This window comes from Caretta caretta, chromosome 24 (genome assembly GCF_965140235.1).
Source record: "Caretta caretta isolate rCarCar2 chromosome 24, rCarCar1.hap1, whole genome shotgun sequence".
Taxonomy (NCBI): Eukaryota; Metazoa; Chordata; order Testudines; family Cheloniidae; genus Caretta; species Caretta caretta.
Genome location: NC_134229.1, coordinates 11,153,830 through 11,295,434, shown reverse-complemented (window position 1 = coordinate 11,295,434; position 141,605 = coordinate 11,153,830). Strand labels below are relative to the sequence as shown.

The window sequence follows — 141,605 nt, the reverse complement described above, 5'->3', positions numbered from 1 at the left end:
GGCCAGCTCCACTTGAGTGCTACTAGTCCTCCAGCACCTTCCTACAATTCCCCTGTGGGCCCAGCAAGGACAGACAAGTTCTCCCCTAGTTCACTGGGAAAGAATCCACAGAGCAGCAGCTCACAGCAGCGCTAAGAACCAGGGGACGGGCCCCCAGGAGCCGTAGCGCCTCACAGGAGCACCAATGTGGACACAGCAGCTGGAGGGTTACTGCACAGTGGGGCTGCTCTCTCGTGAGCTGGGCTGACTCGAGTCGAGTCATCGAAGCATAGGGAGCTCGAGTTAACTGTGCCCTGAAGACAGACCCTGTGTGTGTGGGTATGTGTGTGTGTTCACCTGTGTGTGTCTGTGCACGTTTGTGTATGTGTGTGTGCATGTGAATTGGAAACCAAACTACTTTAGTACACAGACCCGCCCCTCCCAGGCTGGAGGCCCCCTTGCATCCCTGACCCTGGTGCTTCCCTGTGACTGTTAATGGGCTTAATCAGTAACATCCCAAAGGGCTCTTGCTTGTGCAAAACCAAAGCTATATCCTTAGAAGAACAGAAGTTTTCACAGGTCTGTGCGGTGAGACTGGGGCTGCAGAAAGAGTCTGCCTCACCCCCTTCCTTTCTCTCTCCCTCACACACACACAGAGGTACCAGCTGACACACAAACGTCTGCTGTTGACTAGAAGTGTCAGAGCTGCACGATTTTCCATTGACAAAGTGCTTCCTGCAGCCCCCTGCCCTCTTCACACACCCCACCCCCTCACTCCAGCTGAGCACTCCTGCCAACACAAGATTGCTTGTTGACTCCACTCAGCAGTTACCACCCACGAAAACCAGCTGTGCTATCTAACCAGGCCATAGGATCTGGTATCTTCAGTTCCCAGATATAAATCATAGGGTCTGGTCCCTCTTCCTTTTCTTTCCACATTTTACAGTTTACAGTAGCTCTTTGCAGGGCTACTTTACTGTATCATGTCTCTGGAAGGGAAATGTTCACTCTGTGGGCCGGACTGGGAAGCAGGACTCCTGGGCTCTTCTATTCCCAGTTCTGCAAGCAACTTTCTGTGCGACCTTGGGCAAGACACATCCCTGCTCTGTGCCTCAGTTTCCCCACCTGCATAATGGGAATAACAGTCTCCCCTTCCTGCTGCGAGTGGGGAGTTATGCTACTCCAGGAGAAAGCTGCTCTCGACGCATGCAGCTCAGAGCAACAGCACAGCTGGAAGAGAGGACTTCATGGCATGAAGCTGGTGGGCACAGAAAGTGTGGCTCACAACCTGCGGGGAGGGAGGGGCAGAGACCTAGGAGTGGGGCAGCATTGCTGGCAGGGAAGAGGCAGGGCACAAAAGAGAGGGGTCTCTCAGAATTCATGGGTCTGCTGCTCTAAATAAGAGGTGGACGCTCCTATTTTAAAAGGACAGTTGGTGGAATTTAGGCTCCTAAATCAGCTAGGCATTGCAATGCCTTTAATAATCTGGGCTTTAGCCTCTGTGGACCTCAGTTCCCTATCTGTACAATGAGGACGGAAGCCCTGCCCTGCCCTGCCCCACAGGCAGGTTGTGAGGAGAAATATGGTAAAGACTGGGAGGCGTTCAGATGCTATGGTAATGGGGGACCTCCAAGTACCTGAGATAGAGAGCAGCACCACAAAGGAGGCAAAAGGGATTATAGCACCTCAAGCTGGTCACTATCATCATAAGTAAACATGGATTCATCAAGGGCAAGTCATGCCTGACCAACCTGACTGCCTTCTATGATGAGATAACTGGCTCTGGGGCTATGGGGAAAGCAGTGGACGTGATCAATGGCTCCATGTCTAGCTGACAGCCGGTATCAAGTGGAGTGCCCCAAGGGTCAGTCCTGGGGCCGGTTTTGTTCAATATCTTCATAAATGATCTGGAGGATGGTGTGGATTGCACCCTCAGCAAATTTGCAGATGACACTAAACTGGGAGGAGAGGTAGATACGCTGGAGGGTAGGGATAGGATACAGAGGGACCTAGACAAATTGGAGGATTGGGCCAAAAGAAATCTGATGAGGTTCAACAAGGACAAGTGCAGAGTCCTGCACTTAGGATGGAAGAACCCCATGCACCGCTACAGACTAGGGACCGAATGCCTCGGCAGCAGTTCTACAGAAAAGGACCTTGGGGTTACAGTGGACAAGAAGCTGGATATGAGTCGACAGAGTGCCCTTGTTGCCAAGAAGGCCAATGGCATTTTGGGGTGTATAAGTAGGGGCATTGCCAGCAGATCGAGGGACGTGATCTTTCCCTTCTATTCGACACTGGTGAGGCCTCATGTGGAGTACTGTGTCCAGTTTTGGGCTCCACACTACAAGAAGGATGTGGAAAAATTGGAAAGAGTCCAGCGGAGGGCAACAAAAATGATTAGGGGACTGGAACACATGAGTTATGAGGAGAGGCTGAGGGAACTGGGCTTGTTTAGTCTACGGAAGAGAAGAATGAGGGAGGATTTGATAGCTGCTTTCAACTACCTGAAAGGGGGTTCCAAAGAGGATGGCTCTAGACTGTTCTCAGTGGTAGCAGATGACAGAACAAGCAGTAATGGTCTCAAGTTGCAGTGGGGGAGAACTAGGTTGGATATTAGGAAACAGTTTTTCACTAGGAGGGTGGTGAAACACTGGAATGCGTTACCTAGGGAGGTGGTGGAATCTCCTTCCTTAGAAGTTTTTAAGGTCAGGCTTGACAAAGCCCTGGCTGGGATGATTTAATTGGGGATCAGTCCTGCTCTGAGCAGGGGGTTGGACTAGATGACCTCCTGAGGTCCCTTCCAACCCTGATATTCTATGATTCAATGATTCTATGATATATCTTGACTTTAGCAAAGCTTTTGATACAGTCTCCCACAGTATTCTTGCCAGCAGGTTACAAAAATATGGATTGGATTAATGGACTATAAGGTGGATAGAAAGCTGGCTAGATTGTCGGGCTCAATGGGTAGTGATAAACAGCTTGATGTCTAGTTGGCAGCCGGTATCAAGTGGAGTGCCAGGTGACCAGATGTCCCGATTTTACAGGGACAGTCCCGATAATTGGGGCTTTTTCTTATATAGGCTCCTGTTACCCCCCCAACCTCTGTCCCTATTTTTCACTCTTGCTATATGGTCAACCTAGAGAAGTGACCCCACAGTCAGTCCTGGGACTGGTTTTGTTCAACATCCTTATTAATGATCTGGATGATGGGATGGATTGCACTCTCAGCAAGTTTGGAGATGACACTAAGCTCGGGGGAGAGGTAGATATGCTGGAGGGTAGAGATAGGATCCAGAGTGACCTAGACAAATTGGAGGATTGGGCCAAAAGAAATCTGATGAGGTTCAACAAGGACAAGAGCAGAGTCCTGCACTTAGGACAGAAGAATCCCATGTACTGCCACAGGCTGTGGACCAAATGGCTAAGTGGCAGTTCTTCAGAAAAGCACCTGGGGATTACAGTGGATGAGAAGCTGGATATGAGTCAACAGTGTGCCCCAATTGCCAAGAAGGCTAATGGTATATTGGGCTGCATTAGTAGGAGCATTGCCAGCAGATTGAGGGAAGTGATTATTCCCCTCTATTTGCCACTCATGAGGCCACATCTGGAGTATTGCATCCAATTTCGGGGCCCCCATTACAGAAAGGATGTGGACAAATTGGAGAGAGTCCAACAGAGGACAATGAAAATGACTAGGGGCTGGGGCACATGACTTATGAGAAGAGGCTGAGGGAACTGGCGTTATTTAGTCTGCAGAAGAGAAGAGTGAAGGAACAAAATGGACACCATGCAGAATTAAACACATGGGTTTATTACGCACAGTGCTGGAGGAGCGTCACTTTGCTTATTAGGCTCAGAGACACTGCCAAGCAATTGATTACAACGGATTATATGGAATCTTCATGAGTGGAGGGAAGCAACGGGGTGGGAGGTCCCGAGCCTCTGGATAGGTCTAGCAGCAAGACAAGATAAGCACAGTAGCCAATATTCTAAAGATTACATAATGTCTCCGCCCATGGTTTTAGGTTAACATGTAACATACTGTTAGTACACAGGTGTTTTCCTTTAAACAATGTATAAAGTGTACAAGTATAAAATATATATGTTGAGTTCTGCTTTGGGGTCCATAGGAATGAGGTAGCTCCTCTGATTGTCCAACAGGTACATTTCTGGGGGTTAAAGCAAAAAGACATTGAAAAGTACATGGCAATAGAAATTGTTTTTTAGGTTGCCCCATTGTGTTTTTAAAGGCAGACACTGGCAATTGGGAGGGAGGACGTCATATCTAGCCTCTCCATGAACTCAAGGTTGGTATTTGGCGAGGGTATTGGTATCTCTTGCTGCAGAGGAGTGGACATTGAGGCCCTTTTCAATACTTTGGTCTGTTTGCAGCTTCAGATAAGAGCGCCAATTACTGCTCCCCATCCGGAGTTTTGCTGACCATGCTTATTTTAGTAAAAAACGAGGTTGTCTCTTGTTTGTTCCACTTGTCTTAGCTAATATTGTTCACTGTTTGCTCGGCCCCGAGGCCTCTTTGACCAAGCTTTGGACTTTGGGCCTGTGCAAAGTTGCTGCCATAGACTGCGTCAGGATTTTACATACACAACAGATAGATTTTAGCCCTTCAAAGACTGAGGGGGGATTTGAGAGCAGCCTTCAGCTACCTGAAGGGGGGTTCCAAAGAGGATGGAGCTCGGCTGTTCTCAGTGGTGGCAGATGACAGAACAAGGAGCAATGGTCTCAAGTTGCAGTGGGGGAGAACTAGGTGGATATTAGGAAACACTATTTCACGAGGAGAGTGGTGAAGCACTGGAATGGGTTGCCTAGGGAGGTGGTGGAATCTCCATCCTTAGAGGATTTTAAGGCCCGCTTGACAAAGCCCTGGCTGGGATGATTTAGTTGGTGTTGGTCCTGCTTTGAGGAGGGGGTTGGACTAGATGGCCTCCTGAGGTCTCTTCCAACCCTAATCTTCTATGATTCTATGATCATTCCCCCATTCCATGGGGGGAAACTGAGGCACAGAGAAGGGAAGTGGCTTGGCCAAGGTCACCCAGCAAGTCACTGGCAGGGCTGGGTTTACAATCCTAGTGTGCTTTGATACATTAGCCAGCACTCTCTCTATATGAAGAGCAGTACAGAAGAGGGCAGTTAGGATGGAAATGGTTACAGGGGCTGCAGCGTCACTCATTGGCAGTGGGTGAACGATGGGTTCAGGGAAGCTAGCCCCCTCTCCAGCCTGCCCCTTCTGTCTGAAGCCCAGCCCCTCCTGCCCCGGAGCCACCCCGCTCCTCACGGACGCCAGCCCCTGTCCTCCAGCCCCAGGCCGCCCGAGCACCTCCAGCCCCAGAGCATTGGGCAGGTGGGCAGTGCGGCCCCGAGCCCCGGAGCAGCAGGTGGGCAGGCAGGGCAGCCCCCACCCCAGAGCACCAGGCAGGCAAGTGGCACAAGCACCGGCTCTAGCTGCCCGGAGTCCCTGGCCACAGGTTGGCCCCCACTAGCCCCAGCCCCAGCCCAGGCCCCGGCCACGGGGGAAGAGCCACACAGTGCAGGGAAGCAGGAGTGGGTCTGGGGGTGGAGCATGGTTTGGGCCATGTAGGGTTGTTTGGGGAGGCTCAACCTCCCGCAGCCTTTAATACCCACTTACCTTGGAGGACCTGGACAGTGAGGGATTCCCTAACGGGAAGGGGGCAGAGGAGGGATCTATCTGTTGGTGGGTGGGGTGTGTAAAGATAGGCAAAGTCCCGAGGCAAACAGTTCAGTCAGCAGGTCCTTGCTAACAGAAGCACCAGGCCCCTCATTGTTCCTTCACAATTGGTTAGAGCTTTAACAGCTGAGCTGGTCCAGGAGACATGAACTAGCCAATGAATATTTCCCAGGGGAAAAGCTCATCGGAGTACAGGTATTACAAAGCGAAATGCCTCATGAGCACCCGCGCATCCAAGCCGACAGCTCTGGTGCTTTGGTGCATCCCGTCTATGTGCAAAGTCTCTGTGTGGTGCTTGGAGTGTGAGCTCACGGGGCAGGGACCATCCTTTCATTAGCCAAGTCTCCGGCTCCTCCTCACACTGTCCAGCTTGTCAGGCCAGTCACTGCAGTGATCTGATATTGTGCCCCCTGTGTCCAGCACAATAGGGCCCCAATCCCTGCATGGCTGTGGCCTCTGGGGACCACCGCAGTACATCCAATTAACTAATTATAAACACAAGACTCCAGCATCATCCTATTTAAATCAAACCCAAAGGAATCCTGTTCACTGTAAATATACACAGGGGAAATACCACAGATGAAAGGGGACGATGCCTGCATTTGCCAAGGGCTTCTTCCCTCTGGCACCTGCTTGTCTTTCTGGATATTAATCCTCCCTGCTGGGGTGGCTAATAAGAGAGGGGGCAGCTGAGAAATGCTGGTTTCCACAAATTCTTTGGCCATATGTCTGGTGTTGATGTCTATATAAAAACACCCATCACCATAGTATCTGTTTCCTCCTCCCTCCAGAGCCTGCCAAGCATGGAACTGGCTTCTCCACCAAGCACCAGAGACTATGTCCTCCGAGCAAATCGCCTGCCAAGGAACACTTCTTGCTGGGCCCTTGTCTGTGCTCTACAAATCCTGCTAGCTGAGCACACCCACCCACGGGCTGATTCCATCCCCAGCACTTCCTTGGATTTCTTTCATCACAAGGAGTTGGTGGGTTGGCCTGGCCTTTCCATGGGAGCTCCCTGCCTCAGACGCATCTGTGACCACCACTGTACTTCATCGCTGTTTCATTTTAAACAGCCTCCAGGCAAAGCTGTAAGGGTGGGTGTCAAGCTATCCTGCAGTGGCTCAAGAGCATGAGTGCCAACCTCAGGGCAAGGTCATATATTACCTCCCCCACCATGTGTCTCTAATATCATGGGACCAACACAGCTACAGCTTACACTGCATACAACCTCAGGACAGACTGTTGAGAAGCAGGGCACAATCCCCAAATTAGCTGTGAGATCTATACTTAGATTTCACCAACCAATTATCAAGTTTAAACTCCTCAGGCACTATGACAGTCATAATATGGAGTCACAGACACTCCTTTTGGGTACTCCGATTTATCTTGCCACCCAGGTGAGCTTACCTTTGTGATAGATGGTCCCTTATACCATAGGCACTAACTCTGTGGGTACTCGGGGCTCAAACAATCACAGAAAAAAATAGGGAATGCTCAGCACCCATCAGTGGGGTCGCCGATCAGCTGTTTGGTGGCTGGTGGGAGGTGCTAGAGGGATGGCAGAGAGCAGCCGGCAGGGAAGCCTCGGGGGAGTGGGCAGAGCGGGGGCAGGAAGAGGTGGAGTGAGGGTGGGGGCTCAGGGAGGGGGTGGAGTGGGGTAGGAAGAGGCGGAGCAAGGGCGGGGCCTCCGGGGAAGGGGCAGAGTGGGGACAGGACCCCGGGGCAGAGCAGGAAAGAAGCACCCACCAGGAAAAGTAATAGCAGCAGTGCCTTACACCAAAGACACAGCAATATTCAGGTTCAAAACAGCCCTAAAGGACCAGTCACTTACCCCAGCGCAATTGCACCTTAGATCTCACACCAAGACAACACTTGTAGCCAATCCTATAATACAATATCCAAAGATTTATTAACTAGGAAAAGGCAATAAGAGTTATTTACACGGTTAAATTGGATAAACATACACACACAACTGAGTTCCAATCTTAAGTTTCAAAAAGTAATAGAAGCTTCTACAATAAGCAAGATCTGTATGTCCCCAAGGGCTGATGCAGGCCAAGCCTTGGGGATCATTTGTTTATGCTGGGTAATTCTTGCCCCTCGGAGTCCAAGCAATATAAAAGATACAGTAGTAGTAATCCACTGATCAGCATTCATCACCATGTAATTTCTGACAGGTTTCCACACCCTTTTTTTATTTATGTCTCGCTCTCCAGCCCCCTATCCAGTCATGTGCACATTTGGTACAGATGGCCATTTTGGGGGAGGGAAAGTTTTTTTCTTTTCTTTTTTTCCCATGGGGAATGTTAGGGTTACATATGAAGATTAGAAGAAGACTGGGTTTTTGAGAGAAAAATCGTTGACAGGCCTTTTTAGAAAATAAGGTGTGTTCTGAGAGGAAAGAGAGAAAACATAAGGGCGGTTATTTTAAAAAGAGGTTTATGAGAAGAAAGAGAAAAAATAAGGGAGGTTATTAAAAGAAAGAAGGTTTTAGAGAAAAAGAAAGGAAGTTATTAAAGAAAAAGGGGTGTGAGAGGAAAGAAAGTGCTTTACAGAAAAAAGGAAACCATGGTTATTTTGAAAAATCGACAAGTGAGAAAAGCAGATGGCAGAGAGAAGAGGAGAGAAGAGAGTGTGATGAACACATGCAAGCGGGAGAGAGAGAAGCACAGCAGCTTACACCAGAGGCTGCCTCTCAGGAAATGCCAGCAATTCTGGGGTCAAACCACGCCTCCTCAGTTGGACCAATCAGGAGCTGGTCTATAGCTATGTCGTAGATCGCATTTTCCTGAAACAATCATATTATCCCAAGAAGCATAGCTTTTGACGGGTGGCTGGTTTTAAAAAAAAACGTAACACAGCAATCTTATTAAAAAAACCTGTTAGCTTGTTTTTTAAAGCATTACTGTGACCAGGGTCCCACTTTGAAATTGCTCAATTAGGGCAAACTGCAAAGAATGAGGTAGATGATCCCCAAAACTGGTAGTTATTTCTAATACTTAGATTCACCAAGCCAGCAACGAAGCAGCTTCTACAATACCTTACTGGTTACCTAGAAGCCAAAACCACAGTTCCCTTGAAACAATCCAGCCTTGGGCTCCCACCCAGACAGCCAAGTGAAATATGATGAGGATTACTGAAAATCTTGTTCATCGTATAAAAAATTCTACCAATGCCGAAGGATCAGACACATTACCCACCAGGTTAATTAATATTTCAGATCTTACCCAAATACATGCTTACAGCCAATTCTTATTAACTAAACTAAGATTTATTTAAAAAGAGCAAATACTGGTAAAAGACATTATACACATAGGTATGAATAGAGTTCTTAGGTCAGTTTCATAGTAGAGATAGTATGCTTTAGAGTTGCAAAAAGTTCTTTCAGAATAAATTCTGTAAATTATAATCCAATGTCCAACGTCAGGGTGACCCAGTCTGGAGCTGGGGCCCTAAATCTTGTAATTCAAACTTCCCCTGATGAAGCTTAAGCAGACCTGAAATAACAGGATCAGGGCCCAACAGATCTTTTTATAGTTCTCTGGCAGGCCATCTATAGCCTCTTGACAGCAGGCATTCCTTGGGTGAAGAATAGTGGCTTTGAAGTGACCTCCTATTTCCTAAACACCACTGGTGATTAGCTGCATGGAATAACATATGGCAACTGCCCATTTTCAAGTAGTTTACCACAAACTTCAAAGAGGAATAAAGTCAATAACATCACTACATTCACAGTTTGTCTAAAGGTTAACATCTCCTTTTGACCTCTGAATTAACAGAATACAGCGACAGACAGGAACCAATTGGTTATGTTGTCAACCTCTATCCATATATATGTAAACACACAAAAAACACAATCATTATCTACTAATATGTCTCTAAAGGTTGAATCTGAGTCAATTAGTCTGCTAGCTGTGTAACCCTTTCTGGTCACAAAGCTTGTTTTTTAAAGTGTTGCCTAAAGGAAAACTTGTATAAAGAAATCTTTAACTTTCTACAAAACACACACACACAGCGGCTAACTTAACAGAAAAAACAGTTTATGTAAAACAGTGGATAAAAAGGCTGTTTCTCCCCCACTTCCTGACTTTTAAAATCCCCTTAAAGTTTTAACAATTGCCTAAAGGAAAAACTGGTTGTAAAGAAGGCTTTAGATTGATACAAAACATGAAAAAACTTTAGCTTATGTAAAAGAGTTAAGAAAGCTATTTTTTCTACTTTTTTTTTAAATCTAAACCAAGGAAAGTTTTAACAAATGTTAATCAAAGGGAACATGTGTGTAGATTTCTTTATTTACAGCATTTAGTTTTGTTCCTGGAGTTAAATTACCTTTAAAATTGGTAGAAAGCCACTTATTGAAAGTTAAGTCAAGCCCTCTTATTGCGTTTACTTAAAAGTTTTACTGGAAATTAGCATCTATTGACTTTAGTTGTAAGGAGACCTTTTAATTGAAGCTCTGTAATACCGGTTTACAGGATATTCTTGTAAAGTGTGAATATAATATTCCCATCATTTAAAATAAAAGTTTAAAAAGACAAAAGTTGAATAACTGCATAATAGGAGTAGAGCTATACGGGGTCTAAACGTGACACTAAGAAAGCAGAATTTTGCAACAAAGAGGCACCACTTCTAAATGTATGAAGATAAAAGGCTGAAGCAGATCACCATGGTTATTTAAGTAAGAGCCTGAGTTAAAAACAAATGCCCTTACTAACAGCAGATCCTGTAAAAGCCGTGCGCTATTTTTTTGTAGTGATAAGAGAAAGTTGCTCTCTGGACCTCTATTTTACACTTTGGCCTTGCCTTACTTAAAACTATTGTTAGTTAAAAAAAAAAAAAGAACATGGGGTATACGTTGACATTAATGCCGCTTTTTGAAATATATATATGCAGGGGTTAAAAACTCGTGCCTTTACTAACAGCAGATGCTACAAAAGCTGCATGCTACTGTTTGCAGTGATCAGAGAAAGTCATCTCCCCCAGACGTTTTTTCTTAAATCTTTTGCTAACATAAATAAACAGCACTGATCATTTTTGACTGAGATGTAAATACTTGTTTTATAGTGAAATGTTATTTAAAACGTGTTTATCTGTGTGTTTCAATACAAAGTAGCATGCAGTAAGGAGAGGGTTGTGCTTTTCAAAAGCATTTTGCAGTGAAATTCGTTTTTAATCACAGGATTAAAATTAAATAATGTAAGCCTAAAGGGATGCCAAGTTTACTTACTATAGATAATCATCATATCTGTGACACAGCTTAAACAAAGATTTTAGTCTAAAGTTCATAGTAAGAAAAATCCCCATAAAAATACTCTGCAGGTGTGTAAATTGTGAAGAAATAGCAATATTACAACTGATAATGTATTCGGTGTGGTGTTACTACCAAAATAATAATTTAAAGAGTTGTTTTACAATAAAAGTTTTAAAATTTCATGAAGAAGAAAAATGATGCAGGAACATAGCCACTCCTGTCCCCCAGCCCTTTTTTCCTAGAAGAAAACTGTATGAAGAAGGTAGATAACCGTTGACCCCCTCACCTTGGTTCTTTGAAGAAATGACTTTTAAAAAAATAATTTTAGGGGCCCACCTTTTTTTACAGAATTAGTCCTATACATAGACTGAGAAAAGTGGACATAGTGTTCAAAAGAAATATTGCTGATGTACTTTTATGTAAGACGTCTGCCTCCATGGGGAGCAATGAAATGGTAAAACAAAAAATACTATTTTGTGTGTGCCACCATGTTTTGATGCATGTGGGGTGGTCAGCAAAAAACAGCAGCATTTAATTTTAAATAGGCCAATGCCTTTTCCTTGAAATATCACAAGCTGCTCTAGAAGGGTCAACAAATTTTGGTTAGATCATGTTTAATGTTTTACAGAATTATGGTTTTATTTTTGGAAGAAAAATGTTTTTAAAGTTTCTTTTTTATTATTATTTTTAATTTAGATCAAGATGGAGGTCAAATTCAACAGATGATAGTTTTTCCTGACAATACAGAAGATGATATGGGTTGTTGTTGTTTTTTAATATGAGTTTGCAATGTTCTGGCTCTTCTCCCTGAGGTCCTGCCCTTTCTCCGCCCCCTGCCCTGAGGCCCCCCCCACTGACCACTCGCACCTCTCCATCCCCTTCCCTGAGGCCTCTCTGCTCCATCCCCCAAGGCCCCTCTGCAGAAAGGGTGGAGGTGCCAGCAGTGGAGGGGGCAAAGATGACATGAGCGGGGGGGTCCTCGGAGGAGGAGGCCAAGAGGGAGCAGGGCCTGGGGCAGAGTGGGGGTATAGCGTGGGCAGAGCCTAAGGGGGAGGAGGCTGAGTGGGGGGGCCTCAGAACGGAGCAGGGAGCGGGGCCACACTCCAGGCGCTGGTGGACCTCCCGCACACACTTCTAGGGAGCTTCTGGCACTCAAGCCCAGCCTCCACAAATGCAGGAGTCACACGCCACCCATTGTTGCCATTACAAACAGCCATTGATATAAAGGTTGTTGTTTTGTGTAGCAATAAGAGAAAGTTTCTTCCCCCCACACACCATCTCTTTTTTACACTTTGGTCTTGCCTTACTTAAAATGATTGTTAGTAAAAAAGAAACAAAAAGAATATGGGGTATGCCATGCAAGAATTTCATTCCTTCTACCTCTGTAAAGGGCATCTCCTCAATCTTTTAGATCTCTCCCACTTTCTTTTTCATAGCCCTCTTTTCATTTTTAGATTTCATGTTTAGTCAGAGCTGTTTACCCTTCACCACTTTCTCCAGTTTTACAAACATTGCCTATGTTTCTGTTATCTTTTGATTTAAGGCCTCCCTCTCTTCTGGCAAATCTTGTGTTTGAAACAAATTAAAAACTGGATTCTTTTTCTCTATTGAATGCCTAAGAACCTGAAAAGCTCTTTACAATCCAGCAATTGCTGCATCAAAACCATTTGTCCCTGTCAAGCCGACAGATGGCCAGGTGTTTGTAGAAAAGGCTCACGGTTGTTCGGAATTGGGGGTGTTGGCCTTTTAGTGTCGTGGTTGCCATTTACCCCCGACCCTGGAAACTGCAGCTGCTTCAGAGGATCTTACAGAAGCTAACTTTGCCCTTTTAAAAGCTGCTTCCTTTGAGTCCTCATGTAAAGAGAAGGCTCTGGAGGTGCTGGGTTGTTCATAGTCAGAGGTGTTGGGCCTTTTGTGTCGTGTTTGCGACTTACCTCCACTCCTGGAAACTGCAACTGCTTCTGGGAAGCTTGTACAAGTTATCTTTGCCCTTCTTAAAGCCAGTTCCTCCAATATTTCTTCTTATAGAATAACACTTGATAAGTCTGCCAATACACAACAATACAATGTTTTTAAAACAAAAACCTGTCAAAAATTGAGACACCTCGAACAAATTCCTGCATGGCATAACGCATGCAGCCAGGTGATGAGCATGCCAATTTGCCCAAGAAGCCAACCTCTCTGCTGCAGCAATAGGTCTTACACACAGTGGAAAAAGTCTTCACAGTGTAGGGGGCCTCCTCAGTGTTTCTATGTCCAGTTGATCTCTCCCAGAGTAGTCTGGAAAATGCATTTCAGGGCAAAATAAGCAACACCCCAGGCACGGGGAGACAGTCAGGGGATCGCCCCGTATTCCGTCAGGCAGGGAAGACAGTCAGGGGATCGCCCACACTCCCCCCAGGCAGGGGGAGACAGTCAGAGGATCACCCACACTCCCCCCAGACAGGGGGAGACAGTCAGGGGGTCGCCCGTACTCCCCCCAGGCAGGGGGAGACAGTCAGGGGGTCACCCACACTCTCTCAGACGGAGCTCTCCTCCTCTCATCACCCCTCTGCTCGGCTTAGTCAGCCTTCCTTCCCCCAGGGTTTGCCCAGTCACCAGGCTCAGCACCCTGGGCGAGGTGAGCACACTGCCATCTTCCCCATCTCTTGGCTACCCAGCAACAAGCCTGGCTCCCTTTCTCGTCTGACCTATTAACCGGGTTAAGTTTGTTTCTCCATTCGTAAAATAGAGACAACTGTCACCTGTCAATGAGAGAGGCCATTCGAACTCTGAATAACTAATGGCTTTGAGAAGGTGAATTGAATGCTCCTGCTCACCTTCTCATCGTGCAGGAACAAGGGTTGTTTCTATTAGGGTTGCCAACTTTCTACTGGCACAAAACCGAACACCCTTGCCCTGCCCCTGTCCCAGCCGTCATCTGAGGCTCCGCCCCTGCCCTGCCCCTTCTCTGAGACCCCCGGACCTGCTCACTCCATCCCCTCTCCCTCTGTCACTCTCTCTCCCCCACCCTAACTCTCTCGTTCATTCTCACGGGCTGGCTCAATGCAGGGGGGGTGAGGGCTCTGGCTGAGGGTGTGGGCTCTGGGGTGGGGCCAGAAGTGAGGGGTTCAAGGTGTGGCACGGGCTCCAGGCTGAGGCAGTGGGTTGGGGTGCAGGAGGGGGTGAGGGCTCTTGCTGGGGTGCAGGCTCTGCTGTGGGGCCGGGGATGAGGGATTTGGGGCACAGAAGCGTGCTCTGGGCTGGGGCCGAGGGGTTCGGAAGGTGGGAGAGGGATCATCAAGGCTGGGGTGGGGTTGGGGCATGAGAGGGGGTGAGGGGTGTAAGCTCCATGTGGCACTTACCTCAAGCCGCTCCCGGAAGCAGTGGCATGTCCCCTTTCTGGTTCCTACACGGAAGCATGGCCAGGTGCTCTATGTGCTGCCCCGTCGGCAGGTGCCGCCCCTGCAGTTCCCATTGGCCATTCCCAGCCAATGGGAGCTACAGAGCCAGAGCTTGGGGTAGGGACAGCGTGCAGAGCCCCCTGGCTGCCCCTACACCTAGAAGCCGGAGGCGGGACATGCCGCTGCTGCCGGGAGCCGCAAGGAGCCTGCCTTAGCCCTGCTGTGCCACCGACTGGAATTTGAACAGCTTGATCAGCAGTGCTGTCTGGAGCCGCCAGTGTCCCTTTTTGACCAGGCATTCCAGTTGAAAACCAGACACCTGGCAACCCTATGCAGTGGAAATTGGCTCAGCTGTTAAACCACATGCTACAACAGGAAGCAGGGCCAGGGCTGTCAAGTGCGTGTGGTCTGGACTTTCCCGGAAGTCCCAGGTGGCACCTCACATGCTGTGAGGAATATTGACCTGATGCCAGCTGGAGACTGACCTTGCTCTGGGTCAGGGGGCAAAAAGCAGGCTGCAGAAAACAAAAAAACGGAACACACTGTACGGGGAGATGTCAGCAAACCAGTAAAGTGCCTGAAACCACTATGGCTTATTGCTAAAAGCAGCCAAGACAGCAGGCTTAGTTTAAGCAAGGCAGGAGGGGAGGGCGTTTTGGGTGCCACAGAAAGGGCAGCTTGACCCCATGTCCTTCCTGATAAGAATTGTGTTGAAGTTGCTGATACATGCATTTTAGAAGAGCAGGTTATGCCCCAGGAATGTCTATTGGGGCCTCAAGCCTGAAAACTCTGGAAAAAACCACACCTGGTTAACCAATAATCAGAAGGAACCTCTTGCTTGACTATTGAAACTGCTTACTTAACAAGTTTTCTTTAAGGGACATGTCATTCTATTGCTAATGTATAAATAAGGGGGAAAAGGTTGAGGTAATTGGATTCTTCTGGACTCTCCCTCTGCATACATCTTGCAGTCCCCAGCGGCAGATGGACTGCCACTGTTCCACTCAAGAGCCGCGCTCAGCTTTGGTAATTATCAAGAGTGTTTTACTAACCTGTTGCGGATATTGTGCGTAAGTGCTTGAGACTAAGTAAAGTTCAGCTTTAAGTGAAAGCACTCTTGTGTTGTCCTGTTTGTGCCAGCTATCGATCAGTCGAACGGCCATGTCTCCCCTGATTTATTTCCTGACACCACCTCGCACAGAGTAAACGTTACCAAGAGCTTTGGGTTGACAGAACCGCGGGTAACAACAATATTTCAACCAGCAACAATCACTCTGCCTGAGGTGTCAATTTGGATGCTGATGGAGCCAAAGTTCAGGGCTGATTGGACCCCACTTCTCTGAGTTCATTAGCTCTGAGCGGCGCAGCATGGGGGCTAAGTCAGGCTGTCTGCCTGTCCTGGCACCATGCTGTGCGCACCCCGAAAGCAGCCAGCAGATCTGGTTCCTAGACCAGGGGGCCAGGAGGCTCCATGAGCCACTCTTGCCCGCAGGCACCACCCCCACAGCTCCCATTGGCCAGGAACCAGCCAATAGAAGTGCAGAGCCAGTGCTCGGGGTGGGATGCAGCATGGTGCCAGCCAGGACAGGTAGGGACTAGCCTGCCTTAGTGCCACAGCACTGCCAACCGGACTTTTAATGGCCCAGTCAGCAGTGCTGACTGGAGCCGCCAGGATCCCTTTTCAACCATTTGTTCCGGTCGAAAACTGGACACCTGGTCACCCTAGTTTCAATTATGTTGCAAGAGGGAAATTTTTTAAATGACACAAGGATTTTTTTTTTACACACTACATGATTAACCCATGGAACTCACTGCTACAAGATCTCACTGTGGCCAAGAGCTTTGTAGGATTGTAGAAAATATGAGGCATTTATTTGGACAATGAGAACATGCAGAGTTACATCTGTAAGAGAAAGAAAGAAAGAAAGAAAGAAAGAAAGAAAGAAAGAAAGAAAGAAAGAAAGGTACCCTGGATAAGGAAGCAGAGGAGACACATGGGGCGGTCACATATCCTCTCCTTTACATTGTGTTCTTCCAATATGGGGAGACATGAGTTGTCTATGGATCAAAGTGATTGTTAAATGTATGAGTGCATTTGATGTTTAAACTTCATGAAAACTAGTGGTATGTTACTTGCATTGGTTTCACTTATCTGTATCCCATTATAAAGTAGTAGCAAACATTTACTTTTGTGTATATTCCTGTAACTAAGTAACCCATCAAATGAGAAAGAAGCCTCGTGGAATGCAAATGAAGAACTTTAACAGAAAAGTGCTAATTTCAAAGCAAGTGGTCATTGTATGTGATGATTGGAGGTCAAAGACTCACAATGCATTCCTCACTCTCCATCAGCAAAAGAAAAGCCCATGTGGGTAGTGACATTGTCAGCTTGTTTTCTGTGAGAAGCTATGTGCATGGACTCCACGAAAGGTCCTTCATCTCTGGACTGTTTGGACTCTTAAAGGGAAGTGTACCAGATGCAAAGCAGAGATCCCCAGCTATAATCTGGGTACCCGGAATAGACTTTTGGGAAACTGGCAGCTTATTACATCACTTCCACCATTTGGAATTACAAACTGCAACTCACCTGTGCATAGTTTTACCAGCTTTAACCTTTCAATAACTTTCTCATTTCCTTTTCTTAGCTAATAAACCTTTACTTAATTTACTATAGAATTAGCTACCTGCCTTGCCTTGTCTTTGGTAAGATCTAGAGTACCAATTGATCTGGGGTAAGTGACTGGTTTCTTGGGAATGGGAGTAACCTGATGTGGTGTGATTTTTGCTTTAAGTGACCCTTTATCACAAAGCCTAGTTTGTCTGGGTGGCAAGAAAGACTGGAGAGTCTAAGGGGACTGTTTGTGACTCTGTGGTAAGACTGGTAGAGTGATCCAGGAGTTCACATTTGTTACTGGTTTGGTGAAATCTAATTATAGAACACACCACAAGCTTGAGGTGTCTGCCCTGTTTTTCTGACAGGGCAGGTGTCTGCCCTGAAGTAGACACTGATGAAGTGGGTTTTAGCTCACGAAAGCTTATCATAGAATCATAGAATAACAGAGTTGGAAGAGACCTCTGGAGGCCATCTAGTCCAACCCCCTGCCCAGAGCAGGACCAATCCCAACTAAATCATCCCAGCCAGGGCTTTGTCAAGCCTGACCTTAAAAACTTCTAAGGAAGGGGATTCCACCACCTCCCTAGGTAACGCATTCCAGTGTTTCACCATCCTCCTAGTGAAAAAGTTTTTTCCTAATATCCAACCTAAATCTCCCCCACTGCAACTTGAGACCATTACTCCTTGTCCTGTCATCTGCTATCACTGAGAATAGTCTAGATACATCCTCTTTGGATCCACCTTTCAGGTAGTTACAAGCAGCTATCAAATCCCCCCTCATTCTTCTCTTCCGTAGACTAAACAAGCCCAGTTCCCTCAGCCTCTCCTCATAAGTCATATGTTCCAGACCCCTAATCATTTTTATTACCCTTCACTGGACTCTCTCCAATTTCTCCACATCCTTCTTGTAGTGTGGGGCCCAAAACTGGACACAGTACTCCAGATGAGGCCTCACCAGTGTCGAATAGAGGGGAACGATCACGTCCCTCGATCTGCTGGTAATGCCCCTACTTATACACCCCAAAATGCCATTGGCCTTCTTGGCAACAAGGGCACACTGTCGACTCATATCCAGCTTCTTGTCCACTGTCACCCCTAGGTCCTTCTCTGCAGAACTGCTGCCGAGGCATTCGGTCCCTAGTCTGTAGTGGTGCATGGGATTCTTCCGTCCTAAGTGCAGGACTCTGCACTTGTCCTTGTTGAACCTCATCAGATTTCTTTTGGCCCAATCCTCCAATTTGTCTAGGTCCCTCTGTATCCTATCCCTACCATCCAGCTTATCTACCTCTCCTCCCAGTTTAGTCTCATCCGTAAACTTTCTGAGAGTGCAATCCACACCATCCTCCAGATCATTAATGAAGATATTGAACAAAACCGGCCCCAGGACCAACCCTTCGGGCACTCCAGTAGATACCGGCTGCCAGCTAGACATGGAGCCATTGATCACTACCCATTTAGCCCGACAATCTAGCCAACTTTCTACCCACCTTGTAGTGCATCCATCGAGCCCATACTTCTTTAACTTGCTGACAAGAATACTGTGGGAGACCGTGTCAAAAGCTTTGCTAAAGTTGAGGAATAACACGTCCACTGCTTTGCCTTCATCCACAGAACCAGTTATCTCATCATAGAAGGCAATTAGATTAGTCAGGCATGGCTTTCCCTTGGTGAATCCATGCTGACTGTTCCTGATCACTTTCCTCTCGTCTAAGTGCTTCAGAATTGATTCCTTGAAGACATGCTCCATGACTTGTCCGGGAACTGAGGTAAGGCTGACCGGCCTGTAGTTCCCAGGATCCTCCTTCTTCCCTTTTTTAAAGATGGGGACTACATTAGCCTTTTTCTAGTCTTCCGGGACTTCCCCCGATCGCCATGAGTTTTCAAAGATAATGCCCAATGGCTCTGCAATCACATCCGCCAATTCCTTTAGCACTCTCGGATGCAACGCATCCGGCCCCATGGACTTGTGCACGTCCAGTTTTTCTAAATAGTCCCGAACCACTTCTTCCTTCACAGAGGGCTGGCCACCTCCTCCCCATGCTGTGCTGCCCAGTGCAGTAGTCTGGGAGCTGACCTTGTTCGTGAAGACAGAGGCAAAAAAAGCATTGAGTACATTAGCTTTTTCCACATCCTCTGTCACTAGGTTGCCTCCCTCATTCAGTAAGGGGCCTACACTTTCCTTGGCTTTCTTCTTATTGCCAACATACCTGAAGAAACCCTTCTTGTTACTCTTAACATCCCTCGCTAGCTGCAACTCCAGGTGTGATTTAGCCTTCCTGATTTCATTCCTACATGCCCAAGCAATATTTATATACTCATCCCTGGTCATTTGTCCAATCTTCCACTTCATGTAAGCCTCTTTTTTGTGTTTAAGATCAGCAAGGATTTCACTGTTAAGCCAAGCTGGTCGCCTGCCACATTTACTATTCTTTCTACACATCGGGATGGTTTGTCCCTGTAACCTCAATAAGGATTCTTTAAAATACAGCCAGCTCTCCTGGACTCCTTTCCCCCTCATGTTTTTCTCCCAGGGGATCTTGCCCATCATTATGCCCAAATAAATTTGTTAGTCTCTAAGGGTATGTCTACAATACGAAATTAGGTCAAATTTATAGAAGTCAGTTTTGTAGAAAGCGTTTTTATACAGTCGATTGTGTGTGTCCCCACACAAATGCTCTAAGTGCATGTAGTCGGTGGAGTGTGTGCACAGTACCGAGGCAACTGTCGACTTCCGGAGCGTTGCACCGTGGGTAGCTATCCCACAGTTCCCGCAGTCTCCGCCGCCCATTTGAATTCTGGGTAAAAATCCCAGTTCTTGATGGGGCTAAAACATTGTCACGGGTGGTTCTGGGTACATATCGTTAGGCCCCCCTTCCCTCCCTCCGTGAAAGCAAGGGCAGACAATCGTTTTGCGCCTTTTTTCTTGAGTTACCTGTGCAGACGCCATACCACGGCAAGCATGGAGCCCGCTCAGCTAACTGTCACCGTATGTCTCCTGGATGCTGGCAGACGTGGTACTGCATTGCTACACAGCAACAGTTTATTGCCTTTTGGCAGCAGACAGTGCAGTATGACTGGTAGCCGTCGTCAACGTAGTCCTGGGTGCTCTTTTAACTGGGTGCCTGGGCAAACATGGAAGTGACTCAGGCAGGTCATTTCCCTTTTAAGTTTCATCCCATGGAGATTGAGACCTACCAGCAGTGCACTGTCTTTTAATGAGCAGCCAGCAGAAGATGATGGCCAGCAGTCATACTGCACCGTCTTCTGCCGAGCACCCAGGAGATGACAATGGCTAGCGGTCGTACTGCACAGTCTGCTGCCAGCAAGATGTATAAAGATAGATGAAGTGGCTCAAAACAAGAAATAGACCAGATTTGTTTTGTTTTCATTTTCTCCTCCCTCCCTCCATGAAATCAACAGCCTGCTAAACCCAGTTGAGTTCTATCCTTGACGTTTTGAATTCTATCCTTGAGGGGGCCACTCAGTTTGTCGCAAAGCCACCCCCTTTGTTGATTTTAATTCCCTGTAAGCCAACCCTGTAAGCCATGTCGTTAGTCGCCCCTCCCTCCGTCAGGGCAATGGCAGACAATCGTTCCACGCCTTTTTTCTGTGCAGACGCCATACCACGGCAAGCATGGAGCCCGCTCAGATCACTTTGGCAATTAGGAGCACATTAAACACCACACACATTATCCAGCAGTATATGCAGCACCAGAACCTGGAAAAGCGAAACCATGCAAGTAGGCGACGTCAGCGCGATGGCGAGAGTGATGAGGACATGGACACAGACTTCTCTCAAAGCATGGGCCCTGCCAATGCATGCATCATGGTGCTAATGGGGCAGGTTCATGCTGTGGAATGCCAATTCTGGGCTCGGGAAACAAGCACAGACTGGTGGGACTGCATAGTGTTGCAGGTCTGGGACGATTCCCAGTGGCTGCGAAACTTTCGCATGTGTAAGGGCACTTTCATGGAACTTTGTGACTTGCTTTCCCCTGCCCTGAAGCACATGAATACCAAGATGAGAGCAGCCCTCACAGTTGAGAAGCGAGTGGCGATAGCCCTGTGGAAGCTTGCAACGCCAGACAGCTACCGGTCAGTTGGGAATCAATTTGGAGTGGGCAAATCTACTGTGGGGGCTGCTGTGATGCAAGTAGCCAACGCAATCAAAGATCTGCTGATATCAAGGGTAGTGACTCTGAGAAATGTGCAGGTCATAGTGGATGACTTTGCTGCAATGGGATTCCCTAACTGTGGTGGGGCCATAGACGGAACCCATCTCCCTATCTTGGCACCGAAGCACCAAGCTGGCGAGTACATAAACCGCAAGGGGTACTTTTCAATAGTGCTGCAAACACTGGTGGATCACAAGGGATGTTTCACCAACATCAATGTGGGATGGCCGGGAAAGCTACATGACGCTCACATCTTCAGGAACTCTGGTCTGTTTCAAAAGCTGCAGGAAGGGACTTTATTCCCAGACCAGAAAATAACCATTGGGGATGTTGAAATGCCTATAGCTATCCTTGGGGGACCCAGCCTACCCCTTAATGCCATGGCTCATGAAGCCGTACACAGGCAGCCTGGACAGTGGTCAGGAGCTGTTCAACTACAGGCTGAGCAAGTGCAGAATGGTGGTAGAATGTGCATTTGGACGTTTAAAAGTGCGCTGGCGCAGTTTACTGACTCGGTTAGACCTCAGCGAAACCAATATTCCCACTGTTATTACTGCTTGCTGTGCGCTCCACAATATCTGTGAGAGTAAGGGGGAGATGTTTATGGCAGGGTGGGAGGTTGAGGCAAATCGCCTGGCTCCTGGTTACGCGCAGCCAGACACCAGGGTGGTTAGAAGAGCACAGGAGGGCGCGGTGCGCATCAGAGAAGCTTTGAAAACCAGTTTCATGACTGGACAGGCTACAGTGTGAAGGTTCTGTTTGTTTCTCCTTGATGAAACCCCCCACCCCTTGGTTCACTCTACTTCCCTGTAAGCTAACCACCCTCCCCTCCTCCCTTTAATCATTGCTTGCAGAGCCAATAAAGTCATTGTTGCTTCACATTCATGCATTCTTTATTAATTCATCACAGAAATAGGGGGATAACTACCAAGGTATCCCAGGAGGGGTGGTGAAGGAGAGAAGCACCAGGAGAGGTGGTGGAGGAGGGAAGGACAAGGCCACACAGCACTTTAAAAGTTTAAAACTTTAAAACTTATTGAATGCCAGCCTTCTGTTGCTTGGGCAATCCTCTGGGGTGGAGTGACTGGGTGGCCAGAGGCCCCCCATCACGTTCTTGGGTGTCTGGATGAGGAGGCTATGGAACTTGGGGAGGAGGGCGGTTGGTTAGACAGGGGCTGTAGCGGGGGTCTGTGCTCCTGCTGCCTTTCTGCAGCTCAACCATATGCTGAAGCATATTAGTTTGATCCTCCAGCAGCCTCAGCATTGAATCCTGCCTCCTCTCATCACGCTGCCACCACCTTTCAGCTTCAGCTCTCTCTTCAGCCCTCCACTTACTCTCTTCAGCCTGCCACCTCTCCTCCCAGTCATTTTGTGCTTTCCTGCATTCTGACATTGTCTGCCTCCACGCATTCATCTGTGCTCTGTCAGTGTGGGAGGACAGCGTGAGCTCAGAGAACATTTCATCATGAGTGCATTTTTTTCGCCTTCTAATCTTCGCTAGCCTCTGGGAAGGAGAAGATCCTGTGATCCTTGAAACACATGCAGCTGGTGGAGAAAAAAGAAGAGACAGTGGTATTTAAAAAGACACATTTTATAGAACAATGGGTACACTCTTTCATGGTAAACCTTGCTGTTTACATTACATACATAGCACATGTGCTTTCGTTACAAGGTCGCATTTTGCCTCCCCCCAGCACGTGGCTAACCCCTCCCCCCTCCTCCCTCCCCATGGCTAACAGCAGGGAACATTTCTGTTCAGCCACAGGCAAACAGCCCAGCAGGAATGGGCACCTCTGAATGCCCCCTTAAGAAAAGCACCCTATTTTAACCAGGTGACCATGAATGATATCACTCTCCTGAGGATAACACAGAGAGATACAGAACGGATGTTGTTTGAACACCAGCAAACATACACTGCAATGCTTTGTTCTACAATGATTCCCGAGTACGTGCTACTGGCCTGGAGTGGTAAAGTGTCCTACCCTGGTGGATGGAATAAGGCTGCCATCTCCAGAAACCTTTTGCAAAGGCTTTGGGAGTACATCCAGGAGAGCCGCGAATGCCAGGGCAAATTATTCCTTTCACATGCTTGCTTTTAAACCATGATTTTAAAAGATACACTCACCAGAGGTCCCTTCTCCGCCTGGTGGGTCCGGGAGGCAGTCTTGGGTGGGTTCGGGGGGTACTGGCTCCAGGTCCAGGGTGAGAAACCGTTCCTGGCTGTCGGGAAAACTGGTTTCTCCGCTTGCTTGCTGTGAGCTATCTACAACCTCATCATCATCATCATCTTCCTCGTCCCAAAAACCTGCTTCCATGTTGCCTCCCTCTCCATTGAAGGAGTCAAACAACACGGCTGGAGTAGTGGTGGCTGAACCCCCTAAAATGGCATGCAGCTCATCATAGAAGCGGCATGTTTTGGGCTCTGACCCGGAGCGGCCGTTCACCTCTCTGGTTTTCTGGTAGGCTTGCCTCAGCTCCTTAAGTTTCACCCGGCACTGCTTTGGGTCCCTGTTATGGCCTCTGTCCTTCATGCCCTGGGAGATTTTGACAAAGGTTTTGGCATTTCAAAAACTGGAACGGAGTTCTGATAGCACGGATTCCTCTTCCCATACAGCGATCAGATCCCATACCTCCCATTCAGTCCATGCTGGAGCTCTTTTGCAATTCTGGGACTCCATCATGGTCACCTCTGCTGATGAGCTCTGCATGGTCACCTGCAGCTTGCCATGCTGGCCAAACAGGAAATTGAAATTCAAAAGTTTGTGGGCATTTTCCAGTCACAATGGAGCACTCTGGGATAGCTCACAGAGGCCAATACCGTCTAATTGTATCCACAGTACCCCAAATTCGACCCAGCAAGGCCTATTTCAGTGCTTATCCCCTTGTCGGGGGTGGAGTAAGGAAATCGATTTTAAGAACCCTTTAAGTCGAAAAAAAGGGCTTCGTCGTGTGGACGGGTGCAGAGCTAAATCGATTTAACGCTGCTAAATTCGACCTCAACTCCAAGTGTAGACCAGGGCTAAGGTGCCACAAGGACTCCTCGTTGTTTTTGCTGGTACAGACTAACACGGCTACCACTCTGAAACTTCAGTGTGACACTGGAGGACGTCTACAGCTGAAAGTACAACACACTGGCTGCAGCAGGCAGTGGCTCTGCCAGGGCCAAGATTCCTGGGGGTGACTGTTTGTTCCAAACCACTGGGTGATTCCAGGAAAGTCCTTTCCTTCTGGGGGTCTCTGATTTCCCCTCTGTAAAATGGGGCCCAAGCTGTCACCTAGAAGCAGAGGAGTGGTGGCAAAACTGAGCTTGAAGGGAGCTAACGGCTGTATCTCCTGGAGAAATGGCTACCAAATACTGAGTAATGCAACAGAGACTAATATTTCTGCAGAGTTTTCTTTGCTGTGTTGCAATCAATGTCTCCTGAGCATGAGAAGACTCCAGGGACGGGGAAAGTTGCCAAACCCATTCAGGGGTCCCAGAGCTCTGCTGGGGGCACTGCAGGGAAACCCTGCAGGGAGGCTTTCTGGAGAAAGGCTGAGTGAGGATTTGCCCTCCAGGTTCCCAGCCCAGTTCTGCATGCAACAAAGGCTTCAAGAGAAGACTGGTGCCAGACTACATGCATTTGGCACAGGGATTTCCCTACACCTCCCCATGGGGGTGTTTACCCACCCTGAATTTCCCTGACACCCCTCCCCCCGAGTTTTGTGAACTTGTTACATGCAGAGTTGTCAATTTAGTGGTTGTCTGGAAATTTGAATTGAAATTGAAACATATGTTTTAAAAACATTTTAAAAGCATATACAGTGTATGATAAAATACGTGTATCTGAAAAAGTATAATAGACTTGAAAAGTATGAACATAGACTAGCTTCCTTATACAGCTGTTGTTTTTATGACCATGTCAGTGCATTCATTTTGGTGATGTTGGCCAACCTAATAATTTCAAATTATGATTTGTAAGCAAAGTCTAAATGAGCCTGAGTCACAAGTACTGTTTGACCTGCCCCTCTCCACTGTTTAAAGACAGAGCTGATTAGGCTCCAAAGATAGTCTTTTGTTCTGTTAAGTGATCACTACAGCTGAAATCACTGAGAATCAGGTCTAAGTGCATAGACCTGCTGTGGGACAGTGTTTCTGTGGAAGAGATGGCCCAGTCTGCTCTAGCAGAGAGGTTCCCCCACTTTTGAGAGCTCAGCTGAAATCACTGAGAGCTGGGTGGAACCTCAAGAGACCAACTCGCAGAGGTCACAGTGGCAGGTGGCAGCAGAAGGTGACGGGGCAGGGCCATTGGCAACAGAGCGATGGAGCAAACAGTGGCACAACGAACAACAGTGGCCATGGCCAGAGCGAACAGTGAGCAGCTGGAGGAATGAGCAAGGTGCCTTCTTGCCCCCCACCTGGGAGGTGAACTCATGTGAAAGCACCTCTGAATTCTGAGTCTCCACTGACCAACTGGTGAGTGTTAATGAGGCTGTTAAGAATGCTGGAGACACAACACAGTTCATGCGAACAAACATGGCCGTGGCATCCTACTTTCTATTTAGGCAAGAGATACCACACACTGCAAACTGGAGGCCAATGTTAAGTGCATGGTCACTTGTTCATCCTGAAGTTGAACACTGGTTCCGAACAAGATCAGCAAACGCTCACTATCTTTCTGCAAGAAACTCAACAGACGGGCTAGATGCCTGTGGTGCAACAATCAAAGACTCAACAGCTGAAAAAGTGAAGAACTCTCTCACCACATTCAAAAAAATTTGCATACATGGCTGATGAATGCACCAGTGCAAATGGTCACCAAGTATTAAGTCATTGTGTACGTTATCTTGATGTCAGTGGTAGGCCAGTAGATTCATTTCTAGATGTTCAAGTTACAGAAGACAGATTGGCTGCATCTGTGACAACCCACATCTTAGAAGAGTTATGCTTGTCAGTTGGACCCCAAACAGATGGCTGCTTGTGCATTTGATGGAGCTGCAAACTTCTCTAAATTTAATGTCTTCATTATATTCTTTTTTCAGCAAGAGTCCAAAAAGACTGAATATCTTGGAAAATATAAAAGATACACTGGGACTGAAGTTCAAATTAGTCTAACCTGGGAAAGCCCTCTGGCTTTCTCATGAGCAATCCTTGGCTGTTGTCTTAAAATTACTCCAGCCATTATTACTGGCTTTGGAAAGTATCTACCAAGATGGGATGGATCCAAGGAGTGAGGCTGGTCGAGGCTACTTTTGCTAATACATTCTGAGAAGACTATTGTCATTCTCTCCCTTGTAAGTCTACTGTTGAAACCACTTGGGTCATTAAACAATGCCATCCAGGCATCTGCTACAACAGTAGTAGATCTCTGTCCAGGAAAGCTTGTCCAGAAGCCACATTTGGATCAATCAGAGAGCTATCCATTGAAAAAGTACTGGAAGAAACACAAGACTTCAGTCCAGAAGTTGACTAATGAAGGCATTTATATTGAATCCTTAAGTGAAGAGGACAAGAAGTTAAGAACTGAAAAAGTACACAGACTTGATTCTTAAAAATCTACAACAGTGACTTCTAGATTCTACTCAACCTCTAGGTAGCTTTTACAGATCCCTGTCCTATAAAATGCCGACAGTTGAGTGGAGTGAGGCACGACCAGCAATGGGGCTGCCATGTGCTCAGGACAGAACAGAGAATTTGAACACAGAGTGGAATATCATACGACGAATGAAAGATTTGACATCAACTTCTTTTTTATCATCACTAGTGGCTCGACCCGATCTTTATGTTATGTTTCCTGGGCTGAAAGAAGTAGGAATTCATCTCTTGCTACTCCCAGTCACAACAGCTACAGTTGAGCGTTCTTTTTCATCATCGAATAGAATTTCGTGTTCTGAAAGAACTTGCCTTCTGCCTGATCACGTGAATGAAGTAATGATCATATCAGTTGAAGGAATGGAAGTACTGGACACATGAGAAGCCACCAAAGATAAATGCATTGCATTTAAGAAGTTCATTAACAGAGTTGTGCAAAATTATAACAAGAAACCAGGAAGGATGTAGATGTAGTGCCTCATAGAAGGCTTGAGTAGCCAACTTTAATTTGTGCGATGATTTTAAAATCTAATAAAATGGTCATGAAACATTTTTCAGTTTTTACTATGGTGCCATACAGCCCACCTTCACCCTCACAGTCTCACCCCTCATCAGCCCGGACCTCCCCCCCCGCCCCCGTAAATTTGAACACACACCCCTAATTTCAATTCCTGGGGAAAACACTGATTTGGCATGTCATAGCTGGAAACAGCCAGACAGCTGATATAAACTGACCAAGCTCTAAGGAGTGGAATGGCATTATGCTGGTTTACACCATTGGAATCCATTGGAGTTATGCTCTTCCAGCTGGGGAGGGGACAAATACCACTGTTCTCCCAGCAATCCTTATGTCAGTGGGACATTGACTTACAAGAGGGCCAATGCTTGCAGCACCAAGGCCTTTGATAATGCTTGTAAAAAGAGCAGGTGAGATGCGTGTTTAAGTGATTTTTAAGTTGACAGGGCCCCGTGATGGAAGTGGAGCAAGACTGAGAATCTACGTGCAATCCCTGCTACCCCAGGCCAGAATCAGACTCCCCAGTACAGCAAGGTATTAAGAAAGTGCCTAACTCTAAGCATGTCAGCCCTAGGGAAGTCAATAGGGTTATTCTTGTACTCAAAGTCAGGCAAGTGCATAAGTACTTGCTGAACTAGGGCTCGAGCAGTGGTACTCAACCCGTGGGCCGCATGTGGCCCAATTTGCACACAGCTGTGGCTTAGCTGTGTACTAAAGGCTGCTGGGCCCATGGACTGCCCCACTGCCTGATGCAGCACAGTGCAGGGCCCTGACTGCCCTGCCCCACATGGTGGAGTCCAGGGTTGGGGCTGCCAGGCTGCCCTGTCCTGCCCTCCCTGCTGTCCGGGCTCAGGGCTGCAATGCCTTGCCACCCAGGTCCGGGCTCAGGGCCGCACTTCCCTGCTTGGCAGGGTCCGGGCTGCCCTGCTGCCTGACCCCACCCAGCAGGGTCCAGGGTCAGGGCTGCTGTGTGACAGGGTTGGGGGGTAGGGGCTGTCCCATGGCCCCACGTCTGGGGGCTGCTCCTGGCCCCACTCTGTGGAGGGGTCTGTGGTGGGCCAAAGTGTTGGGCACAGGGGTCTGTAGGGGGATTTGGGGGGGCAGGGTACTGTGGTTCTCAACCTGCAGCCCACAATGATAGGTTGAGAACCACTGGCCTAGAGGGACCTCAGCATATTTAGCTTACCAAAGAGGTTAAGATGTGATTTAATCATGGTCTATAAGTACTCTCACCCCTATTTGATCAGTGTGGTGAGCTGAGATCCAAGGTCACACTGGTTGTCTCAGTGAGGGGCAGGAATTGACGATGGAGCCAAGAATCGTTGATGCAATCCTGTTCATTTATAAAGAATGTGCAGAGTTCTGTTTCCTTGAACATAGCAACTAAGGCCTTGTCTACACTGGCATTTTACAGCACTGCAACTTTCTCGCTCAGGGGTGTGAAAAAACACTCCTGTGAGCACAGCAAGTTTCAGCACTGTAAGCCGCCAGTGTAGACAGTGCACCAGCACTGGGAGCCACTCCTTATGTGCCGTGACTACATAAGCCACATGTGCCATGACTACACAAGCACGGCAGCACTTTAATGTTGCCAGTGTAGACTATCTCATAGTGTTTGCTCACAGCTCCAAGCCCCTTTCTAGCCAACACTCAGCTCAAAAGCCCACTCTCACAGTGCTTCTGTGTTGTTGGGTGCTTCCTTCTCTCCGCTTCTCTGGCCTCTCTTTTGCTTCTCTCACACGGAGACAGACATGCACACCTCCACCAAACCATATCCAGTCAAATCCCCCCACCCACATGTGCCTTGCATGTACCTGTGTTTTCAGTGGAGATGCTATTGTTTCAGCTATCTGCGTCCATAAAAAAGCTTAACTGTTCCTTAACAATCAACCTGCAATGAAGGGCAGCTGCCACACTCACCAGTTTCAAGGTTTAACCCAACCTATAGCAGAACCTACACACGCATAACAAAGCGCACTAGTTAGGAGCTGCAGTCAGCAAAGTTCAAGCTGGAAATAAGGTGCAAATTTTTAACAATTACTTAGGTGCTACCTCAATTTCACTAGAAACCAACCCAGGGTTACACGTATATTGGTTTTATTAAATGCTGCTATTGGATCAAACAGAAAAGGGATGGAGCTTATTTATGCACGCACACATTCAATGCATTCATACCCTCATGCACCCACACAGTCACACAAGCGGAGAGCTACTGGAGACAGCATAGGAAGCTGAGAAGCCGAAGATCTGGGACGGTGAGCAGGTCAAGAAGAAGAACTTGTGAGCATGCTTTCTTCCTTTTATTGGAACTGGGCGGCTCCTGTCACGTATGTTAGGATATAGATATTCAGGCCTGTCTGCAAAGGCCTGTACTTTAAGAATTTAGGTGTATTCTTATCACTTGGCTAATTATAGAGGTATAAAAGAAAGAATCAAAATCACTATCTGCTGGTGTAAGGGCCTTCTCTTACTGTGACAGTCTGAGGCCCTGTTCTTAGGCTAAGGCCTTTAGCTAAGCAGCAGAGGCAGCCATAAGCTGGGAAGCGAACAGTCACATCCTCACATTCCAAACTAGTCACATTGAAATAAGGTGCTATTGGGCTGTTAGGCACTATCAGGACAGGATTGTATTCCTATCACCTCCAGAGAAAGGGAAGTGCCTAGAAAATGTAAAAGGAAACTTAGTTTGATAGCATCCTGTCTGGCAAGAACTCACTTATCAATAGCTGGGATGTGAAATCCTCACTTCTGTGTTGTCTTGTCATTGTAGTTCCCACTTTGCTATTGTTTGTCTGTATAATCTCTGTCTAGTTTTTGATTGATAGAGCCAGAAGAGTTCCCAGAAGTTACCTACTACAGGACAGGCCTAACAAAGAAAATAACAGAACGCCACTAGCGGTCACCTTCAGCCCCCAACTAAAACCCCTCCAACGCATTATTAAGGATCTACAACCTATCCTAAAGGATGACCCAACACTCTCACAAGTCTTGGGAGACAGGCCAGTCCTTGCCTACAGACAGCCCCGCAACCTGAAGCAAATACTCACCAACAACCACATACCACACAACAGAACCACTAACCCAGGAACTTATCCTTGCAACAAAGCCCGTTGCCAATTGTGCCCACATATCTATTCAGGGGACACCATCACAGGGCCTAATAACATCAGCCACACTATCAGAGGCTCGTTCACCTGCACATCCACCAATGTGATATATGCCATCATGTGCCAGCAATGCCCCTCTGCCATGTACATTGGTCAAACTGGACAGTCTCTACGTAAAAGAATAAATGGACACAAATCAGGTGTCAAGAATTATAACATTCATAAACCAGTCAGAGAACACTTCAATCTCTCTGGTCACGCAATCACAGACATGAAGGTCGCTATCTTAAAACAAAAAAACTTCAAATCCAGACTCTAGCGAGAAACTGCTGAATTGGAATTCATTTGCAAATTGGATACTATTAATTTAGGCTTAAATAGAGACTGGGAGTGGCTAAGTCATTATGCAAGGTAGCCTGTTTCCTCTTGTTTCTTCCTCCCCCCCCCCCCCCCCCGAAGTTCTGGTTTAACTTGGATTTAAACTTGGAGAGTGGTCAGTTTGGATGAGCTATTACCAGCAGGAGAGTGAGTCTGTGTGTGTATGGGGGTGGGGGGGATGTGAGAAAACCTGGATTTGTGCAGGAAATAGCCCGACTTGATTATCATGCACACTGTGTAAAGAGTTGTCACTTTGGATGGGCTATCACCAGCAGGAGAGTGAATTTGTGTGGGGGGGTGGAGGGTGAGAAAACCTGGATTTGTGCTGGAAATGGCCCACCTGATGATCACTTTAGATAAGCTATTACCAGCAGGACAGTGGGGTGGGAGGAGGTATTGTTTCATATTCTCTGTGTATATATAAAGTCTGCTGCAGTTTCCATGGTATGCATCCGATGAAGTGAGCTGTAGCTCACGAAAGCTCATGCTCAAATAAATTGGTTAGTCTCTAAGGTGCCACAAGTACTCCTTTTCTTTTTGCGAATACAGACTAACACGGCTGTGACTCTGAAATCTGTCTAGTTCTGTGATTGTTCCTGTCTGCTGTATAATTAATTTTGCTGGGTGTAAACTAATTAAGGTGGTGGGATATAATTGGTTACATAATCATGTTACAATATGTTAGGATTGGTTAGTTAAATTTCAGGAAAATGATTGGTTAAGGTATAGCTAAGCAGAACTCAAGTTTTACTATATAATCTGTAGTCAATGAGGAAGTGACTGGGTGTGGGTGGGCATGTGGGTGTGTGAGATGGGAATGGGGGTAAGAAAATTGGAATCATGTTTTGCTAAAGGGGGAGATGGGAACAGGAATGGGGGTAAGAAAATTGGAATCATGTTTTGCTAAAGGGGGAAATGGGAACAGGGAATGGGAGTAAGGAAGTTGGAATCATGTTTGGCTAAGGGTAGGAATGGGAACAGGGACACAGGTCTAAGGCTCTGTGGTGTCAGAGCTGGGAAGGAGGACACTAAGGAAGGAAACTGGAATCATGCTTGCTGGAAGTTCACCCCAATAAACATCGAATTGTTTGCACCTTTGGACTTCGGGTATTGTTGCTCTCTGTTCATGCGAGAAGGACCAGGGAAGTAAGTGGGTGAAGGAATAAGCCCTCTAACAACGTACACTGAGTTTTCCTTCTGTGTCCACACCAAGAAGCATTCCCAGACCTCATTCCTTTCACGCATACCAGGTTCTTCTTTTCTTTACTGCACCCTATGATTGCCTTCTCAGGGCAGATTACATCAGACACACAGTAGAACTGATCAATGAAATTGTTTTTAATTGTTCACTTTATTAATATAACTTCATAAGCAAAGTTTTATGAATGAAACAACAACATTTATTCATAAAACCGGTTACCCCAATGACTGGCTAATTGAGTTTCACTTTCAATCCAATTGCTGCTTAAATCGCTGAAACTTGCACTGCTTCAACATTGTAACTTCTGCTCACTGTTTGTCATTCATTATACTTGTCTATATTGTAACTTCTGTTCACTGTTTGCTATTCCTTACACTTGTCCATATTGTAACTCAAACTCCATTTTAAAATGCTCACCCCATTTTGCAAAACCCTGCTGTAATCTTATTAGTGTAGTTTAGATGTGTGAATGAGGGATGTGTGGATGATGGAATCAACCTCCAACCCCAGCCCGTCCTGATAAAATAAAGTGTAAACACCAACCCCTGAAGATGCAGACAACAGCCCTGACAAAGTAAGAGGAGTCCACCCTCAAAAGAAAAGAACAAAAGTACAACTGAAGAAACATCAAAGCCAGGTCCCAGGCTGAAAGTCATGACTGCAATTGACGGGTGATCACACTAGACCCAGAGGCAGCGTGACACAGCAAGACCTATAAACTCTGGATTCAAACTAAAGCCTACAAAAAGGATGGATGAGATGGAAGACTTTGGAGGGTAACATTCTGCTGCCAGCATGGAAGGGCCTGGGTGCATGCCCAACAGAGACCCAGCCCTTCCTCATGCCCAGCTTTCCTGGCCAGTTAGCCGCCACAAGCAACGAACCCAAGCTACTTTCAGGACTGTTAACAATACAGCAGCTGCAGAACATTGGGTGTGGGTGTGGGTGTGTATACAAAGGTATTAGATATTAGTTATTGGTCATAAATCAAATTGTGTTATAATAAACATGACATCTTGTCTTGTCCCCTAAAACGATCCTGTGTAGTTTTGTCTGCATAACAACACCTGGCTCCTGGCTCTTTTCTCCTTGCAGTTCCTCTCCACCCAGTCCCACATACACGCCCTTGTTCACACTCCCTTATCTCCCACACACACTCCCTTGTTCACACTCTTCCTGATCCCCCTAATGGAATATTGCAAAGCTTGGGGGTTATACAAGTGGTAACTAAAAAGGTTACAAAACTTGCAAAAATTACAAAATTTAAAAGGCTATGCTAACAATGATTAAAAATTACAACGTTTGACTAGCAATGACTGAAAAGTTACAAATCTTACAATAAAAAGAAAAGGAGGACTTGTGGCTCCTTAGAAACTAACAAATTTATTTGAGCATAAGCTTTCGTGAGCAACAGCTCACTGAGGCTCTAAGGTGTCACAAGTACTCCTTTTCTTTTTGCGGATACAGACTAACATGGCTGCTACTCTGAAATCTTACAATCACATTCTGCTGGATTGAGCGGAGGCTTTACACAACAGTAGGGTAATTCTCTGGGATTCATCTGGGAAATTCTCCATCACTTTCAGTCTTTAAACCACAACTGGATTCTTTCTTTCTAGAATATACTCTTCTTTAGTTACATGCTATGGGCCTGCGTCAGGTTCTCTGCCTGAGCTATGCAAGTCATCAGACTCAGGGATCTCAAACTCAAATCACCACGAGGGCCACATGAGGACTAGTACATTGCCCCAAGGGCTGCATCACTGACGCCTTTTCATACAAAGATACAAAAGCCCCGCCCCCGGCCCCACCCCCACTCCACCCCTTCTGTGAGGCCCCACCCCTGCCCCACCTCTTCCCACTCCCATTCCAACCCCTTCCCCAAAGTCCACACCCCAACTCCACCCCCTCCCTGCCCCTATTCCAAACCCTTGCCCAAATCCCCGCCCGGCCCCGCCTCTTCTCTGCCTCCTCCCCTCTCTCCTGGAAAGTCCTAAACAGCTGGTTGGTGACGGGAAGCACTGGGAGGTAGGCGAGGAGCGGGACACAGCACACTCAGAGGGGCGGAAGGTGAGGGGAGCTATGGCAGGCCACAGGAAAAAGCTCCGCAGACCACGTGTTTGAGACACCCTTCCCCTCCCCCTGAGGGGGGAGGGATAGCTCAGTGGTTTGAGCATTGGCCTGCTAAACCCAGGGTTGTGAGTTCAATCCTTGAGGGGGCCATTTAGGGATCAGGGGCAAACCTTGGGGATTAGTCCTGCTTTGAGCAGGGGGTTGGACTAGATGACCTCCTGAGGTCCCTTCCAACCCTGATATTCTATGATTCCATGACTAGACGGTCAGAATGGGCCCTTCTAGCTGGTGCAAGGGGGTTTGCGGGTTTTTAACTGATCAGTGAAATAGTTTTCAGAGTAACAGCCGTGTTAGTCTGTATTCGCAAAAAGAAAAGGAGTACTTGTGGCACCTTAGAGACTAACCAATTTATTTGAGCATGAGCTTTCATGAGCTACAGCTCACTTCATCGGATGCATACTGTAGAAACTGCAGAAGACATTATATACACACAAAGAAGAAAAGGAGTACTTGTGGCACCTTAGAGACTAACCAATTTATTTGAGCATGAGCTTTCATGAGCTACAGCTCACTTCATCAGATGCATACCGTGGAAACTGCAGCAGACTTTATATATACACAGAGAATATGAAACAATACCTCCTCCCACCCCACTGTCCTGCTGGTAATAGCTTATCTAAAGTGATCAACAGGTGGGCCATTTCCAGCACAAATCCAGGTTTTCTCACCCTCCACCCCCCCACACAAATTCACTCTCCTGCTGGTGCTAGCCCATCCAAAGTGACAACTCTTTACATAATCAAGTCGGGCTATTTCCTGCATAAATCCAGGTTTTCTCACATCCCCCCCACCCCCATACACACACAAACTCACTCTCCTGCTGGTAATAGCTCATCTAAACTGACCACTCTCCAAGTTTAAATCCAAGTTAAACCAGAACATCTGGGGGGGGGGGGGGTAGGAAGAAACAAGAGGAAACAGGCTACCTTGCATAATGACTTAGCCACTCCCACTCTCTATTTAAGCCTAAATTAATAGTATCCAATTTGCAAATGAGACCATGAAATAATACCTCCTCCCACCCCACTGTCCTGCTGGTAATAGCTTATCTAAAGTAATCATCAAGTTGGGCCATTTCCAGCACAAATCCAGGTTTTTTCACCCTCCACCCCCCCACATACAAACTCACTCTCCTGCTGGTAATAGCTTATCCAAAGTGACCACTCTCCGTACAATGTACATAATAATCAAGGTGGGCCATTTCCAGCACAAATCCAGGCTTTCTCACCACACGCCGGAACACACACACACACACACACACACAAACTCACTCTCCTGCTGGCAATAGCTCATCCAAACTGACCACTCTCCAAGTTTAAATCCAAGTTTAACCAGAACGTCTGGGGGGGGGAGGAAAAAACAAGGGGAAATAGGCTACCTTGCATAATGACTTAGCCACTCCCAGTCTCTATTTAAGCCTAAATTAATAGTATCCAATTTGCAAATGAATTCCAATTCAGCAGTTTCTCGCTGGAGTCTGGATTTGAAGTGAGCAGAAGTTACAATGTTGAAGCAGTGCAAGTTTCAGCGATTTAAGCAGCAATTGGATTGAAAGTGAAACTCAATTAGCCAGTCATTGGGGTAACCGGTTTTATGAATAAATGTTGTTGTTTCATTCATAAAACTTTGCTTATGAAGTTATATTAATAAAGTGAACAATTAAAAACAATTTCATTGATCAGTTCTACTGTGTGTCTGATGTAATCTGCCCTGAGAAGGCAATCATAGGGTGCAGTAAAGAAAAGAAGAACCTGGTATGCGTGAAAGGAATGAGGTCTGGGAATGCTTCTTGGTGTGGACACAGAAGGAAAACTCAGTGTACGTTGTTAGAGGGCTTATTCCTTCACCCACTTACTTCCCTGGTCCTTCTCGCATGAACAGAGAGCAACAATACCCGAAGTCCAAAGGTGCAAACAATTCGATGTTTATTGGGGTGAACTTCCAGCAAGCATGATTCCAGTTTCCTTCCTTAGTGTCCTCCTTCCCAGCTCTGACACCACAGAGCCTTAGACCTGTGTCCCTGTTCCCATTCCTACCCTTAGCCAAACATGATTCCAACTTCCTTACTCCCATTCCCTGTTCCCATTTCCCCCTTTAGCAAAACATGATTCCAATTTTCTTACCCCCATTCCTGTTCCCATCTCCCCCTTTAGCAAAACATGATTCCAATTTTCTTACCCCCATTCCCATCTCACACACCCACATGCCCACCCACACCCAGTCACTTCCTCATTGACTACAGATTATATAGTAAAACTTGAGTTCTGCTTAGCTATACCTTAACCAATCATTTTCCTGAAATTTAACTAACCAATCCTAACATATTGTAACATGATTATGTAACCAATTATATCCCACCACCTTAATTAGTTTACACCCAGCAAAATTAATTATACAGCAGACAGGAACAATCACAGAACTAGACAGATTTCAGAGTCACAGCCGTGTTAGTCTGTATTCGCAAAAAGAAAAGGAGTACTTGTGGCACCTTAGAGACTAACCAATTTATTTGAGCATGAGCTTTCGTGAGCTACAGCTCACTTCATCGGATGCATACCATGGAAACTGCAGCAGACTTTATATATACACAGAGAATATGAAACAATACCTCCTCCCACCCCACTGTCCTGCTGGTAATAGCTTATCTAAAGTGATCATCAGGTGGGCCATTTCCAGCACAAATCCAGGTTTTCTCACCCTCCACCCCCCCACACAAATTCACTCTCCTGCTGGTGATAGCCCATCCAAAGTGACAACTCTTTACACAGTGTGCATGATAATCAAGTCGGGCTATTTCCTGCACAAATCCAGGTTTTCTCACATCCCCCCCACCCCCATACACACACAGACTCACTCTCCTGCTGGTAATAGCTCATCCAAACTGACCACTCTCCAAGTTTAAATCCAAGTTAAACCAGAACTTCGGGGGGGGGGGGGGGGGGGGGAGGAAGAAACAAGAGGAAACAGGCTACCTTGCATAATGACTTAGCCACTCCCAGTCTCTATTTAAGCCTAAATTAATAGTATCCAATTTGCAAATGAATTCCAATTCAGCAGTTTCTCGCTAGAGTCTGGATTTGAAGTTTTTTTGTTTTAAGATAGCGACCTTCATGTCTGTGATTGCGTGACCAGAGAGATTGAAGTGTTCTCTGACTGGTTTATGAATGTTATAATTCTTGACACCTGATTTGTGTCCATTTATTCTTTTACGTAGAGACTGTCCAGTTTGACCAATGTACATGGCAGAGGGGCATTGCTGGCACATGATGGCATATATCACATTGGTGGATGTGCAGGTGAACGAGCCTCTGATAGTGTGGCTGATGTTATTAGGCCCTGTGATGGTGTCCCCTGAATAGATATGTGGGCACAATTGGCAACGGGCTTTGTTGCAAGGATAAGTTCCTGGGTTAGTGGTTCTGTTGTGTGGTATGTGGTTGTTGGTGAGTATTTGCTTCAGGTTGCGGGGCTGTCTGTAGGCAAGGACTGGCCTGTCTCCCAAGACTTGTGAGAGTGTTGGGTCATCCTTTAGGATAGGTTGTAGATCCTTAATAATGCGTTGGAGGGGTTTTAGTTGGGGGCTGAAGGTGACCGCTAGTGGCGTTCTGTTATTTTCTTTGTTAGGCCTGTCCTGTAGTAGGTAACTTCTGGGAACTCTTCTGGCTCTATCAATCTGTTTCTTTACTTCTGCAGGTGGGTATTGTAGTTGTAAGAAAGCTTGACAGAGCTCTTGTAGGTGTTTGTCTCTGTCTGAGGGGTTGGAGCAAATGCGGTTGTATCGCAGAGCTTGGCTGTAGACGATGGATCGTGTGGTGTGGTCAGGGTGAAAGCTGGAGGCATGCAGGTAGGAATAGCGGTCAGTAGGTTTCCGGTATAGGGTGGTGTTTATGTGGCCATTGTTTATTAGCACTGTAGTGTCCAGGAAGTGGATCTCTTGTGTGGACTGGACCAGGCTGAGGTTGGTGGTGGGATGGAAATTGTTGAAATCATGGTGGAATTCCTCAAGGGCTTCTTTTCCATGGGTCCAGATGATGAAGATGTCATCAATATAGCGCAAGTAGAGTAGGGGCTTTAGGGGACGAGAGCTGAGGAAGCGTTGTTCTAAATCAGCCATAAAAATGTTGGCATACTGTGGGGCCATGCGGGTACCCATAGCAGTGCCGCTGATCTGAAGGTATACATTGTCCCCAAATGTGAAATAGTTATGGGTAAGGACAAAGTCACAAAGTTCAGCCACCAGGTTAGCCGTGACATTATCGGGGATAGTGTTCTTGACGGCTTGTAGTCCATCTTTGTGTGGAATGTTGGTGTAGAGAGCTTCTACATCCATAGTGGCCAGGATGGTGTTATCAGGAAGATCACCGATGGATTGAAGTTTCCTCAGGAAGTCAGTGGTGTCTCGAAGGTAGCTGGGAGTGCTGGTAGCGTAGGGCCTGAGGAGGGAGTCTACATAGCCAGACAATCCTGCTGTCAGGGTGCCAATGCCTGAGATGATGGGGCGCCCAGGATTTCCAGGTTTATGGATCTTGGGTAGTAGATAGAATATCCCAGGTCGGGGTTCCAGGGGTGTGTCTGTGCGGATTTGATCTTGTGCTTTTTCAGGAAGTTTCTTGAGCAAATGCTGTAGTTGCTTTTGGTAACTCTCAGTGGGATCATAGGGTAATGGCTTGTAGAAACTCGTGTTGGAGAGCTGCCGAGCAGCCTCTTGTTCATATTCTGACCTATTCATGATGACAACAGCACCTCCTTTGTCAGCCTTTTTGATTATGATGTCAGAGTTGTTTCTGAGGCTGTGGATGGCATTGCGTTCCGCATGGCTGAGGTTATGGGGCAAGTGATGCTGCTTTTCCACAATTTCAGCCCGTGCACGTCGGCGGAAGCACTCTATGTAGAAGTCCAGTCTCCTGTTTCGACCTTCAGGAGGAGTCCATCTAGAATCCCTCTTTCTGTAGTGTTGGTAGGGAGACCTCTGTGGATTAGTATGTTGTTCAGAGGTATTTTGGAAATATTCCTTGAGTCGGAGACGTCGAAAATAGGATTCTAGGTCACCACAGAACTGTATCATGTTCGTGGGGGTGGAGGGGCAGAAGGAGAGGCCCCGAGATAGAACAGCTGCTTCTGCTGGGCTGAGAGTATAGTTGGATAGGTTAACAATATTGCTAGGTGGGGTGAGGGAACCATTGCTGTGGCCCCTTGTAGCATGTAGTAGTTTAGAAAGTTTAGTGTCCTTCTTCTTTTGTAGAGAAGCAAAGTGTGCGTTATAAATGGCTTGTCTAGTTTTAGTAAAATCCAGCCACGAGGAAGTTTGTGTGGAAGGTTGGTTTTTTATGAGAGTATCCATTTTTGAGAGCTCATTCTTAATCTTTCCCTGTTTGCTGTAGAGGATCTTGATCAGGTGATTCCGCAGTTTCTTTGAGAGCGTGTGGCACAAGCTGTCAGCATAGTCTGTGTGGTATGTAGATTGTAATGGATTTTTTACCTTCAGTCCTTTTGGTACGATGTCCATCTGTTTGCATTTGGAAAGGAAGATAATGTCTGTCTGTATCTGTACAAGTTTTTTCATGCAGTTGATAGATTTCCACTCCATACGGCTAAATGCAGTGCCTTGCATAATGACAGGTTTCAGAGGAACAGCCGTGTTAGTCTGTATTCGCAAAAAGAAAAGGAGTACTTGTGGCACCTTAGAGACTAACCAATTTATTTGAGCATGAGCTTTCGTGAGCTACAGCTCACTTCATCAGATGCATACCGTGGAAACTGCAGCAGACTTTATATATACACAGAGAATATGAAACAATACCTCCTCCCACCCCACTGTCCTGCTGGTAATAGCTTATCTAAAGTGATCAACAGGTGGGCCATTTCCAGCACAAATCCAGGTTTTCTCACCCTCCACCCCCCCACACAAATTCACTCTCCTGCTGGTGCTAGCCCATCCAAAGTGACAACTCTTTACATAATCAAGTCGGGCTATTTCCTGCATAAATCCAGGTTTTCTCACATTCCCCCCACCCCCATACACACACAAACTCACTCTCCTGCTGGTAATAGCTCATCTAAACTGACCACTCTCCAAGTTTAAATCCAAGTTAAACCAGAACATCTGGGGGGGGGGGGGGGGGGTAGGAAGAAACAAGAGGAAACAGGCTACCTTGCATAATGACTTAGCCACTCCCACTCTCTATTTAAGCCTAAATTAATAGTATCCAATTTGCAAATGAGACCATGAAATAATACCTCCTCCCACCCCACTGTCCTGCTGGTAATAGCTTATCTAAAGTAATCATCAAGTTGGGCCATTTCCAGCACAAATCCAGGTTTTTTCACCCTCCACCCCCCCACATACAAACTCACTCTCCTGCTGGTAATAGCTTATCCAAAGTGACCACTCTCCGTACAATGTACATAATAATCAAGGTGGGCCATTTCCAGCACAAATCCAGGTTTTCTCACCCTCCGCCCCCCCCCCCCCCACACAAACTCACTATCCTGCTGGTAATAGCTCATCCAAAGTGACCACTCTCCCTACAATGACAGGTTTCAGAGGAACAGCCGTGTTAGTCTGTATTCGCAAAAAGAAAAGGAGTACTTGTGGCACCTTAGAGACTAACCAATTTATTTGAGCATGAGCTTTCGTGAGCTACAGCTCACTTCATCAGATGTTTACCGTGGAAACTGCAGCAGACTTTATATACACACAGAGAATATGAAACAATACCTCCTCCCACCCCACTGTCCTGCTGGTAATAGCTTATCTAAAGTGATCAACAGGTGGGCCATTTCCAGCACAAATCCAGGTTTTCTCACCCTCCACCCCCCCACACAAATTCACTCTCCTGCTGGTGCTAGCCCATCCAAAGTGACAACTCTTTACATAATCAAGTCGGGCTATTTCCTGCATAGATCAAGGTTTTCTCACATCCCCCCCACCCCCATACACACACAAACTCACTCTCCTGCTGGTAATAGCTCATCTAAACTGACCACTCTCCAGGTTTAAATCCAAGTTAAACCAGAACATCTGGGGGGGGGGGGGGTTAGGAAAAAACAAGAGGAAACAGGCTACCCTGCATAATGACTTAGCCACTCCCAGTCTCTATTTAAGCCTAAATTAATAGTATCCAATTTGCAAATGAATTCCAATTCAGCAGTTTCTCGCTGGAGTCTGGATTTGAAGTTTTTTTGTTTTAAGATAGCGACCTTCATGTCTGTGATTGCGTGACCAGAGAGATTGAAGTGTTCTCCGACTGGTTTATGAATGTTATAATTCTTGACATCTGATTTGTGTCCATTTATTCTTTTACGTAGAGACTGTCCAGTTTGACCAATGTACATGGCAGAGGGGCATTGCTGGCACATGATGGCATATATCACATTGGTGGATGTGCAGGTGAACGAGCCTCTGATAGTGTGGCTGATGTTATTAGGCCCTGTGATGGTGTCCCCTGAATAGATATGTGGGCACAATTGACAACGGGCTTTGTTGCAAGGATAAGTTCCTGGGTTAGTGGTTCTGTTGTGTGGAATGTGGTTGTTGGTGAGTATTTGCTTCAGGTTGCGGGGCTGTCTGTAGGCAAGGACTGGCCTGTCTCCCAAGACTTGTGAGAGTGTTGGGTCATCCTTTAGGATAGGTTGTAGATCCTTAATAATGCGTTGGAGGGGTTTTAGTTGGGGGCTGAAGGTGACCGCTAGTGGCGTTCTGTTATTTTCTTTGTTAGGCCTGTCCTGTAGTAGGTAACTTCTGGGAACTCTTCTGGCTCTATCAATCTGTTTCTTTACTTCTGCAGGTGGGTATTGTAGTTGTAAGAAAGCTTGACAGAGATCTTGTAGGTGTTTGTCTCTGTCTGAGGGGTTGGAGCAAATGCGGTTGTATCGCAGAGCTTGGCTGTAGACAATGGATCGTGTGGTGTGGTCAGGGTGAAAGCTGGAGGCATGCAGGTAGGAATAGCGGTCAGTAGGTTTCCGGTATAGGGTGGTGTTTATGTGGCCATTGTTTATTAGCACTGTAGTGTCCAGGAAGTGGATCTCTTGTGTGGACTGGACCAGGCTGAGGTTGGTGGTGGGATGGAAATTGTTGAAATCATGGTGGAATTCCTCAAGGGCTTCTTTTCCATGGGTCCAGATGATGAAGATGTCATCAATATAGCGCAAGTAGAGTAGGGGCTTTAGGGGACGAGAGCTGAGGAAGCGTTGTTCTAAATCAGCCATAAAAATGTTGGCATACTGTGGGGCCATGCGGGTACCCATAGCAGTGCCGCTGATCTGAAGGTATACATTGTCCCCAAATGTGAAATAGTTATGGGTAAGGACAAAGTCACAAAGTTCAGCCACCAGGTTAGCCGTGACATTATCGGGGATAGTGTTCTTGACGGCTTGTAGTCCATCTTTGTGTGGAATGTTGGTGTAGAGGGCTTCTACATCCATAGTGGCCAGGATGGTGTTATCAGGAAGATCACCGATGGATTGAAGTTTCCTCAGGAAGTCAGTGGTGTCTCGAAGGTAGCTGGGAGTGCTGGTAGCGTAGGGCCTGAGGAGGGAGTCTACATAGCCAGACAATCCTGCTGTCAGGGTGCCAATGCCTGAGATGATGGGGCGCCCAGGATTTCCAGGTTTATGGATCTTGGGTAGTAGATAGAATATCCCAGGTCGGGGTTCCAGGGGTGTGTCTGTGCGGATTTGATCTTGTGCTTTTTCAGGAAGTTTCTTGAGCAAATGCTGTAGTTGCTTTTGGTAACTCTCAGTGGGATCATAGGGTAATGGCTTGTAGAAACTCGTGTTGGAGAGCTGCCAAGCAGCCTCTTGTTCATATTCCGACCTATTCATGATGACAACAGCACCTCCTTTGTCAGCCTTTTTGATTATGATGTCAGAGTTGTTTCTGAGGCTGTGGATGGCATTGCGTTCCGCATGGCTGAGGTTATGGGGCAAGTGATGCTGCTTTTCCACAATTTCAGCCCGTGCACGTCGGCGGAAGCACTCTATGTAGAAGTCCAGTCTGCTGTTTCGATACAACCGCATTTGCTCCAACCCCTCAGACAGAGACAAACACCTACAAGATCTCTGTCAAGCTTTCTTACAACTACAATACCCACCTGCAGAAGTAAAGAAACAGATTGATAGAGCCAGAAGAGTTCCCAGAAGTTACCTACTACAGGACAGGCCTAACAAAGAAAATAACAGAACGCCACTAGCGGTCACCTTCAGCCCCCAACTAAAACCCCTCCAACGCATTATTAAGGATCTACAACCTATCCTAAAGGATGACCCAACACTCTCACAAGTCTTGGGAGACAGGCCAGTCCTTGCCTACAGACAGCCCCGCAACCTGAAGCAAATACTCACCAACAACCACATTCCACACAACAGAACCACTAACCCAGGAACTTATCCTTGCAACAAAGCCCGTTGCCAATTGTGCCCACATATCTATTCAGGGGACACCATCACAGGGCCTAATAACATCAGCCACACTATCAGAGGCTCGTTCACCTGCACATCCACCAATGTGATATATGCCATCATGTGCCAGCAATGCCCCTCTGCCATGTACATTGGTCAAACTGGACAGTCTCTACGTAAAAGAATAAATGGACACAAATCAGATGTCAAGAATTATAACATTCATAAACCAGTCGGAGAACACTTCAATCTCTCTGGTCACGCAATCACAGACATGAAGGTCGCTATCTTAAAACAAAAAAACTTCAAATCCAGACTCCAGCGAGAAACTGCTGAATTGGAATTCATTTGCAAATTGGATACTATTAATTTAGGCTTAAATAGAGACTGGGAGTGGCTAAGTCATTATGCAGGGTAGCCTGTTTCCTCTTGTTTTTTCCTAACCCCCCCCCCCCCCAGATGTTCTGGTTTAACTTGGATTTAAACCTGGAGAGTGGTCAGTTTAGATGAGCTATTACCAGCAGGAGAGTGAGTTTGTGTGTGTATGGGGGTGGGGGGGATGTGAGAAAACCTTGATCTATGCAGGAAATAGCCCGACTTGATTATGTAAAGAGTTGTCACTTTGGATGGGCTAGCACCAGCAGGAGAGTGAATTTGTGTGGGGGGGTGGAGGGTGAGAAAACCTGGATTTGTGCTGGAAATGGCCCACCTGTTGATCACTTTAGATAAGCTATTACCAGCAGGACAGTGGGGTGGGAGGAGGTATTGTTTCATATTCTCTGTGTGTATATAAAGTCTGCTGCAGTTTCCACGGTAAACATCTGATGAAGTGAGCTGTAGCTCATGAAAGCTCATGCTCAAATAAATTGGTTAGTCTCTAAGCCCTGGTCTACACTAGGACTTTAGATCGAATTTAGCAGCGTTAAATCGATTTAAACCTGCACCCGTCCACACAATGAAGCCCTTTATTTCGACTTAAAGGGCTCTTAAAATCGATTTCCTTACTCCACCCCTGACAAGTGGATTAGCGCTTAAATCGACGTTGCCGGCTCGAATTTGGGGTACTGTGGACACAATTCGATGGTATTGGCCTCCGGGAGCTATCCCAGAGTGCTCCATTCTGACCGCTCTGGACAGCGCTCTCAACTCAGATGCACTGGCCAGGTAGACAGGAAAAGAACCGCGAACTTTTGAATCTCATTTCCTGTTTGGCCAGCGTGGCAAGCTGCAGGTGACCATGCAGAGCTCATCAGCAGAGGTGACCATGATGGAGTCCCAGAATCGCAAAAGAGCTCCAGCATGGACTGAACGGGAGGTACGGGATCTGATCGCTGTTTGGGGAGAGGAATCCGTGCTATCAGAACTCCGTTCCAGTTTTCGAAATGCCAAAACCTTTCTGAAAATCTCCCAGGGCATGAAGGACAGAGGCCATAACAGGGACCCGAAGCAGTGCCGCGTGAAACTGAAGGAGCTGAGGCAAGCCTACCAGAAAACCAGAGAGGCGAACGGCCGCTCTGGGTCAGAGCCCCAAACATGCCGCTTCTATGATGAGCTGCATGCCATTTTAGGGGGTTCAGCCACCACTACCCCAGCCGTGTTGTTTGACTCCTTCAATGGAGATGGAGGCAATACGGAAGTAGGTTTTGGGGACGAAGAAGATGATGAGGAGGAGGTTGTAGATAGCTCACAGCAAGCAAGCGGAGAAACCGGTTTTCCCGACAGCCAGGAACTGTTTCTCACCCTAGACCTGGAGCCAGTACCCCCCGAACCCACCCAAGGCTGCCTCCTGGACTCAGCAGGCGGAGAAGGGACCTCTGGTGAGTGTACCTTTTAAAATGCTATACATGGTTTAAAAGCAAGCATGTGAAAGGATTACTTTGCCCTGGCATTTGCGGTTCTGCCTTTGCAAAAGGTTTCTGGGGAGGGCAGCCTTATTTCGTCCTTCATGGTAGGACACTTTACCACTCCAGGCCAGCAACACGTACTGGGGAATCACTGTAGAACAAAGCATTGCAGTGTATGTTTGCTGGCATTCAACCAAAATCCGTTCACGCGGTGGGAGGAGGCAAAATGCGACCTTGTAACGAAAGCACATGTGCTATGTATGTAATGTTAACTTTCAAGGTTTACCCTGAAAGAGTGTAGCCACTGTTTTATAAAATGTGTCTTTTTAAATACCGCTGTCCCTTTTTTTTTCTCCACCAGCTGCATGTGTTTCAATGATCACAGGATCTTCTCCTTCCCAGAGGCTAGTGAAGCTTAGAAAGAAAAAAAAACGCACTCGCGATGAAATGTTCTCCGAGCTCATGCTGTCCTCCCACACTGACAGAGCACAGACGAATGCGTGGAGGCAAATAATGTCAGAGTGCAGGAAAGCACAAAATGACCGGGAGGAGAGGTGGAGGGCTGAAGAGAGTAAGTGGCGGGCTGAAGAGAGTAAGTGGCGGGCTGAAGACAGGGCTGAAGCTCAAAGGTGGCGGCAGCGTGATGAGAGGAGGCAGGATTCAATGCTGAGGCTGCTGCAGGACCAAACCAGTATGCTCCAGTGTATGGTTGAGCTGCAGCAAAGGCAGCTGGAGCACAGACTGCCACTGCAGCCCCTCTGTAACCAACCGCCCTCCTCCCCAAGTTCCATAGCCTCCACACCCAGACGCCCAAGAACACGGTGGGGAGGCCTCCGGCCAACCAGCCACTCCCCCACAGAGGATTGCCCAAAAAAAAGAAGGCTGTCATTCAATAAATTTTAAAGTTGTAAACTTTTAAAGTGCTGTGCTTAAAGTGCTGTGTGGCATTTTCCTTCCCTCCTCCACCACCCCTCCTGGGATACCTTGGTAGTCATCCCCCTATTTGTGTGATGAATGAATAACGAATGCATGACTGTGAAGCAGCAATGACTTTATTGGCTCTGCAAGCAATGATTAAAGGGAGGAGGGGAGGGTGGTTAGCTTACAGGGAAGTAGAGTGAACCAAGGGGCGGGGGGTTTCATCAAGGAGAAACAAACAGAACTTTTACACCGTAGCCTGGCCAGTCATGAAACTGTTTTTCAAAGCTTCTCTGATGCGTACCGCGCCCTCCTGTGCTCTTCTAACCGCCCTGGTGTCTGGCTGCGCGTAACCAGCAGCCAGGCGATTTGCCTCAACCTCCCACCCCGCCATAAACGTCTCCCCCTTACTCTCACAGATATTGTGGAGCACACAGCAAGCAGTAATAACAGTGGGAATATTGGTTTCGCTGAGGTCTAAGCGAGTCAATAAACTGCGCCAGCGCGCCTTTAAACGTCCAAATGCACATTCTACCACCATTCTGCACTTGCTCAGCCTGTAGTTGAACAGCTCCTGACTACTGTCCAGGCTGCCTGTGTACGGCTTCATGAGCCATGGCATTAAGGGGTAGGCTGGGTCCCCAAGGATAACTATAGGCATTTCAACATCCCCAACAGTTATTTTCTGGTCTGGGAATAAAGTCCCTTCCTGCAGCTTTTGAAACAGACCAGAGTTCCTGAAGATGCGAGCATCATGCACCTTTCCCGGCCATCCCACGTTGATGTTGGTGAAACGTCCCTTGTGATCCACCAGAGCTTGCAGCACTATCGAAAAGTACCCCTTGCGGTTTATGTACTCGGCGGCTTGGTGCTCCAGTGCCAAGATAGGGATATGGGTTCCATCTATAGCCCCACCACAGTTAGGGAATCCCATTGCAGCAAAGCCATCCACTATGACCTGCACATTTCCCAGGGTCACTACCCTTGATATCAGCAGATCTTTGATTGCGTGGGCTACTTGCATCACAGCAGCCCCCACAGTAGATTTGCCCACTCCAAATTGATTCCCAACTGACCGGTAGCTGTCTGGCGTTGCAAGCTTCCACAGGGCTATCGCCACTCGCTTCTCAACTGTGAGGGCTGCTCTCATCTTGGTATTCATGCGCTTCAGGACAGGGGAAAGCAAGTCACAAAGTTCCATGAAAGTGCCCTTACGCATGCGAAAGTTTCGTAGCCACTGGGAATCGTCCCAGACCTGCAACACTATGCGGTCCCACCAGTCTGTGCTTGTTTCCCGAGCCCAGAATCGGCGTTCCACAGCATGAACCTGCCCCATTAGCACCATGATGCATGCATTGGCAGGGCCCATGCTTTCAGAGAAATCTGTGTCCATGTCCTGATCACTCACGGGACCGCGCTGACGTCGCCTCCTCGCCCGGTATCGCGTTGCCATGTTCTGGTGCTGCATATACTGCTGAATAATGCGTGTGGTGGTTAATGTGCTCCTAATTGCCAAAGTGAGCTGAGCGGGCTCCATGCTTGCCGTGGTATGGCGTCCGCACAGAAAAAAGGCGCGGAACGATTGTCTGCCGTTGCTCTGACGGAGGGAGGGGCGACTGACGACACGGCTTACAGGGTTGGCTTCAGGGAGCTAAAATCAACAAAGGGGGTGCCTGTACATCAAGGAGTATTTCAGGCAGGACTGCACGGAGGGTTCCAATAAGAAATGGTGCACCTAAGTTATCGTTGTTATTGGAACAAGGAGGTTAGCCTGGCCTCTGATTGATACATGGCTAGATTTACCTCGCTGCACCTTCTCTGTGAGTGACTGCAGTGTGACCTAGAGGAATGAGTCCCCTAGACAGGGGAGGAGGCAAATGAGTACAAAACAAATCTGGTCTATTTCTTGTTTTGACCCACTCCATCTATCTTTTACATCTTTGGCTGGCAGCAGACGGTGCAGAAGGACTGCATGCCATCCACATCTCATGGCTGCTTGGCAGAAGATGGTACAGTACGCCTGCTAGCCATCCCCATCTCTTGCCTGCCTGGCAGAAGATGGTGCAATACGACTGCTAGCAATCCTCATCTCTTGCCTGCCTGGCAGAAGATGGTACAGTACGACTGCTAGCAGTCCATATCGCCTGCCTGCTCACCATAAGACGGTTCAATAGGACTGACTGCAGGACTAAAGAGAATGACCTGGTCAAGTCACTCCAAATTTAGTCCCTGCGCCCATGTCTGCCCAGGCGCTCCCAGCCGACGCGGCCAGGAGCACCTCGGACACGATGAGGACGACTACCAATCGTATTGCACCGTCTGCTGCCAGAAGGCAAGGGGTTGCTGCTACTGTGCAGCAAAGCCGTACCGCGTCTGCCAGCACCCAGGAGACATAGGGTGACGGTTACCTGAGCGGGCTCCATGCTTGCTGTGGTATGGCGTCTGCACAGGTAACTCAGGAAAAAAGGCGCGAAATGATTGTCTGCCCTTGCTTTCACGGAGGGAGGGAGGGAACGGGGGCCTGACGACACGTACCCAGAACCACCCGCGACAATGTTTTAGCCCCATCAGAGCGCTCCATTGTGACTGCTCTGGACAGCACTCTCAGATGCCCGATTGTTTGCCATTGCTCTGACGCTGGGAGGGGCGCTTACAGGGTTGGCTTCAGGGAGCTAAAATCAACAAAGGGGGTGGCTTTACATCAAGGAGTATTTCAGGCAGGACTTCACAGAGGGTTCCAATAAGAAATGGTGCACCTAAGTTATTGTCCTTATTGGAGCAAGAAGGTTAGCCTGGCCTCTGATTGATACATGGCTAGATTTACCTCGCTGCACCTTGACTGCAGTGTGATCTAGAAGAATGAGTCCCCTAGACAGGGGAGGGGGGGGAAGCAAATGAGTACAAAACAGATCTGGTCTATTTCTTGTTTTGACCCACTCCATCTATCTTTTACATCTTTGGCTGGCAGCAGACGGACTGCATGCCATCCACATCTCATGACTGCTCGGCAGAAGATGGTACAGCACGACTGCTAGCAGTCCGTATCGCCTGCCCGCTCACCATAAGACGGTTCAATAGGACTGACTGCAGGACTAAAGAGAATGACCTGGTCAAGTCACTCCAAATTTAGTCCCTGTGCCCATGTCTGCCCAGGCGCTCCTGATCGACCTCACAGAGGCGACCAGGAGCACCTCAGACATGACGATGACGGCTACCAGTCGTACTGTACCGTCTGCTGCCACAAGGCAAGGGGTTGCTGCTACTGTGTAGCAATGCCGTACCGCGTCTGCCAGCACCCAGGAGACATAGGGTGACGGTTACCTGAGCGGGCTCCATGCTTGCCATGGTATGGCGTCTGCACAGGTAACTCAGGAAAAAAGGCGCGAAATGATTGTCTGCCCTTGCTTTCACGGGGGGAGGGAGGGAACGGGAGGCTGACGATATGTACCCAGAACCACCCGCGACAATGTTTTAGCCCCATCAGGCATTGGGATCTCAACCCAGAATTCCAATGGGCAGCGGAGACTGCGGGAACTGTGGGATAGCTACCCACAGTGCAACGCTCCGGAAGTCGACGCTTGCCTCGGTACTGTGGAAGCGCTCCGCCGAGTTAATGCACTTAATGCACTTAGAGCATTTACTGTGGGGACACACACACTCGAATTTATAAAACCGATTTCTAAAAAACCGACTTCTATAAATTCGACCTTATTCCGTAGTGTAGACATACCCTAAGGTGCCACAAGTACTCCTTTTCTTTCTCCCTACAATGTGCATGATAATCAAGGTGGGCCATTTCCAGCACAAATCCAGGCTTTCTCACCACACCCCGGAACACACACACACACACACACACACAAACTCACTCTCCTGCTGGCAATAGCTCATCCAAACTGACCACTCTCCAAGTTTAAATCCAAGTTTAACCAGAACGTCTGGGGGGGGAGGAAAAAACAAGGGGAAATAGGCTACCTTGCATAATGACTTAGCCACTCCCAGTCTCTATTTAAGCCTAAATTAATAGTATCCAATTTGCAAATGAATTCCAATTCAGCAGTTTCTCGCTGGAGTCTGGATTTGAAGTTTTTTTGTTGTAAGATAGCGACCTTCATGTCTGTGATTGCGTGACCAGAGAGATTGAAGTGTTCTCCGACTGGTTTATGAATGTTATAATTCTTGACACCTGATTTGTGTCCATTTATTCTTTTACGTAGAGACTGTCCAGTTTGACCAATGTAAATGGCAGAGGGGCATTGCTGGCACATGATGGCATATATCACATTGGTGGATGTGCAGGTAAACGAGCCTCTGATAGTGTGGCTGATGTTATTAGGCCCTGTGATGGTGTCCCCTGAATAGATATGTGGGCACAGTTGGCAACGGGCTTTGTTGCAAGGATAGTTGAAATAGTTGAGATTCACATTATGGTCACTGGGCTTTAAGTCAGACCCGCTGAGGATGCTTGGGAGCAGCTGACAGGCTTGGGACTTGGAGCAAGCACAGACTGAGAGCAGCAGAGATGAACCATTCTGAGCCTGTGCCATGTTCCTCCTCCTCTCTCCCAGCACTTTCTGTGCTGTACCCCCAAATTATTCATCCACTCTCCATGCTGTGCCCCCACCCTCCTCCTCTGTATCCCAAACTCTCCCAGCACTCTCCAGGCTGCCCCCAACCCCTCCTCTGTACCCCAAACTCCCCACCGCTCTGTGCGGTGCCCCCACTCTCCTCTTCTGTACCCCAAACTTTCCCAGCACTCTCCAGGCTGTCCCCAACCCCTCCTCTGTACCCCAAACTCCCCACCGCTCTGTGCGGTGCCCCCACTCTCCTCTTCTGTACCCCAAACTTTCCCAGCACTCTCCAGGCTGTCCCCAACCTCCTCCTCTGTATCCCACCCTCTCCCCCCGCTCTGTGCGGTGCCCCCACTCTCCTCCTCTGTACCCCAAACTCTCCCCCACCCTCCTCCTCTGTACCCCAAACTTTCCCAGCACTCTCCAGGCTGCCCCCAACCCCTCCTCTGTACCCCAAACTCTCCCCCAGCTCTGTGCGGTGCCCCCACCCTCCTTCTCTGTACCCCAAACTCCCCCCGCCCTCTGTACGGTACCCCCAGCGGCCAATACCAGAGGCCCCGCCCCCTTCCGTCCCGTCCCACGTGGAGCAGCCACAGCTGGTAGCTGAGCAGGGGGTGGGGAAGGTCCGGGCCGCCGCTTCGGCAGCTGTTACTGCGCCTGCGCGGCTCTGCCCGCGGCAGATTCGGATCGGGCGAGGCGCGCTGCGCTTTGTGAGCCTGCCCGGGAGAGCGGCTGCCGCGTGGGGTGAGTGTCCCGCTCCGGCGCCCCCGCCCCGGGCCACGCAGCCGGAGCCTTCCCGCCTGGCGGGGGCGCGGAGAGACACGTGCGGCTGCGGGGCGCCTGGGCTGGAGAGCGGCCGCTAGAGCTGGGGCGGGGGGACCCAGCTGTCAGGCCCCCCCCCAGCGAAGGGGCTGCGAGCGCTGCGATCATTCCTGCCCTGGCTGTACCTCCACCTCGTGTAGACAAGCCCTGAGAGTCTCTCCGGAGGTGACTGGGTAAGAAACACATCTGGGCCGCAGCTGGAGAGAGGCGAGGGAGACCTTTCCTTCCCGCTGGTGTGGACAAAAGGGGAGAATGCCCCTTGCCTGCCCGGGTGTGGGTGGGGGCAGTGTTTGCCCCAGATGGCAGTAAGCTCTGTTCCCACTGCAGTGGAGTAAGAGCTGCTGTGGGCAGGGGTAGACACTGGAGCCTCATCTACACTAGCTCGGTGGTTTTCAAACTTTTTTTTCAGGGGACCCAGTTTAAGAAAGTTGTTGAAGTCCGCGACCCAATGGAGCTGGGGATGAGGGGTTTGCGGGGGGCGCTCTGGGCTGGGGCAGGGGGTTGGGGTGAAGGAGTGGGTCAGGGCTCTGGACTGGGGGTGCAGGCTGTGGGGTGGGGATGTGGATGAGGGTATTGGGGTGCAGGAAGGGGTTCTGGATTTGGGAGGGCTGGGGTTGGGTTGCAGGAGGGGGTCTGGGCTGGGGGTGCAGGCTCTGGGGTGGGGATGAGGATGAGGGGTTTAGGGTGCAGGAAGGGGTTCTGGGTTGGGGGGGTCAGGGCTAGGGCGGGGGGTTGGCTGCAGAAGGGGGTCAGGGCTCTGGGCTGGAGGTGCAGGCTCTGGGGTGGGGCTGGGGATGAGGGGTTTGGGGGGGCACAAGGTTGGGGCATGGATTTACCCTGGCAGCTCCCGTTCAGTAGCGCAGCTGGGGTGCAGAGGCAGGCTTTTTGCCTGTCCTGGCACCATGGACCACATTGTGCCCCGGAAGCGGCCAACAGCAGGCTCGGCTCCTAGGCAGAGGCGTGCAAGCGTCTCCACACAGCAGAGCCCCGTCGCCTCCCTGCCTAGAAGCTGGACCCGCTGCTGGCCGCTTCCGGGGTGCAGCGTGGTGTCGGAACAGGTAGGCACTAGCCTGCCTTAGCCAGGCAGCACCGCTGATGGGACTTCTTATGTCCCAGTTGGCGGTGCTGACCAGAGCCGCTAGGGTCCCTGGGCGCTGAGCAAGGCGACTCAGTGCCTTACATAGCCAGTACTTTGAAAAACACTGCCCTTGGGCACGGAGATGTTCCTTTGAAAATTAGCAGTAATAACATTAATGTGTTATGTTTTTAAAAAAACAGCAAAATTCATGTTTAGAGATCTACTGCCTGTCTCATTTAACCTCGCCTCCGATTCTAATTTTTAAGTAACAAAGCCTGGTGGGCCAAGACGTCTTGATGTGAGATTGATAAAGTGGGATCCTCTCATTCCAAGTTCATATTGTAGAACATTTACTGCTAGTAAATTTTAGTGCTGAAATGCCCCGGTTGGGGTCCCATTGTGCTGGGTATTTCTAGTCAGACAACTGGCTAATGTGAACGTAGCCATGCTGTGTTCTGCTGTTGTGGTTTTATCTCCTGTTCTCTCTGTCTTCCTGTTGTAAACGATTGTGTTCTCTGGACTGCATAATGATGATAAACTCAAGAGCTGCCACGTTCCACCCCAGCAGTGGCTGGATTGTCATGGTGGATAAGTGATCTCCGCTCAAAGTTTGCATATCAGCTTATGTTCATGGTACCTGGGTTGAAGGAGTTTCGTACATATACATGTAGGATGTTCGTACAGGTCTCCATCCTGTGAACCAAGCTAGGCCTGATGCATTTGTGAGATTAGGGGAGTTGCAGGGGAAGGTTTAGCTGCTTTTCTGAGGCTGCCTTGCATAGGGCTTGGATGCTTGGAAAGTTAAGGCCAGTCACCTGAAGGGTGAAGTCAGTGTGAGTGGGACTTGTCTACCTGGCACCAGGGGCCATGAATTGTAGCCCGTGCTGACCTGTAGAGTTCTGACTGCCCCATGTAGACCTGGCTGGCGTGAACTAAAAGGCATCCACCATGCATTAACATAGTCCTTCTCGAAATGGGACTACACAGCACATTTAGTCAGTGCCAGCAGAGTCTACCGGTGGCAGTTAGAGCATAACATGTTACTGTGCGCTATCATTTATGCACTGCAGCACCATGTGGACAATCCTTAAATTAAAGCATGTTTACTCCTGAGAGAAAGCAGGAGTTAAGTGGCCTTAGTTTGCCATAACTTAATTCTCCTCCTCGGCGCTTAACTTCAGGATGAGAGAGACAAACCGCCACGAGGATGTGACTCAGTTTTAACTTTTGTGCTTTGACTTCACATCTGAAGTTGATGTGCCTTAACTTTCCTGTCCCTGTGTAGACATGGCTTCATGTCATTAGTATTCAAATGGTAACAAACAGAGGTGCTGGAACAGTTTTTACAGGGGAGGGTGCTGAGAACCATTGAACAAACTGTAAACCCTGTATATGATGGAAACCACTTCAAGCCAGAGCGTGCAGCAGCACCCCTAGTTCCAGCACCTATGGTAACAAGTAGGTTTGAAGTGATCCCTTCAGGGAACTGGCTTTTCCTACCTGAACTCCCCCATTCCCACCCACTCCCCGCTGGTCTGTTGCCAATGTAGTCGTTTTCCAACACACACCTGTAGATTGGAACAGCCTGGGGTACCATTTAGGGAGGTCAGGTGGGCGGGGGGCTTCTCCCCCTCCGTTTCTAACCACAGTGGAGTGCAAACAGGAAAACTAACTGTTGCTCTGCGCTCAGAGGAATCCGCAGCCGGTAGCTGGGGTCTGAGTAAGAAGTTGCTGGTGGCTGACAGGGCTGGCCCCCGGGAGTTGGATCAACAGCTCCCCCCTGGGCCCCAGGAAATGTAAATTCCCTGGCTGTGTGGGCCACGGCTGCTCCGTGTCCTGGAGCCGGAGAGCTGTCAGCATTGCTCTGCACCCTTGCACAGGGTGAGACTGATGAGGTTCCCAAGTGCCCCCTGCAGCTGGGTGGCTGAGAGCCTGTGCGCCCAGCAGAGGTACAAACGGCTCTCAAAGCACTTCATGAGGGTAAATAGCTCCTTGTCACCCAGCTGAGAGGCAGGAGAGAGCAGTTTCTGGGAGAAGAGACCTGTTGAGTGCTGATCTCCTTAACTCTCCCACAAAGCTGATCTGTTTTATTTTCAGAGTAACAGTCAGACAGACATTTCAGTTGCTCTTGATGGAAATCAGAGGAAGTCATTGTACATAGCTCTGATTCTTAATCAGAAAACACAAATGCTTCTAATCAATTTTGTTGCCCTTCTTTGTACCTTTTCCATTTCTAATATATCTTTTTTGAGATGGAGCAACCAGATGAGCCCACAGTATTCAAGATGTGGGCGTACCATGGATTTATAAAGAGGCATTATGATATTTTCTGTTGTATTATCTATCCCTTTCCTAAAGGTTCCTAACGTTGTTAGCTTTTTTGACTGCTGCTGCACATTGAGTGGATGTTTTCAGAGAACTGTCCACAATGACTCCAAGATCTCTCTCTTGAGTGGTAATAGCTAGTTTAGACCCCATGATTTTATATGTGCAGTTGGGGTTATGTTTTCCAATGTGCATTACTTTGCATGTATCAACATTGAATTTCATCTTCAATTTGATTGTCCAATCACCCCGTTTTGTGAGACCCCTTTGTAGCTCTTCGCAGTCTGCTTTGGACTTAACTATCTTGAGTAGTTTTTGTATCATCTGCAAATTTTGCCACTTCGCTGTTTACCCCCTTTTCCAGATCACTTATGAATATGTTGAATAGGACTGGTCCCAGTACAGACTCCTGAGGGACACTACTATTTACCTCTCTCCATTCTGAAAACTAACCATTTATTCCTTCCCTTTGTTTCCTGTCTTTTAACCAGTCCATGAGAGGACCCTCCCTCTTATCCCAAGGCAGCTTACTTTGCTTAAGAGCCTTTGGTGAGGGACCTTGTCAAAGGCTTTCTGAACATTTAAGTACACTATATCCATCAGATCCCCCTTGTCCACATGCTTGTTGACCCCCTCGGAGAATTCTAGTAGATTGGTGAGGCATGATTTCCCTTTACAAAAACCATGCTGACTCTTCCCCCAACAAATTATGTTCATCTATGTGTCTGACAATTCCATTCTTTATTATAGTTTCAACCAGTTTGCCTGGTACTGAAGTCAAGCTTTTTGGCCTATAATTGACAGGATCACCTCTGGAGCCCTTTTTAAAATTTGGCATCACATTAGCTATCCTCCTGTCACTTGGTACAGAAGCTGATTTAAATGATAGGTTACAAACCACAGTTAATAGTTTTGCAATTTCACATTTGAGTTCCTTCAGAACTCTTGGGTGAATATCATCTGCTCCTGGTGACTTATTACTGTTTAATTTATCAATTTGTTCCAAAACCAACTCTAATGACACCTCAATCTGGGACAGTTCCTCATATTTGTCACCTAAAAGAATGGCTCAGATTTGGGAATCTCCCTCACATCCTCAACTGTGAAGAGCGATGCAAAGAATTCATTTAGTTTCTCCACAATGGCCTTATCATCCTTGAGTGCTCCTTTAGCATCTCGATCGTCCACTGGTTGTTTAGCAGGGTTTTTGCTTCTGATGTACTTAAAAGCTTTTTGTTATTACTTTTGGAGTCTTTGGCTAGCTGTTCTTCAAATTCTTTTTGGCCTTCCTAATGATTATATTTTTATACTTCACTTGCCAGAGTTTATGCTCTTTTCTATTTTTCCATGCTAGGATTTAACTTCTACTTTTCAAAAGATGCCTTTTTGTCTCTCACTGCTTCTTTTACTTTGTTTAGCGATGGTGGCACTTTTTTTGGTTCTCTTACTATGTTTTTTAATCTGGGGTATATGTTTAAGTTGAGTCTCTATTATGGTGTCTTTAAAAAGTTTCCATGCAGGTTGCAGGGATTTCACTTTTGGTGCTGTACTTTTTAATTTCTGTTTAACTTCCTCATTTTTGTGTAGTCCCCCTTTCTGAAATTAAATGCTACAGTGTTGGGCTGCTATGGTGTTTTCCCCACTACAGGGATGTTAAATTTAATTAAGTTATGGTAACTATTACCAAGCTGTCCAGCTATATTCACTTCTTGGACCAAATCCTTGCTCCATTTAGGACTTAATCAAGACTTGCCTCTCCTCTGGTGGGTTCCAGGTCTAGCTGCTCCCAGAATCAGTCATTTAAGGTGTCAAGAAACTTTATCTCTGCATCCCATCCTGAGGTGACATGAACCCAGTCAATATGGGGATAGTTGAAATCCCCCATTAGTATTAAGGTTTTTATTTTTATAGCTTCTCTCATCTCTCTGAGCATTTTGCAGTCATTATCGCCATCCTGGTCAGGCGGTTGGTAGTATGTCCCTACTGCTATATTATTATTCGCACGTGGAATTACTATCCATAGAGATTCTGTGATACAGTTTGGAGTACAGGTCAGCTTGGAAAAGAGACAACTAAGGGGGGATATGATAGAGGTCTATAAAATGTTGACTGCTGTGGAGAAAGTGAATAAGGAAATGTTATTTATGCATAATGCAAGAACCAGGGTCACAAAATGAAATTAACAGGGAGCAGGTTTAAAACAAACAAGAGGAAGTGTTTCTTCCCATAACGCACTGTCAACCTGTGGAACGCTTTGCCAGGGGATGTTGTGAAGACCAAAACTATAATAGGGTTAAAAAAAGGATTAGATAAATTCATGAAGGAGAGGTCCAACAGTGGCTGTTAGCCAGGATGGTCAGGGTTGCAACCCCATGTTCTGACTGTGACAGTGTCCCTTAGGGTATGTCTACACTACGGAATAAGGTCGAATTTATAGAAGTCGGTTTTTTAGAAATCGGTTTTATAAATTCGAGTGTGTGTGTCCCCACAGTAAATGCTCTAAGTGCATTAAGTGCATTAACTCGGCGGAGCGCTTCCACAGTACCGAGGCAAGCGTCGACTTCCGGAGCGTTGCACTGTGGGTAGCTATCCCACAGTTCCCGCAGTCTCCGCTGCCCATTGGAATTCTGGGTTGAGATCCCAATGCCTGATGGAGCTAAAACATTGTCGCGGGTGGTTCTGGGTACATATCGTCAGCCTCCCGTTCCCTCCCTCCCCCCGTGAAAGCAAGGGCAGACAATCATTTCGCGCCTTTTTTCCTGAGTTACCTGTGCAGACGCCATACCATGGCAAGCATGGAGCCCGCTCAGGTAACCGTCACCCTATGTCTCCTGGGTGCTGGCAGACGCGGTACGGCATTGCTACACAGTAGCAGCAACCCCTTGCCTTGTGGCAGCAGACGGTACAGTACGACTGGTAGCCGTCATCGTCATGTCTGAGGTGCTCCTGGTCGCCTCTGTGAGGTCGATCAGGAGCGCCTGGGCAGACATGGGCACAGGGACTAAATTTGGAGTGACTTGACCAGGTCATTCTCTTTAGTCCTGCAGTCAGTCCTATTGAACCGTCTTATGGTGAGCGGGCAGGCGATACGGACTGCTAGCAGTCGTGCTGTACCATCTTCTGCCGAGCAGTCATGAGATGTGGATGGCATGCAGTCCGTCTGCTGCCAGCCAAAGATGTAAAAGATAGATGGAGTGGGTCAAAACAAGAAATAGACCAGATCTGTTTTGTACTCATTTGCTTCCCCCCCCTCCCCTGTCTAGGGGACTCATTCTTCTAGATCACACTGCAGTCAAGGTGCAGCGAGGTAAATCTAGCCATGTATCAATCAGAGGCCAGGCTAACCTTCTTGCTCCAATAAGGACAATAACTTAGGTGCACCATTTCTTATTGGAACCCTCTGTGAAGTCCTGCCTGAAATACTCCTTGATGTAAAGCCACCCCCTTTGTTGATTTTAGCTCCCTGAAGCCAACCCTGTAAGCGCCCCTCCCAGCGTCAGAGCAATGGCAAACAATCGGGCATCTGAGAGTGCTGTCCAGAGCAGTCACAATGGAGCGCTCTGATGGGGCTAAAACATTGTCGCGGGTGGTTCTGGGTACGTGTCGTCAGGCCCCCGTTCCCTCCCTCCCTCCGTGAAAGCAAGGGCAGACAATCATTTCGCGCCTTTTTTCCTGAGTTACCTGTGCAGACGCCATACCACAGCAAGCATGGAGCCCGCTCAGGTAACCGTCACCCTATGTCTCCTGGGTGCTGGCAGACGCGGTACGGCTTTGCTGCACAGTAGCAGCAACCCCTTGCCTTCTGGCAGCAGACGGTGCAATACGACTGGTAGTCGTCCTCATCGTGTCCGAGGTGCTCCTGGCCGCGTCGGCTGGGAGCGCCTGGGCAGACATGGGCGCAGGGACTAAATTTGGAGTGACTTGACCAGGTCATTCTCTTTAGTCCTGCAGTCAGTCCTATTGAACCGTCTTATGGTGAGCAGGCAGGCGATACGGACTGCTAGCAGTCGTACTGTACCATCTTCTGCCAGGCAGGCAAGAGATGAGGATTGCTAGCAGTCGTATTGCACCATCTTCTGCCAGGCAGGCAAGAGATGGGGATGGCTAGCAGGCGTACTGTACCATCTTCTGCCAAGCAGCCATGAGATGTGGATGGCATGCAGTCCTTCTGCACCGTCTGCTGCCAGCCAAAGATGTAAAAGATAGATGGAGTGGGTCAAAACAAGAAATAGACCAGATTTGTTTTGTACTCATTTGCCTCCTCCCCTGTCTAGGGGACTCATTCCTCTAGGTCACACTGCAGTCACTCACAGAGAAGGTGCAGCGAGGTAAATCTAGCCATGTATCAATCAGAGGCCAGGCTAACCTCCTTGTTCCAATAACAACGATAACTTAGGTGCACCATTTCTTATTGGAACCCTCCGTGCAGTCCTGCCTGAAATACTCCTTGATGTACAGGCACCCCCTTTGTTGATTTTAGCTCCCTGAAGCCAACCCTGTAAGCCGTGTCGTCAGTCGCCCCTCCCTCCGTCAGAGCAACGGCAGACAATCGTTCCGCGCCTTTTTTCTGTGCGGACGCCATACCACGGCAAGCATGGAGCCCGCTCAGCTCACTTTGGCAATTAGGAGCACATTAACCACCACACGCATTATTCAGCAGTATATGCAGCACCAGAACATGGCAACGCGATACCGGGCGAGGAGGTGACGTCAGCGCGGTCCCGTGAGTGATCAGGACATGGACACAGATTTCTCTGAAAGCATGGGCCCTGCCAATGCATGCATCATGGTGCTAATGGGGCAGGTTCATGCTGTGGAACGCCGATTCTGGGCTCGGGAAACAAGCACAGACTGGTGGGACCGCATAGTGTTGCAGGTCTGGGACGATTCCCAGTGGCTACGAAACTTTCGCATGCGTAAGGGCACTTTCATGGAACTTTGTGACTTGCTTTCCCCTGTCCTGAAGCGCATGAATACCAAGATGAGAGCAGCCCTCACAGTTGAGAAGCGAGTGGCGATAGCCCTGTGGAAGCTTGCAACGCCAGACAGCTACCGGTCAGTCGGGAATCAATTTGGAGTGGGCAAATCTACTGTGGGGGCTGCTGTGATGCAAGTAGCCCACGCAATCAAAGATCTGCTGATATCAAGGGTAGTGACCCTGGGAAATGTGCAGGTCATAGTGGATGGCTTTGCTGCAATGGGATTCCCTAACTGTGGTGAGGCTATAGATGGAACCCATATCCCTATCTTGGCACCGGAGCACCAAGCCGCCGAGTACATAAACCGCAAGGGGTACTTTTCGATAGTGCTGCAAGCTCTGGTGGATCACAAGGGACGTTTCACCAACATCAACGTGGGATGGCCGGGAAAGGTGCATGATGCTCGCATCTTCAGGAACTCTGGTCTGTTTCAAAAGCTGCAGGAAGGGACTTTATTCCCAGACCAGAAAATAACTGTTGGGGATGTTGAAATGCCTATAGTTATCCTTGGGGACCCAGCCTACCCCTTAATGCCATGGCTCATGAAGCCGTACACAGGCAGCCTGGACAGTAGTCAGGAGCTGTTCAACTACAGGCTGAGCAAGTGCAGAATGGTGGTAGAATGTGCATTTGGACGTTTAAAGGCGCGCTGGCGCAGTTTATTGACTCGCTTAGACCTCAGCGAAACCAATATTCCCACTGTTATTACTGCTTGCTGTGTGCTCCACAATATCTGTGAGAGTAAGGGGGAGACGTTTATGGCGGGGTGGGAGGTTGAGGCAAATCGCCTGGCTGCTGGTTACGCGCAGCCAGACACCAGGGCGGTTAGAAGAGCACAGGAGGGCGCGGTACGCATCAGAGAAGCTTTGAAAAACAGTTTCATGACTGGCCAGGCTACGGTGTGAAAGTTCTGTTTGTTTCTCCTTGATGAACCCCCCCGCCCCTTGGTTCACTCTACTTCCCTGTAAGCTAACCACCCTCCCCTCCTCCCTTTAATCATTGCTTGCAGAGCCAATAAAGTCATTGCTGCTTCACAGTCATGCATTCGTTATTCATTCATCACACAAATAGGGGGATGACTACCAAGGTATCCCAGGAGGGGTGGTGGAGGAGGGAAGGAAAATGCCACACAGCACTTTAAGCACAGCACTTTAAAAGTTTACAACTTTAAAATTTATTGAATGACAGCCTTCTTTTTTTTGGGCAATCCTCTGTGGGGGAGTGGCTGGTTGGCCGGAGGCCTCCCCACCGTGTTCTTGGGCGTCTGGGTGTGGAGGCTATGGAACTTGGGGAGGAGGGCGGTTGGTTACAGAGGGGCTGCAGTGGCAGTCTGTGCTCCAGCTGCCTTTGCTGCAGCTCAACCATACACTGGAGCATACTGGTTTGGTCCTGCAGCAGCCTCAGCATTGAATCCTGCCTCCTCTCATCACGCTGCCGCCACCTTTGAGCTTCAGCCCTGTCTTCAGCCCGCCACTTACTCTCTTCAGCCCGCCACTTACTCTCTTCAGCCCTCCACCTCTCCTCCCGGTCATTTTGTGCTTTCCTGCACTCTGACATTATTTGCCTCCACGCATTCGTCTGTGCTCTGTCAGTGTGGGAGGACAGCATGAGCTCGGAGAACATTTCATCGCGAGTGCGTTTTTTTTTCTTTCTAAGCTTCACTAGCCTCTGGGAAGGAGAAGATCCTGTGATCATTGAAACACATGCAGCTGGTGGAGAAAAAAAAAGGGACAGCGGTATTTAAAAAGACACATTTTATAAAACAGTGGCTACACTCTTTCAGGGTAAACCTTGAAAGTTAACATTACATACATAGCACATGTGCTTTCGTTACAAGGTCGCATTTTGCCTCCTCCCACCGCGTGAACGGATTTTGGTTGAATGCCAGCAAACATACACTGCAATGCTTTGTTCTACAGTGATTCCCCAGTACGTGTTGCTGGCCTGGAGTGGTAAAGTGTCCTACCATGAAGGACGAAATAAGGCTGCCCTCCCCAGAAACCTTTTGCAAAGGCAGAACCGCAAATGCCAGGGCAAAGTAATCCTTTCACATGCTTGCTTTTAAACCATGTATAGCATTTTAAAAGGTACACTCACCAGAGGTCCCTTCTCCGCCTGCTGAGTCCAGGAGGCAGCCTTGGGTGGGTTCGGGGGGTACTGGCTCCAGGTCTAGGGTGAGAAACAGTTCCTGGCTGTCGGGAAAACCGGTTTCTCCGCTTGCTTGCTGTGAGCTATCTACAACCTCCTCCTCATCATCTTCTTCGTCCCCAAAACCTACTTCCGTATTGCCTCCATCTCCATTGAAGGAGTCAAACAACACGGCTGGGGTAGTGGTGGCTGAACCCCCTAAAATGGCATGCAGCTCATCATAGAAGCGGCATGTTTGGGGCTCTGACCCAGAGCGGCCGTTCGCCTCTCTGGTTTTCTGGTAGGCTTGCCTCAGCTCCTTCAGTTTCACGCGGCACTGCTTCGGGTCCCTGTTATGGCCTCTGTCCTTCATGCCCTGGGAGATTTTCAGAAAGGTTTTGGCATTTCGAAAACTGGAACGGAGTTCTGATAGCACGGATTCCTCTCCCCAAACAGCGATCAGATCCCGTACCTCCCGTTCAGTCCATGCTGGAGCTCTTTTGCGATTCTGGGACTCCATCATGGTCACCTCTGCTGATGAGCTCTGCATGGTCACCTGCAGCTTGCCACGCTGGCCAAACAGGAAATGAGATTCAAAAGTTCGCGGTTCTTTTCCTGTCTACCTGGCCGGTGCATCTGAGTTGAGAGCGCTGTCCAGAGCGGTCAGAATGGAGCACTCTGGGATAGCTCCCGGAGGCCAATACCATCGAATTGTGTCCACAGTACCCCAAATTCGAGCCGGCAACGTCGATTTAAGCGCTAATCCACTTGTCAGGGGTGGAGTAAGGAAATCGATTTTAAGAGCCCTTTAAGTCGAAATAAAGGGCTTCATTGTGTGGACGGGTGCAGGTTTAAATCGATTTAACGCTGCTAAATTCGATCTAAAGTCCTAGTGTAGACCAGGGCTTAGCCTCTCTTTGCCAGAAGCTGGGAGTGGACAACAGGGGATGGATCACTTGATGATTCCCTGTTCTGTTCATTTTCTCTGAAGCATCTGCCATTGACTGTCGGAAGACAGGATACTGGGCTAAATGGGCCATTGGTTTGACTCATTTGTATGGTTTGGGATTGGGAATATCTTGCTGGATTATGTCCCGATTGTTCTAAATTTACATATAAATTTAAAATATGGCTTTAACTGGTGTTAGAGAGAGAGAGCGCTTTCTCTATATAGAAATTAGATACAGTGCTTCTGTCAGCTAATTTCTAAGTTATCTGCTAAAAAAGTTTTCATGTGCCAAAGTAGCTCCTGGAATCATGGTTAAAGTTGCCCCCCCCTTCCACCAAAATCAGTTTCTGGGGAAGACTCTTGGCAGGGCATCATACTTGTTTGCTGGTAGTTGTCTGGAGATAAGTTTCTGTGAGCCTTCCGTGGAGCTGGCTGATGCTATATTAGGCCTTGTCCGCATGAGAAAGCAGCATCTATTCAATTTAAGGTGTAATTTTAAACTAGCTAATGGGTGTGGATGTTCTGATTTCTGATAAAGCAGCTCATTTAATAGATTCTAACTGGCTGGAAGGGATCACTGTGATCATCTAGTCTTGTCTCCTGTATAACACAGGGCGTAGGTCTTCCCTGAATTTAATTCCTATTTGAACTAGAGCAGATCTTCTGGAAAAACATCCAGTCTTGTTTTAAAACTTGCCAGTGATGCAGAATCCCCCACAACTCTTGGTAAATTGTTTGGAAGACTGATCATCCTCATTTAGAATTTTTCACCTTATTTCAAGTCAGAATTGGTCTAGCTTCAACTTCCAGCCATTGGATTGTGTTAACTTTGTCTGTTAGATTGATCAAACATTTGTTCCCCGTGTAGGTAATTACAGATTGTGATCAAGTCACCTCCTTAACCCTCTCTTTGTTAGGCTAAATAGATTGAGCTCCTTGAGCATATCGCTAAAAGACCAGGCATATATTCCAATCCTTTAATCATTCTCATGGCTCTTTTCTACACCGTCTCCAATTTATCAACAGCCTTGTTGAATTGTGGGCTCCAGAACTGTACAGAGGATTCCAGCAGTGGTGTCACCAGTGCCAAATTCAGAGGTAAAATAACCTCTCTACTCCCACTGAAGATTCTCTTGTTTGTGCATCCAAACATTGCCTTGGTCCTTTTGGTCACCCTGGGAGCTCATGTTCTGCGGTTCTCTGCCATGACCCCCAAGTTGTTTTCAGGGTCACTGCTTCCTAGGATAGAAGCCCCCATCCTATAAGCATTACTATAGCCTTTGTTCCTAGGTGTATACATTTACATTTGGCCATATTAAAATGTACACTGTTTGTGCCCAGCTTACCAAAGTGGCTCTGTATCAGTGTCCTCTTCCTTCTTTACTGCTCGCCCCAGTCTTTGTGCCTCTGCAAACTTTACTGGGGATGATTTTATATTCTCTTCCTGGTCGTAGATAAAAATGTTAAATAGTGTAGGGCCAAGAACAGATCCCTGTAGGACCCCACTACAGAAACACCCCTGTTTGATTCCAAATTGATTTAAGCCAAAGCAAAATAAGCCTGGTTTAAACCATTCACATTGCCTTTTGTACTGGTTTATAATCACACAGTAAACTAACCTAGTGCAACTTTCTCCCTTAGATAAGGCCCAAGATACAGTTAAACATTTTTAAAATTAACTTCTAAAAACAATATTTTAAAGTTTTTTAAAAAGGACAAACCTGCATCCCTGGTAGAAAAAAGCCCTGAGTCTCTTGTGCCTTGGTCTATAGGGCATGGCCGGTGAAAGCAAACCTGGAGAGTCCTGACTAAGCACCCAAGATTTGGGGGACCTGATTCTGTTATGCCAAGGCCCCTTTCTGCTATTCTAGCACCATAAAAGTGAGTGGAAGTGGTCTGCTGAGAATCCCCTTGTGCAGCTGCTCTGCACATTAATGATCTGGAGGATGGTATGGATTGCACCCTCAGCAAGTTTGTAGATGACACTAAACTGGGAGGAGTGGTAGATACGCTGGAGGGGAGGGATAGGATACAGAGGGACCTAGACAAATTGGAGGATTGGGCCAAAAGAAATCTAATGAGGTTCAACAAGGACAAGTGCAGAGTCCTGCACTTAGGACGGAAGAATCCAATGCACTGCTACACACTAGGGACCGAATGGCTGGGCAGCAGTTCTGCAGAGAAGGACCTGGGGGTGACAGTGGATGAGAAGCTGGATATGAGTCGACAGAGTGCACTTGTTGCAAAGAAGGCCAATGGCATTTTGGGGTGTATAAGTAGGGGCATTGCCAGCAGATCGAGGGACGTGATTGTTCCCCTCTATTCGACATTGGTGAGGCCTCATCTGTAGTACTGTGTCCAGTTTTGGGTCCCACACTACAAGAAGGATGTGGAAAAATTGGAGAGAGTACAGCGAAGGGCAACAAAAATGATTAGGGGACTGGAACACATGACTTATGAGGAGAGGCTGAGGGAACTGGGATTGTGTAGTCTACAGAAGAGAAGAATGAGGGGGGATTTGATAGCTGCTTGTAACTACCTGAAAGGTGGATCCAAAGAGGATGGATCTAGACTATTCTCAGTGATAGATGACAGAACAAGGAGTAATGGTCTCAAGTTGCAGTGGGGGAGTTTAGGTTGGATATTAGGAAAAACTTTTTCACTAGGAGGGTGGTGAAACACTGGAATGCGTTACCTAGGGAGGTGGTGGAATCCCCTTCCTTAGAAGTTTTTAAGGTCAGGCTTGACAAAGCCCTGGCTGGGATGATTTAGTTGGGATTGGTCCTGCTCTGGGCAGGGGATTGGACTAGATGGCCTCCAGAGGTCCCTTCCAACTCTGTTATTCTGTGATTTTATGGAGCTGGCAGAAGGTTTCTGAACCTGAACCTGCCCTGCTCTCAGCATCCTGTGTGTGGGGTGGGTGGGGGGGAAAGAGTATTTAATTTAGATGGATAAAAGGGGCCCCGAGAGTCAAAGGTGCTAACACAACCCAGTCACTGTCCAGAATTGAACAAGATGTGGGTTTTGGTACAGAAACTTCATCCTGCTGAGTCCTATAGCTTTGAAATGTTTAAATAAGGCTTTCATTTTAAAGCATCCCTTGTTCCCTTTAGCTGGAGAGTGACTTTAGAAGGAAAAACCACCTTGTGATAAGTGTCGTTTTGGGGGGAAAGGGATGGGCTAGAGCTGTTTAAAGTCCAGTCCTGTTTCCTAGAAGATAAAATGCACACCCAAGGTGGAAGAAAAGAACAACTAAGTTAGAAACTGTAGCTTCAGTCTCTGGAGTTGATGCTCACTTGTAGCCTCGCTGCTGGAAAAACACAGGCTGAGCCCCAGGGTCTTATGAGCCACTCCAAGATCTGGCAAACTTGTACCGGCATCAAGCTGTTTAGGGCATTGCTTTGAGCTGCCTCTTTCTGGTCACAGGCTTAAAGCACTGTTGCAAAATATGCAGTCTTGGCCAGCTCATAGTAAACACGAGGAAAAAGGAGAGGGAGAGAGGAAAGTGAAGAAATAAGGTACAGCTGGAAAAGGACACGTTTGAGCGAGGAAAACAAAGTCTCACATCGCAGGGGGTGCTTGAGATTCAGCTGGAACCAGTAGAGATGGTGATGTCATCTGGGTCCCGCTCTCTGGTCCGGTCTGGTCAGGACATCTCTCAGGACCAGGATGGGCGAAGGTTCGGGATCTTACGCAATGGTGGAGGTGGCAGCTGTGATGCTGAGGCTCATTGCCATAGCCAGGGAGTGTTGGGTGGAATAGCCCATCCCCTTGTTGTTTTGTCTGCCAATTAAACCTAATTTCCAACACCAATGTGGGTTAATTGATTTTCGGTCTCATACTGCTCTTATTCACCAGGCATGATCTTAACAAAGTCCTTGAGTTATATTAGGAGGCCTTTTGTGCGGACTATTCCAGTTTGTCTCCCATTCTTATCTTTTCCCATCAATATTTGTTCTAGGTTATTGGGACATTCTATGACCTTCCACTCACTTCTCATAGTTGAGCTCACAGGATAAATGTGTAGGCCCAGTTATTACAACCGGTGGATCAGGGCATGGCTGGAGCATACGACACTGCAGTGACTGATCTCACTTACGCTAGAAGTAGGGCCGGCCACTGCATAGTCCCAGAATAAAGAAGCGCAAAGGTCGTCTAAAGCCCATGATCCTCCTCCAGCCCTGCCCCAAGTGCAGAATGGAGTAACTGAGAACCAGGCCCGGTGCATGCGTCCTATGTCCTCCCCCAACCACTCTGCTGATTACGCTGGCTGGAGGAGGAGTGGGGGGGAGTGGACGCAGCGTTGGGGAAAGAACAGAGCAGAGGATCTGCAGTGCTCCCAGGCCAAGAGACCTCCCTGGTTTCCATGTGGGCACCTTTGCAGATCTCTGACCCAACCTTGAATGTTATCTTGGAGGGTTAGGCCTTACCTACACAGGTCAGAGCAACCTCACGGCTTAGCTATAGCAGGGTAACGATTGCTGATCCACTACCGTGCTCTAAGAATAGCTCTCTGCATGGACGCTGCATAGAAATAAATGACTTTGTTCCAAAATAATTGCTCTGCTTTGGAGTGCCAGTTGATCTCGCCATATAGACAATCCGTTAAAGACCTAAAAGCTTGCAAACAAAACTGCCAGCAAATCCCAGGCTGTCTCCATCTTCCCTGTTTATTGCTTGGCCTCTGGGGCTGGGCTGCAACATACCAAGGGGGAGATGAATATCTGGTCTGCAGTCTTCCAGATGCTTTGCCACAGCTCGCAGCAGGGCTACCGGTGCAAAGAGGGCCCAGGCCCAGCATGTGCTGCCGTCGAAAGGCAGCTTGAATCCAGGCAGTTCTGACCCACTAATACAGATTTACCCACCCCATGAATGGTCTCCTTTAGCAGACTTGGCACAGAATTCTGTAACAGAGTCAGGCTAAATCACCTGGACTTGCCTCTCCCTGCTGCCTGGGGAGATGCTGGAGGCAGGGGTGGCAGGTTTGTATAACTTGTGGAGGTGCCCAGAACGGGTCCAAGTCTCCCCCACACACCTGCCTAAGGCTCTGGGAAGGAGTTTGGATGCTGGAAGGGGTTGGAGTGCAGATGGGGTGTGGGCTCTGGGATGGCGTTTGGGTGCAGGCTTTGGGCTGGGGCCAGGGGTTGGGGTGCAGGAGGGGTTTGTGATGCAGGCTCTGTGAGGTAGTTTGGGTGCTGGGTGCGGGCCGTGGGCTGGGACAGTGGGTTGGGGTGCGGGGTGGGTGCTGGGGTCCCAAACCTTGGTGGAGCCAGGCCCTCCGGGCTCTGAATTTGCTGGAGCCCAGGTACCATGGGCCCATACAACTTGCTGCCCCTGGCTGGAGCTGGACTCTCCTTGACTGAATAGGCAGCTGGTGGTGGTGTGTTCTTTGGGCAGGGCCTGGGCAGTGGAACAAGCTTCCACCAGGGCTCTCTGCAGGGACCACGTTTGTAGTCAGAAAAGTTGAGGCCGGCTGGGGGTTGAGAGGGGAAAACCCTCCCTGCTGGGCCTTAGGGTGGAGTTCTTCTGGGACTTTGTGAGCTGACGACCCAATGCCTTCCCCTGGGGTAACTGGACTTTTGGTGTCCGGTCAGTACAACTGACTGGATGCTGCTAGGTCCAAAACCAGGCACCTGGCAACCCTAGAGCAGGGTCAGGTTTGCTACTGACTTGTCAGGTGTTTACATAATGAGGTTAATGAGCTAGGAGCTCCATTCCACAGCAGTGCTTCCATGCTGGCTCCGAGCCCCAGAGCCCTAAGGAGAGACCTCCAGGGCTGGTTCCAGACGACACACTGGCCTAGGGGCCTGCCTGTTCAGAGTCTGCTTGGGGCTGGCTTCTGTGGCACAAGGGCAGACAGAAGAGCGTTATAAGGAAAACAAAGCAGCATCCCTGAGAATACAATGGGACCTGGAGGCCATTGGAAACCTCAGCCATGCTCCATAGTGGTTCCTGCATTCTGGAGCTGGGGGTATTGCCCATTGCTGAGAAGCAGCCTCCCTCAGAGTAACATTTTGCTGTTACAGCTTCGAGCTCCGTGGTCGGAAACCAACCATCCAGTCATCTGCAGAGCGCCCGAGACAGGACAATGGAGGCCGCCAGCCTGCCAAATGAAGGTAATGCCCTTTATCTTTTGAGAACAAAGCATGGAAGAGCAGCATGTCCTAGTGGATAGAGCAGGGAGTTGGGCATCTGAGTTCTAGGACTCACTCTGCGCAGACCCATTGTGTGACTGTGGACAAGTCACTTCTCCGCTCTCTGCCTCAGTTTCTCCTAAGCTTTCTTCCAGCCAGGGCAGCGTGTCCCTAGTGAGCCATGCCACATTCTCCAACATTATGTTAGATTGGCTTCTGGAGTGATTGAGACAGGGGAGGAGCTGTGGTGGTGAGCAGGAAGGGGTCAGGGCGCGGGGGGGGGGGTGATAGGAGGGGAAGTGGGGGTGGCGGTTCTCTGTGTCAGTGTAGAAGCAGAAGCCAGTGATGACGTGACACCTTGCATGATTCTCCTCATCTCTCTGCCAACAGGCCAGTTTGCCCCAGGCTCCTTCCTGGAGAAGCTGAATTCCCTGGTGAAAGGAATCGGCTGCCCCAATCCCGATGTGGGGAGGGCCCCGCACAAAGCCTTTGACAAGAGATGGGCGAGTCTGCCAAATCCAGCCCCTCCCCCTGCCAAGGTGCCAGTGACCGCATCCCCTCCATCATCTTGCTCCAACGGTAAAAAATCACCACCTGCGCATGGCACACATTGGGCTATCACAGCCCATCTGCGTGCTCCCAGCCCAGGAGCAGGTAACAAGGGGTCCGAACTACTTTTATCCCAAGGAAAACAACTGCCCAGCATGTGGGACCATGGAGAGTGGGCCTCGGGCCTCACTGCAGAGCTACTGGAGTGAGCCCTGGCAGAGGCACTAAGAACTTTCTCGTGGTGTACACCGTCCATCCCTGCTGCAGCTGTTGTCCACTGAGTCTGGGCCATGCTCAGCTGCCACCTCCCTGCCTGGCTGGCTCAGTGTCATGCCCAATCCCTGTGCCTCTTACCTGCTTCGCCCTGCGGCATGGGGCCAGGGTGGTACGCTCCTGGGACAGGAGTGGCTCCATGGCAGTGGTGAGGAGGAGCAGTGCTTGCCGCCCCACTGGCTGGTGTGCCCACTCAGGTTTGGCCCTACAGGCCCTCTGTCATGGGGACGGGGGGAGACAGTGGGGTGGACAGTGTTGCTGCGTGGCAGAACGTGTGTCTGGCTGCAGGAGAGATCTCTCTCCCCCCAGACTGGGCCGGTGCTACTTCCCCTCCCCATGGCCACCCCCCTCAGTCCTGCAGCTCAGTCAGTGCATGGCCTCTTCTCTGAGAGCAACCTCAGGTGGGACGGGTGTGGGGAGGGAGGCTGAGAAGCCAATGCTTGCCAGGGCAGTTGTTTGTTCCTGTTTGGGGACATGCTGACATGGGAGCTGGGGAGAACTCGGGTGAGGCTGGGCAGGCTGACGTCTCTCCTGTGTGCCTCAGAGCTCTGCCTCGGCCCTGACACAGCTCAGCCTCCTCCCAGCTGTGACACGATCCTGACTGGCCAGCAGGAAAATTTCATCTGCCTTATTGGGAGTAATATCCTTAACCTCTATTTATTAACAATCACCAAAACAGAATACACACGCAAAGCATATAATGCTCATCACTCCCAATAAGGGTTGCCAACCCTCCAGGATTGCCCTGAGTCTCCAGGAATTACAGATTAATTAGAGATTGTCATGTGATGAAACCTCCAGGAATACCTCCAAACAAAATTAGCAACTCTAGAGAGCCTTCTAGATGGGCCCTACAGTTCTAGTGCAGGAGGGGGATACTGGGATCATTTCTTTAACATCCACCCTAAAGAAGCAAACAAAGGGCACTGCCCAACTTGTGTTTTCCTTGGCTGGTCCTGTTTAGAGAATGGCAGTCTCTTCTCCCCGCTTGGTCTCCTTCCCCTCTCCATCTGGTTTGACAGATCGGGCTTCATCAGCAGCTTACTCCCTTAACTCTTCCTGATCTCTGTCATCGTCTCCCTCCCAGCAGGGGAGCCCCTTAGCCATAAAGATAAAGCAAGGGCTGGCCTCAGAGGAAATGCAAAACAGGGCTTCCCTCCAGGGACTGATCAGCACCAGGATTAGAGCCCTGCTAGGGAGGATTCTGCTGCAGGGGTTGCTGGGGGATGTTTTCTTAAGGAGACGAATGCAGCCTATGGCAGAGTCAGACAGCAGTCCTGGCTGTCTTCTCACCCTTTCCTTTCTGAGGTCTTTGCTGTCAACTTGACAAGTGGGTTTGGGTCTCCGTGTTTTTTGGGGTGATGTTGTACAACATCAGGGGGCAGGGGAGGAAGTGCTGCTAATTAGCTGTGCATGTCTGTAAATGCCAACTCCATGTGGCTCCCTAAACTCCCCTGCCCCGACAGCTTGTGCCAGATCAGGAATCCCATCTAGTTCCACCTAGCATGTTCCGAATGCTAGTTTAAACTAACTAATGTGAAAGAAGTGATCATGCTTTTTACCAAAGAGGATGATGCGATTTCTTCCTAACTTTTTAAAAAGTTTAAATTCTCTTAAGCATCATCACACCACGTACAGTTTTAACAAATAAACTTGTAAGTTTAACATGAAAATGCTTTGTAGCACTCACGCTCAAGTTTTTGTCTTGGGGATATTTTGTAGAAATATCCCAGTCTTCAAAAAAAGTAGCATTAGCTTGCTTTTTAAAGTTTTGCCTAAATGAATTGCCCAGCATTCAAAGGCAATTCCAGACAAACCTATATTGTTCTAAAAACTTATTACTTGTAAACTGTCAGGAAAGCTTTAGATTCTCTTCAGCATTACGTTATACAAAACATACATGCGGCCTAACTTAAAAGAGAGGCTAGTTTGTACTAATTTTTGTCAGAGGTCCTAACTCTTTTTACCACTTTTTATTATTTCTTCCTGACTTTTTTAACAGAATTTAGATTTTTAAAACTTTACTTGATGCAATTATGTTTAACAAATAAACTTTCAAATGTTTAACGTGGAAACAGTGTCGTCCAAAGCATCGTCCAAAGCCCTGGACGGGGTGAGGCAGTTCCAACGCCTTGATTGTTTTATTAGTGCTGGGTGAGAAGTACAGCGCCAGGTCTGTGAATGCCACTTCAGAGCCTTAGCTGCTTTGTGCTTCCTCTCGTCCCTATGCGCTAGTCATTCGTGCCAATGGGATTTTGTTTGAATCCAGGTCTGGGGACTGGCTACCCTAGTGAAACAGGGGTAGAGGTGAGCAAATCAGAGAATCCCCTGCTCATTATTCTGCCAGGGGTCTTCAGTCCCAGAAGGAGGAAGGATGTACAAATGCTTTGTAGCTGTCACATGTGCTTTTAAAGATAACACGAAAAAACAGAACATTGATAAATGTAAGTGAAGCAGCTTTGTAGTGTGCTCTCACGCGCACACACACTCACTCACAAACCTGTATTTTGTAGCGGTCTAATGAAATAATGACAGTTTATACAGGGCTAGCATTTGTCAATTGTGGAGAAGCAAAGCCTTTATTTGGGCCATTTTTTCCTTCTACTTAATAATTGAGACATGGCCTATCTGAAGAAACCGATCCCCTCAAGCCGCCACCTCCTGTCTTCTAAAAGAATTTAGTGTTTGCAGCAAAAGAATTCTTAATCACAGGATTAAAATTAAATAAAATTAGCTTTTAAATATTTTATTTCAATTTTCTATCACAAATTTAAAAAATAATGTAAACATGTTTTTTAAATTGAATGTATCTGTAACAGCTTAAAGAGATGCCAAGAACAGGAAATTAAGTTTACTTCATTTCCATAACTAAATCATTATTTTGCAGCAGACACACATCCTACACCTTAAATAATACCCTAGCAACAACTATGTTGTTTTGTTTTTGTCTAGCATCACATTTAAGGGGCCCTAAAGAATTATTTTTCTTTTTTTATATAACACCTTAACCCTAGATGCTTTAGACAGTTAAATAATACAAGACAGTAGATGAGAGCCCTACAAGACAGTAGATGAGAGCCCTGGGCAATTACTGAAAACGCGTGTTAGGATGACTAAAAGCCTACTGCAGAGGGCCTGGGGGGAAATTAAAAGGCACAACTTTTAAGGAAGAGGGCATGATTTGAGGAGGTATATAGAAAAAGGGGGAGATGAATGGTTCAGGGCTATTTTGTGTTGGCCCAGATGCCCTACTGCCTATATTTCTAACACGCACAAGTACATGGGGTCCTATGCAACCTACTTCCCTTTTGACAGGAACCGCCTCTCCATATCCTGCTATGACCCAGACAGAAATCCCTCTTATGTGGGGTGGGAGGCCAATGGACTCTTAAACAATTGGCTGTAAATTACTGGCTAAGAAGCTGTTGCTGTTGTATGAAAGAGAATGAGCTTTTCAGACCTATTGATTGAAGATGGAAGAGTCCAATTTCAGCCCTCAAGGAAACATATTCTAGGAGAAAAAGCAACTGATCGCATGGACTGAACAAATGTTGCATGTCTGTTCATATGTAGTTTCGTAGTCCTGGAGAGCTTGATGGTGTTGGTTGCCCTATGGAAAAATAACAAATTGCACAACTGTACGTACTTTTTGGTTGGCAGTCTAACTCTCTGTGATCTGTTACTTGGCACAGTTTACTGAGGGTATGTCTACACTACGAAATTAGGTTGAATTTATAGAAGTCGTTTTTTTAGAAATCGTTTTTATATATTAGAGTGTGTGTCCCTCCACAGAAAATGCTCTAAGTGCATTAACTCGGGGGAGTGCTTCCACAGTACCGAGGCAAGCGTTGACTTGCGGAGTGTTGCACTGTGGGTAGCTATCCCACAGTTCCCGCAGTCTCCGCCGCCCATTGGAATTCTGGGTTGAGATCCCAATGCCTGATCGGGCTAAAACATTGTCACGGGTGGTTCTGGGTACATATCGTCAGGCCCCTGTTCCCTCCCTCCCTCCATGAAAGCAGCAGCAGACAATCGTTTCGCGCCTTTTTTCTTGAGTTACCTGTGCAGATGCCATACCTCAGCAAGCATGGAGCCTGCTCAGGTAACTGTCACCCTATGTCTCCTGGGTGCTGGCAGATGTGGTACTGCATTGCTACACAGCAGCATCAACCCATTGCTTTGTGGCAGCAGAAGGTACAGTAGGACTGGTAGCCATCATAGTCATGTCCGAGGTGCTCCTGGTCGCCTCTGTGAGGTCGATCAGGAGAGCCTGGGCAGACATGGGTGCAGGGACTAAATTTGGAGTGACTTGGCCAGGTCATTCTCTTTAGTCCTGCAGTCAGTCCTATTGAACCATCTTATGGTGAGCAGGCAGGCGATACGGATTGCTAGCAGTCCTACTGTACCATCTTCTGCCAGGCAGGCAAGAGATGAGGATGGCTAGCAGTCCTACTGCACCATTTTCTGCTGAGCAGCCATGAGATGTGGATGGCTTGCAGTCCTTCTGCACCATCTGCTGCCAGCCAAAGATGTAAAAGGTAGATGGAGTGGATCAAAACAAGAAATAGACCAGATTTGTTTTGTACTCATTTGCTTCCCCCCCTTCCCGTCTAGGGGACTCATTCCTCTAGGTCACACTGCAGTCACTCACAGAGAAGGTGCAGCGAGGTAAATCTAGCCATGTATCAATCAGAGGCCAGACCAACCTGCTTGTTCCAATAAGAACAATTACTTAGGTGCACCATTTCTTATTGGAATCCTCCGTGAAGTCCTGCCTGAAATACTCATTGATGTAAACCCACCCCCTTTGTTGATTTTAATTCCCTGTAAGCCATGTCATCAGTCGCCCCTCCCTCCGTCAGAGCAACGGCAGACAATCGTTCCACGCCTTTTTTCTGTGCGGACGCCATACCAAGGCAAGCATGGAGGCCACTCAGCTCACTTTGGCAATTAGAAGCACATTAAACACCACACACATTATCCAGCAGTATATGCAGCACCAGAACCTGGCAGAGCGATACCGGGCGAGGAGGCGACGTCAGCGCGGTCATGTGAGTGATCAGGACATGGACACAAATTTCTCTGAAAGCATGGGCCCTGCCAATGCATGCATCATGGTGCTAATGGGGCAGGTTCATGCTGTGGAACGCAGATTCTGGGCTCGGGAAACAAGCACAGACTGGTGGGACCGCATAGTGTTGCAGGTCTGGGACGGATTCCCAGTGGCTGCGAAACTTTTGCATGCGTAAGGGCACTTTCATGGAGCTTTGTGACTTGCTTTCCCCTGCCCTGAAGCGCATGAATACCAAGATGAGAGCAGCCCTCACAGTTGAGAAGCGAGTGGCGATAGCCCTGTGGAAGCTTGCAACGCCAGACAGCTACCGGTCAGTTGGGAATCAATTTGGAGTGGGCAAATCTACTGTGGGGGCTGCTGTGATGCAAGTAGCCCACGCAATCAAAGATCTGCTGATATCAAGGGTAGTGACCCTGGGAAATGTGCAGGTCATAGTGGATGGCTTTGCTGCAATGGGATTCCCTAACTGTGGTGGGGCCATAGACGGAACCCATCTCCCTATCTTGGCACCGGAGCACCAAGCCGGCGAGTACATAAACCGCAAGGGGTACTTTTCAATAGTGCTGCAAGCTCTGGTGGATCACAAGGGACATTTCACGGACATCAACGTGGGATGGCCGGGAAAAGTACATGACACTCGCATCTTCAGGAACTCTGGTCTGTTTCAAAAGCTGCAGGAAGGGACTTTATTCCCAGACCAGAAAATAACTGTTGAGGATGTTGAAATGCCTATAGTTATCCTTGGGGACCCAGCCTACCCCTTAATGCCATGGCTCATGAAGCCGTACACAGGCAGCCTGGACAGTAGTCAGGAGCTGTTCAACTACAGGCTGAGCAAGTGCAGAATGGTGGTAGAATGTGCTTTTGGACGTCAAAGGCGCGCTGGCGCAGTTTACTGACTCGCTTAGACCTCAGCGAAACCAATATTCCCACTGTTATTACTGCTTGCTGTGCGCTCCACAATATCTGTGAGAGTAAGGGGGAGACGTTTATGGCGGGGTGGGAGGTTGAGGCAAATCGCCTGGCTGCTGGTTACGCGCAGCCAGACACCAGGGCGGTTAGAAGAGCACAGGAGGGCGCGGTACGCATCAGAGAAGCTTTGAAAACCAGTTTCATGACTGGCCAGGCTACGGTGTGAAAGTTCTGTTTGTTTCTCCTTGATGAAACCCCCTGCCCCTTGGTTCACTCTACTTCCCTGTAAGCTAACCACCCTCCCTTCGATCACTGCTTGCAGAGGCAATAAAGTCATTGTTGCTTCACATTCATGCATTCTTTATTTGTTCATCACACAAATAGGGGGATGACTACCAAGGTAGCCCAGGAGGGGTGGTGGCGAAGGGAAGGAAAATGCCACGCAGCACTTTAAAAGTTTACAACTTTAAAATTTATTGAATGCCAGCCTTCTGTTGCTTGGGCAATCCTCTGGGGTGGAGTGGCTGGTTGGCCGGTGGCCCCCCCACCGCGTTCTTGGGCATCTGGGTGTGGAGGCTATGGAACTTGGGGTGGAGGGCGGTTGGTTACACAGGGGCTGTAGTGGCAGTCTGTGGTCCAGCTGCCTTTGCTGCAGCTCAACCATACACTGGAGCATACTGGTTTGATCCTCCAGCAGCCTCAGCATTGAATCCTGCCTCCTCTCATCACGCTGCCGCCACATTTGAGCTTCAGCCCTGTCTTCAGCCCACCACGTCTCCTCCCGGTCATTTTGTGCTTTCCTGCATTCTGACATTATTTGCCTCCATGCATTCGTCTGTGCTCTGTCGGTGTGGGAGGACAGCATGAGCTCAGAGAACATTTCATCACGAGTGCGTTTTTTTTTTTTCTTTCTAATCTTCACTAGCCTCTGGGAAGGAGAAGATTCTGTGATCATTGAAACACATGCAGCTGGTGGAGGAAAAAAAAGGGACAGCGGTATTTAAAAAGACACATTTTATAAAACAGTGGCTACGCTCTTTCAGAGTAAACCTTGCTGTTAACATTACATACATAGCACATGTGCTTTCGTTACAAGATTGCATTTTGCCTCCCCCCTCCCCATGGCTAACAGCGGGGAACATTTCTGTTCAGCCACAGGCAAACAGCCCAGTAGGAACGGGCACCTCTGAGTGTCCCCTAAAGAAAAGCACCCTATTTCAACCAGGTGACCATGAATGATATCTCACTCTCCTGAGGATAACATAGAGAGATAAAGAACAGATGTTGTCTGAACGCCAGCAAACATACACTGCAATGCTTTGTTGTACAATGATTCCTGAGCATGTGTTACTGGCCTGGAGTGGTAAAGCGTCCTACCATGGAGGACGCAGTAGGGCTGCCCTCCCCAGAAATCTTTTGCAAAGGCTTTGGGAGTACATCCAGGAGAGCCGTGAATGCCAGGGCAAATTATTCCTTTCACATGCTTGCTTTTAAACCATATATATTATTTTAAAAGGTACACTCACCAGAGGTCCCTTCTCCGCCTGCCGGGTCCAGGAGGCAGCCTTGGGTGGGTTCAGGGGGTACTGGCTCCGGGTTCAGGGTGAGAAACAGTTCCTGGCTGTCGGGAAAACCGGTTTCTCCGCTTGCTTGCTGTGAGCGATCTACAACCTCATCATCATCTTCTTTGTCCCCAAAACCTGCTTCTGTGTTGCCTCCATCTCCATTGAAGGAGTCCAACAACACAGCTGGGGTAGTGGTGGCTGAACCCCCTAAAACGGCATGCAGCTCGTCATAGAAGCAGCATGTTTGGGGCTCTGACCCGGAGCGGCCATTCGCCTCTCTGGTTTTCTGGTAGGCTTGCCTCAGCTCCTTAAGTTTCATGCAGCACTGCTTCGGGTCCCTGTTATGGCCTCTGTCCTTCATGCACTGGGAGATTTTCACAAAGGTTTTGGCATTTCAAAAACTGGAACGGAGTTCTGATAGCACGGATTCCTCTCCCCATACAGCGATCAGATCCTGTACCTCCCATTCGGTCCATGCTGGAGCTCTTTTGCGATTCTGGGACTCCATCATGGTCACCTCTGCTGATGAGCTCTGCCTGGTCACCTGCAGCTTGCCACGCTGGCCAAACAGGAAATGAGATTCAAAAGTTCGCAGTTCTTTTCCTGTCTACCTGGCCAGTGCATCTGTGTTGAGAGTGCTGTCCAGAGCAGTCACAATGGAGCACTCCGGGATAGGTCCCGGAGGCCGATACTGTTGAATTGTGTCCACAGTACCCCAAATTCGACCCGGCAAGGCCGATTTAAGCGCTAATCCACTTGTCAGGGGTGAAGTAAGGAAATCAATTTTAAGAGCCCTTTAAGTCAAAAAAAAGGGCTTCATCGTGTGGATGGGTGCAGGTTTACATCGATTTAATGCTGCTAAATTCGACCTAAAGTCCTAGTGTAGACCAGGACTGAGTAACATTCTTATGTCTGGAAGGAAAACTCCAAGACTGTCTTACGCAATCTGGTTTATTAGGAAAGGCTAGATGTTTGTTGCCCTAGGAGCTTCCATTTTTAGTTTGTTAGACCTAGTCATTGAGAGACATTTGATTGTGGTTAAAAGGAGGCCTTATGAGGCAAATAAGAAGTTGCAGTGGGGGAGGTTTAGATTGGATATTAGGAAAAACTTTTTCACTAAGAGGGTGGTGAAACACTGGAATGCGTTACCTAGGGAGGTGATAGAATCTCCTTCCTTAGAGGTTTTTAAGGTCAGGCTTGACAAAGCCCTGGCTGGGATGATTTAACTGGGAATTGGTCCTGCTTTGAGCAGGGGGTTGGACTAGATGACCTTCTGGGGTCCCTTCCAACCCTGATATTCTATGATTCTATGATTCTAAGTACAAGGTTTTCTTATCAGACCATGTCGGCTTATCTCAGTTTCCCTGGTACTGTTAGAAACCCTCAACGGAAAATGTATCAACAACTTACCAGACTGCTCAACAGGGTTTGCCTCTTTATTCCATAAGTGTCTTTATAACCATTTTGGCAACAACTGTTATGCTTTGCGTGGATATTTACATACTAATAACTCGGAGATCTATGGCATGGTGTAGGATATTTCTGATTGTAACTGGTGGATTCATCGCCTGTTGGCCTCCGTTGTTTGTTCTGGTGCTCACAGATGTAGCCTGCAAAGTAAAAGTGTGCCATTTTATACAAGGCTGGCTGGTTCATTGCCTTGGCCCTCATTAATTCTGCACTGAATCTCAGCATTTACATTATGGCCAGCAAGAAACCATGGCGGTTTTCTTTCACCTTGTTTGTGGCTGTCTAGTGAAGACCGGCTTGACCAGATCTTTGTCTGTGATCTGTGTTGGACCATAGAGGCAGCGCAAGTCTGCGGCTCATGCACTCAAATCATAGGGAAAAACGTTAGCCACGTTTTAAACGCTGAGTACCTGTTTATCACATAACTTGTCTGGGTTTTAATTCTGTAACAACTGACTCAGGAAAGTATAAAATATATAAATAATGCAAAACCAAGGGTGCAACAGCCCCATCTTCTTATCCCCTTAAACAGAAAGCCCTGCTTACTTAGGGAGGGAGACTAATAGACTTTTGAAAAAATAGCCCTGAACTATTGTCTAAGGAAGTATTGCACAAGCGTTGTATAAAAGAGGATGTGCCATTCTAACACGATGGAAGTACCCTGAATCCAAGCCTCGCCAACACCAGCAGTCAAGAGGCTCATGAAGGGATCTAGGTCAGGGTTACAAAGATTGTCACATGAGAGGGGTCAGGGGTCACTGACTCCAGGGCTTCCTCTTGCATCTTCCTTTTTCTTTGAAAACCAAATGCAAATAAAACATAACCTCAGCCAAACGCAGAGGGGTCCAGCCAGCTATTAACTCTCCCAAAAGGGATCGAGAAGGTAGGCAGGCAGGTCAGGATCGGGCAATGTCAGGGCTTGTACCGATACTCACCATGTAGCGTGTGGGCACCTCCCATGTAATATCCATTAGCAACTGGATTCCTTGGAGTCTTTGGTTCTGCTCCCTTTTGAGGTAGAAAGCTGGTCTTATGGTGGGATTTGTTGGTTTTTATTCTCGGGGGGCGGGGCAGGAGGGTTATGAATGTCACTCCAGTAACGGGCTTTGTCCAAGGGCCAGGTTCTCTGTGTCCCTAAAGTTGCTCTGAGTCTAGACTCAGCTAATGGCTCAGGAAGGCCGTTCCATAGCTGGATCCATTGGTCCTTGGCTCTTGTACCGTCCTGAGAGGATTATTTTTGCTATTATTGAACATCTGTCAGTAGGGACTGCAGCATTGCTAACTTGTGTGACTTCATCATGAGTCACACTATATTTAGGGTCTGTCTTTAAGCCCCAGCTCCTGGAGTCACATGAATATGTAAGAATCTCTGCTTTGGTTTGTCTATAAAAAGCAAGTTTCTAGCCATTATGATTGCAGGGGAAAGTTTGAAAATGTGACCTCAGTGTAACTTTTAGGCTCAGAAACCAGAAGGCAAATAAAAAGAACCCAAAATGTGTACGTGTTTTTTTTAATATCTTGTGGGTTTTAAACCCAACTGATGATTTTTCAGTGCTTAGGGCTGGTGATGCTGCTGCTGTGTCTGGACTACCGTGCCTTTCTGCTAATGTAGTATTCCCCAAACAGCTCTGCCTCTGGAGCCCAGACCGCTCCTGGTGCATTGCCATTGTCAGTGGCTGGATGGGCAGGTCGTGCTACTGGGACAATTGGGATGGCCCACAGAAACAGAGCCAGTGCCCTCTTTGGTTGTGCTTAGATGCCTTCTGTGTCCCTCCTGTAGGGCTGACCTCAGGCCTTGTGTGGTCTTGATGCTGTATCAGGTACCTGTCAGCTGCCTGAAATCTAACCTCTCCCACTTGCAGTTGAGATTGCTGGACACTCTTGTTTCTCCAGTTCCAGATTCCAGCTTGTATCTCTTTACTTAACAACTGCTTCAGGGTGATCTGTCTTTGGCCCAAGTCATTTGCTAGGTGTTGGCACGAAGGCTTTTGTCCTTTGGCCTGTGAGGCTTGTACAGTGCTGTAAGCAGTGCTGTAGCAGTTTTAACAGTGTCAGTAGAGAAGCCAATGGGTGTGTCTACGCTGCAATTAAACACCGACAGCTGGCCCGTGTCAGATGACTCGGGCTTGTGGGGGTCAGGCTTGTGGGGCTCAGGCTATGGGGCTGTAAAATTGCGGTGTAGAGATTAATACTCAAGCTGCAGTCTGGACTCTGGGACCCTCCCGACCCACAGGGTCCCAGAGCTCAGACTCCAGCCCAAGCCCAAATGTCTACACTGTAGGTTCACAGCCCTGCAAGCCTGAGTCAGCTGACACAGGCCAGTGTAGACATGTCCCTGGGGGAGGGGATATTTATTTTTAAATCAGTGTCTTTACTATTTATGGCTATTTTTACAAACTTTTCTGCCAACCTATTTGACTGAACATAGGGCTTGACATGGTGGGTCTGAACTGGCCTGGCACAGAGCAACCTGAAATGAGCCACTCCTGGGAACCAGCACTCCATTGCACTAGGCACTTGCACAAACACAGGCCGGAGACAGTCCTTGCCCTCATTAATTCATTGCTAATCCCATGGGGAGCAAACTGATTTACAGCATGCTGGCACAGTGCTCTGAGATGCTCCTTCGTGTGCCAACAGCTCAACTTAAAAAGAATGTGGTAGCCGCGGCACACTAAGGAGAGGTGACCTTTTCCATGTAATTTGCAGAGCGCAGTGTAATTTGCAATTTCACGTCTGGATGTTTGATCTTTGCTGATGTGGTGACATGAGGAGGGTCCTACCCGCTGGTTTGTGGTGACCGCTATCCCTTCCCTGAGAGCAGGGGGGCTCAGGCCCAGAGTCTGCAGTGGGATGGTGTGCTGTGTCTGTTTCGAAGTGACTCTGATCAATTTTCAGTCCATGCTGGTGGCACGGCCGCTGTGAAATTCTCTGTTATGCCTCACAAGCAGGCATGTGATTTAGAGGTGCTGCTGTTTCAATTCCCCACAGGACTCCCTACTGTTGTACCGCTGCCTGTGAGCGCTCAGCGAGAGCCTGTCACCAAACCGATCGCTGAGGCGAGCGTCTCGTCGGCTCGGGGAAGCAGGACAGCCGCCCGCCCCCCACTTGCTCCCGCAGGTAGGAGAATCACTACTGTTAGAAGGGATCAATACACACTTCCCCTCCTCCATGGGATCCCCCATGGATGGGGATGGGTTCCCCTAAAATAACACTTCCTTGTGTACCAGTGAACCCCAAGGCGTTCAAAGGGAGGGAGTTTATTACAGGACTAACCCATCAGTGATCCTGCTGTGCAAATTCTTTGTTTCATTTTTCTCAGTGTCAACAATTAAACCAAACTGGCCAGTTTCCCTTTCGTCTTTGCTCTGTGTCTGCCTTCAGGTTCTCATGCAGTAGCCCAATGGCGGGATGTTTATTATTTATTTGTAGAGCTCAGAGACCCCACCTGAGATCAGGGCCCCATTCTGCTAGATGCTGTGTGTACTTAAAACAAGAAAACAGTGCTTGCCCCGATTAGCTCACAGTTGAAGATGAGATGCAGGGTCGAGATGGAGGCCGAGGGGGAGGGGTTGTGCCCCAGGGCTTGCAGCAGGTCCATGGCACATCTGGGAATAGACTCCAAGTCCTCATCTGCTTTGGGCTGCAACCCCTGGCTCGAGCGTGGGAAGGGGAGAAAAGTTTAAATCCAAACAAAGCACCTGTTTAAATAATTCTTACATGTTATTTTTGGCCCACGAGCCTCTGAGCTGGTGAATCTCGTACAGCACTGCCGGCTGGGCTGTAGTAGTTTAATAGCCCCAGTAGACAGCCACTGGGCATGTCTGTGCTGCAATTAAACACCCTTTAGTGTCGAGCTGCAGCAGCTTGCAGGCAGCCCCACAAAGAACAAGTGCAGCCAAAGCACTAGCAGGTGAGCGTGCCTTGGAACAGGTTTCCTGGGCCTAGCTGAGGTCCAGCTGCATGTCTCTTTCTCTCCTCCTCTGCGAGCAGAACTGCTTCCTCCCCAGGCTGTCGGCTCCATGCGCTCGGCTTCCTCCTGGGGCCAGGGGAGAGTCTGGCCTTAGAGCTAGGCTTCCCTGAGTACTTCTCAAAAAGAAAAGGAGTACTTGTGGCACCTTAGAGACTAACCAATTTATTTGAGCATGAGCTTTCGTGAGCCACAGCTCACTTCATCCTGTGGCTCACGAAAGCTCATGCTCAAATAAATTGGTTAGTCTCTAAGGTGCCACAAGTACTCCTTTTCTTTTTGAGAATACAGACTAACACGGCTGTTCCTCTGAAACCTGAGTACTTCTGTGACTCGCCCGCCATTGTTCTAGCACCCATGGGAGTCCTAGCACAGTGCAGCCCTGTTGCCTTCACACCCCACCCCCACTGACCCCTGGCAGTGCCCTGACTCTCATGAAAAGTACCCCAGGATCTTCAATGAGCACAAGTGCCCGGGATTTAGCTCTGATGTCTTGGCGGCAGCACAGCGCCTGCTCCAGTCATCATGCTGGCGGATTGGCGCAAGAGCGCCGGTGAAGGCCTAGGCTGTAGCCTTGCTATAACCGTGCTGTGACCGTGTCCCCTTGCAGCGTGTGCTGCACGGTCAGTCCAGTGTTTCAGCTTGATTAGAGGCCGTGCAGAGGTCTCACCTCCACACCGTGCTTTAGGTATGGACTTAGCTAGGGCCTGACCACATGCAGCACAAGATGTTCCTCAGTTTCCCCTCTAAATCCTGAACTGGCTTGACCCTGCTTAGCTGGAGCCAATGGGATCCCTGCAGGTTATCAGGGAGTGAGCCAGCATAGGGACAATGGCACTCCACCCAAAGGGATATTGAATTTCAGCCCTTCCCCAAGGGCTCTGGGTTTGGGGGGGAAGGAGTGGGGAGAGAGCTGCCAGTGAGGCAGGTGAAGCTGAGCAGACACCCCCACCCTCATTGTCACTAGGAGGAAGTGATGGCAGCTGATAAGGGAAATGCAGTTCCCAGTGGGAGGGAGGTGGTGGCCTGTGGGGGGTTCAGGAGTGGTCATGCTTCTCTTCCTGAGATAAGTCTCTGGTGGCTCCTGTCCAAACTGCTTCCTTCCTCTCTGTCCCAGGCAGCTGGAAAGCCAAGGAGCACTCCTAGATGGGATTACAATCCTCCTGAGGGGAGTGCGAGGGTTTGAAAGGCCTGGGAGGCAGGAGCTGGCCTGGCAGCCGGGGAATCAGGTTGGAGAGCCTAGTGTTTGGGTGAGGGGGTATTTGAGATGGTGCATGCCCTTCATGGGGAGAAGATACTTTTTGGGGTACATCCCAAGGGAAGGTGCTTTAGAGAGACATCTCACTGGGACCGAGCAGGGGGAGGGGCATTCTTGCCACCCACCACTGCGTTAAAAAGACCCATGAGCTCCCCCGCAGGGAGCTGGGAAGCTGGAGGACCTTAGAGAGAGGACACACCTTTGAACTCTGTGGAAATAGCCTAAAGTAAGAGGGGCAGAGTGGGGAAGGATTGCTTGGAAAATAGGATCTGACCCTCCTGAAATGGGGACAGGGCTGTGGTCAGAGTGGGGTGTGGGAGCCAGGACTCCTGGGTTTTATTTGTAGCTCTGCTGCTGGCTCTCTGTGTGGCCTTGGGTGAGTCACTGCCCCTCTCTGTGCCTTAGTTTATCAAGTTTGTCCAAAGGTCGGGGAAGGGGGTGGTGATCTTTCCCTGCCTCCCTGGGGCTGAGGCTGAATCAGTGGCCTCTTCCAGATCAAGACATGGAAGGTGCTAGGTGACCACTGCTCCCTCGAAGCTGTGCACGTGTGTGCGTGCCCCCAGATCCTAAACCCCGTGCACAAGGTGAAACACCGCGCGCACAAAAATTGCAAAGAAGAAATTTTTTGCGCTCACGGCCTGTCAAAAATTAGAGGGAACATTGTAGGTGACACGTGTGAGTTAACACCTGCCACTTCCTCATCTGGCCAAAGGCCTGAGATGAAAGACGCTGGTGAGTGTTGAAGCCCTTGCTCCTTCTCCACCATACTGGGGGCCAGAGCACCCCTCCCTTTTTCCCTCCCCCACCCCGGGGCCTTGCCCTGCCCCCAGCGTGTCTTGTCTCACACATGCAACAGGACTCTGCTGCCCCCAGGCTCAGCTGGGGCGTTGCTGTGCTGGGCTCCCCAGCAGATGGAGCAGCAAGCGGTTCCCTGGCCACGCCCGTTACATGGCAGCAACAGCCCTGGGGAGGTAGGGCAGGGGAGCTGAGCGGTGCCTACTCAATCCAGCCCCATCCGCCCTTCACGCTGGCCGTCCAGGGGGGCTGCGGTGTCTGGGGGGGGAGGTAAGGGAGACCCCCACCCCTGTGTGTATGGAGCCATGGGGGGAATAGTCCAGAAATGGGCTGTCAGAGGGGACCAGGCTTCTGACCCTATTGCCCTCTGGGGGGACATGAGCAAAGATGGGGTTGAGCCCCAGTGCTGGAATCCAGCCTGCCCTGATGTGTGGGGCCAGGTCCCATCCAGCAACTGGCTGAGCTGCTGCCCCTCCTCCCACTGCTCTTTCTGGGGGCGGGGGTAATTGGAAGGCTCTACTCTTTTCTGGCATAAAGGGGTGTCTCCCGCTCCCATCTCTCAGGCCTTGGTTTGCACGTGGGTAGGGCCCTGCCAAATTCACAGCCATGAAAAACACATGGACTGTGAAATCTGGTCCGCCCCCCCCGAAATTGGTATAGTAGAGGGTAAAAGTACACAGAAGATCTAATGTCACGGGGGAGACCAGCGTTTCTCACATGGTGGGTCCTGACCCAAAAGGGAGTTGCAGGAGGGGGCTTGGTATTGCTGCCCTTACTTCTGCGCTGCTGCCTTCCGAGCCGGGCGGCCGGAGAGCGGCGGCTGCTGACTGAAGGTCCAGCTCTGCAGGCAGCAGCGCAGAAGAAAGGGCAGCAGCAAGGGTGCCCCGCTATCAGATGGGAGGTAGAGTGACGCTCCTACCCCAGCCCTAGGTGAGCGCTCTCCCCTCTCAGACTACGTGCAAGGAACTGGCATGGTGTGTCCAGCGCTGCATGGACCCCAGCCCAGTGAGTATGGGGCTGCAGTGAGCTGCTGCAGCTGGAGAGGACTTTGCTGGTTTGAAAGACAGGGCCCTGCTTGCGAAAACCTCGGTGGGTGGGTGTGGGGTGTATCCTGGCTTTTTAATTCCTTACCTACAGGCAGGTGTGTCCACCCCCTGCTGGTTGCAGCAGACCCCTTGCAGCTTCCTTCGCCATTGCAGCAGGGCAGAACTCACTTCTAGCACTTTGACGTGGAGCGCCCGGGCTGGATCGGAAGGGCTTGATCCCACAGGGCTCTGAGTTAAGGGGGGCACATGGAAAGCTTGTATGTAACACTCACAATGTTTAAAACTAATGTGATGCAACAGCAGCTGGGCCTGGTGTTCGCTGCCAGCCAAGGACCCTCTCTCCCCACCCCACACATACACAGCAACTCCCCACAAGCACCCTGCACTCTTGAGGGCTTCAGCAAGGGGTTCGGGATGGAGCCCTTAGTGCCCCCCAGCAGTGTCGCAGCAAGGGAGGGGTGCTTAAAAATAAAGCAATGTCCCCTTTTTAAAACTCACTGTTCCTAACAGTTGTGCCCCAGCCCTGGACCCTGCGGTTTGTTACAGCCCTGGCAACGGACTCTGATTCATAGAGTCATAGAATCATAGAATATAAGGGTTGGAAGGGACCCCAGAAGGTCATCTAGTCCAACCCCCTGCTCAAAGCAGGACCAATTCCCAGTTAAATCATCCCAGCCAGGGCTTTGTCAAGCCTGACCTTAAAAACCTCTAAGGAAGGAGATTCTACCACCTCCCTAGGTAACGCATTCCAGTGTTTCACCACCCTCTTAGTGAAAAAGTTTTTCCTAATATCCAATCTAAACCTCCCCCACTGCAGCTTGAGACCATTACTCCTCGTTCTGTCATCTGATACCATTGAGAACAGTCTAGAGCCATCCTCTTTGGAACCCCCTTTCAGGTAGTTGAAAGCAGCTATCAAATCCCCCCTCATTCTTCTCTTCTGCAGGCTAAACAATCCCAGCTCCCTCAGCCTCTCCTCATAACTCATGTGTTCCAGCCCCCTAATCATTTTTGTTGCCCTTCGCTGGACTCTCTCCAATTTATCCACATCCTTCTTGAAGTGTGGGGCCCAAAACTGGACACAGTACTCCAGATGAGGCCTCACCAATGTCGAATAGAGGGGAACGATCACGTCCCTCGATCTGCTCGCTATGCCCCTACTTATACATCCCAAAATGCCATTGGCCTTCTTGGCAACAAGGGCACACTGCTGACTCATATCCAGCTTCTCGTCCACTGTCACCCCTAGGTCCTTTTCCGCAGAACTGCTGCCTAGCCATTCGGTCCCTAGTCTGTAGCTGTGTATTGGGTTCTTCCGTCCTAAGTGCAGGACCCTGCACTTATCCTTATTGAACCTCATCAGATTGATTAGCAGGAGGAGCCACGGGTGTTGCCAACAGGGGGCAGGACAGTGCCCACCTACATACTGGAAGTTTGAGGCATCTGGAGCCATTCTTCCATGGAGCAGGAACACTGGGGCTTTGTTCATAGTTTAAATGGACTGTTTTAGATGCCAAGGCAGCCCAGTGCGATTGGGCAGCTTCACTCAGTCCCATCAGTGTCCCTGGGCCTCCATGTGGATCAGCTGCAGTCATCAGGAGAGAGCTCAGCTCGGTTCCTCCTCTAAATGACACGTGGGACTGGGTTTGCTGAAGGGCTCGGCAGCTTCCATTGCACCATGCTTATGGCCAGAGTTTCAAAAGGGTTCGGTGCTCCGTGTGCTGAGCCCTTCTGAAAATAATGGGCCTACAGTAGCATCACATTCCACTCTCCCATACACGGGTTCAGCTCCATGGACACTGGTGGAGCTGAAAGTGGAATTTTTCCCTAGGCTGTAACAAAGCTGCTGGTCCAGGGGAAGGTCTTGTCATCCTTAGGCCCCGATCTTGCATTCGTATCAGCACATGCAGCCTTCTGCATCCCCGGAGCCTTAGGATTGGAGTTGCCATGCAGGCTGTTCTTACCTGCTCAGTGCAAGCCCTGCACCCAATTTTAGCACAGTAACAAAGGGCAGCTAGTTAATTTTCTTAAACCTTATCAACCCAGCACCTTTCGGCTGTGAAAAGTAATGCACTGTCAGATCAAAGGGGATTAAACGGTCTTGCAGTTAGGGATTTAAGGACCTGATCCTGATCTCATTGAAGTTGGGGGGAGCAAAAGCTGCTGTTAGTGTGGTAATGGGAGGGAAATGCTCCAGGAGCTGGAAAGTCTGCTCTGTGTATTCCAGTATGCCAAGAGGCCTCAGCTGAGATCAGGGCCCCGTTGATTTTTGAACAGTGCAAACAATGTCGCACATATTAAATGGATTAAAAACTGGTTAAGGATCGCTCTCAAAATTAATGGGGAATCATCCTCCAGTGAGATCTCTTCTAATAGGGTCCTTCAGGGATTGGTATGGGGACAGTGCTGTTCAGGAGCTTGAACAACAATCTGGAAGAAAGCACAAAATCTTAGCTGGGAAAATTTGTGGCTGTCCCCTGTCCACTGATTCATTGTGGATAATGACCCATCCGTTCCACAGAGCAATCTGGGCCAGTTGGCAAGGGGACAGGGTGCTCGTGTTTTAACACTGCCCCATGCAAGGCCCTGTAGAGCGTGGGCCATGTATAAAATGGGGAACTGTGTCCTGGAATGTGGGACACTGGAAAGGACTGAGGGGTCATGGCAGAAGGAATCCGACTGAATGTGAGCTCGCAGAGCGATGCTCTAGCTCAGGGTGAACGCAATCCTCAGGTGTGTAAGGGAGCTAGCGGGTGGGAGTAGAGAGATGCTATCGCCTCTGTATAGGTTATATGTTAGTGGGGCCATTACTGGTTGCTGGGTTTCGTTCTGGTGTCCACGCAGCCACAAGAATGCTAACAAATTAGAAAGCGTTGAGGAAAGCACTACAGGAACAATTCAAGGATTGGAAAACCTGTCTGAGAGACAAACGAAACTTGATCCATTTAGTTTATCAAAGAGAAAGTTCAGAGGTGACTTAATCGTGGTTTTCAAGAACCAACGTGGGTACTTCTCTGCCTGAGGGGCTCTTAAAGGCAGAATAAGATGCAGCGGCTAGAAGCTGAAGCTAGCTAAATTCAGACTAGAAATAAGGTGCAGACTGTTGACCACTGGAACAGTTTACCTGGGAGTGTGGTGCATTCCCCAGCACTTGGAGTCTTTACATTGAGATTGGGGGGCTCTTAAAACACATGCTCTGGCTCAAACACAGCTGCTGGGCCTGCCACAGGAATTGCCTGGTGAGATTCTCCGGCCTGTGACACAGGACATCAGACTAGGTCAGTGTTTCTCAAATGCAGCCACCATGACCACATGCAGCCACCAGGGGCTTTTCTTGTGGCCACAGCCTGCTGGGTGGTGATGGGGGGAGGGGCAAAGCAGTTGCCCCTCCTCAGGGCCACCTGCAGGGGTTGGTCCTTGCCCCCTTCTGGAGCCACAAACATTGTAGGAGCAGGCGGCCAGTGTGAGTTCCCACCTTCCCAGGGGTGGTGGAGCTTGGGTTTCGGCCCTGTGGTGATGGGCAGTAGGCTCTGGCGTATGGCGGCGGACTTTCAGCCTCCAGCCGCAGGGCTTCAGGCTCTAGCCCTGGGCTCACCCCGCATTGCCCCTGGTCCTCCCCGACACCTTCCCACCTCCCTATGTAGGACTTAATTTGTCCCTCAGCTTGCCAGGGCTGGGTGAAAAGTGATATTAACAAATATACAAATTTTCAGAGTAGCAGATTTACTAGCTAGCACGTCTACAATCTCCCTGGTCACTCAATAACAGACTTAAAAGTGGCAGTTCTTCAACAAAAAAACTTCAAAAACAGACTCCAGTGTGAAACTGCAGAACTGGAATTAATTTGCAAACTGGACACCATCACATTAGGCCTGAATAAAGACGGGGAGTGGTTGGGTCATTACAAAACCTACACCTAATTTCCCCCTGCTGTTACTCACACCTTCTTGTCAACTGTTTGAAATAGTCCACTCTCATTACAACTTCAAAAGTTATTTTTCCTCCCTTGGTATCCTGCTGTTTAATTGAATTGTCTTATTAGACTGACCTCACACTTGGTAAGGCAACTCTCATCTTTTCATGTACGTATACCTGCTCCTGTATTTTCTGCTCCATGCATCTGATGAAGTGGGTTTTAGCCCACGAAAGCTTATGCCCAAATAAATCTGTTAGTCTCTAAGGTGCCACAAGGACTCCTTGTTGTTTTTACAAAAACAAAATCAACCAAAAAAATCAAAACATGCAAAGCACCTTATTTGTGTTCCTGGTCTGTTTGGGTCTAGTAAAGAACAGAGACAACTGCACATTACTTCATTTTTTTTGCAGACTCAACAATAAAAGTAGACTCCCATATAAATAAATAAATAATAATTTGGACATGAGTATGCGCATATTTATTTGTTTTTCCTAAAATTAAATATTTTAGGAAAAGTTGTCAGAGCGGCCACCAGAAACTTCATTGTGAGAACCCCTGCACTAGGTGGTTACACTGTACCTCTCTGGCCTTAGAATCCACAGGCTATGCTTGGGGCTCTGCTCCCCGTAGGGACACTGGCCCTGGGGTTCTCTGCCCCCCCAGATGGGACAGAGGGCTGAGCTCTCCCCGGGATTAGACCTGGGGTCCCTGATCCACCAGACCACGCTGCCTTTGCTGCCTCATGTGTTCTTTGCCTCACGCTCTGGCTGTGCCTGACCTGGAGTACCCCTGGGGGGGCTGTCAGCCCTGAGGGATTTCAGTGTGAAGGAGAAGTGGAGGGGTTTTGTTGTAGTTGAATGCCAGAGAGAAAATGTCTCCACTATAACAAATTGTGCGGGGAAGGGGGCCTGCTTTCCTGCTAGCGTGGGGCAGAGGGGGGCCGTGAGAACCCCCTTCCCCTGCAAAACTCAAGAATGGAGACTTCCCAAACTGCCCCGTGTCACTACTTGCGGTGCTGGCGGGCATGGGGGATGTGATGAGTTCTGTGGGGCTCTGCAAACCCCAGCCTGCCCTGTTAAATGGACCAGTTTTCTTTCTTTAAAGAAGGGAATTTCCCGGGGTTCTGTCTGCTGCTTTGCCCGGCCTTGTGGCAGCTCAGGCTTCGCTTTTCCTCTGTATCGTCAGACGTGACCTCATGCTAGGGGGTACAGGGCAATGGCCACCCCCCGAGAGACCCCAATGCGCACACCGAGCATGAAGCTCCCAACATTGGGCACCGGCTGGGATCTGCCCTGCCCAGTGCAGGTGGCTGAACAAGGCCTTGCGCACTGCTCGCACCCTTGCCGTGGGGTCAAGCTGGGGCCCAGGCCATGCGTGGGGAGATTTTACCTCAGAAGCTCCCTGCCTCTCCCTTTATTACAGGGGGAGTGCCAAAATCCAGCAGCCAGAGGGGAGCGGTGTCCCTACCCAGAGCCAGTGATGGGGAGGTAAAAGGCAGACCCATATAGGGCTGAGCAAAGCAACACACTGACCATCTCCTTCTAACCCCCTCCTTCCCGCAGCTCCGCGCCAGGCCTTCAGCGTGGCCCAGGAACCATCTCTCCGGGCGGCTCTGGAGCTCCAGGGCGGCACCAGCAGCCTCGACGAGCAGGCCCAGCAGCTGGATGCGGAGATCAACGAGCTGATCCAGCAGTGGGAGCTCAGGCCCGAGGATGAGGAGTTGGAGGACACGGCCTCTTCCGTGCTGCTGAAGAGTAGGTGCCCTCGGCGCATGGTGCCCATACCCCTGTGGGCTGTCCGGCTCCACAGCCCAGGGAACTTAGAGCGGGGTGATCCCTGTCAGATCACCTGCGGCAGCAGCAGGATGGTTCCCTACGGACCGTCCCCAGGGCTCTGTCCAGTCTGGGTTTAGATGCTGCTTGGCCCAGTCCCTCTCCAGTAGCCAGTTCCCCCAGCCCTGGACCTCCTAGCATAACAGGGAACGTCTGCTTTGTTCAGACACCCCCAAGGCTCCTACCTCTCCCCTTGCCCAGCCCCAGTCCCTCTCCCAGCCCAGTGCTCCCCCAACTTTGGTCTGGCTCAGGACTGTATAGTAGCTCTGAGGCCAACATGCCACTTCCTATCCTTGCCTACTCGCACAGAGCCCAGCAGAGTGAAGGTGGGTCCCAGGCCAGGGTTGGGGAGAGGAGCCAGGCACTGAAAGCTCCAGAGATGTGCCCCTAATCCCTGAGACCCACCTGGGCATGGCTTGCCCTTTCCCCTGCATCTCCCTGCCCGGTGGCTTTGGCAGGGCCAGGTGTCGCTCTGAGCTCCTGCCCTGATGAGACACCCCCAGATTCCCACCCAGTGTGCTTTCTGCGCAGGTAAATGGTGCCAGGGTGACCCCATGGACCTGGACGACGAGTTCATCTGGGAGGACCCTGCCTACGACGCAGACAGGGTGGAGAGCAAGGCTCTGGAAGCAGGTGATGGGGGAGAGGATGTCACTGGGGTGACCTGAGTCCTGCTCAGCCCACCTGGCACAGCTCAGAAGGGGCCATTGGGCTCCTGCCATGCCAGCACAAGCAAGGCAGGAGGAGGCATGACCTGGTCTGATCTGCTGCCATCACGGTGCTGCCCAGCTCTGTGAGAAGGGCCCTGAGTGCAGCTGGGCACCTGGGGGTCCCTCGTAGAGGGAGATGGCTGGGCGAAGACTCAGGGAGGTACATGGCATACCCAGCTCCCTTTTGGGGCTCTGCAGCTGGCACATGCATACGGGGATCCCTGTTGGGGCCTGAGGCAACACCTTCCTGGGTGGGGGTGGGGAGAGCAGTGGCCTGTTGTGCACAGATCTTGAAGGGCCTGGGAGAGAGGAGGGGGCTCAGCAGGGGAGGTGCAGGCGGGAAGCCGAGTGATCTGGGGGCTGTGGTGCTCTGCCTGGCACTCTCTGTGCTCTGCAGTTGCTGCAGCCCCTTGAGCCTGGGATCCTGAAGTTAGGGGAGTTGGGCACAGCAGCCTTTGGGGTTCATACAGAGGAGCTCTGCCCTGTGTCTCAGGGAATCCTTGCCCAGCCCTGCTCGCAGGAGACCCTGACATTTCGCTAACCACTCAGCTCGCTAGCTTCTGAGTGACCGCCAAGGGCCAAGCCCAGCCTTGTGTCACGTGCCAGATGCAGCATTCATTCACTGCTGGGTAAGTGTGGAGCTCGCTGCCCAATGGGAGGGGACTTGGGAGCTCCAGCTGCAGAGGCAGCTCTGCCCCGCCGTCCGTCGGGATAACGCGGGCAGCAGCATGCGCCCTGTGGCGTTTAACATGCAGACGGCTCTGGAGGGTGGATGCTTTCAGTCTCGCAGGTGTCGCTTGGGTGTACGTGCCAGATTGTCTCCGGGGTTGGCGCCACGGGGCGCTGGGAGCTTTCCCGAGCTCAGCACAAATGGCACTAACCGTGGGTGCCGATGGAACAGGCCTGGTAATCCATCTGAGCAGTGCTGCTCTGGAGTCGGTGACTGAGCCACGACCCAGGTGATGGGGCTCCCTCCCCATAGCTGGGAGAAGATTCCCAGCCCCATAGACCTTGTCGTGAGAAAGAACTCCCTAGTGTTCAGCATAAACTGTCTCTGGTCATCACGTCCTATCCTCTGCGCCTCATCCCGGCCTCCGCAGAACCTCAACCTGGACCCCAAACACTCCTTTCCCTCTCCCCACTCCGCCATGGCCTCCACAGGCCCCTCTGGGCTGCAGCCTCCACTCCCCTCTGCGGAGATCCTGCTCCAGCCTTCGCCCTCATGCCCCTGCATGCCCCTCCCCAGGTGCAAATCAGCTCCCTGTCCATCTAATACTGGCTTCCTGTGGCCCACCCACTAAACTGGCTGTTGAGGGTACAAGAGCTGTCTCCTCTGCAGCTCCCCCAGCTTCTGGCACTAGGACAGAGAGGGTCATTTGGCCGCTCTGGGAGCCTGTCAGCCAAGGAGCGAGTTGTTGGGGTGCTTTCTCTTGTGCGTGGCTGGACACCAGACCACTGAGCCAGCGGGAACTGGGGACCAGGAATCCAAATCCCTGTAGCATCCGGACCCATAAAGCCCAGGGCGTTTTAGGTTGTTAGAGCAGCAGCAGTAGGCTGTGCTGTGGTGCGCGCGTGCTCTGCCCGGGGCCGGTGGAGAACTAAGCGTCTCTCCAGAGTCCTCGTGGCTTTGTTGTTTCTCGCTCTTGTGATTTTTGGAACCTTTGGGGCTAGTTGGCGCTGCCGATTCTCGGTGTCGGATGAGCCCATTATTTCGGAGCCCTGCTGACTGCTGGGGAAGCCTCCGAGCCCCTTGAATTAGGTTTCTTTGAACAGGAAACGGCATCAGCCACGGAGGCAGCTGTGGAGCTGGGCTGGGTTTTGGGAAGTTGTTGTCGTAGGCTTTTAAAAAACAGCCATTAAGTGTTAAAGGAAAAGCCCCCTATAGCAGCGAGGCTGTGCTGGCCCCAGCATCAGCTCCTCTGGAGCAGAGCCACTGAGCAGAATGTAGCAAGAGGGCTTGATTTCCAGCAACATACGCCAGAACCGTGCGTCTGCGCTACACATGCAGATGCCAGAATCAGGCAGGCAGTGGCCACGGTCGTGCCTGTAAACTTCCGTTTATGCCTCTGCCTGGCTCTTGGCATGCAGTTGGATGTGCAGCTGTGGTGACTGCCCAGTGTGCATTGTGCTCCCAGCCTGGGATTTCCCAGAGCCCCCAGCTTTCAGCGGGAGCTAGGTTAGACAAGTGCTGAGCACTCCTGCCAATTCTGCCTGGAAGCTAGGAACCAGGCAGGAAACCTCCACCCGATCAGTCTGATCTAGAGTGAGCCTGGGCGAATGCACGTCCCCACTCAGCTGGAACTTGCATAGGGACCTGAAAATGGTGCGATTGAACATGGTACTAGAAAATGATACCCATTAACTTCCCGCATGCTGGGGATGAATTGATGAGAGTGTTGACAGCCTCTGCACTCCAGTGCATTCAAATGGCAAACTTCTCTGGCACACACTGTACCATCATCTGTTGGCTTCCTGTGTGGTTCTCACTGCATTTACACAGACCATTCAGTGGCGTTTTTCTCCTGGGTGATTTGCCGTGCTGGGTTGTGTGCTACCTTGCATGTTGCTTGGCCTGTATGAGGCCTGTGTTGAAGGAAATAGCTTTGTCAATGGCATCCATTGTTACAAGATTGCTCCCTTGTGAGCTGCGTCTGGCTGGAAAGTGTCTGGTTGCTGCAATCCTGCTCAGCGGGTAGCCGGGCATCTGAGAACTGCTGGGCTACTCTGCTTTCAAGTTTGGCTTTTTTAGTCTGGTGTGAGCAGCTGTCATAGCCCTGTGCTCCTGGGGTCCCTGTGCCACGCATGGGCTAGTCGGCTCAGGAGAGGTCCCATCACGAATATGTGAGACATGTTTAACCAACCCAGGGGCCCTCTGGGTCCATTATGTCCGTGAGCGTATAATGCTGCCTTTCGGAGCTGGTCGTGTTTCTCCTGCTTTGTGCTGCTCTGAATGATGGCCCAGGGGACAGGGCCAGGGAGGGTCTGGCCTAGTCACTGGAGAGTAGTAATTGTGTGTTGTATCCATAGGCCTCAGCCCAGATGATGATGATGATGATGAGCTTGGTATTGTGGCCCCAGCCCCTTTATGCAGGCACTGGACAAACCTGTCTATAGTGCCATTCTTCTCTCCTGCATTACCCCAGTGACTGTGACCTCCAGTTCTTCTTCGAGTGATTGCTCATGTGTATTCCACAATAGGTGTACATGCTCGCCACATGCACCGGTGCCGGAAGTTTTTCCCCTAGCAATACGCTTAGGGGAGAGCGCCCCCCCCCACGGCGCCTGCCCAGCGCGGTATAAGGGGGGCTGCACTCTCCCCATCCTCAGTTCCTTCTTGCCGCCAGTGAAGGGGCGTTGGAACTGCTGAGCTCCAGGGAAGGAGGAGGATCCTGGGAACTAGAGGCCAGTCAGCCTCACCTCAGACCCTAGAAAAATCATGGAGCAGGTCCTCAAGGAATCAATTCTGAAGCACTTAGAGGAGAGGAAAGTGATCAGGAACAGTCAGCATGGATTCACCAAGGGCAAGTCATGCCTGACTAAACTAATTGCCTTCTATGACGAGATAACTGGCTCTGTGGATGAGGGGAAAGCAGTGGACGTGTTGTTCCTTGACTTTAGCAAAGCTTTTGACACTGTCTCCCACAGTATTCTTGCCAGCAAGTTAAAGAAGTATGGATTGGATGAATGGACTATAAGGTGGATAGAAAGCTGGCTAGATTGTCGGGCTCAACGGGTAGTGATCAATGGCTCCATGTCTAGTTGGCAGCTGGTATCAAGTGGAGTGCCCCAAGGGTTGGTCCTGGAGCCGGTTTTGTTCAATATCTTCATTAACGATCTGGAGGATGGTGTGGATTGCACTCTCAGCAAGTTTGCAGATGACACTAAACTGGGAGGAGAGGTAGATACTCTGGAGGGTAGGGATAGGATACAGAGGGCCCTAGACAAATTAGAGGATTGAGCCAAAAGAAATCTGATGAACTTCAACAAGGAAGAATCCCATGCACCGCTACAAACTCCAGACCGAATGGCTCAGCAGCAGTTCTGCAGAAAAGGACCTAGGGGTTATAGTGGACGAGAAGCTGGATACGAGTCAACAGCGTGCCCTTGTTGCCAAGAAGGCCAATGGCATTTTGGGATGTATAAGTAGGGGCATTGCCAGCAGATCGAGGGACGTGATCGTTCCCCTCTATTCGACATTGGTGAGGCCTCATCTGGAGTACTGTGTCCAGTTTTGGGCCCCACACTACAAGAAGAATGTGGAAAAATTGAAAACGCCTAGTGGAGGGCAACAAAAATGATTAGGGGACTGGAACACATAACTTATGAGGAGAGGCTGAGGGAACCGGGATTGTTTAGTCTACGGAAAAGAAGAATGAGGGGGGATTTGATAGCTGCTTTCAACTACCTGAAAGGGGGTTCCAAAGAGGATGGCTCTAGACTGTTCTCAGTGGTAGCAGATGACAGAACAAGCAGTAATGGTCTCAAGTTGCAGTGGGGGAGGTTTAGGTTGGATATTAGGAAAAACTTTGACACTAGGAGGGTGGTGAAACACTGGAATGCTTTACTTAGGGAGGTGGTGGAATCTCCTTCCTTAGAAGTTTTTACGGTCATGCTTGACAAAGCCCTGGCTGGGATGATTTAGTTGTGGATTGGTCCTGCTTTGAGCAGGGGGGTGGACTAGATGACCTCCTGAGGTCCCTTCCAACCCTGATATTCTATGATTTGCTGCAGCTCATCCCCAGAACTCTTCGTTTGTTCAGTAGTACCTGTAGGTAGTTAGCTAGCTAATTCAGTTAGTTTAGTTAGTCATTGAGCCCGGGCTGGGGCATGCCCCGTGCCCCAGGCTTTAAGTCATGCGGCTCTTGTAGGCGCTCTATGCTGAGGAGTGACCCGTATGCAGATTGTCTGCGCTGCTTGGGAGAAAGGTGCAAAATCTGCAAGTCTTTCAAGCCCCGGACCAAAAAAGAAAGGGACATTAGGCTCCGGGCCATCCTGATGGAGTCAGCGCTGGCCCCGACCCCCGCACACCACTCAATCGGTACCCGGCACCGCAGCGTCCGGTACCATCATGCGGACAGCACCTCTCCCTGTCCACGGGGCACGCCAAGAGGACCGGAAAGACTCCCTCTTCGCAACGGCACCGAGGGAAGTCTGGGACAGAGGGTAGGCCCCATCAGGCTTTAGGCCTCCGACTCACGCTGAGCGGAGTAGCCCGGCCCCTTCGGAGCAGGCCTCTCCAGATGTCCAGATGCCATCTACACCCAAAGCCCTCCAGGCAGCCAGGGACGTCATGTCCATGCCGGTGCATGGAGTTCCACTGATGTTGGCCGCACGCTCCAGGGGCAAGCCGTCGCTGGGATCACTGTAGTCGCCACCGGCCCGGTACCGGTCTCGGTCGAGGGAACGTTCCCAACACCCCTCACTGCCCAGCGACCGTTCAGGGCTCAGTCCACGTGGATCGCCCTCAACGCTGGCCAGACTGTCCGGATGGGTGCCGTCTGACTGGGACTCCCGGCACTGCTCGTTTTTACAAAGCGAATATCGACAGGACCGTGGGGGACGTTGCCAATGGTCCTCGTCTCGCAGGAGATACCACAGTCGGTTGCGGCACGATCGTCAATGTCGTTCCTGCTCGGACTCCCGTTCCAAGTTCCCACCAAGGCACTGTAGCCCTGGGTGTCAATCGCCAGCATCTCGCTAACGCGGGTCCACCCATCAAGGCCGTTCACAGAGCAGCTGCTACCGTCGGTGCTGCTCCTCCGCGTCGAGATCACGGTCCTGTGGCCAACGTAGGTCCCGGCACCGCCGATTCTCCTGGTCCAGAGGCAGCAGCGGATCATTCGCCAGCCCGGCCTCCCCTCGCAGCCGCCTATCTACACGCCAAGCTAGCCAGCCAGCCCCACCAGTGCCTCAGCAAGCGCAATGGCACCAAGCGTTGTGGCTGGCCAGTGGGCACTGTGGCCTCCGGCACAGCCCCCGATGGGGGCTCACTCAGTGGCCAGGGCCTCGGAAGCACTGTCGGCGTCCATTTCTAGACAGCCAGAAAAAGGTCGGTGGGATCTGTGTCCTCGGTACTGTGCCCGGAGTCCGACCAGGTGGTGGATCCTCTGGTACCAGACGACACCCAAAGCACTGCATTGGCTTTGCCCTGCGCAGAGGAGCTGATTGCGGCCCCGCCTCCCTCCGTCCCTCAGGAGAACTACTGGGCTCACCAAGACCTCCTAAAAACGGTGGCAGCGAGGCTCCACCTCCAGGCTGAGGAGATGGCGTGAGGCTCTGCAGGAGGTGGGGCGGCTCCTGGACCTAGGAGCTATAGAGGCGGTGCCCAAGGAGTTCCTGGGCAAGGGGTATTACTCCCGGTATTTCCTTATCTCGAAGGCCAAAGGGGGGCTCAGGCCCATCATGGACCTGTGAGGCCTGAACCACTATATGGTGAAACTCTAGTTCCGCATGGTTTCCCTGGCCTCCATCGTCCCCTCCCTGGATCATGGGGACTGGTACGCTGCCCTCGATCTACAGGACGCGTGCTTCCACATCCACATATCTGAGGGGCACAGACGCTTCCTCCGTTTCATGATGGGACAGAGTCACTACCAATTCACGGTCCTACTGTTTGGTCTGTCCACTGCCCCCAGGGTCTTTACAAAGTGTATGGCAGTGGGAGCGGCCAACCTCAGACACCCGGGGGTCCAAATATTCCCATATCTTGACGACTGGCTAGTCAAAGGCATCTCCCAGTCGCTGGTGAGGGATCATGTGGTGCTCCTCCTGTCCACATGTACTGCCCTGGGCCTGTTGATAAACAGCACCAAGTCCACGTTAGTCCCGGTCCAATGCATAGAGTTTATCGGGGCGCTACTGGACACGACATCAGCCAGGGCCTCTCTCCCACCAGACAGTTTCAAGACCCTGAAAGGGCTCATCGACTCGGTCACAAGGTTCCCAGTGACAACAGCCAGGGCTTGCCTGCAACTGCTGGGTCACATGTCTGCATGCGCATATGTGGTCTGTCACGCCAGACTCAGAATGAGGCCCCTCCAGCTCTGGCTGGCCTCGCGGTTCTCCCAGGCCACAGACAGAATGGACAAAGTCCTCATCATGCTGAACTCTGTGATCACCTCCCTGCGGTAGTGGTCAGTCCCAACCAACATGCTCCAAGGGGTCCCATTCAGAGTCAGGGCCCCATCTTTGGAGCTGGTGTCCGACGCGTTGGACCTGGGTTGGGGGGTCCATGTGAGGAACTTTCAGACCCAAGGCCTGTGGTCTTTACAAGACCTACCCCTTCATATAAACTTCAAGGAACTCAGGGCGGTGTGACTGGCATGTATGGCCTTCCGCTCACACCTGGAGGGCAAGGTAGTCCAGGGTCCTCACGGACAACATGGCCTCGATGTTCTATATCAACAGGCAAGGAATGTGAGGGCGGATCACTTGAGCAGGGATTTTTCCTCTCTGCACAAGTGGTCTCTACACCCAGAATTGGCTCACCAGCTCTTCCGAAGGTGGGGTACTCCCCAGGTGGACCTATTTGCGACCCAGCAGAATGGACAATGCCCCTGGCTCTGCTCCGGGGGGGCCTAGGGAGGGGCACTATCTCCGATGCCATTACCCTGTCCTGGTGAGGCCAGCTCCTCTACGCCTTCGCCCTGTTCCCTCTGATCAGCAAGGTCCTGGAGCAAATAAAGACGGACAAAGCCAGGGTCCTCCTCGTTGCCCCGGCAGCATTGGTATGGGACCCTCTCAGGGCTGGCGGTAGCTCCGCCATGGCAGTTGCCACTCCACCCGGATCTGCTCTTTCAGGACCAGGGCCGCCACCTACATCCCAACCTAGCAACGCTTCACCTCATGGTGTGGCTGCTCAGTGGCGAGGAAAGGACATGCTCGGAACGGGTTCAGCGCGTCCTCCTCGAAAGTAGACGGCCCTCCACTCGCCGCTCCTATGTGGCGAAGTGGTCTCGGTTTTCGAGGTGGGTGGCAGGCCAGGGTGTTTCCCCGACAGCTGCCCCAGTCCAGCTTATCCTTGATTACCTCCTCCACCTGAGGGCCCAGGGACTGGCACCCTCGTCAGTCAGGGTACACTTGGCGGCCATATCGGCCTTTCATCCCCCGGTGCAAGGGCACATGGTGTTTTCCCATGGTATGACCAGCCGGTTCCTTAAGGGTTTGGACCGTCTCTACCCATATTCCAAGCCCCTGGTTCCACAGTGGGACCTAAACCTGGTGCTGGCTCGTCTCACGGGGGCCCCGTTTGAACCACTGGCCACGTGTTCCTGGTCTCGGCTCTCATGGAAGGTGGCCTTCCTGGTAGCTATCTCGTCGGCCAGGCGGGTCTCGGAGCTCAGGGCCCAAAACACCGTATACGTTTTTTCATAAGGTCAAGGTCCAGCTCCCCGCGTTCCTCCCGAAGGTGGTCTCTGCCAACCACATGGGTCAGGACATTTTTCTGCCAGTCCTATGCCCCAAGCCTCACGTGACTAGTGAGGAACGCCATCTCCACATGCTGGACGTGAGATGAGCTCTGGCTTTCTACCTCGAGCAGACCAAGCTATTCAGAAAGTCTTCACAACTGTTCATCACCTTGGCTGAGCAGGCGAAGAGTCAGCCGATTTCCACACAGCGGCTTTCTAAGTGGATCACTTTGTGCATCCGTTCCTGTTATGAGCTGGCAGGGGTTCTCCCGCCGCCTGTTGTGAGGGCAGACTTGACTTGGACGCAGGCCTTATCAGCTGCCTTCATGGCCCATGTCCCCATCCAGGATATCTATAGGGCCGGCACATGGTCTTTGGTTCACACATTCACCTCACACTATGCAATCGTCTCCCAGGCCAGGGATGATGCTGGGTTCGGCAGGGCGGTACTCCATCCCAAGAACTTGTGAACTCCTATCCACCTCCAACAGATATAGCTTGGAATCACCTATTGTGGAATACACATAAGCAATCAATCACTTGAAGAAAAAACAGTTACCTTTTCTTGGGGGGAGGGAGAGCTCAGTGGTTTGAGCATTGGCCCGCTAAACCCAGGGTTGTGAGTTCAGTCCTTGAGGGGGCCATTTAGGGATCTGGGGCAAAAATTGGGAATTGGTCCTGCTTCAAGCAGGGGGTTGGAATAGATGACCTCCTGAGGTCCCTTGCAACCCTGATATTCTATGATTCTATGATGTTCTTCAGGATGTGTTGCTCATGTCTATTCCACATCCCATCCTCCTCCCCCTCTGTCAGAGTCGTCTGGCAAGAAGGAACTGAGGGTGGGGGAAGCACAGCCCCCCCTTATACCGCACCAGGCAGGCACTGCTCCAGGGGTCACGGGGGGGGGGGGTGCTCCCCCCTACAAGTACTGCTTGGGGAAAAACTTCCGGCACCAGTGCACATGACAAGTACGCACACCTATTGTGGAATAGACATGAGCAACACATCTCGAAGAACACCAGTTACGGAAAAGGTAACTGTCTTTTTCCCATAGCCAAGGGCAGATCTCAAAGGGGAGAGCTCTTTACCGCTAACAGATGCTATGGTGCCCATGCAGTGAGTTCTCATGCAGCTGCTCGCTCAGAATTAGCGAATGCTGATGCCACAAGCTCAGGTGTCTGGTTGTGTTTTCATAGCTGGTACAGATATTCCTGCTTCCAGGCTGTGACCGTATGGGAAGCACTAGGGGAAAAGCCTAGACAGCCAGCCAGCAAGACCCCAGTTCAGCAAGGCAAAGAAGCACATGGTCAGTCCCAGAGGTCATCAGGACTCCTCCTAGACTCAAAGTGAGGCCTGTACCGAAGGAATCTGCTTCCAAGGCTGTAGAGTATCAGGGAGCTAGTCTGTTACTTGCCTGGGTCTCTGTTTGTTCCCTTCCCAGCCCTGACAGGGAGGCCCCAGACCGCCATGGGATTGAGCAGGATTTATCTCATCTGCCAGGTGGCCGGAGCTCCCTGGAGCACACACTTGAAGGAGCCCAGGGCTCCCTCAGGGCATGTCCGTGTGGAAAAGCTTCCCCGCTGTGCTTAAATGAGTGCAGTTAGACTGGTGCAAACCCCCTTGTGGCCCCTCTGGCTCCAGGATAAAAGTAACTTTGGAGGGCTTTAGCTAAACTCCTTCCAAAGCGACACAAGCTGAACGCTCCCCCTTATCCCAGCATGAGTGTTAATGGTGGGGGGCATATGGCACGCTGGTTCAGCATTCACCGGGGGTGGGGAGGGGGTATATGGTGCGCTCATGCAGCATCCCCCAGGAGGGGGGATCCGTATGGGGCGCCGATGCAGCATCCCCCAGGAGGGGGGATCCGTATGGGGCACCGGTGCAGCATCCCCCAGGAGGGGGGATCCGTATGGGGGCGCTGGTGCAGCTGTCACTTTACATTGCACTTTACACCTGGCTTATACCGGTATCGCTTTCCCACGTAGACGAGTGCTCATGTGTGGAGCCTGGACTGTGGCTGAGCACTGGCACAGAACGGGGTCCTGAGCTGCGTGCCCAGTGCCAGGGCATCCCAGGCTGTTCTCTGGGCAGAGCCAGGAAGGGCCTTACTGCAGAACTGGGGTTAGGCTCCTGCCAGCCCTGTGACCAGTGGGGGTTGGTGGCGAGGACTCCCCCACCTGGCCAGCCCCGGGGCGGCCCCTGCTGAGTGAGGCTGCACATGTGCAGTGCTGGTTCTCTCCAATCCAGCTCCCCTTGGAGAGGAGCGTGAGACCCACAGTGGTGGGGAAGGGGAAGGGACTGAGGAGCTGGGGGTGGATCCACCTGGGGGCTGCGCTTCCTGATGCTGAGCCCACAGCTGGATGTGTCAGGAGGCAGCACAGGGCGAGGCTGTATGCTGGGGAAGTGGGGAGGGCAGGGGCCCAGCAGGCTGTATCCAGCGCCCGGTTCAGGGATCCAGGCGAGCGCTCCCTGCCCACCACCCACCCCCAACAGGAGGAGGCATACAAGGGGGCGGTAAGTGTGAACAGAGTGAGGAAGCGTGTGGGAGAATGAGGGAGAGGGGCCAGTGAAGAAATGTGTTCTGCGGGGAGTCAACTGCACTGGGAGATCGGTTCGGTTCCCAAAGTCAGGGGAGAGTTCGTGGGTCCTTTCCTGTCTGGCTGTCTCTGGTGGGATTCAAGCACCAAGTGGTCAGTCTGATTGTTTAGGTCTGTGGCTGAGACCCCATCTCATGTGTAGACCCTTGTCCTGAGATCACCCGTATCTTCCCTGGGCGGGGGGCTCTGCTCCAGGTGTCACCATCTGAGAACCTCCCAGCTGGAGCAGGATGGAGACTCGGACAGGGCCTCAGTAGCAGTTCCTCTGTGACCCATGTGCAATCTCGGGCAAAGCCACGCTCCGAGCTGTCTGGGGGAGCAGCAGTGTCTGGCTCTGGGGCTTCAGGTGTTGTCCTCCATCCCCACTGGGAGTCTGAGCGCTGTGCTGGGCCAGCTGGCAGGAGTGGGATGGTGGTAACGCAGGGGCATGGGAACAGTGCCCTCGTTCTGTCCCCGCAAGGACGCCCTTGTCGGCATTTGTCAGGGTTGAGGCCTGTGTTTAACTCATCCACCAGTGACCAGCTCTGGGCTTGGCTGCGTTCTGAGCTCCCCTCCGAGGCGCTGAGAGCAGGGTCTGGAGGGCAGCCGTGGGTTAGTGGTGTAGGGCTGAAGAGCAATTGGGTGAATGGCTGAACTCGGCTGAGAACATAAGAGGTGGGGGAGGCTGAGACGCCAGGTAAGCTGCTCCACCAGATGCAGCCTCACCAGGATGGGCATTTCACCATGTGCCTCTCTCTGCAGATGATGTAAAGGGCCAGGCCGGCAGCCCAGCAGTGCCACCTTCCTCGCCCTCCTCCCCTGCCCAGTCCTCAGAGGATGTCCCGGACAGCCAGGGGGGCTATTCCCTGAGACCCAGGGGCCCTGCAGAGGAGCGTTCAGCAGAGGAGGAGGAGGGAGACTCCCCTGGTGGCTCCACGGAGGAGAGCTCAGCAGAGGGGGAGGAGGAAGATGCTGAGCCCCCTCCGCAGCGGCAGAGGAAGCGGGGTCCCCAGGGAGGGACGGCTCCGCGTGTCTACCCATGCCCCACCTGCGGCCAGAAGTTCGCCAACAGCAGCAACATGCGGAAGCACCTGCGGATCCACACGCGGGAGGCGCTGTACTCGTGCCATGCCTGTGGCAAGTCCTTCACCGACTCCTCCAACCTGGCCAAGCACCAGCGCGTGCACAGCGGGGGCCGGGAACGCCCCTTCAGCTGCTCCAAGTGCCCCAAGGTCTTCGCCTCGGCCCCCGATCTGCAGGAGCACCTGCGGCGCCATGAGGGCATCCGGCCCTTCCCCTGCATGGACTGCAAGCGCAGCTTTGTGTCGCAGGCAGAGCTGCTGGCGCACATCCGCAGCCACGTGGGGCAGCCCCAGACCCTGGCCCCCAAGCCCTTGCTGCGCTGCGAGGACTGCGACAAGAGCTTCGCCGGCCCCATGCTGCTGCGCCTGCACCAGCGTCGCCACAAGGCCTTTGTGTGCGACGAGTGCGGCGCTGTCTTCACCCTCGAGTTCAAGCTGCTCTTCCACAAGAGCTTGCACAGGGGGCCGCAGACCTGCGCGCGCTGTGGGGTGCAGTACACGGGAGGGCACTTCTGCCGGGCCCAGGCCCGGGCCCAGCCCCAGCCCCAGCCCCAGCCCCAGGCCTCCCGGCCGGCACAAAACAACACCAGGAGTCCAGGGACCGCGTCACTCATGGTCAGAGTCCCTGACTCTGTCTCGACAGCAGGATCCGCCCTGGCCAGGCCCCCAGCCCCACTAGCAGCCAGGTCCCCAAGCTCTGCCCCAGCTGGCCCCCCAGGCTCTGCCCTGGCCAGGCCCTCAGCCCCACTAGCGGCCAGGCCCCCAGGCTCCGCCCTAACCAGGCCCGCAGCCCTGGCCCCACTAGCAACTGGGCCCCCAGGCTGTGCCCAAGCTGGGCCCCTAGCCCCACTAGCGACTGGGCCCCGAGGCTCTGCCCCAGCCAGGCCCCCAGCCCCAATAGCCGCCAGGGCCCCAAGCTCCATCCCAGCCAGGCCCCCAGCCCAAGTAGCAGTGAGGCCCCACAGCTCAACCTCAGTCTCAGGCCCTGGCCTCTGTCTCAGTCCCCACAGCTCAACTACACCGATGGCCCTGGCCCCTGTCTCAGTCCCCTTGACCATCCCTCCCTCAGACCCAGTCACAGGAGTGATAAGTAACGGTCTGATCCTACTGAACCCAGCAACCTTGCCTCCGGGCACCAAGATCATCCTTCAGATCCCACCCCAGATGGTCGTGCCCCCCAGGGCCACAGGCACGAGAGCCGGGAGTACCCACGCACATACTCTGCAAGGACCTGTGCCCGGAAGGATGCGAGTGCTGCGCCCAGCCCCAGGTACCGTATACCGACACCAGGGCACAAGGCTTCACTGTCGGGCAGGTCGGCTCCTGCTTCCCAGCCTCCGCTGTCAGCTACTGCAGGGAGGTCGGGCCCCAGAGCAATTCTCGTGTGGCCCCATTTGTTACAAAAGCTCGGTGTGGCTTGTGCCAGCAAGATGGCTGCCCTGCCTTCCTGGCTAGGGCTGGGCCATGCCCTGTGCTGAGCATGGAAAGGGGGGATGTGCCAACCACAAAACGAGCCGATTGCCTCCCTGCCTGGGGGGGCTGGATTCATGTCACTTGGGGCCCAGGGAAAGCACTGGAAATATGGAGGATTGCCCCAAGCACATATGCCTTTCTGAGCAAGGGAGGCTCTACCGTAGCTCTCCTTGCCTAGAGTTGGGGGGAGGGCAGTGAGGGGGGCCTTTTAAGGGGGAAAGGTTTGGGGGTCAGCCCCAGAACTCCCTGCTGAAGTCATGGGGGTGCACAGATTGGGACATCAGAATTTGGCCCTCACCTCCATCGGGGACCCCCTTTCCATCGGGTTCGGGGGCTGAATCCTCTGTCTAACTCCTCTCCCCTGCCAGAGCATGCTTCCTCCTTGGGGGCTGGGCCCTCACTGCCCATTCAGAGGGGCTGTTATTTGGACCAGGAAGGGTCATCCACCCGCCACCTCCCTGACCTGTCTCCTCTTTGCTTTGCAGCCAAAGCTCAGGGGCCAGCAGGAGGACAGCACGGTGAGCTCACCAGCAGCAGGACGGCAGCAGAGAAGGGGAACGAGGCACAGCCCCTGCCAGTGGCAGCCCCATCCCAGCCCCTGCAGCCCCCCCCACCATCAGCCCCCCTGCAGACCTCCCCTCCCTCAGGCCCACCACCCCCTTCAGCCCCTCCACAGCTGCCAGGCCCCTCCAAGGAGCTCTGGGCTGAGCAGGGAGCGTGGCACAAACCCTACAACTTCCGGCATTCCCAGCCCCAGGTGACATACACGGAGCAGGGAGCAGGGGAGGGCAGCGACCCCGGGGGAAGCTCTGGGGAGGACTGGGCAGGAGAGAGCGGGGACGAAGAGGACGAGGAGCTGGAGCCTGTCCCCCAGGGGAAGAGGCGAGGCCGCCCCCCCATGAAGCAAGGCCAAGGCCAGCCCCCCAAGAAGCGGAGGCGAGGCCAGCCCCCCCTGGGCCCCTACATCTGTGGGGTCTGTGCCAAGCGCTTTGTGTACCAGAGGTCACTGAAACACCACATGCGGCTCCGCAGGCACCATCCCTCCTGCCACCAGTGCCATGCCACCTTCAGCGATCTCCCCAGGCTGCAGCTCCATCTGCTCAGCCACCGGGGGGAGGGCATGGCATGAGCGGGCATGGGTGAGGCTCAGAGCACACCACTGCTGTGCCTACCCCCCAACCCCTGTGGGGGCCCTCAGTGCAAACACCCCCTTGCTCTGCTCCTGCAGCCCCACCCCATTGCAGAGCAGGCAGTTGTGTTGGGGTGTTTGGACTGAGCTGTCTGACCATCCTGGGAGAAACTACACCCAGACGTCTCTTCTCTGGCCTGGCCTTCCACGTGCCACTCTGCCCTGGCACCCATGGTGTCCTCAGGTCCTCCACCCCTTGGATTCCCCTGTGTCACAGGGGGCAGGGCAGGGCCTCTTCTCACCTGAAATGCTGCTGCCCTCTCAGTTACTCCGCATAAAAAGCTGCCCTGAGGCTCGCTGGGGGCTGCGTGTGCTTTGTGTGTTAGGGGTGGGGACCAGTGACTTGTTTTTTCATGTCCCCCACTGCATGGCCAAGCTTGGACACAAGAGTGGAAAGGCCCCTGCCCTGCCCCTCTGCCTTAAGGGGTCAGGTGGAGCAAGACACACACGACTGATTTTATTTTTTATTATTAAAAAAAAATGTTTTTAAGCAAATTGTTGTATTTGTGAGTCCCCTGCCTGCTCAGCAGACCACGGCCAGCCTTTCAGGTGGCTGCTGGATTCAGGTGCCTTGGGTTTGGGGAGCCCGGCAGAGCCCTGGTCTTCCCAAGCTGCTGAGAACCTGCCCCAGTCAGCACAAGGTCTCCAGCTGGGCTCCCCCAACCAGTGGCTGCCTGTGTGAATTGATCCTTGTGTGGGGGCTCCTGGTTCCTGCAGGGCCCTGTGCCCTGCTGCTCACATTGCAAAGCCCCTGCCAGCGCTGGTGGTTGAGCAGAAATTGCCATCAGTTCTGCCAGGTTTCAATCGCAAGGGGGGAGATGTCCCCTGTGGGGCTGCAGGGGGGTTAGTGTTCCATGTTAAGACATGCGGAGGGGGACTGCTGGTGTACTGAGAGCTCCCAGGCTGGGCTGGCAAACAGCCCCAACCTCGTCTGAGTTATTTGGGGCAGAATGGCAGGTAGAGGCCCCAGCCACTGTCAGGCCTTGCACAAACTTAGTAAGAAACCAGCCCCTGCCTCAAATTGCTCGGGGTCTAAAGGGATAAGACCAGAGGTGGGAGAGGACACTGAGGTGCCAAGATGGGTGAAGTGAAATGGCCCTGGTCACACGGCAGCTCAGAGGCAGAGCTGGATGCGAATTGTCCAAAAGTGTTCGGGGGGGAGTTCAATGCCAAGTCACTGAGGCAGTAGCTTTTGTGGGAACGTGTCTGTATATAACAGGCGCACGGTGGGATGGTTCCAGGGCATTTCTGAAAACAAGAGACCCCTCGAATAGCCCTGTGATGAAGCACCCAGCTGGGATGTGCCTGATTGATTCCAAGCAGGGACTTCAATATGGCTCTCCCAGGGAGGGCCCTGGCCATGGGGCTGTTGGCTGTAACATGCTGCCATTTGAATGCCTGGTAACACAGGGGCCTCCCCGGTTGCTATCATGTCTGTTATTGAACTAGGAACTCACCCACAAGCAAGCTGTGTTTAAAAGTGGCTGGGAAAGCACGTCCTCCTGTTGGTTCTGCTGCTCCGAGCCCAGCTCTGCGGCACAGTGCCGTCCTCCTTGAGTGTTTGGTGGGTTTACGCCCCGTTAGTTTCCCTGCTGGTGTTACCACTTGCTGGAGCTGGGGGTTGTAGCTGGACTCCTGTGTGACGTGGCATGTGGCCCTGCAGGCGAGGCTGCCCTGGTGGGCCGTGAGGTGCAGAGGGGAAGAGCTGGGGCTCAGGCTATTTGTCTCTGATGTTTCCACTGTTCATCTACCTCAGTGCTGAATTGATTATTTGTATTACTGTTGTGCCTAGGAGCCCTAGTTACAGCCCAAGACCAAACCTCTGCAGTGGCTGCTGGGCCAGGCAGGCACATCCAGCCCACTCTTCCTGGTCCGGGATGTCCTCACCTCTCCATCTGGGGGGGGCTACCAGCAGCCACAGAGCCAAGGGAGACCAAAAACGGCGTGATTGCATCCTACACTGACTCAAAATCCACATCACACAAGGCCAGGGCTGCACCTATGAGGAAAGGGCAGGCCTGGGGATTACAAAGGAGCCCAAGGGAGTTAGGTGCCCAAAGCGATGGGTGTCTAAGGGTTCCTGAGCCTGTCTGGGATATCTCTGCAACCCCAGTGCACCCATCGCTGTGTGGCACTCGGCTCAACACCAGCTTGGCTTTGTTCCAAGGCCACTTGCTGGGTCTTCTGTTTTGCCCCTTAACTGTTAGTGCCCGAGCTCCTAGCCTGTCATTTTCTCAGTGGGGCACCCAGAGCCATGGTTCCTGTTGCCCAGATCCTCCATCAAGCAATCTGCACCACCCAGGTTCAAGCAGAGAGGGAAATATGGGTAACGGGAACTGCTGAGGCAGAGGAGAGGGCAGGAGGCTACACAGCTGGGAGTTGGCCATGTGATACAGAAGCCCCAAAAAGGCCAGCAGGGCTAAGGCCAGGGCCACCTGTGTCTGCAACACTTGTGACAGCTCAGCAGGTATCCTGTGCTTGGCTAGGGGCCCCTCGCTATCACAAAGGGGAACGCTGGGCTGGGCTGGACAGATGCTACGGGAAAGCGTAGAGACCGAAACCCACGTGGCTGGGCTATGGGACAGGGAGGGAGCCGGCGCGATGCTGGATCTTACAGCTCTCCCAGGGTCAGAGCACCCCTGGCAACGGAGTCACTTGGCCTGGGCTAAAGGGCTGCCAGAGGTGAGTGGGGAAGGAAAGCCGACGCTGGCAGGATGAGATGGCTCAGGGCGCTGAATGGGGTTTGCTTCTGGGCTCTAGTCTCTGCTCCCACGCTGGCAGCCCTGCAGGGGCCAGGCTGGAATAATTGGGTCGGGAAGCGAAGGGGTGGCAAAGCCCATTATTGGGGAGCAGGATTTTGCTGCACATACTTTACAGCGTGGGGATAAATAACGTTGGCAACGTACATACCAGGTAGGGTGCAGACGGCGTCATGGGAAGTAGTTTGCGGGGGTGCCTGCTTCATGTCATCCTTGTAGGGCAGCATTGCTGGGGTTCAGGGGCAGGTGTACCCAGTGCCCCCTCCCCACCTCGGCTGCCAGAAGGGCGGGGCTGAGGGAGGCTGTGTAGCTGTAAGCTACGGGGAGGGGGTGTTTATGGAGCAGCTCCTCAGACAAAGGCTCATGCGAAATCCCCCAGGACCTGAGGGGTAGCAGCCATGGCCTCCAGCCAAAGCACTGGAGGAGCATGAGCTAGTTACTGGGGGAGCCAATCCCATCTCCCCAGAACCCCACCCCTTCCAGGCTAGAGCCTCACGCAGGGGGGCTGGAACAATCCATACAGGGGGGCTGAGAACCACTGAACCAAACCGTAAACCCTGGATATGATGGAAACCACTTCAAGGCAGGGGGTGTTGCAGCATGGGCGGGCTGTGCTGTGCTGGGGGTCTGCAGCTGAGCCAGGGCAGAGCATGAAGCCATGAGCCTAATTATGGCTGCACTGCAGCCTGCCTGGCTTGGGCTGCCTCACCCCCACTCCCCAGCACCCTGCCAGCCCAGGGCTGGACATTCGCTCAGGGTAGCGTCCCCTTTGGGCAGTGCAGGGGCACCCTTAGTGGTTCTACTCGTTGAGCTGGTGGGCCGGTGGCTGGGGGACATGACCCGGTGCCCAGTGGAGCACCTCTCCCCCTGTGCAGAATGAGTCTGGTATGGGCCAGGGGAGCAGGGGCGGGGCGGCTCTTACAGCTGGCTCGTGTGCATCAGGGGGGTACGTGCGCAGAAGCATGTGGCTGGGGGAGAGGTCTGTGCAGTGCGTGTGGTGAGAGGGGTGTGTGCATGAGTGTCCATGTACAGGGCTGTCCAGGCATGCGTGTGTGCAGAAACGTGGCTGGGGGGAGGTGTGTGCATGCACATATATGGGTGCAGTGTGTGTGCTAGGAGATACGTGTCCATGTACAGGGATGGGGGGTTCATAGCAGGGAGTACGGGGGGGTGTGCGCGCACATGTGCTCCAGGCGGGGGTTGCATGTAGAGGTGGGCATGTGCACGGTGAAATACATGGGGGGGGTAAGGAGGGGGAGGTGCAGCATGTGCCCGGGGAGACATGTGAAACGCAGGGCGCTGGCTCCAGCCCCAGGAAGGCTTTGGCTCAGACACACTCTGGCCAGGGCTAGGCTAGGCAAACAGGCCGAGCGTTGAACAAACACGACGTTAAGCAGGACGTGGCACCGTGGCTGGGCCATGCAGAGCGGTTTTCCCAGGTCATACTCTCTGCCCCCGGAGGAGCCTAGACTCGGGGGCATTTCTCAGGGGATTTCCCCTGGTCTCCCCCCAGTACTAAGGGCCACCCAGTCAATGCAGTGCAATTGGCACCATTGCAGAGCCCCAGGGCCGGGCACGCCCTGGCCCCATGAGCCTTACACCAGCTGGGCAGAGGGGCAGGCTGCAGGAGCAGAGCCATCCCCAGTGACACAGGACCCAGCCTCCAGGCAGGAGCTGCCACCTCATGGCCTGTACTGAAGCTAGCTGTGCAGCTCAGCAAGCGTGTAGGACAAATCGGGCACCCTGGGATGCTACGGCTGCACAGGGAACCACTGGCTAGACTGTCCATTCTCTTGTCCCTCCATGGGCTCCTGCTACTGGAACTAAAGGAGACTCTCCCCCAGGTGTTAACAGTATAGGGCCTATGACACAGCTGAGCACCCAATCCAGCCTTCACTTTCATTCTGCCACAGAAGCATCTCCTCCTCCACCTCATCTGTAGCTCAGGAGCGTGGTGTGTTCCACACAGACACGCCTTTGGGGCCATGGGGCCTTCACTGCGAGGGCCGGCCAGCCTCCTGGCCTGCATGAAACAAACTGACAGAAAGCACCTGAAATGTTCACCCAGGCCACTAGCTGGGGTGGTCGGACACAGCGGGAAGAAGGCATCTGACTGCTATGCTGGGCATTGGGAGAAAGTAGCTGCATATGGCCTGGCTCTACCGCTGAGGCTTTGAAAGTGGCTTATAAATGGGGGCACATGTAACAAAGGGGCAAACTGCGATCAGGCTGGATCACGACCTGCCCAGCGAGTCAAGCGCAGTCAGCCCTGGAACCCAGGAACCCTGCTGCTGAGTCCTGTGAGTCACATGACACCATGTCAGGCAGGCAGCTCCTGCGACATGTTTGGAGGATAAGGAAGTAGGAGCTTGGATGTTAATCCCATGAGGAGCAAGAGCACGGGCCAGGAGTTGCATGGCCCAGGGCAGCTTCTGTGACTGTCCCGGTCTGTGCCTCAGTTTCCCCTTTGGTGCACTGGGGTAACACAGTGCTCACAGCACAGCTAGTTCAAACCATTGCCCTCCACAGGTGCACCATGCTGGGGCTCAGCCTCCCTACAGGGGCACCTGGCTCCCCCGCACAGGCTTGTGGGCGTTGTGCGTGCGCTATGCGGCACATCAGTCCTGGTGTGGCGACAGCCCCGTCATAAGAGCAGAGATGCTCGTCCCAGCTGCTACACCCCAGGGACGATGGGACTGTGGGGCTCGTCTGCCCACAGGCCAGAGAAACCCTCAGCATGCGCAATGTCCCAGGGCTGCCTGCCCAGCCGGGCGAAGGGCCCTGGGCCACCCTGTGCCTAGCTCAGGCGACGGGCCTGCAGCGCGACACAGGTGGGCCGTGCCCCAGGAACCAATGCGGAGGGGTGCGCCCGGCCCCAGAGAGCTGGGAGTGTGGCCCTGGGCCATGGCAGCAGAGCACCGCTACAGGCAGCACCGAGGGGTCTGTTCAGCCCTGGGTTGCGTGGCCCGAGGCTGGGTGGTTCTGGGGACACGGTGCCCCTGGTCGCTAGGGGGACGTCTACTTGGCAACAAAACCCACCCGGCAGCGGCGCCTCTGAGCGCCTGGCTCTGCTGCTGGGCTCGCGCTAGGGCACTTAAGCTGGCAGGGTAGCTGTGCCCGGCAGGGTGGCGCTCGGGCTCTGTGCCCCATGGCGAAGGGGGTGCTCCAGACAGAGCGGCAGAGTCTATACCAGTGTCAGTGGCCTAGCGCGAGCCCCAGGCTGGGCTCTGAGACCCGCCACCACCGCAGGGGTTTTGTGGTGTTGACGTCCCCTCGGTGGCTGGGTCCCATCCAGAGCCCGGGTCCACCTGTGGGTTTTACTTTGCATGGCCACAGCCCAGACCAGCAGCGACTGGGCCCCTTGCTGGGGTCCCAGCATGGCCAGGACAATCCGGCTGGCCCAGGCGCTGCACCCTGCCACTGCCCGGCCTGTCTGAGCCAGCCCCAGCACCACACGAAGCACACGCCGGGCAGGCCACTGTTCCCAGGCGTTTTATTACGTAAACATGCTAAAAGAGCCAGTCCTCGCAGCAGCTGTGTCCGCACTGCGGGCCACATCGTCTCCCCAGGCAGGAGCTCTCCCCGCAGCGCTGCGGCCAGGGCATGGTGCAGCCTGGCCCCTCCGATCGCTCACAGCTGCACGGCGCTCCCTGGTGCTCGGGCTGCAGCTCCCGGTGGGCTGGGGTGGAGGCGGGTTGAATTCAATGCTGGGGAACGCCGAGGGCTTACAGTGCTGGGGTGGCTGTGCCAGCAGCAGGGGGCACAGCGGTGGGACGGTGTCAGCCCAAGGCTTGAGAAGGGCATGGGTGGAGGGGGACAAGCAGCTGAGATGCTGCATGGACTGGGGCCCTGGAAGGGAGAGAGGGGAGCCCCTAGGGTTCCTGCCTAGGCTGGGAGGGACTTGGTGCCTCTCTTAATTTTTTTGGGGGGGTGGGGGGGCGCACCATGGGCTCCCAGTCCCTGGAGCTCCCCTCTGCTATCCCCCCTGGGGAATGCCACCCCCTCCGGCTCTGGCTCACTCATTCCTTTCTCCCTACCCAGCCCTCATCTCCCGTCAATCCCAGCCACCTTCTGCTACTGCCTCTTGCTCACAGCTGTGCCCCGCTGGCGGCCTCTCCCCAATCCCTAGTGCCCCCAGGGCCCTCCCTCCCCACACCTTGGCACCCAGCCACACCCACTGTGCTCAAGGTGGGAGTCCCCACAGTTTGCAGTGGGGGAGGAAGGGTCCCCATTGTTCGCGGTGGGGGCAGGGGGCTGCATTCTTCCCAGTCCAGGGTGGGGAGTCCCCATTTTTCTCAATGGGGGAGAGGGGTCTCCATTGTTCCCACTCAGGGGGGAGTCCCCATTGTTCACAGTAGGAGAGGAGGGGTCTCCATTGTTCCCAGTTGGGGAGGGGAAGGGAGTCCCCATTGTTCCCAGGGGGGGTGGGGGTTTCCCATTGTTCTCATTGGGGGACAGGGGGTCGCCATTGTTCGCAGTGGAGGATGGGGGTCTCCACTGTTCCCAGTCGGGGGGGTCCCCCTTGTTTATAGTGGGGGAGGGGTTTCCATTGTTCCCAGTCAGGGTGGGGGGGAGTCCCCATTGTTCGCATCGCGAGAGGGTTCTCCAGGGAGCCGGGCGCCAACACACCCTGTGCTCGCTACGTGGGGCTCAGAACAGGAGCTCCCCACCCGACCGGAACAGATCAAACCCTGGCTCCTGTTCCCCCACAGGGCCTGGATATTCCCTCCTTCCCCCCCCCCCCCCCACCTCTGTCCATGGCCCCAGGCAACACCAGCCCAGGGGAGGGGTCACCAGCTGCCTCCGGCCCCCATGCTGCCTAAGAAAATCCTGGAGGGAAAGGTGACCTTGTCCCGCTCCCCAATCCTGGCCCCAGACCCCCTCCCCTGCCTGACCCCAGAGGGACCCCGGAAATTGGGTGGGGCCTGACCTGTTTAGCTGCAAGTCAGGCCTAGTCTCATGGGATTGGGGGCACCCTGCAGCACTCCCCATAGCCTAGGGCCCTTCCCCCTCCTGGCCTGGCCATAGGCCCTGTTCCCCCACCAGCCTTGCCTGCCCTCGTGGTCCTGGGCCCACTCTCCCCACTTGGCTCTGATACCCGCCCCCATTTGGCTTTAGGGCCCTTCTCCTCCCCCTGCCTGGCTCTGGACCCCTTCCTGACCCTCTCCTTGGCTCTGCAGCCCTGCCCCCCATCTGGCCCTGGGCCTCTGACTGTCCTGGTCAGGGTCCCTGGGGAATGGGCCGGGGTTGATGGGAAGCCGCTTAGGATGGTGGGTGCTCAAGAGCAGACCCCATCATGCCAGCAGTCGGATTGGCCTGGGCTGATGGGCAGTTACGCCTGACTGGTGCTGAATTCCAGCCCAGGACTCTCCCAGGGCTGCCCCCATGCTGGCCTCCGGCCCGAGGCCCCCAAGAGGCACTGTCCATCCTAGGGCCCATGGCCCCTTCATGGCTTTGTGAGGATGGCACCAGGATCCTGCTGTGCCGACATCATGGCTATAAGAGGATGCCCTGCTTTCCCAGACAGGAGCTTGGCATGTGGGTGCAGCTGGGTCTGGGGAACCCCTCGTCCCCCGAAACCAGGTACATAGAACGTGCAAAATACCAACAGCCCACACTGGGCTGGGCAGGAGCGAGCAAACACGGGGCTGTGCTGGCAGAGGGGGCATGGGGGACTGTGGGGATGGGGCAGGAGAGCTGCTCAGGGGCTGGGGTCCTTTTTCCGTTTCTGGAAGCGGCGGAACTTGCCCTGGATAGCAAGCGCGGCCTTCTCAGTCTCGGGAGCGTTCAGGTCGATGTCTATCTCCTCCTCCTCCTCCTCCACCTTCTTGGCGTTCCCGGCTTTGGCTGCAGGGAGAACCAGCTGGCAGTCACCCCTGCGACTCCGCAGGGGCCCACACCGCTCAGGGCAGCAGGGGGTGCTAGCTTGCAACTCCTGCCAGCATCCAGCCCCCACAGGACCAGCCCCCCACTGCCCAGGGTCCCCCAAAACTCTGGGTGCAATAGAAAGTACCCCACCCCAGTCCCATGGGCTTTGCCTCCCCTATCAGCATCCTTGATTTTGCTCAGTTAATGCTGATGAATGCCAAGTAATGCACATTGGGAAAGTCAACGTATACACTGGCGGGGTCTAAATTAGCTACTTCCATCCCCAAACGAGGTCTTGGCATCCCCTCAGACAGTTCTCTGGAAATGTCCACTCCACGTGCAGCAGCATTCCCGTGGCTAGGGAGGTTGGGACCTACCGCAGCCAGGCTGCTCCCAGGAAGTTAGAGAGGCAGCGTGGGCCAGGTGATAGCTTTTCTTGCACCCACTTCTGCTGGCGAAAGAGACAAGCTGCCAGCTCCACAGAGCTCTTCTTCAGGGCTGGGAAAGGTCCTAGGAGCTCGGCTTTCCTCTCTCCCCAGCAGCAGTGGGTCCAACAACAGATATTACCTCAGCCCCCTTGTCTCTCTAGAAAAGGGACAGAAAATATCAGAACGCCACTACAGCAATCCAGGGGGTCCCCACACTTGAATACTGTGTCCAGTTCCAGTCACCCCATCTCCACAAGGAAATAGTGCAACTGGGAAAGGTTCAGAGAAGGGCAGCAAAGGTGACCAAGGGTCTGGAACGGTTTCCAGCTGAGGAGAGACTACAAAGATTAGCCTGTTCACCTGTTCAGCTCAGTAAAGAGACAACTAAGGGGGACCTGATAGAGTTTATAAAATCTGACTGCTCTCTAGGGAAGTGTTATTTTACTCCCTCACACAATGAACAGGCAGAAGGTTTTATACAAACGAGGGAACAACACACAACTAACCTGTGGAACTCATTGCCAGGGGATGTTGTGACAGCCAGAAGTATAGCTGGACTTCAAAAAGAACTGGCTAAGATCCTGGAGGATAAGTCCATCAATGGCTAGAAGCCCACACGGTCAGGGACACAACCCTTTGCTTGGGGCAACCCAACCCCCTGACTGCCAGAAGGGGAAGATGGGGTGGATCACTCAATAATTGCCCTGTTCTGTGCATACCCCCTGAAGCTCTGGTACTGGCCATGTGTACAGACAGGAAACTGGGCTAGATGGACCACGGTGTCATCCAGTATGGCCGTTCTCATTGTCCCCCAGGAGAGGCACTCCAGTCTCCCAACCCAACCTTTTCCAGCAGCTGCCTGTGCCCAGAGGGCGTGGGCAGTGTCCCCCTCCCAGGCTCCTGGATGTGTAGGGGAGAGGCCCAGCGGGGACCCAGGACACAGCCATGGCCCCAGCAGCCAGGGATGGCGTGGCATGCAGGCCGGGTGAAGGGACGCTGGGGGCAGCTCCCCATGGTATGTGGGGGAGGGCATGCTGCAGGCTGGCACAGAGAGGAGAGAGAGTGCAAAAATGGCAGCTACATGCCCCACACATAGGCGCCGACTTCTACTGGCGTTGGTGGGAGTTCGATCCCACTCTGCCCCTGGCTCAACCCCGCCCCCTCCCACCCCTGCCCTGCCCCCATTCCAGCCCCTTCCCCAAAGTCCCTGCCCCAACTCCGCTCCCTCCCTGCCCCTATTGGATTCCTTCCCCAAATCCCCACCCTGGCCCCACCTCCTCCCCTGAGCGCTCCGCATTCCCACTCCTCCCCCCTCCCTCTTGGAGCTTGTTACACTGCAAAACAGCTGTTTGGCGGCGGCAAGCGCTGGGAGGTAGGCAGAGGAGTGGGGACCTGGCGCACTCAGGGGAGGAGGCGGAGGTGGGGTGGAGTAGGGAGGGTAGGGGAGCTTGACTGCCAGTGGGTGCAGAGCACCCACCAATTTTTCCCTCAATGGTCATGTGCTCGTCACAGCGATTTCCCTGTGCGGCGCTGAGGGCCCGGGTCAGGCTTGGCATTCTGCGTGCCCCTCGTTAGTGCCAAGCACTTAACGAGGTGCAACGGTGGTGGGGCAGCTCCAGCACTCAGAGGCTGCAGCCAGGAAAGAGCGTTCTTCCCTAGGGTGAAAGAAAACCAGGGGAGACCCGGGGCTGTAAGTCCCCCCTTTCCATCCCGCCTGTGCCTGCCTCCAGTCCAAGCCGGGTGCAGCTGGCAGGGAGGCTGCGCTGGTGCCAACCTACAGCATGTGCCCACTGGATGGCAAATGGACTCAATGTTCCCCAAGGCAAGTGCACGGAGTCAGGGGGAGGGGACGACTCTGCCCCTTTGCCCCATGGTTGGATCTGCTAGGCACGTGCCATGAAGGGCAGGGCCATGCTCTGCTGAGCTCTCATGCCACCAGTACCAACGCCCGGGCAGGGCTGGTGAGGGGCAGTGACTTGGCTGGCTTAGATGAGAGAGCAGTAAGACCAGCTGATCCCTGTCCTGCTGCCGCACCATGGGGAGCTGCTCGCTGGCCCCCTGCAGACGCGGGCTGGGGAAGCCAGGGGCAGCTCTGTCTCCCCCCAGGGAACGGGAGTCCCTGCACAACTACGCTGGGAATTAGCTTCCTCTTTCAAACCAGCTTTGCCCCAGGCCAATCAGATGAGAGTCCTGGGGTGTTTGCAGGGGGGTGTCCCTCTTTCTGCTGTATTGGATCCCCTGAGCCCTGCCTCTGGAAACACGCTGTGACATTGCACTCTATATGATTTTATGAAAATATGCTAATGAGTGTGAATATAATGTAACTGGAATATGTTTCATGCAAAAGGTCTCTTGTAAGGTCTCATTACAAAGCTTATAATCCACTGAGTGTGGTCATCCTATTTGTGTGTATGTATCTTTTTGTATCTGAAACTAGAAATATGAAACATAACTGATGCCCTATTGTAATTATGCAAAGGGTGGGCCATTAACGGTGGTTTGGAATCTCGATGGCTCCCATCAATCAGGACAATTGACTGGATGGCTCTGGTTGCAGGCAGGCCTTCCTGTGAGTCAGGCTCTGAGGAATGAAGGCTTTGGGGTCTCGCAGTGCCATGTGATCATGTCACCTGAACTGGAATCCATCTTTAACCTGGTGCTTTTCCATTGAGAAGGAGGAGTGGGAACCCAGAGAGGGAAAAAGGATTCCTGCCTTATGCAAAGGATATATAAGGGAGTAGAACAGAATAAAGGGGGCTGCAGCCAGGAGAAATCCCCTAGCTACCTCCTGAGCTGGAACAAAGACTGTCAGGGGAAAGGATTGTTCTCAGACTAGGAAGGCGTCCAGTCTGTGATAGAAGCTGATTGAAACATCTGTGGGTGAGGTTTTATCTGTATTCAGTTTTCTTACTGTACTAGGCTTAGACTTGTGTGTTTTATTTTATTTTGCTTGGTAATTCACTTTGTTCTGTCTGTTATCACTTGGAACCACTTAAATCCTACTTTTTGTATTTAATAAAATCACTTTTTACTTATGAATTAACCCAGAGTATGTATTCATACCAGGGGAGGGGGGCAAACAGCTGTGCATATCTCTCTCTCAGTGTTATAGAGGGCAAACAATTTAAGAGTTTACCCTGAATAAGCTTTATACAGGGTAAAACAGATTTATTTGGGGTTTGGACCCCACTGGGAGTTGGACATCTGAGAGTTAGAGACAGGAACACTTCTTAAGCTGTTTTCAGTTAAGCCTGCAGCTGTTTGGGGATATGGTTCAGACCTGGGTCTGGGTGTGCAGCAGGCTAGCGGGTCTAGCTCAAACAGGCAGGGCACTGAAGTCCCAAGCTGCCAGAGGGAAAATGGGCTCAGAGGTAGTCTCAGCCCACCAGGTGGCAATTCTTAAGGGGGTTTCTGTAACCCAACCCGTCACACACCCGCTGGGGCACAGGGCTTGAGGGATGGGAGCAGCCAGAGGAGCTGAAAGCCTGTGTGGGTCTATGCAGTTTGGCTGCACATGCCGTGGTGTGGGGACATTGCATCCAGTGGCAGCCGTGCAGCGCTGAGCTGCGCTGAGGGACACCATGGCACGGGAAGGAGGGCAAGACGACTCCCACGTGGAGCTGGATGGGTCCAAGCACAGCTCCAAAGTTGTTACTCTGGGAATTTCCTTAGTCTTGGAGAAAGCATTTGTCAGAGCCCTGCCCCGGGGGAAGCCACCAGATTGTTACATCCACTTATGGGGTCTGTGCCAGGGCAGAGTCCTACCAGTGAGTTTCTAAGCCCTGCCAAGGCCTGCACTTTACAAGGGCGGGGCATCATCTCACCCCCAAGGGCGGTTAACTTCTGCCCAGTGCTTCTCAGCGCCCAGGTGACCGCAGGGCTGATAGGTTTTGGAGGCCTGACCTCGAACAGCTGCTCCCCTGAAATGAAACCGGTTCTGTCCCCAGCTAGGTGCCCTGGGCCAGTCCCTGACGTGGACACACCGGCATAGAGCAGTCAAGGTGACGCCCAGCCATGGTGCCAGCGACATGGACCCAGGAATGGGAGAGGGCGCATAGTAACTAGCGCTGGATGTAAGTTGTTCATACACCACACTGCCCCCCTGCTCCTCCCGGGGCCTGGGCACAGCGGCAAGCTCTCCGCCAACCCCCCCATGAGCTGCGGCAGGGCGGCGTCTTCACTCACCTTTCTCCTCGCTGCCGGGAGCCTGGCTGGGGGCTGGGGACTCATTGGAGCGGAGCTGCAAGAGGAGAGAAGGCGCCTGTTAGCACATACTGTGCACAGCCAGGCTCTCCGGCACCCTGGCACTACCCGCCCTGGCACACAGCTGCCATGGCTGCCTGCCAGCAGCCCACACCAGGGGGCTTGGGGTAACAGCTGTTGGAGAGGGGGCGTGGATCATGCAGCCAGCAAAGAGGGACTGGCACAGGCGGGGAGGGGACCATGGATCACAGCCTGTGGGGGCCACCCCTGTCTCTGTGTTTTCTAATCAGAACCTGAGAGCTCCCTGCCTCTGCTGTGATAATCTTCTAGCAGTCCTGGTCATGGAGGGCCTCACCCCACGCGTGTCTGGAGGACCCTGCTGGCTTGCCCAAGCAGCAGAGTCTGCGCACACCCAGCAGCCGGACATACTGTGCAGCTGAGGTGCAAACTGGGACCTGGCCCATCAGCTCCCCATACGCAGCCACTCGAATAGCGGGACCAATAGGCAGCATCCTCCAGGCCAGGCAGGTAGCGGGGAGACAGTCCCAGCTGTGGCAGTAGAGGGCGCACTGAGCCAGTCCCAGCCAGGAGCGCCCCCTGGCTGTGCCGGTAGGGAGCACACTGAGCCAGTCCCAGCCAGGAGCGCCCCCTGGCTGTGCCGGTAGGGAGCACACTGAGCCAGTCCCAGCCAGGAGCGTCCCCTGGCTGTGCCGGTAGGGGGCACATTGAGTCAGTCACCTCCATCTGATGAAGTGAGCTGTAGCTCACGAAAGCTTACACTCAAATAAATTGGTTAGTCTCTAAGGTGCCACAAGTCCTCCTTTTCTTTTTATGTGAAACTCTGTTATATAGCACACTCGCGCCTCCCCTCCTCCCCCCCCCCCCCGACTGCTCCATCTGGCAGGCAGTTGGGATCCTAGGGGCTCAGCCAGGGAGGCAGCTCTGCCCACTACACGCCTCAACAGCAACTCCCAGGAGTCCTGCAGAGACCTGTCATGCATTCCAGAAGGGATCATTGTGTTCATCTAGTCTAACCCCCGGGTAACCCAGGCCAGAGACCTGCCCCCAGCTAATTCCTAGAGCAGAGCTGTTAGAGAAACATCCCATCTCGATTTTAAACTGACCAGTGACAGAGAATCCACTGCAACCCTCAGTCACTTGTTCCAATGGTTAATTACCGTTCCTTCCAGTCCGGATTGGTCTAGCTTAACTTCCAGCCATTTCAGTGTTAGACCTTCCTTGGCTAGACTGAAGAGCCCATTGTCAAATGTTTGTTCCCCATGCAGGTACTTCTAGACTGATCAACTCACCCCCTAACCTTCTCTTTGTTAAGCTAAATAGATCGAGTTCCTTGAGACTGTCACTATAAGGCCCGTTTTCTATTCCTTTAATCATTCTCGTGGCTCTTCTCTGAGCCCTCTCCCATTTATCAACACCCCTCCTTGAATTAGAGACACCAGAACTGGACACAGGATTCCAGCAGCGGTTGCACCAGTGCCAAAGACAGAGATAAAATCACCTCTCTGCTCCTTTCGAGATTCCCATTATGCACCCCATGATCGCTTTCGCTCTCTTGGCCAGCGTCCCACCTGGAGCTCATGCTCAGCTGATTATCCACCACAACCCCCAAATCTTGGGCAGAGTCCCTGCTTCCCAGCATTCCCCCATTCTGTAAGTATGGCTACATTTCTTCTCCTAGATGTGCACATTTAACCATATTAAAAACACATTGTTTGTGCCCAGTTTACCAACCAAAACCCAGATCACTCTGTATCAGTGACCCACCCTCTTTATTATTTACCACTCCCACAATTGTTGTGTCATCTGCAGATTTTATCAGTGGTGATTTTATGTTTTACTCCAGATGTTAAATAGTGCAGGGCCAACAACTGATCCCTGCAGGACCCAACTGGAAACACCCCTGCACAATGAGAATTCCCCATTGACAGTTACATTTGGAGACCTATCAGGTAGCCAGCTTTTAATCCATTAATATGTGCCATGTTACTTTTATATCCTTCTAGTTTTTTAATCAAAATGTTGAGTGGTACCAAGAGAAAAGCCTTACCAAAGTCTATACATCAACACTGTTACCTTGATCAACCAAATTTATAATCTCATCAAAAAAAGGTATCCACTTAGTTTAACAGGGTCTATTTTATATAAACCCATGTTGATTTGCATTAATTACATTACCCTCCTTCAGTTCTTTATTAACGGAGTCTGGGTATCAGCCACTCCAGCATGTTGCTGAGGATTGCTGTCAGGCCTATAATTATTTGGGTCATCCTATTTGCCCTTTTTAAAAACTGGCACATTAGCTTTCTTCCAGTCGTCTGGAATTTCCCCAGTGCTCCAAGACTTACTGAAAATCAGCATTAACAGTCCAGTGAGTTCCTCAGCCAGCTCTTTGAAAACTCTTGGATGCAAATTATCTGGACCCTGCTGCTTTAAAACTGTCTAATTTTAGTGGCTGCTGTTCAGGCCTTGCCCCAGGCAGAGTGCTTCAGGATGTGCGCTGGCAGGGATATCAGCTGCACCATGGATCTTCCACGGATGCTGCTGGACCCAGACAGACCCTGTGCCCAGTGCTTAATTTGTGCCAGGGCTTAGCCACATCACCTCTGGGCTTGGCAGTTCATAGCCCTGGCACCTCTGGGCTTACTACGTCAGGTATGAAAGTTAAAAAAAAAAAAAAAATGCTTGAGCCCCGGCCCTTCTTTCATTACACATTAAACATGGTCCTCTGGCTCCCAGCCTGTGGCACGACACAGAGGCTCCCTACGGCTTGGCTTGGAGAGAGCAGTCCCAGCAGGGCTCTAGGCCCCAGCTCAGCCTTTCTGTGCTTCCTCCCCCACGCATGGCCCATGTGGTCAGCCAGAGTGTTATGGCACTGCTGGGGACAAAGATGGGCCTGATCTGCACTCTGTGGAGCTAACGGAGAGTGGGCCATTTCTCCCTCCCTCGGCTTCTGCTGAATCCTCGGCCCTAGTCTAGCCAGCACAGGGCCCAGCACTCCCCAGTAACCTGCAGCTCTCTGCCTCTACCCACGTGGTGTGCTGTAGAGTTCGGCTCCTGGTCAACGCCAATGGCCAGAAATCTGGATCCCACTGAGTAACCAGCCCCTCCACCAGTGCCCCAGCTCCTGGCTCCCCTGAGAGTGAGTGCCAACAGCATGATGTCCGGGAGGGATATGCGTTGGGGGAACTAGATCCCCACCACCAGGGATGAGCAGCTCAGTGCCCAGTGAGACAGCTTCCACTGCAAACCCCAGCCAGGGAGAATCAACCCATCACCCAGCCTGGGCGGCAGCAGGAGAGGAGAAGCCCAGACACCCCAAGGACCCACCTGGGGCTGGGCGGTGGATGCAAGGCTTGACCCATGACCCCTTCTGCCTGCAGCACTGGAGTGGGGGGCTCTGCTATCCCCAGGGCAAGCAGCAGGGCCAGGCTTTCCCCCCACCCTGCTTTCCACCAACCTGCCTCAGCCCAAAAGTGATCTGGTCTCCCCAGGCCTCGCCCTCTCTGGTGAGGCAGCCAGTTGTGAAGGTGGGAATGGGACAGGGGCCCTGGGCTGCAGCTGGGCTCCTGAGGCCCCACAATGAGATAAACCAGGGGTTTTTGAATGGAGGTACGGCCCCCTTTGGACATCTCCAACATAGTCTGCAGACCACAGGTTGAAAACCACTGCACTAGGACAACAGAACAGACTGCCTGTGGAAGTCATGGAAACTCCTTCACTGGAGGTTTCCAAAAGGTGACTGGAGCCATCTGTCTTGGGTGGTTTACACCAGTGGTTTTCAACCTGTGGTCTACAGCCCCCGGGCGACTGCAGACTATGCCTGAGATTTCCAAAGGCGGCTGTACCTCCAATCAAAATATTTTAGGGGTCCACAAATGAAAAAAGGTTGAAAACCACTGCACTACTGTTCTTACCATTAGGAAGTTTTCCCCTGAGATTTCATCTAAATCTGCTATGCTATAGTTTTAACCCATTGCCTCTTGTCCTGCCCTCCGTGACAAGAGAGCAAATTTTCTCCATCTTTTTTATGACAGCCTTTCAAGTATTTGAATGCCTCTATCATATTCCCCCTTAATCTCCTTTTCCAAACTAAACATACCCAGTTCCTTCAGTCTTTGCTCAGATGGCCTGCATTCCCTCCCTCTGATCATCTTTGTCGCTTGCCTCTGGATCCTTGCCAGCTTTTCTACATCCTTTCTATACAGGGGTGACCAACTCAAAACTGGACTCACTACTCCAGTAGAGGCCTAACCAGCGCGGAGTCGAGCAGTTCTATCACTTCCCGTGACTTGCAGGCTTTGCTTCTGTTAACGCAAACTAAAATTACATTTGCTTTTTTTGCAACAGCATCGCATTGTTGACTCATGTTGAATTTGTGATCCACCACCACAACTCTCAGATCCTGCTCAGCAGTGCTGCTGCCAAGCCAGGCATCCCCCAGGCTGTATTTGTGCATTTGGTTTTCCTTCCCTAAGTGTAACACCTGACATTGGTCTTTGTTATATTTCATTCTCTTGTCTATAGCCCAGTTCTCCAATTTATCAAGATCCCTCTGCATTTTAGCTCTAGCCTCATAAGCGTTTGCCACCCCTGCCAGCTTTGTCTCATCTGCAAATTTGATCAGTGTGCTCTGTATTCCTACAACCAGGTCATTAATACAGATGTTAAACACCAGATCCAGAACAGACCCCTGTGGAACCCCGCTTGAGAGCTCCCTCCCATCTGACACCATTCCAGTAATAGCTGTGCTTTGTTTGCAGTCGCTTAACCAATTATGTATCCACTTAATGGTAGTTCCACCGAGCCCACATTTCTCCCGTTTACTTCTGAGAATATCACGTGGGACTGTCACCAGCCCTTCTGAGGTCCAGGTATGTTACTTCTACTGCGTTCCCCCATCCACCCTGTGTGGAAAGTTCTGGGGAGGAGGTGGCCCCACTGCCAAGAGACTCACACACACATACAGGGCCGGTGTGAACTAGGCGGTCACCTAGGGAACCAAGTGGTTGGTGGTGGTGGAGGTGGAGGAGAGGTGAGCTGGGTCAAGGGGGCGCGGGGAGGGCCGCCTGCAGCAAGTACTGGGGTGGGGTGGCGCCCAGGGGAACCGCTTCCTGCCCCAGCTCACCTCTGCTCCTCCTCCTCCCCTGAGCACTGCCCCACTCTGCTTCTCTCCCTCCCAGGCTTGCGCGCCAAACAGCTGATTGGCGCTGCGAGGTGGGAGAAGTGGAGCGTGCTCAGGGAGGAGGCAGAGCAGAAGTGAGCTGTGGCAGGGAGCTGCTGCACACGGCTCCCCAGGCCGAAGGGAGGGGGCGGCGGCAGCTCCTGAGCCGAGGGGAGGGGGCGGTGGGGAGAGCTGCCCCAGGGCAGTGAGGTGGGGGGGGGGGGGGCGGTGCAATGTGGAAGTTTCGCCTAGGGCATGAAATCTCCTTGCACCAGCCCTGCACGCACACACACACACACACACCATTCACAAAAACAGCTTCCCTGGGGTACATAACACCAGTGACAGAGCCAGAAAGAGTGGATGGTCCCATGCACCTCAGTGAGGGGCTCTCTCCCAATCCCCACAGGAGGCACTGGGTGAGGCCAGAGGCAGGAGAACAGTGGCCCCCAGCCGGCCACCCTGGCTACCATCCCTGGAGGCAGGGAGGCCCTGTTGCTGCTCCTAGGGGCCTATATGGCAGCCCCTCCCCCTGACACCGAATGGGGCCATGGAGCTGGGCCCTGGGATCCAGAGTCTCTGGAGCAGAGGGACAGGGATGGGTGGGGTGTGAGCAGAGAGAGCTGCCGGGGACTGATGGAGAGAGAGGAGACCAAATCGGCAGGGACATGATCCACAGCCATGCCCAAGAGCAGCGGGCAGCAGTAGCCTGGGGCTGTGGGCCTCCCCTTCCCTGGGGGCATCTCCCACTCTGCCTGAGACCTGGGCTCCTGCCCTGCCCTACATCAGACACAAGCTTCTCCTGCTAGGGCCCCAAGCTGCTTGCACTGTGTTTACCAGCCTGGTCACTGCCCTCCTCCCAGGACCTGATGTTGCAGCCCCCTGGCCCCGCCCCGCGCCCCAGGATGGGATGCTTCAGTGCCCCCAGCCCAGCCCCAGGATGGGATGCTGCAGCCTGGGCCTCTTCCCCCCCCCCCCCCCCGCAGGATGCTGTGTGGCTACAGCAGCTGGTTGTTTATTGCTCCCCTGGGGGGGGGGGGTTATGATAAATGAAGCTGTTAACTCCCACTGTGCAAATGCCAGTGGAGGCAGAGTCAGAGCACAGCCCTGCGTGCAGCACACAGGGTCAGGGCTGGGGGAGCTGCACCTGGGCAGGGAGAAGAGTGGGGGGCACATGGCCCACATGGTCAGAGTGGGGGGAGCCACCCCTGGTGCAGGGAGAGGGGCTCACAGTGGAGGGAGATGCCCCAGGGCAGGCTGCCTCTGTCTGCAGCTCATCCCCCTCACTAAAGGCTGGGGAAGGATCCATCCCGCCCCTCCCTTGTGGCTGACAGGGCTGCCCTGCCTGGGACCGAACCGCTTGCAGGACCAGGGCTGGAAGGGTGGGAGGTGAAATGAGGACGGGGATTAGCCGGAGTCCTGGCACCCTGTCCCAGGGGAAGGCTGGGGCTATGGGTGAGGCTGTGGGGAGGGGTACCCTCTCCCCCACTGCTCTGCCTGGAGCCCAGTGCTCGGGCTCCGCATGCAGGGCCAGGCCCCGCTCCCCATCCCCCTCTCCGGCTCCATTCACCAGGCTCATTTCTAACCCGCTTAGCGATCTCTCTATTGGCTTTGATCTCATTAGAAGCCCGGCTCCCACCTGCCCCACACAGCTTTGGTCACATACCCAGTCACGTGTCAGGAGGTCCGTCTCTGGCTGTTGATCCACCCCCCCACCCAGCCTTGCTCTTGGCAGCACTGACATCACAGCGACCCTCTGATTTCTAAGAGTGCTTAAACCTGCCCTGTGCACCCCTGGGAGCCTGCCCATCCCCCTTTCAGCTCCCCAGAGTGGCACTAGGGTCCCTACATTACCGTCACTGAACGCAAAAGTCTACACTGCTCCCCGCAGTGCCCTCTGCAGGGAGGGGTGGGTGCTGCTGCCTTCTCCCATGAGTTGAGGGAGAGAGTGGCTCCCCTTTGTTTTCAGGGCATGTCCTCTCCCCCCGCCCCAGAAAGCGCTCATGAAGGAGTTTGGTTCCACTCCATTGTGACTCTCCCCGGGGCACAAGCTGGCAGCTCCGTGCAGCAAACCAGCTCTTTGTTGCCTGTGACAGACTCCCATTACTCACGCAGCCCCTTGCTGAGATAACTATCAACCTCTGCACAGCCTGGGGCTCGACTCCACTCCCCTGCCCCACGGCCCAGCGCGGGGGGCAGCTGCACCCCAGCACTAGGTGGCACTGGAGCCCTCCCCGCAGGCCGGGCTGCTGTGCATTCGCTGCTCCTGGTCCTGCCAGAGAGCAGGGTGGGGTCTGCATGGGGCTCTTACCCCTGGCCAGGGGGTCGTGGAGCAGCAGAGCCCCAATGGGCCCCCACTGGCAGCAACAGCCCTGCCTGGGCAGCTGTGGGGATCCCAGCAAGGCTCTGCAGCTACCTGAGCTAAGGGACCACACCTGTTAGCGCTAACTGGAGCGCCTCTCACCCCAGAGGGGCCTGAGCAATACAGGGGCATCGTGTGGGGCCATCCAGGTATATTACTGTGCTACGCACAGCCCCCCCGACTGAGACCAGGGTCCCCCCTGGCATCACACAGACACACCCCTGCCCTAGCTGTGGGTGCCCCAAGGCACGAGACACCCCACCTGCCAAGATCAGGGCCTCTCAGGATACCAGGCCCTGCACAAACACCCAGCAAGAGCCTGTCCCTGTGCTGAAGAGCTCAGAGGCCAATAGACTAAACAGACCTGGGGCCGTTCCCCTCCCGTGATACAGCTGAGACAGTGGGGAAGGCGCTGCCCCAGGTCACACTGAAGGCCCAGGTCTCCCACATGCCCATGTGGTGCTGTATCCATTGGAGAACACTGCCGGCCACAGGTGCCACAGACCAGTGGTCCCAGAGATGGGCACCGTGCGCCACATGCATTGCTATCCCTTGGCGAAACCCCCTTCCTGACCACTGGCTACCCCTGCCCTGAAACCTGTGGCACATGAGCCCTGCTGCCCTGCAGCCCCCAGCCCAGCCCCCCACGGCATGGATGGATCCAGTGCAGAATTTTCCCCATGCCCGGGGCGGCGGGGGTTGGTTCGCCCCGTGACCACGTGAGATGAGCCCAAGCAGACCCAGTGCTCAGCCTAGTTCCCAGGGACTTGCCTCAGTAGCCCACAGGGAAAGGGCAGGAGCTTGGCCTGTAACGGAGAACCTCGGAGGCAGAGCCAGCCCTGGAGAAGCGCAGCTGAGCTGGGTAGGCTAGCCAGAGGCGGGACGAGCAGAGGAGTCAGCGATGCTGCTCTGGGGCATAAGAGCCCCCCTCGGCAGCGTACCTGGGCTGCCCCAGAAAAAGGGGTCCAACCCTGATGGAAGTCGCAGAGCCCTGAGCTGCTGTGAGCACATGTAAGGGCCGAACGACTGTAACAACCCTTTGCCCAGCTCTGAAGCCTGCCCTGACACGGCCCCAGGGTCCAGACATCAAAGCTGCCCTTATATGGGAAAAGGGCCCATGCGTGGCACGGTGGATGCAGCATCCAAGACAAACAGTCCCAGGGAGAAGGGGAGGCCAAGAGGGATGGGGCAGGGGTCCCTCCGCTCTGCTGACGAGCACAGCGGAGAGCCCAGACCTGGAGATGCAGGGGTGTCAGCCTCCTCCCCCTGGGCACCATGCCCATTGCTCCCTGCAGGCTGGGGAAGCTCGACCAATAAGCCGCTCAGCATGAGAAAATCCCCCCTCCCAGGACAGGCTTCCTAATTACCCTAAAAGCCAGAGCGCACCAGGCTGCCAGCTGCTGACAGATAACCAACCCCCCACCCCAGCACCTGGCTCCCCACTCCAGGATCCCAGCACTGCATGGCTGGCTCTTCATTATCCCCCTAGCTTCCCCCTCCCGCCCCACTCCAACCTGTCACTCACTGGGCCGGGTTTCACCTCCCCTGGCCCGGATCAGCCTCGCAGCGCTGCCCCCAGGTGCTCCCAGCTCAGATGTATTTTTCCGCATGACGGATTGCTGCAGTTAGAGGCTGCCAGTCCCCCCTCCCCCCCACGTGCAGCACAGCCGGCTTCCCCTGCGCTGGGGACATGCTCTGCTACCTGCCTGGGATTTTCCATCTCAGACTCAGCTCAGTCACAGAACCGTTGTCTGGAGCCATTTGTTCTAGGTGATTAAAGACAGCTGTGTGCTTCCCAGTGCGCCTACTACACCAGGCATGCAGTGAGCTCTGCTAGGCCTGGAGTAGCCAGGAGCTCCCCACATGACCAGTGCTCCTGCCCCACCCCCTACAGCAGCCCCTGCTGGGGGAGAGCTGAGTCTGTCCAGGCAGCCTCCCCCGCAGGCAGGGCCTGGGAACAGGAAGCCCCCGCCCCGGAGTTTGCAGCTGCCCATCACTGATGCTCACACCATCAGGGCCCTGGCCCCTGCTCCAAAGCCCAGGCCCTGCCACTTGAACCAGAGGAGAACTCGCTACGCACCTGCTTCGACAAAGCAGAGTGCCATTGCCTACAAATGCCTTGTGCCCAGCAGAGCATGCAGAAGGGGTATTGCCCTGGCAGACAGGAGGGGCACTGGCTTTGGGCACCCCACAATGCCCTCCTATTGCACCCTTGCCAGACTGGGTGCTGCAGGGCTGAGCCAGGGCCAGTGGGCTCATGCCAGGGGCTCACATCCTGCAACAGGCAGCGTCTTACCTCGCTTGTCTAACCCCCTGCCCAGGCCCACTACAAACCCCCTTCGGCACCAGCCCCTGGCTGGTGACCGCACACCACAGAGAAGTTCTGAGCCCTCAGCCAGGGGCAATGGGAACAGACTTGCCAGCCAACATCAGCCCACAGCTAGAAATGGGCCTCAGGAGCCCCAAGCACCATGCTCTTGCCCTAATCGTGAGACGACATTCCCTCCCTTCCTGATCTGAACAGGGCTTGACCACAGCTAGCCAGGATGAGCAAGGGCTTGCCAAGGGCTTTTCATCCCTGTTCATGGGGTACTGCAGGGAGCAGGGCAGGAGTGCTGGCGGGGGGGGCTCCAGGCTATGCCAGTCCCAGCCTTTCCCAGCAGGGGGCAGCGTAAGGGGTGGGGCAGGGGACAATGTCTGTACAGTGTCTCTCCAGTGACAGCCCCAAGAGAGACCAGTGCTGATCAGCATGCAGGACACCACCCCAAACGAGGAGGAAGGTGGTGTGGGAGCAGCAGTGGCTGGCAGTGTTGGGGGAGCCTTTGAACCCCCTTTGTGAGCCCAGCATGGGGGGAGACAGCAACTGTGCATGTGCTGGTTGCCATGGAGATGGGCTCCAGTAGGTAACACCTGGGGCCCCCGCCACTCCTCTCACCAGGGCCTGTATGGGCAGCCCCCTCCCCCCACATGCCCTGTGAAGCCTGGAGAGCCCACCAGTGCTGGGGGGCACCGGGCACTGGAGTCTGAATCTCAGCACTGGATCCGGAGCCATTCCCTGCTGCTCTGCCAGCTCCCAACACTACAGTTCCTGCTCAGCCAGCCCTTCAGACCAGCCCTGCCTGCCCTCCACACATGTCAGCTGGATCCCCGGGGCACGAGCAGGGGCTCTGCACAACATCCTTCCCCCCACCCCACCCCCCGGCCCCACACTGCTGGGCTGTTGCTATGCACTTCTTGGCTGCTCCACCACAGAGGCAGCTGCGTGCCCATGGTGCTACAGTATGGACAGAGCTGTTGGGACGTAGCATCCCACCCAAAGGCCCCCTTGTCAGTGCTGTAACACTGCCCCAGCCACCCAGCGTGGTCACTAGGCCACTTAGAGCCAGTCAGAACTTCATACAGTGGCAGTGACGGAGCGCCTGTCCTGCTGTCCCAACAGGAGCCAAGGGAGCATCTCTGGCAGCAGCAAGTGGTGCAGGGCCTATGACACACAAGGGATGGTTCTGATTCCATCCATGGCCAGACCCAGATACATGCCACTTCAGGCCCACCAAAGTGAAGTCCTCAGGCTTCGAGTTCAGAGACACCCATCGCCCCAGACTCAGCCCGATGCAAGCTGGCAGAGCCGTTACTGGATCCATTCCCGGCACGTCTTCAACGCCACGCCGAGGCCCAGGCAGCACCAGGGCTGCATCGTCAGCAACTCGGCCAGCAGGAGAGAGACCGGCCCCAGCCACAGAGCTCAAGGCTGGAACCATTGAATCCAGTTGGCCCCACGTCTCAGGCTGCTTCACCCCTGGAGGTCAGCTCAGAACTTTCCCCAAATAGCTGGGACAGTTGGGAGATTCTCTTCCCTCTGTCCCAGCAAGTGCCTGCCAGCACTCGCGGTATAGGAGCAAGCCTATGGGTGTGCCCATCCTGGAGAGTCCATAGGGGAGAGGACAGACAACCCCTCAGAACCAGGGACACCACCACAGGGGAAGAATGAGCCAATCACAGCCAGAGTGCGAGACTCCTCTGAGGGAGCGACACTCAGGCCCATGGGGAGCCGCTCAGAGCCCCAGGCACATGCTGTGCTTCCCTGCACTGGGTCTCCCACAGCTTATGGCAGCTTTGGCACCTATGGAGGCGGCTGAGCTGAGCCACAAAGGGGGCAGGAGGCACCGGGCAAGCTCCACCGCTGGCCCGTAATCCCAACCCTCAGCCCCACTCTGCTTGCCTTCCACACCTCCTTCTCTGCCACTGCCCCACACTCCTGACCCACAGTGCCTAGCCTGGGACTCTACACCCCCAGCTCTACCAGTGCCCCTCAATCCCAACCCACAGCCCCGTGGGCTCCTCCAATGAAGGCTGCTGGCTCAGCCATGGCAGAGCAGTTAATGGGGCAGAACAGGTGAGCTGCGGAGGAACATGGCATTCAAACAGGGTTCAAAAAAGAACTAGGTAAGTTCCTGGAGGATAGGTCCATCAATGATTATTAGCCAGGATGGGCAGGGATGGTATCCCTAGCCTCTGTTTGCCAGAAGCTGGGAATGGATGACAGGGGATGGATCACTTGATGATTACCTGTTCTGTTCATCCCCTTTGAGGCATCTGGCATTGGCCACTGCCGTAAGACCGGATACTGGGCTAGATGGACCTTTAGTTTGACCCAGTGTGGCCGTTCTTATGTTCTTCCTCCTTGCGCCATCCCAGAGCAGCAGCTCCCCCAGACACACACTGCCTCAGACAGGAGGAGGGAGGCCCCACCTGTTCCCTTCAGGGCTGTGGCTGTGATCAGAGCAGCTGTGGTCCAGAAGCAAGTGGGGCCAGGAGGCACATGGTATGGCAGGGTTCACCCATCAAGCCGTGGGGACCATGCTCTGAGCAACCCAGGGATCAGCAGGTTAGCGTTGGGGGGGAGGGGGGGAGCATCCCATCTGTGAGGGAGGGGGTGTCTGCCCTGTAGCAGGGAGTGGGAGGAGCTGGAATTGCTGGGGTCAGAGCTGGAGCCCATCTGTAGCCAGGAGACGTATCATGTGACTGGGGCCTCTGATCAGGGGGATCTCTGTGATTGGGAGACCTACATAGGCAATTGCTCCAAACCCAGCCCTCCAGTGCCCTCACCCCCCCCATGCACACACACCTCTCCCTCACCACACACCCCCCCACTGCCAGGGCCTCCCCTTGAGCAATGCCAGCTCCTGCACATGTTACCACTGCCCTCTCTTAGATGGGCTCAGCCCTGCCAACCCAGGTCACCAGCTCTGCACTGCTAATGGTTGATGGGGATTCTCCTGCTCAGACGTCAGGGCCTGGGCTTTTGGAGCAGGGTGGTGGCGCTCTGGGCCCGTCTCACTGTGCCGCACAGCTCACAGGCAGGGCGCACGTACAGGCAGCTGGGAAGTCCCTGTGGCCAACACATGAAAGAAAACCCCTGAGACACAGGAGGAAGAGAGTGAACTTGCTGCCCACCCACAGCACCTGCCATGCAGGGCATGGCGGGGAGTCAGAGTTTCTTGGGCAAAGCTTCAGCTTGCAGGGAGGCATCGCGCCCCACCCCCCAGCAGAGAAGGAGCAGCCCAGCAAGGGAGCTCACACAGTGCAAGGGACAGAGAACCCAGGTGTCCTAACAACCCTTGCTTGAGCCCCTCCCTGCTGCATGACCATGCAGGGACCGGCCCCAGGGTCAGCCTGGAGGGATCCAGGCATTTTGGGACACCCCTGTTTTTTTCTAGCCAGCTGTCAGAGGCAGGAGTGCTCCGTCCCCCAGGAGGCGCCGTTGTGCTGCTCCCTCCTTTACAGCGACAGGTACCTGGGATTTGGTGAACACACAGCCGGGAAGCAGCCTGTGGCCACTTGAGGAGCTGTTGCTAGTGGGGCTGGAGCAGGCAGCTGGTGAAGGAGAGCCTGGCGCATTGGGGTCAGGTAGTGCAAGTGGGTCAGGCAGACTTTGGCACCAGAGAATCAGCCAAGCAGCCACCCTCTGCCCCACATGCTATGAGGCCCAGGGGGATCCACACTGCAGCCACACTTCGTTCCACCTCTGCATCACCCCACAGGCTCAAAGCTGCAACTTGACTTCAGCAGGACCCTGCACAAGCTTCCTATAGGAAAAACTTAATACCCTTGTGTGACGAAGGGAGACTGTTCTTAATGTTTCCTCTGAATAGTGTGGGGGTGCCTCAGTTTCCCCTAGGCAGTTCTTAAGTATCTAGGTGGTGGGGTAACGGTGTATGATCATTGCAGAGCCCTAGAGAGCAGGTGGGTGCAGGGGTCTGGACACAGACAATGGCTGACACCCTGTTTCCTGTCAACTGATGGCCTGGGCCCTTCCCCCCTGCAAGGTGAGAGCTAAAGGGTTGGAGAACAAAGGAATCAGGTGACCTCCTGGCCCAGGAAAGGGGAAAGCTCAGAGGAGGAGGGGCTGGAGGGAGTTTCAGTCTGGGGCTGTCTGGGACATGGAGTGAAGTGCAGACGTGGTTGTCTGGCTAGCTGCCCCCCATAATGGACCCAGCTGAGGGGTCCTGTTCTCTGCACTTACAAGCTTTGTTTTAGACCATGTTCCTGCCGTCTAATAAACCTCTGTTTTACTGGCTGGCTGAGAGTCTGACTGCAAAGTTGGGGTGCAGGAGCCTCTGGCTTCCCCAGGAGCCCCGCCTGAGCGGACTCGCTGTGGGAAGCGCACGGAGGGGCAGAGGATGCTGAATGCTCCAAGGTCAGACCCAGGAAGGTGGAAGCTGTGTGAGCTTTGTGTCGTGAAGACAGGCTGCTCACAGGAAGGCGACTGCCCCAGAGTCCTGACTGGCTTCATGGGGAGCAGTTCCAGAGCATCGCCCAGGGACTCCGTGACACCTTGTCTGCAAAGAGCTTCTGGGGGTTCCATGCCAACGGGCAGAGCTGGGTCAGAAAGCCCAACCCTGGGGCTTGCACTCCAGGTGCATGTCTCTCTCTTCATCTGTCCATCCCTATCCCTTCCTCTGATGGTCTCCCTTTAGAGACGCACCACAGCCTGGAACTCTCACTTTGTGTTTTGTTGCCTCATCTCCACATGGAGAAGCTCTTAGAACAGAGCCAGGAACAGACTCAGACCCGCTTCCATTCAGGGCCCCGGAGACCCGGTGTCACTGCAGGGTGCTCTTTGCCAGGCCCTCCGGCTGTGCCTGGGTCATGACGGCTCCCAAAACCACTGGCACTAACTGGCTGCACTTGCTGCCCAGGGCTGTATGAGCCATGCAGACAGAAGCCTCCTCTGCCCCTAGGACAGGATGCAGGGATCCTGAGCACTGCCCACCTGCTCTCGCCTCCCCAGGGGAGGGAGCCCCGTGCCCCATCAAGACCCCTCTCTCTGTATCTTCCTATCACCTGCACATTTACCTGCCCCTCGCCTGGCGCTGGCAGGACAGCGTCGCAGGGCGGAGGCCGGCCAGCCCAGGGCTGCCTCTGCAGTTACTGCCCTCAAGGGAGCCCTGCAGAGTGACGTCAGCCTTATGTTCACCCCCCAACAAGTGTCAGCCCAGCAGTGTTCAGCTGCGGCTGGGAGAGCCCAGCTGGGGTGGGTCCAGGTTAGGGTGCCAGGGCATCCCCAGCAGCTCCGGGCTGGTGCTAAACTTCGACTTAAGCTGGAGTGGAGCTGTCCCAAGAGTGACCAAGCCTGGGACCAGCAGGACTTTCACATTGAGCACGAGAGCCATGCACACAGAGCCCAGGGCCGGCTCCACCTGGACCAAGCACTCCGGTCGCCAGGATACCACTAATCACACTTGCCGCTGTGTAGGTGGGGGAGGGGCGTTACCTGCCGAGGGTGTAGCTGGGATGGGAGGTCACCTCCCCCCTTGCATCCCCACCACATGCAGCGTTGCCTAGTCAGGCAGGTGGACTCGGGACACAGCAGGCTTTGGGTGCTGGATTCCCCTGGCCCCCAGCCACCCACAGGGACTCATCCATCAGGGGACAGAGCCCAGGCAGTGATGGGAGGGGCACCCCAGGGTCTCAGAAGGGCTGCCCTCTGCCCAGCCGGTTTCTGACTGCTCCACGTCCAGCCATATGATCAGCAGCCTTTCCCCAGGGCTTCACTGTCACCAGGTAGGGAAGACCTGGGGCCAGCCACCCCCCAGTGCCCACCTCTATTCCCCCTAGGGCACACTCAGCCCCTGCAAGGGGGCAGAGACACCAGCTAGGGAGGATCCTGTCTCCAATGGTGGGGCCAGAGCCCCAGGGCTCATTGATGGTGATGCTAAGGGGGTCGGGGCTGAGCCGGGGGGCCCAGCCCTCTGGAAGCGGCTCCCCCACCCCCTCGACCAGCCAGGGGTGAAGGGGTCACCAGCCCCCGACGCCAGCATCTCTCGAGCCAACCCACGGAGCTGAGCGCGGGTGCCCGTTGGGGGGCAGAGGGTCCCCCGGGTTCCCTGCAGCCCCTCCGCCCATCGCCCGGCCCAGACCCTCACCTGGCTCATGGCGCTGCGCGGGGCGGGCCTGGCGGAGACGCTGCGCGACGATCGCGGCTCCGCGGGTCTAGAGCCGGCTGAGACCTCGCCGCCTTTATAGCATATGGCCGGACCCCGCGCGGCGCCCGACTGACAGCCCCGGGCAGCCAATGGGGGAGCGCAGCGCTCTGCTGCATTTCCAAACTAGGCTAAGGCGGGCCGAGAGAAAACAGGAGCCGGGAGGAAGGGGGGCTGGGGACCGAGAGGGGGCTGCGCTGCGTCCAGGTAGCTGGGGGGTGGGCGGGGGGTCTGAGTTGTGTCCAGGCAGCTCATGGGGGTGGGCAGGGGTCTGGGCTGTGTCCAAGAAGCTCATGGGGGTGGACAGGGGGTCTGGGCTGTGTCCAGACAGCTGGGGGGGGGGGGTCTGGGCTGTGTCCAGGCAGCTGGGGAGAGGCTGAGAACTGGGGGGGGGGCTGTGTCCGGGCAGCTGGGGAGAGGCTGAGAACTGTGAGGTGGGGGGCTGTGTCCAGGCAGGTGGGGGAAGGGGGCTGGGGATGGGAGGGAGCGGCTGCGCCCGGGCAGCGGGAGGGGGGGAACGGAGGGGGGCTGCCCAGGCAGTTGCCTCTCGGCTGGGTCAGCCCTCCCCACTCCCCTCTCCATAGACGGCCCGAGCCCCCATTCCCGGGCTGTGGCCGTGCCCTGTCCCCGCACGGGATCCCTTCCCCTGGGCTGCGGCCGGGCTGCCCCCAGCACAGCCCTCGGGCTCCCGGGAGCTCAAGCTCCGGAGCGACCCAGCTGGGGGGCTCCGGGAGCGGCTGTCGCAGTTACATAACCCTTGGGTACCAGCCCCTGGCTGGGGCGCCCCGGCCCGGCTCCGCAGGAGGCGGCCGAGCGGAGACGGAGAGCACCGCAGGGGCTTTTCCAGCCCGCGCAGGGTCCCTCTGCGCCTCCGCTTCCTTCCTGCTTCTTGGCACCGCCCAGAACCCGCCGATCTCCTCTGTGCAGGCAGCCCCGAGGGCAGACACCCTCTAACCGCCCCTGTGCAGCCCCCATCTACCAACGGGGCGCCCCTCTAGCTCCCCGGGGCTCCCCAGCGCTGCGGTGAACCAACCCCCCAGCCCCTGCGCTCTGGGCCGGGTTGTCGGCCCTGTGCAGCGCGGAAATGGAGCTGTGTAACTTGTTCAAGGTCAAGCACCGAGTGAGAGCTGGGAATTGAACCCAGGAGTCCTGGTGCCCCCTCCCCGCACTCCTTTCTGTCAGACTCGCTCCCAGAGCTGGGCATGGAACTCAGGAGTCCCTTGCTCGGGAGGGGCACCAGGACTCCTGGGTTCAATTCCCAGCTCTCACTCGCTGCCTGACCTTGAGCAAATTACTAGATTATACTGATTATATATTATATTGAACAAGTTACTAGATTAGATTATAGCACCTGCCAAGGAGGTTGGGGGATGCCAGGGGCTCTGTGGGCCCCCCCCCTGGGTAACACTTGGCTCCTGTTTGTCTTTCCAGCTGTTCCCTGGGACTCCCATGGGTGCTGGGACTGGAAATCACACTGCACCTCTGGGCTTCCCCAAGACAGTGATGAAACCTAGTGAAATCCAGAGGCTCTGACCTGCCCATCTCACCAGCTTCAATGCCAGCTCTCAGGCAGCAGCCACTGATCCTGTCCTTCTGCACAGATCCCGCTCCAAATCAATTAACTCTGCACAGGTGCCAGCTAGAACCTCAGTTGCAACCGTGTATCATCCTCAGGCACTTCTCGCCAATAGGAGCTCAGGCCCCAAAAGAATCCAGCACCCACCCACGGGCATACGTAATGCACCGGCTTAATATGTGAGAGCGTGGCGCCCCCTAGGGGGCCAGTACCGATAACAGCGTCTGCTAACAGAGTTAGCCGTTTAGCTCAAGCTATAGGGCCAGCGCTCTGGGGACTGCAGGTTCAATCCCTGCTCCTGTCAGGCCCAGTTTCATATGTGCTCTGTGAGGTAATTAACCTCCTAGTTACTGAGCTCAATTGTAATACTAAAGAAAACAAAGTGTGTCACTCTGGAGCACAGGACCCTTTCCAGGGGTGCTCCAGAGAGTGGGGAGCCAAAATTAGAGCCCCACGCTACACTGCCAGGGTTGCTGTCCTGAGGTGGGAATCTCATCTCTGACAGCAGGGGCTGCCCTTCAGCAAGAGGGGGAAGCAATGGAGTCCTGCTGCTATGACATCCCCTGTCCTGAGACAGCCCTGCTTTGGATCCCCTGGGAGGAGGGTCTGGACCACATGGCTGGCATGAACCCCACAAAGAGGAGCCAGGAACCTCAGAGAGGTTGGAGCCTGAGCTGAGCTCTGTAGGCTGAATTGAGTGGAGCTGCCCTCAGGGGGATCCCGATCTCCCCTACTGCCCAGCAAACTTGCTCCCATGGCCCCTGCGTGGGCTGTCTAGGGCTGAGCCTGGCAGTGCTGTGCTGGCTCCTGCTCCCAGGTAGCACTCGCTCACCCATTTGGATGTGGCTAGGTGGTGTCTGGCTTCGGCTGCTGCTTTTGCCTCATGTTTAATTTAAGGCAGAAGCTGCAGCTGATAAAGAATTCATGCAGTGGCACCGAGGTCAAGGAAGGTGCCAAGGTTCCCACTGGCAGCAGCAGGCCACAGGGCTCCCTGCTATTGCCAGTGCCACACGCCCTGTCTCCTCCCTGCCTTGCTCCTCTGCTGTGCTCTAGCCTGGAGCTGCCGGGCAGAGGTATTCAGCCTGGTGGACACCCAGCCCTGGCCCCACCACTTCTGCTGGGGTATCGGGCTTGTCCATAGACAACAGGCTTTGTGCTGCTCGTCCAAGCCACTTGCCCTTCCCCTCCTCTCTGAGCTCACTGCAGTCACAGCTTCAGATCCCATGGTGTCGCGGCTCCCCCAGGCCTGGGCAGGTCCCAGTACCCAGCCCAGCCCCCCCTAGCCCTGGGCAGGCCCCAGTGCCCAGCCTGGCTCCCACTGCCCTGGGCAGGCCCCAGTGCCCAGCCTGGCTCCCCTTGCCCTGGGCAGGCCCCAGTACCCAGCCCAGCCCCCCTAGCCCTGGGCAGGCCCCAGTGCCCAGCCTGGCTCCCCTTGCCCTGGGCAGGCCCTAATGCTCAACCCCAGCCTGGGCCTGGTGGGAGCTGACCCGCAGCACAGACTCACCCCATGGTACAAACAGCACAGTGGCTTCAAACTGACCATCACATTCACACTTGGATCGACATTCAACACTGACTGTCCTCCTACAAAGTGACACACATGGGCTCACTCTGGGGCTGACACACTCACTGGGGCTGACACACATGCTCTGGGGCTGGCACACACACTCACTAGGGCTGACACACACACAGAGGAAAAGACCAACTCACTCTGGGGTCTCCTACAGGCAGCGCTGTCTGCCCTCCGGCAGCTGCATGCCCCATCCAGGTGAACCTGGGGACAGACACATTGGCCACCAAGACCAGCAGGGCCGAACCTCCCCATGAGCCAGCTCTCTGAGCCACTGGAGGCCCAGCCCTGCCCCAAAGCTGGAGGGGTTTGGTCCTGCCCACTCTGCCAGCAGCTCCCCATTCCCTCTCCAGTCAGGCATGCTCATTCTTGGCACTGCCTGCACACACACACACACGCACGCTGCACCTCTGTATTCATACACACACTGCACTTGAACACACCTTCATACCACACACACACCCCAACACACTCATTCATCGAACAATCACTTAGTGTCTCTGCTTATCAGGCCTTCGCACTCCTATGCAGCATCTCCCTCCCCTGAGGGTCTCAGAGCACTGGGCAGGCAAATGCTAATGAGCTGTGTGCCTCATCCTCTTGGCTCGATGTGGGAACCCCTCTGTGCCTCAGTTTCCCCTCTGTGGTGGGGATAATGCCCCGAGGGCTGGGAAGGTAAATCCATTCATGTCTGCAGAGGCACTGAGCTCCCCACATGGAGATGCCAGTGTCCCATGCCTGCTGGGTGTGGGGTCTACGTGGCTCTGGGCTGGCTCTGACAGATGCCCCTGCATTTTCACCACGGTGCCCCACCACCGCCGCCCAGGCAGGTAGTGCCCACTGTGTGCCCGGCCTTAACCATTCCGGGGGGGCTGGCTGCCCCTGTTAAAAGCTGGCTAGCGGCTCCTTTGCTGCTGCAGCGATCCAGGCTTCATGGCCTTTTCCCAGCAAAAGCGGAGTCCCGGGGGCCCGTGGGGCAGGGGTGGGGGCAGGACTGAATGGGACTGTCATGGGAAAATAAAGACATCCTGTTCCAAACAAACTGTGGTCCTGGCCTGAGCCATTGCATCGAGGACGGGGGGAGCTAGGCAGAGTGGAACGGCCCTGAGCTGCTCAGTGCAGATTAATGAAGCTTTTCAAAGTTTCATTAGCAGGAAATCGGTCTTGATCGCCCAGGGATTGGAGCATTAATCAGGGCAGCCAGAGTTTGCTTTGCGCAGTTCTCCCCAGTGCCAGCAGAGCACTGGGCGGGAGCTGGAGCCAGGCCCTTCTCGGGGATGCTTATCTCCTGATGCAAATTGCAGCTGGAACATGGCTTGTGGGGGTGTCTCCACCACCAGGATGGGGCAGCTCCACCCCTACTGTTCCTCCAGCCTGGCCCAGCCCTGCCTGGGGAGGGAGAGCTCAGTCCATGCAGTGGTGCATCTCTGGTGCAAGCACCAGGAGCCAGACTGGCCGCCCCCAGATCATTCCGAATGGGCTCCCAACGAGCCCATGCCGGGTGCTTTCATCACAACTGCCCCGGCCTGGGTTCAAAAAGGGAAATGAGAGGGGAAGGGCTCCGTACTCACAGGGATTGTCAGGAGATCCCAGCAGACACCTAGTGTGCTGAGCGCCTTTGGAAATCTGCCCACTCCCTCTCCCTCCTTCATTCCCTGGTCTAGATGACAATGGAGTGTCTGGGGTGGGTGCATGTGAGACAGACAGAGTGCTGCCCCCTAGTGAATGGAGTTGGAATTGCCCCCACCTTGTATCATGGCCCCACACTGATTCTCCGTAGCCCAGGGCAGGGCCTGTGCTAGGGGAGCAGGAGTGTCTGTTCTCCAGCCCTGTTGCAGCTGCGACATTCCCCTTGCCTTGCTGTGCCACACCGGGACAGCCCTGAGGGCCACAGATTGGTTCCAGTCTCTCCG

General features: G+C 52.4%; 2 protein-coding genes and 1 long non-coding RNA gene across 6 annotated transcripts; 1 reads left to right on the top strand and 2 right to left on the bottom strand.

Annotated features, from left to right (window-relative positions):
• Positions 1 to 3,775: 3,775 nt before the first annotated feature.
• Positions 3,776 to 14,905, bottom strand: LOC125626200 (uncharacterized). Of its 2 annotated transcripts, none has more exons than XR_007353692.2 (4): positions 14,809 to 14,905; positions 12,875 to 12,985; positions 7,521 to 7,573; positions 3,776 to 4,154 (listed from the first exon to the last, which is right to left on the bottom strand). It is a non-coding gene; the product is annotated as an uncharacterized LOC125626200 (long non-coding RNA). The 2 variants fall into 2 exon arrangements; XR_007353691.2 differs by lacking the exon at positions 14,809 to 14,905 and adding an exon at positions 14,285 to 14,675.
• Positions 14,906 to 51,392: 36,487 nt separating this feature from the next.
• LOC125626180 (uncharacterized) lies at positions 51,393 to 107,756 on the top strand. 3 transcript variants are annotated; one of them, XM_075122797.1, is made up of 8 exons: positions 51,393 to 51,493; positions 69,056 to 69,145; positions 69,554 to 69,742; positions 81,998 to 82,126; positions 91,554 to 91,745; positions 92,355 to 92,456; positions 104,280 to 105,869; positions 106,558 to 107,756. In XM_075122797.1, the coding sequence occupies exons 2-8, from the start codon at positions 69,118 to 69,120 to the stop codon at positions 107,199 to 107,201; spliced, it is 2,874 nt and encodes a 957-aa protein (XP_074978898.1). In that variant the 5' UTR covers positions 51,393 to 51,493; positions 69,056 to 69,117; the 3' UTR covers positions 107,202 to 107,756. The 3 variants fall into 3 exon arrangements, with proteins under 3 accessions (XP_074978898.1, XP_048684854.2, XP_048684855.2); XM_048828897.2 differs by having other exon boundaries at positions 51,407 to 51,744; XM_048828898.2 differs by lacking the exons at positions 51,393 to 51,493; positions 69,056 to 69,145 and having other exon boundaries at positions 69,566 to 69,702.
• Positions 107,757 to 113,496: 5,740 nt separating this feature from the next.
• Positions 113,497 to 136,733, bottom strand: PCP4L1 (Purkinje cell protein 4 like 1). Its single transcript, XM_048828930.2, has 3 exons — positions 136,490 to 136,733; positions 120,502 to 120,556; positions 113,497 to 115,867 (listed from the first exon to the last, which is right to left on the bottom strand). Exons 1-3 carry the CDS (start codon positions 136,496 to 136,498, stop codon positions 115,722 to 115,724), a joined length of 210 nt encoding a protein of 69 aa, XP_048684887.1. The 5' UTR covers positions 136,499 to 136,733; the 3' UTR covers positions 113,497 to 115,721.
• Between the last annotated feature and the right edge of the window lie 4,872 nt (positions 136,734 to 141,605).

Excerpts from the sequence above, each read along its gene's own strand:
- LOC125626180 (XM_075122797.1), top strand. The coding sequence starts at position 69,118 with ATGGAGGCCGCCAGCCTGCCAAATGAAG. Across the intron at positions 69,146-69,553 it reads CGCCAGCCTGCCAAATGAAG|GCCAGTTTGCCCCAGGCTCC; the intron begins GTAATGCCCTTT and ends CTCTGCCAACAG. Across the intron at positions 69,743-81,997 it reads TCCATCATCTTGCTCCAACG|GACTCCCTACTGTTGTACCG; the intron begins GTAAAAAATCAC and ends AATTCCCCACAG.
- PCP4L1 (XM_048828930.2), bottom strand. Across the intron at positions 115,868-120,501 it reads TCCCGGCAGCGAGGAGAAAG|CCAAAGCCGGGAACGCCAAG; the intron begins GTGAGTGAAGAC and ends TTCTCCCTGCAG.